Raw genomic sequence first — 142,925 nt, 5'->3', positions numbered from 1 at the left:
TACTTGAGTCAAATATAGCATTTTTGTACTGCATTTATTGAGAATAAATGAGGCGTCACTGAGGTTTGTGTTCTACATATTTAGTAAAAGTTACATAATGCAAATAGGGTAGTCTCTAAGAAATGGTAAATAAATAGGATATTATTATTTGAAAATACTAGGGCATGTTTTGAATTTGAAACTTAACTTGAATGGCTTTCAGTGTGTTATGAAATTGCTGGTTACGTGGGCTGTTTAATAGCTTAATTCAGTGAATAGTGAGCAATTGGTGAATCACTTCTGTGTTCAGTCAGTTTTCCACACTAAAATGAGGATGCAACAGAGGAAATTAAGCACTGACAGCAGGTGGGTGGATATCATTCCCTGAATTCAACATTGACTCCTACATAGAAATGGATGTTCCTATCTAACTCCAGGAATTAAAATGTTCCCATTCAGTTCTAATCAGTTTTGACAAGTGTCTGTAAACCTTTTTTCTTCTACAGAAGTATGGAGGAGAGAATTTTTAAACAACTGACAGCCAATTTTTGAATCTGAAAGGAACTATCAAGTGGGTGTATTTGTTGTGTGTGAAAGTGTGATTTATACCTAAAATACGAATCAACACACACAGGCTTGGGTAAGATGGAGGGACTTTTCAAAGCATTTTGTGGGGATTTCTTGTTTAACCAGAAATTCATTTACCATTCTGCATTTCTTCCAGCTGCCTGTAGTAAGTGATTTATAAGAAAGGATTGTTAAGGTTTGATTTAAAGCAAAGCTAGGTGATGAAATAAATTCACTTTATAACAGATATTTCTGTTAGCATTGAGGAGGACTCTGCAATAACATGTCTCCATGCCCACCTAGATCTGCTAGAACCTGCTTAAAGACTCTCAAGCAAAATCCCAGGCTCTGATTCCCTTTTGTATTCTGCCTTCCCAGCCATGCAAGAGGAAAAATTAGGTACAAGAGGGAGCAGGTGGTGCAGGATTCAGCAGCAAATTAACCATAAACTTGTGGAGAACAATGTAGGTAGAAGCAATTAATTCCATATATTGAAGAAGGCTATTCCTTGCACTAATCTGCTCAGGTCTCACTATGAATAAGAATAGCAGGATGATGGACAGATATTTGTAATGCCATGAAAAAATACACCTGGTTTACCATTTAAATTGTCTTGTGATAAAGGCTAAAGCCATCTAAATTCCAGCTTTAGGAAAGCATTAACTGTTCCTCCTTAGAAAGTATATTAATGTTAATAATATATAAAATATATCCTTTGTTAGAGGTCTTGGGAACTGGCTTTGGATTTGATCATCAATTCAAAGCTATATCGCATCCATGATCTTTTTGTTTTATTATTATTATTTTACTCTTTGAGCTCTGGAACTAAATTGTGTAAAATAAGGAATCCTACTATTTATTTCACTAACTTTTATGTCCATCATAATGGTTATAGCAGTTGTTAAACCAGATAGGGAAACAGGGAGGCTTTAGAGCATAATTTTCTCTGTTACATCACTTAAATAAGGACCAGTTTTGCTGTCTGTTTATTATGGGAGCAGAGAGGTGAAGTTTTTATTCACATACAGGATTGGTAGAGTCCTTTTTTGTCAGTGCTGTGTACTCACCAGAGCTCACTTCAGTTTTCTGAAGCAGGGCTGGAAGCAATGTAGTCCCCTTACAACTCTAAAAAAAATAGCACCCTTGTGATGAATAATTAGTGGTGAAATGTACATTTTTGGAGTATTTTAGACCATGTTTGGGTGTCCCCTGAGAGAAGAGGGGAAGGAGAGCAACTCCTAATTCAATTGTGAGTTTATGGACTGTGAGCAGAAACTGCTGCATGGAACGGTGTGCTGTGTATTCCAGAGGGGTGGGATTACTCAGGGATCATTTTCAGTCCTTGAGGCTCTTAAAAATCAGTGGAAGTTTAAGACTTTCTGTAAGGAGGGAGCATTTCACCCAAGAGTGAGTGAGAGGGGAGTGAGGTCATGGGGCTCACTAAAAGGCCACGAGACAAAAACTCCAAATCGTTATGGAGAAACGAGTGTGTGCTTGCCCTGACTGTTTATGTGGAAATCCTTTGCCTTGGATCAAATATTTCTCTTGGAACCACTCAACCCCCAGAGGCAGCCTCCAAGAAATAAGGTTGGAAGGATTACATCCACTTGGCCTGCCAAAGCTGCTTGACTCAGACGTTTGGGTTTGTCACTCCCCTCTCTTATATAAAGTCTGGGATGCTCACTGGGGTTTGCTGGCCAGACTGGGGAGGTTGGTGGTGCTGAGCTCCCTTTCCTGGTTGCTCTGGAGGGGATCTGGTGATCAGGTAAGTACAGCAGGCTCCAGCTCCCAGACAATGAGCTGGAACCCCAGAGGCAGCTGGAAGGAAAATGGATAATGTCTCTGGAAGATGCTGATGTTGAATGACAGAATATGCAGCAACTTTGTAGACCAAACCCAACAGGGAAAAAAAGATTAAATTAATAATTTCAAGCTTTGCTGAGCTACTCTAGTTCCCACCAGAGTTTTATCTTGGTTTTTGCTTTTTATGTTCTTTTTTCATTACCTCATCTAATATAATACAATAAGCTTTTCCACCAAAGGCAGGGTTACCCATTTTGTCCCAGGTGTTACCAAAAAAAGAAGCAACAACATAATAATCCAGGAAAACTTGAAATTACTAAATATGAATCAAAATGGAATTTTTATCCATTTGGTATATTGTATTTTTTTAATCTCTTACATCAGATTGTCTTGTGGTATTTTCCATCCTCTTCAAAGTTCTTGCTGTGCTTAACCTGTCTTGAGGAAGGTGTTTTTCTAATTAAAAATGCTTTTGTAAAATAGAGAACTCAGTTGCAGTTTTGATTGTTTTTGAAGAGAAATATATTCATTTAGCCCAGTCTTTATGGAAAACAACTGATTTAAACTTTCATAGGTGACCCAACTAACCCCAGCATGGGCCAGACAGGTATTTTAAAATCATCCATAATATTTAAGCACTAGATTATTTGATGTCCTGGAAAATGTTGATACTTATTTTCTTGCCTTTCTCTGGATCTTTTGGACTGCATTTGAGCGTGAAAGCTGAAGTTGTAATATTTTCAAAAAGCCTTATTCTAATCTTTGCCCACCAGAAAGGGGGGGCTTTCAAATAACAATGGACATGGAAGCATTGTTAGCCAAGGTGATGGGTGACAAAGCAGCTGCCACAACTTGTCTAATTAAAAGGCATTTTCTTAGCTCTGCTCACAACTTTGGGTTTAAGCAGGACTGAAGTTGGCTTTGGAAACCATACCCTCCTTGCCTGCACAATGGGGAGGCACACAGGACCTCCCAGAGCTGAGTGCAGTGGCAGCATGGCACAGGGTAGGGATAAATCCCTCCTGTTTATGTCTGGCCATTAAACCTGAGCCTAAGCTTATGTGCAGCATGAGATTTACCTCATTTCCTCTTCTGAGAGGATACAGTTGTGGAGATTTGCATGGTTGTTTCTTAAGCTTTAGCCTTCACATGTGTGGTTTGTAGGGTCAGCTGAGGCCCTCACCTGAGTGGCACTGTGTGGGTTCTGTCCCTTCCCTGCACAAGAGAGAAGGCCCTGACAATTTAGGGACTGAGAAGGAGCCAAGGCTATGGCAGTGATTTGGGCAGCTCAACATCTGCTTTCACCCCTTCCCTCTCTCATCTACTGTAAGAGCAACTTATTGCTACCTTTGTTGGGCATTAGCTTCAATTATCAAATTAGTTATCAAAGTAATGCAATTCAGCTCAAGTGGGAGTTGAGACAGCCCTCACAGCCACTCTAATGCTGAAACATTCCAAGCTCACTGCCAGCTGCCTGGCAAATCAGGCCAGCAGGTCCACACCAGCCTGGTGCTAATTTTGCACATATGCAGGAGGGTGCTCATGCACAGAAACTTCACAGCTCTGCCCAGAACCACCCAGAGAGGCTGGGACAGTGGAGCCTCAGCATTGTAATAGCTCTGTGTGCTGTTAGACCTCAGCACGTTGTTATACCCAGGAGAAGGCAACTTTAATTTTCATATTGAATAGCAATGCTTGAAGCTCAACATATTGCTTTGAATCAAAGCAGCCCAAACTTGAAAGCATTTATAAAGTGGAAACAGGTGTAGTCAGCTGTTTAAATACTTTACAAGTTGTTTGACACATTACCACAGTAGTTTGATTCACATTTGAAAGTTAGGCATTTGCATAAGCAGAGTGAGGTCATAAATCATTTTGGACAGCGTATTATTATTGTGTTAGTTCCTGGGGATTGATGGAAACAAGTAGCTGGAACAAAGCAATGCAAGCCTGTTCTGAACATATATGTACATGTTTATGATTAGCATTAAAGCAAAGAAAGTAATAGAAAATAATTTCTCATAAATAATAAAAATCAGATGAGGGGTTTTTTTTTTACTTCAGCTGCATTATTTTTGTGTCTCCTTTTAGTAAGAATGCAGTTGCTGAGTGGAAGTAGCTCAAATGACTGTTTAAATAAAATGTCAATCAGGCACCTAAATTCCATGTAAAAGGGAGCTCAGGCATTGTATTTGCAGGATTGAATTCCAGATGCTTCAGAGCACACCAGATCATGTGCTATCTGCTGTTCCTTCTTGTCTTCTGAATAATTGTTGCATGCCACGACCCGTGAACTTTGTTTCCCTGGAAATTCATACTACTCCATATTTTATGACGTTTCAAAATGGATGAAAATATTAATCTTCTAAAAAGAAGTTAATTTAATAGAGGAAGAAGGGAGAGAGTCAGGCTTTATGTTACACTTGTTTGATGAATGTTCTATATTTCATCCTCATGCACTGGAGCCAAGAGAGAGTAACTTGTCTCTTTGCATAAACATATGGTGGCTTTGTTTGGAGGCAGATTTGTGACAGCAGAGAGTGAGTGACTTCCCAGGCTCTGACAGTTGTCATATTCCTGGGTAGCAGAGCTGCCAAAGAGCATGAATATTAACACAGCAATTCAAATTCCCCGTAACACCAGAGCACTGGATTCACAAACTGCTTCTCCTAAGAAGTTGAGTGTCACTACATTTGTGTGCTCAGGGAGGGGGCTCTGATCGTTTGTTTGGGGCTTTTTGCTTGTTATTTTTACAGTTTTTGGAAGTCTTTATTTTGGAGCCAACATATACAATAGAAACTGATTGCCTTTGATCCAAAGTAGTAAAAGATACTGGATTTCAGCAACTGCAGTCTTTCTGGGGAATAGACCTGTTTGCGCTGTTTGTTAATGGGAAGTGACTGGCGTATCTCCTCAATAGACAATAAATATGGGACACTGTGAAATGGAAAGCAAAAGGAACATCATCTCTGTCTTCCCCTTGACCAAGGCCATCTGACAGATCCACTCTTGCTTCCTGAAAATATGTGAAAGAAAATATTGAACCGTCCTGAACAACGAGCTCATACTAAGGATTTTATGGAGAAGGCAGAATGTAGATAAGAGACTAAAAAGACCATGGCGTGCTGTGCTGCGAAACATTTATCCAAACACATTAAAGGAAAACCAAAATGTTTTATTATTAAACAATTTGTGTTTTGTAGCCAATAAAACAATGAGGCAATTGAGGTCAGATCTAAAGAAAGCCAACTCCTCCATTTCTTGAAAGCCATCAAAAATCTTCAAAGTACAACACCCTCAGGATCAGAACAATTTTATTATACTGCAAAGGAAGAGGGGAAAGGGCACACAGATAAAAATTTGTCTTTCTCTGCTCAGTTGAGTTCCCTGCTTGGCACTGGCAGTGCCAAGAGCCACCAGCCAGAGAGACACAGCCACTCAAACTTGATTATTACTGTCAAACTTGCTAGTTAGATTTCAAAATAGATGATTTCCGAGGGAAGTGGAGAGTAAAACAATGAAAACCAATTCAACAGCTAACTCTTATATGTGTTAACTGTTTGTAAGTGTTATTTGCTGAAATTTTGATGCTGTCTACTCCAAATCCCATTTTTTTCCACAAGGCTTTACATCTACAGTTGGATGTGAGGGGCAAAATTCTCTGCTTCTAACCTCCATGCATCAAATCTTATTTAAATGCAAATAGTAACCTTAAATTCTTTCTCCCAATTTAGTTTTGCAACCTGAGAACACCAAAAGGTCTTGCTGAAGTGATTTTTTTCCTATCAGTCTGACATTTGTAGAACCAGATCCAAATCAACTGTGTAATAAACAATAAACTCAGCATTTTTGTGTAATATAAATATCATTGAACATATAAATTAGCAAGCTGTTAAAGAAGCCAAATGTGATAGCAAAAGATGGCAAAAAGCTCTGTTGTCATATTTCAGATTATTTTGCTCCCAATGTGATGAGGTTATTATAACCCAAAGCTGACAATGAAGCTGTCCAAGCAAAGCACAAAAGATCATGTTTTGTGTTATATAAATATGTAGATGCTGAGTCAAAAGTAGAAGGAGCAGTCAGTGACTAAGTTTTAATTTCTGGATGTACTTCAACAAACTCTTCAAGTCCTTGATGTATTTAGAGAGCAGCCAACTGTTAATACCTAAATTTACAGGGAGAAACTGCCCTGTGGAAAACAAAACAAAAATATAATTCTTATTTTTGATACAGCAAGCCACTTAAGCACGTGTTCCATCTCATAATCTGGTTAGCAAAGCATTGAGGCATTTATTTCAGTGTTCCCTATAGCACTACTTAAAAATTAATTCAACAAGCTGTTGAGCAATCTTGCTTTATCCAGTAAAACACTCAAGCATGAGCAAAGTAAAATTCTGTTACCTATTTTTATTGCCCCAGTCATTTTTCCCAGCCTATTTTTATGCATAAATTTGCTCTTTGCTTGGCATCAGAGGATGGATTTGCTTTTGTATTAATTGCAAACTTTATCCTGAAATATGGAGTGAAATGATCACAAAGAATCACATGTGCATGAGGAATAGCAGCAGAAGTGATTAAGTTTTTATTTCAGGTAAAAATTTAGATTGATATTCAGACTGACATGAGATCAGTTCTGCAGTTCATAGCTTTCTTCTTAACACAACCATGTAAAGAATACTGCTCTTGTTTCTTGAGTTTTTTGCTTTTCCTATAGTCCATATTCTTGATATATTCATTTTTTCTGATGAGGATTGGGGGTTGAATATAGGGACATACACTAAATTATGAGAGTAGAGTGCTTTGGATAGCACTATACCTCCAAATTTTCCTGTCACTAAACAAAAGTAACATTGCTGAATGGAAATTCACTTCATCTTATCAGGATGTTTTGGAGGCCAACAACATAAATAGGATCAAAAAAGGATTAGGCAAGCCCCCAAAGGAGTCATGAGCTATTAAACACAACCAGGTTGTTGAGAGGAATTCCTAATCTGCTCTTCGAGGATGAGATAAGGAACACTACATTTGCTTTGATTATTCAATATTTCCTTTAAATACTCACTGATGATCATTTTGACAGGTAAGATGTGTTTCTGTGTTGCATCTCTTCTCCTGATACACTCTAATGCCTTCACAGGAAAACCTGGCAGATGTCACCAATGCAAAAGCAACTTACTTTCTTTCCACTTGTGATTTTGGAGAAATAATTTACCAGAGGTAAGAGGATGGAGAAGTCCCCTTGAAGAATCCAGAGAAGACATAGAAATGTTTTTTAGAGCATGTTCTGATCCTGTTCTTCTCATCCAAAACATTTTACTTAAACTTTTGCCTCTACTACTTTCAATTTTCTCAGCCAGTTCCCCCAGCTGGCTGCTCCAATAGAGTTATACCGCCACAGGTGATACCTGAAAAGGGTAATGTGCATTTCAGTCTGTTATTTCTTCCAGAGGAAACTGTCCTGTACTTGATTATAGGCAAATATATTCCCTATTTTAATTAATGATTTCCCAAACAATTGAAGAAAATAGAGATCCAGGAATAAATAAGAAAGTCTGGCTTAGATGTTTCTTCCTCTTAGCCAATGGTCAAACGTGTTTGTGACCTTAGGACCACAAATAAGTCCTTAGAAGTATTATTGATGATTGTGAATTTCACATTAGAAAATAACTTCTAGTTTTCTTTCTAAACAAAATGCGAATGATGGGGTCCTTCTGCAGCCGCAGCCAGACAAATGCAGTCATTAGTCTCTTATTTTGAGCATTGAAAAAAATTACCTTTTTTTCTCTACAAATCTATTTCATAGTGAAAAAATAGAAATAGATTCAGCTGAAACCTTACAGTTTTTCATTTACAATATTGATACTGGCAGTGTGTGATTTGATTCAGATTGCATGTGTTGACTGACCCCCCCCTTACACAGACAGTAATTACAATCACTGGGCAGTAACTCCCTGGCAATTATTTCCTGTGTTTTGTGAGCTGAGTTGTGTCATCTGAGACAGAATATCCACAGAATTTCTAGGGAAGGTTCTGCTTTCCACAGCATCCATCAGGCATTTCATGGGCTTGAAGAGCAACGCTGATTTGAGAGGTTATAGGCACTCTGCACTGGAAGCTTAAACACTCAGGGATCTAGTGGAAAAAATAGCTCTTTAAACATCTTAAATTTGATTGACCCTCTACAAAGGACTGTCTTGCTATCACAAAAGTTATCCACAGCTCTTTGAGGGCCAGAGGAGGAGATGGTTGGTCTCTCTAAAGAAATGCTTGTAATCATCTCCAGTTTGTGGGAAGAGTTTTCCCCATTCCTTTGAGAAGTTCAATTATGTGAAGATTACAGAAGTAGCTGTTGGATTTATTCTCAAGTGTCTTTGGTAATAATTCAAGGAGGAATGAGTGAAAAAATAATTTGAAGTCTGACATTAATCTTTGAATTTGTAGAAGAGCAATCGTTAGAAAATTCCCTACTGGTTTATTTTCCCAGTTCAATTCAGAATAGTTTTGAGCAGGAGGTTATTCAGCACAGAGTTAGTACTTCTTTTCTGTACAGCTGGCATAAAATATTGCTGTCAAGAGTCAATTTGGGTTGGTAAATATTTTTCTCCTGCAGTCTTCCAGTATGTTTTTAAATTTGACAGAGCAGGCTGAAAAGCTGAATCTTGGAAAAAGAACTATTCCATGGACTTTGATTAACATCTCTTGGTTGATGGATCAAAACCAGAATCTGAAATCAAACTTTTTTTTCTTTAATACAGTGAAGCTAAGAATTAAGTCTGTTTATAGTGTTTTTTTGACTTTAAAATGAGAATGTTATATTCCATCTGTGTTTGCTAAAAGCCTTATGAAAGAAACTCAGTTTGCAACAATTTTATTCAGATCAAGATCATCAAATTCCATCTGTATGGCCTGATCTCATCAGAATTATCCTATTTTAGGTTACTATCTATGTGACAATAGCATTCAGATCTAGTGCTGAACCTGACTCAAAACTAACCTATATCCTTAGGCAATCTTGGATCGTGAGCATTAAATCTTTCCTAACTGCAAATTGTATTTCTTCCATTAATTTCTAGAATTTCCCAAGTTATCAATTACACAAAGCCAAATGTTCAATGTTGGAAAAGCCCAGTAGATTTGGATTTTAATTTCTCTTAGCTCTTTATCATTGTTCAGAGATAGTGCATGTGATTTACAGATGCTTAAAAATCCCAGGGAACTCTCAGGATACTGGGAATCACTCCTCCACAGTTTGCATGAAAGGCAAGGTGAGCACAGGGCTGAAACAAATCTGTGCTTGACTCTGACCAAGGCAAGCAGCAACAGCTCAGGATAATACAAGAAGTGTGTTTTTCTCTGCTTTTCCAGATTAGATGAGTCTGTGTGTATGAGCTGGGACAAAGAGGTTCCTTTAGTTCAGCTGCTTTTAATGTTATGCAGTTGCCATACCATGGTGTGCAACAATGGAGAAAACCAGATTTGTATTTCCAATTACAAAATAAGAGCCAAAAGGGCAAGCACACACAAAGCCTGGCTAGGACACACAGCAGAATATCACATGCCTTGCTCTTAAACCCTTGTTCCTAACGAGGGTTCCCATCAGAACCAAGATCTCTTTGAAGACTTGGAAAATTTCCTGTTAGGTTTGATGAAAAACAGAGCTTTGCATGAGTTATTTTCACAAGCAGAGCACAGGGCAGGAGTCAAATTATTGGGCTCCCCTGGGGATGCTGAGACAATTGGGTTGCTGGATTCAGGGTGTCCTGAAGCATATGAGGAGAGCTCAGGCTGATTTTGCTGATGCCACTGTCCTGTCCCTGGGGAGTTCTTGGCTTTTCCCTCTGGAGGGTAAGTGAAGGGGACAGTAATAAATCTCAATATGTTTGCTACTTGACATTTGAGCATGAAAATTTGAACAGAAAGGCAGAGTTACTGCTACCTATGTTTCGGCAAAATGTTTGAAATCCACCGAGTTCATACAGAGGGTGCAAATGCCTGTGGTGCTTTTGTACCTTCAGCCTTTGGATCAGGACTCTTTTAGTATTGGGAAGGTGTTCTTGGCACAGGAAGGGAGGCACAAGATCACTGCCTTGTACCTGTGTGGCTAAATGCAAACAAAGGCTGCTCACTGTCTTTCAGGATGCTCTGCCTGAACATTTTTCCATGTTTTCTGGTTTTAATTACTCCCCCTTTGGGATGCACAGGCTGCTTAGCACAAGTGGTTTCCATTAGAAGGCATTTTACCAGGAGTGCCCACACAGGTGCTTTTTAATAACAGATAAGGGATCTTTGCAGAGAACCCTGCAGACCTTTAAACTTGCCAGAGCATTATAGCAACAAATACTGGGAATCTAAATAAAAGCTTTAGTCACATTAGGGAAAAAAGTAGGGATTTATTCTGAAGTCTTGAGCAAAGTTCAGATGTTCATTTCCATGGTTTTACTGAGGGTAGAAGGGTTAGGTTTGCTTTTTACCTAGTGCTTGCTTTTTACCTAGTGTTTTCTACCAGGTTTGCTTTTTACCTAGTGCTTGCAACCACTTGTATACAAGTAACCAGCAATATTTGCACAATCCTTTCTGTATGTATTTATAAATATTATTTTCATGGTGAAATGACACAGAATAGCCTCTGATCTGCCCATACTAAGTAACATTCTACTTGACTAATAATCCTGCTGAACTGTGAGGGAAAAAGTTGATTCAATACTAAGGTTTTGGAATCTGACCATAAATAAATGGTGACTATTTTTTTATTGCTTCCAATTTCTTATCTCTGAAATTTCCTGGGGTAGATTCAAGATGTCTAGAATTAAGATCACTGCTCCTCAGTGTAAATTAAAAGCAAAATTAATTATGTCTGAATTTATTTCCCACAACTTTAATGCTTTCAAGATGGTTTGCTCCACCTCACCCTGAGCTTCACCAAAGTCAGTGGAATCAGGCCAGTGGTAAATATTGTCTAAGATTCCAAGAGGGAAACTTCCTGCACAGAAGATGACTGCTGCAGTTTTTAATTTAAGCTGCAGTTTTTCAAGACAGGGAGATATTTAGAGAGTCAAAGGCACATCTGGGAATATTTTATAAACCCTAGTATTCTCCCAATGAAAATGTAAAGCTTGTCTTATGTTATATCCAAAATTTCATCTTAATTAGGGTTTGCATTCCCTATATGCAGCTATATTTTATGTTTGTTTTGACATCAGAGACATGCCATTAATTAAATGCCAGGAAAAGTAAAGGTGGTGGAGAAAGAGAGTGACATAAAATATGTATATATGAAAATATGTATATGTATGTGTGTGCATGTGAAGCTAAATAGTTTATTTTGCTCTAAGAGTCAGCATCGAGGTCATTCCTGAGATTTTATTTCTTCCTAGACTTCACTGGGGAAAAAATACCTTGGGAGTTTAATGGAAGGGCAGATGAAATGAACTGATGAGAACTGATGGGGTTTTTTTTACTCAGCCCCTGGTAACCAACTTTTCAGTTTTCATTCTGAAGGTGCACTCTGATCACTCCTTCTGTTTGTAGTATAAAGGCCTACTGGGATGTCTTCGTGCTTGTTTGGTTTGAGCGGGGGTTGTTTTTGCAGTTTTTATTTATTTATTTATTATTAGCTTCAGTTATCCTTAACCCAACTGTCAGAAACATGAGAACAAGATGCAGCAGCCATGACTTGAGTTCTTGTTGTGGTTTTAGATGAGTGTGGCCTGAAGCTCACAGATACAGCCATTCCAAGCTTCTCAGCTACAGCTGAATCTGAGTTACAAGCCAGGAATGGGAGCAATAATTGGCTCTTTTTAACCATCCATTGAGTATGGTTTATAATAATGAAGTGACAGGACACAGTCACCAACTCTGCAAATGTTTATCAGATTCTTGGGGATGTCTTCACTTCCCAACAGAAAATGCTGGCTGTGCACTGAAGCCCATGTGGAAATTGTGTGTGTTAGTCCTGAAGGCTCTTCTGGATCCCTCCTGTCCTGCAAGGATCACAGAGAGGGAGCCAAACTCATTTCCAGAGTCCTGGGCCAGAAGACTGGAGTCCACTGGAGTTTCTCACACTTCTTCTTGTATGGCTTCTTGTTTATCCTTTTATTGCCAATATATTGGGCCAAGTTATGCCCCAAAGTGTGAAGAATATTATTTTCCATGTCCTCTGGCATTATAGACTCCTCTGACAGCAAATCTATTCCTCCTCCCCAATACATACTTGTTTCCTCATACCAGCTTGCAGATTAGAGGGAGTAATAATTCCCTTTTGGAGAGGGAAAACAATATCCCGCTTGTCCAGCCATGTTATCATCTGCTAAGTTATTCAATACTCCACACATTAATTTTATGCCATTAATCACTGAATCTGGATGACATACAGATTTTTAAGGTAGGGAAAACATCCTGCCAGACTCAAGCCACAGGGTTTTTATAGAAGTTTGTTTTTTCTTTTTTTGCCTGTGTCTGTATCCTGAGAAGGGAGACAGGCAAGTTCACTGCAATATTTCAAATAATCTGATCTTTAGAATGCAAAAATCACAACAGACATCATATTCAGCACCAGATAAAATCTGAGTGAAAAATTGAATTTAGGAAGGGGGTCTTGTTCCAAACCCTTCTGGAGGCTGTTCCTGGATACCTGAGGAGCTGCTTCCCTCTACAGGAACGTGCCTGACCATGACAGCTGTGGAATAACAGAAAGACTGAAGGAATGATTTTTTTCAATTCCTTCAATGGAAGAATACATGTTGCACTCAAATTATATTGGTGTTTTGCAATTCTCTTCTTTAGATGGCTGTCCTGGAGTAAATCTCTGTGTAACAATCCATGGTACTCCTTTGAGAAACCTGATTGTAGCTTTCAAAACTTGTCCCCTCAAAGAAAATTTGCTCAGCTCCTCACACTCTCTGTAGGTGGAATTGAACTGTAAGAGAATTGTATTAAGAGCAGGGTTTGAAGTGCTCTTGGGAAAGAATGGTATCTTCAGTTTAAAAATGGGGATAATCTTGATGTCATTGAGTCTGAAAAAAGCTCTTGTGCCTGTAAACTTCGTAGTGCTTTGCAATACAGTAATGAGGCCAATAAAAGAGTTGGATGTATAAAATAACTTTGGATTAAGTGATGGATGGTTAACTCTTAACCATCTTAAAATAGCTGATATTTCAGAAGTTAATAAATAGCAGAGTACCCTTTTGAGAAAGGCAAACTTCAGCAGGCTAAATGATGTGAAGTTTGGATTAATATTTGACATTCTGATATTGGATGAGCCAGAATGTCTTTAATTATCCCAGAGTTGTGATCCACGTGAGATTGTGGGGCTGCAAGAAGAATTTTACCTCCCTAATCTTACATCCAAAATCAATATGTGTAAAGAAAGAATTGCTGAAGTCTAACTCAGAATTTGCGTATTAAAATAGGCAAGAAAAGGTTTTTCAGCTACATAAATAAAGAAGTAAGAGGAGATAATTTTAAGCTTCAGTGTCAGGATGGGTGTTGCTTAAAAAAAAAATCCCAAATGAAGCAAAAAACCCACAACATTTTGTCTTGATTTTCCCCCACTCCCAAAATATAAAAGAGATCTTTTAAAAGGACAGAGAAAAATGACCCATGTATTTATATATATTGCTAGCACTGAAGGATCAAAAAAAATAATATTGAAGTAAGCATGAAACACATTGGAATAAATAGAAAATGTCTTTTGTTATAGCACAGCTGTAGATCAAATGAGATTAGTCACTCTGATAAATTCATACAGACATACATCCTTTGTCTAGCACAGTGCATCAGCTTGATATTCACACATTTCAGTCATGAAAATGAGTAAAAAATTGGAAAAGGCATGTTTAATATGAGAATTGCAAGATTTTAATGTAAATGAACCATAAACAGATGATATAATGACAGGCACTGATGAAAAGTGGATTACAGTGCAGATTAGAGATGAACTCTGGATTAATTTGGGGATGAATCTTGTTTGCTGTTTTGACAGGAGCTATTCTGGCTGTCTATTATTTCATTTGCTTTAAAACCCTGAGGGAAAAAGGCTCTGTAGGGTGAAAGATCAATGCACTAAAAGGAATAGACAAAAACTGTCTGTAATTATATTTTGACTGAAAACTATAAAAGCAGTGAAATTATGCAGTACCTTCCAGCAGAAGTACTGAGACCAAAGCAGAGATGTATTACTGCTAAAATAAATAAATGTCTGCATCAATAGACTTGCTCTTTTAATCTCTAATTGGTTTTAATGAAGGACAGAGGGTTTTTTTTTTTAATATAAATAGACTGAAAGAAGAATTTAAACTACATGCAATGAAAGCAATGCAGGACTATGTTTGAAACAGCAAGGATACAGGAAAATATCAAATATTCAGTCCTCAAAGACACCTTTGGCCTGTGCAATTATATGGGTGGTATACTATTAGGGGAGAAAATTGAGTATATAATTACAGACTGTATCATAATGCAAATATTGGGAGGTGGAGGGGGGTGATTCAACATTTCAAAGGGCAGCTATAATTCAGATATTTCACTTTCAGTTTTAATGCTATAATGGTAGGTTTGGTTTTTAGGTTTGTTTTTTTTTTTAACATGCCTGCATGTACTATCTGCACTAAGACAGAACACCCAGCAGTGCTTTGATAAAACCCTAAATACTTACTACAGGTTGAAAGTGTTAATTCTAGAATTATCCATCCAAAACAGTAGAAGTGATATAAATTTCACCATTATTTTTTCTTTTTTTCTTTTTTTTTCCTTTTCTTTTTTTTTTCTTTTTTCCCCAAGCTGGCAAATATTAGCTTTTTAAGTCAAAAATCACCAAGCAAGTTTCCAAGCATTCCTCAATCTGTCCACACTCACCAAGTTCCAGGAAACAGAAAGGCTGATACAGCTGCTCGTAGCACTTGGAAAATGTTGAAATCTCTTTCAGTAGCAGAAAAAGGATCTTGGACCAGAAGTTTTCCACAGAAAAAAATGTTATCAGAGTAGAGATTTCAATTCCCTTTAAAGGCCAAAGTGGTAGAAGTTTTTAGGTCCTTAAGAAGGACATAGAAAACATCCAATTATTTATAAATTTTAAAATGCATGCTTTTGTGTAACGGATGTCAAAGAACAGCTAGACAAGAAATGCTCTGCAATGAAAATATTAACATTAATTTCTGTCATTTACCCTAGTAGAAATTTTTATGATTATGGAGCCTGTTACTGGCAGAAACTGCTGCAGCAAAGTCATCTTCAGTAAATTTCAAATAGGATAAATAATCAGGAAGAACTAGCACTTGTCCCCTATTAAGCCACTAAAAATAAATTAGAGAAAATACAAGCTTCAGAATTCATAATCTCAATGCATCTCTCATGTTTTCTCATGTAGATTTGGCAATAGGTATTATGGGGTTGTTTGGTTTTTTCAATTCTGCTCTCTAAAAATTCCTACAGACATGGAAAGTATTTGCAGATTACAGCCACCAGTTGTCCTATTGGATTTCCAGATTGTCACTTAACCACCCTAATTTGACTTGGACTTGAAAAACTGCTCATAATCTCCTCTGACAGTCACTCCCCAAGAGACCTTTTGCAATTAAAACCAGAAGAATACTGCACCTTTCAGTTAAAAATTTGAATTTATGCTGTTCTCTTGTTGGGAAGCCAGCAAAACAAACAAATCTCAGAAGGGAGCTCTTAATACGTGCTGGAAATAATTGAAATCAGGCTGCGGCTACTACAGAAACAGAAATGTTCTTTATTTGATGAATGACAACTTCACAAAATCATCAGCTTCTCAGTAAATCTCAGAGGGACTTAATTTTATGCTGAAATCTGTACAACAGTAACAAACAAACAGTTCTGTGCTCCTTGCTTGGTCCCCCTGCTGTCCCTAGGGTTTGTACATCATAAAAATTAATTTAGCAATGCCTCCTCTGTTTTGCCAGAAATTACATTTTTATTGCATTGTGAGCTTGGCTCACAACTCTCCTAATTAAAAAGGGGAAAAAAGAGCATTCCTGATTCTTCATTTTTAATCCCAACATAGGTCCACTAGCCCAGACCATAAGGAAACAAATGTTTCCTGTCAGAAGTGATGTTCTTAAAGATAACAAGGAAAATGTCTTGCTCTATCTAAGGAAAACCTGATCAGAGCAAGATATATTTTCTGGGGCAGGCCCTTTCATTTTCATTTTCACCTTGCATGCTCTTAATTTATCACCTTCCTTGCTGAAGCCCCCAGATAGTAATTTTGCCTGTTTTGAGGTATTTGTTCTCCAGACACTCCAAAATGGTGCATGAGAGGTCTCCCTAAATTTAAAGGTTGACTTTGCCACATGCAAGAGTCAAAAATGTGCAAAACTTTTTTTTATCTAGGAGCTCAGTGAAAAATAGGTCCTTGAAAGAGTTTCAATTAAAATATAATTACAGTGTCATAATTAAGAAATAGATGCAAGACTGAGCTAAATATTTTTATTTAGGATTAAAAGGGTATCATGAGGAGAATTTTTTTTTTCATAAATGCTTGGAAACGGCTAAAAAAAATGCAGGAGCACCATGATATTGTATCTACTTCCCTAATTTATCCACAAAACTAGGTGAGCCTTGGGGGTCCCAAGTCCAGAAATGGATAGGACAAAGAAAATATAAATAGATATTAAATAAAAATAAAAGATATTAAATGTGGACTAATTCACACAAGCTGGGAATGCTTTATGGAGGTGGATGTGTCACAGGAGTGGGGTATTTTCTATGGGAATTTTCTTTGCTGAAGAAGCTGGCTCATGGATTTGAGATCCAGGGGTACAGTTTGCTGACTTCTAAACTGTGTCAGGACTTGAGATGTGCTCTTCTGGTATGCTAGAGATGGAAATACCCCTCTTTAGAAAAATCCTGCAGAACTGTTGGGATAGGAGAGACAATTGCTTAAAGTGTTGTCAATGGATAAAAAACCAAAACAAGTGGGGAGAAAAAGGCACAAAAATCCTCAAAGCATCAAGTGATGCATTCAGGTGATGGCAAGCTCTTATCTTAAGAGATAAGAAAGCCAGAAGCAGTTTGTGGTTTCCCATCAGTGCAGATCTCCCATCCCATCAATGCAGATTAATTAACAGGAAGGAATTCTTTACTGTGAGGGTGTTCATGCTCTGGAACAGAAGTTGTGGATGTCCCATCCCTGGAAGTGCTCAAGACCAGATTGGATTGGGCTTGGAGCAACCTGGGCAAGAGGAAGATGTCCCTGCCAGTGATAGTGGGGCTGGAACTAAATCTTTCAAGTGCCCTCCAACCCAAATAATTTAGAATTGTATCTATTTTTCTGATGAGGATGCTAATAAATCTTCCCTTCTATCTGTTTAATTAAATTTACTACTGTGTTATGCACTTTTGGCATTGCCTTTAGGTATTTCCCTGTACCCCTGGCACAGCTTGATGGAACTGTCTGGTGGATGCTAAAAGCACTGAACAAATGCGTAGCTTAAAACAAACCATACAGCAGAGGAAACTTAACATGATTTAGTCATGGGATAAGCCTTGGCTGAAGCTCACAATATGTTCTTAAGCCTTAGAACCAGAGGAATTTAGGTTACAGACAAGAGAAGTTTATGAATAGCATTTGCTATCAAAGGGACTTAGTTAAAAACATCTTTAGTTCATCAGAAACAGAAAAAACACGTGGTTAAACTTTCTTAAAAAAAAAAAAAATCAGCTTTGGGGGAGTTCTTTCTTGGCTTATTGCTTTCCAGTGCATCCAGATATAGCAGGGCAGGAAGAGCCACACAATTTCTGGTATATTTTGCTGTTTCCAAATTCCTCTCTTCTCCTTCCACCTTTGCTATCCTTCTTTTCTCCCACAAGTAGCTTTTAGAAGCCTCTACCCTCTCCTCTTGAGCCTGGTACATCTGGGCATGGATTTCTAGGGCTATGATGGTAGAAAATCGTTTTCATCCTGTACAGGAAGCCTGGGGAAGATGATGCCTTGCAGAAGCTCTTGCACAGGATGCTGTGCTGAGTTTTAGGCAGTAGGCGGGAACTGTCCACCCTATAAAGGTGGACAGTTAAGAAAATTCATGAACACAGTCCTCCAGCCCAGTTATTTGCAGTAATGTTTCTTTTTTCAAAGCTGAAGGGGATGTGGATGAATGAAATGAGTAATTCCTGAGAGAATCCTGTAATATTTTCCATGTATGATTAGAAATGTAAACACGTTGTAAAGGGGTTTGAGGGACCAAGATTTGGAGGTGTGAGGGATATACTTAAGCTTGTTCATAAATCTGAAAAAGTTTAAATTTAAAAAAGCTAAATAAACTAGATGTAGGTATAACTGCTTGGTTTGAGATTTTTATTTTAAGGTTTTTTTGCTGGTTGCAGAAACTGCTGGTACTTCCAGCCTCCTTCTGGAAGAGCAAGGCAGAACAGCAAACAAACTCCTTCCATCAGGCCGCAGCTCAGGCAGCAGATGGCAACTTTGGCCAGCCTCCCACCAGGCTGGCTGGAGTCAGAGATGAGCCCCATCCCCTTCCAAGTGAGCACAATGCTGGGCTGAGCTGGGGATTGGATCATGTCTAAACATTGTGTCTGGACTCAGGATGCAGCAGAGTTTTGCTGTACCTGATCCAAGGGCTCGGCTCCAGCCAAGTTCTAATTAGGGCTCCTACCTTAACAGAGAAATGCCCTGTGTGCTGCCAGCAGCAGCTCTGTGTTACCTGTCTCTCTGCTGAGGTTTTAGGGTTTTTATAAACTGTCTCCAGGGCACAGCTGGTCTCTGAGGGCTGCTCAAAGCAGTCTGGTTTAACACCTGAAGAGAAAAAAAAAAAAAAAAAACAACAAAAAAAACCCCAACCCAACTCGTTATCTGCTTTGGTAATTTTATTCATTACAGCCTGCTGGATGAATACTCTCCTAAAACATGAAAGCCGGGTAACCTCTGAAGTTATCAGCAGTTTTAAGGAGTTGTTTGCAAATCAGGAGCAACTTGTACTTTCCCAACGTAATGTGTAGATGAGAAGAGGCAAAAACTTGAAAATGAACTTCAGAACAGCAAAAGGCAAAGCCTGGAAAACAATTTTATGGGCAGTTGTTAATAATGTGGATGACAAAAACCAGAGGAGCCTCTCTAATTGGTTTTCTGAGTCCCTCATTCTCAGGCTGGCTGGTTGGAGTTGTGCTGCCTAATGTTACTTTCCACTCTGTAATCCCTTGCTGTGCAGAGAAGGGGAGAAAGTGTTGTGGGGCTGCAGCAAAGGCAGCCCTGTTTTCTCCTCCCTGACAGTCCATGTGCTCTTGTGATAATAGCTGAGGTTTATTAAATGGGTCTAGTGTCTGCATCCCCTTGTAGGCAATCCTTCTTCACGTGGCTCCTTGCTGTGGAGCTGATCTCAGCTGCAAAAGGATCTCAGCACCTCATTCTTTTTAGAGCTCACCCTGCCAAATCCCTGCACCAGGAACAGAGGTGAGGTTCTCCCTGGCCAGCAGCATGGAAAGAGGCACAGAAAGGCTGGGTCTGTGCACTACACTCAGGGTAACATGAGTCTACCCTTATGTAGATATGTGTTGTCTCCCTCTCCTTTTTTTTCTTTTTTTTTCTTCTAGAAACTATTGTTTCATAGAAAAAAAAATTATTCTGTGCACATGATCATAACTTATATTACAAGCTAAGAGGACGTGGAGATCTGATGCTGTGGACTGTTTTATGATAAGTGCTGTTGGATTTATTTGTGCAAGGGGCAGGTCTCAGCCACAGCTCCCCAGCCTGCCCTGGGAAGGGGATTCTGTCTGCCCCAGCTCCCTGTGCTGGGGAAATCACTCTGGGGGAAGCTGAAGGACAGAATCAAAGCTTCCTGATCCCCCTCATATCCAAAGGGAAGCCAAACCCCGCAAGGGCTGTGGGTCCTGACTCTCTGCCCATGAGGTTAAAGGAACAATCTCACGTTTACTGCAAATTTAGGGGTTAATATCTTGGAAGTCTGACATAGCAAAGGCCGTGCAATACTTCAGGCTGCTTTAGCATGCACATCTTGTTAACATGCCAGCCTAATTCCACTCTTTTGCTTCACAGACAAGCACCACTTTATTAGCCCCAAATCCATTATCTTCTCATTTGAAAGGCTCTGAATAGCTTATGGCAACACTCTGCTTTTGTAATACAACAAGTCTTTTCACATCGGTTAAAAATACTTTAAGAAATGAAAAATAAAAATTCAACAGTGACAGACATTCCAGTCGTGCCTTTCATCCTCCCTGTGTGAGGCAGCAGGTGCAACTTGACATTCTTTAAACAAACCTTCCCCCTGCTTTGTGGCTGAATAAAGGCTTTGACAAATGCTTATCCTTTGATATGATGTGTACTTGACAAAATTCACAGGGAGATCTGAACTGCTGCTTTGAAGCAAATACTTATTAGAACACTGGAGCACTAAAGTGCACTGTGATTTGGCTCACTTGCTAGTAAGACATCAAGTAAAATGTGCCCATTATGTCAATTCAAAGCCAAATCTAAACACTGACTTCTGAGAAATCTGAAGAGAATTTGGGGCTGTGCAGCTCTCCTGCTTTATTGCTTATCTAATTTGCATTTCCTTCTCTGTCTATCAGCTCCCCTCTGCATTTCGAGCCGAGCAGTTGGTGAATCATCTGGAATTCATTAAATATTTTCCATTACTTTCTTTTGCTTTCCACTTTGAAGCCTTCCCCCCTCTCCCCCAAAATGCAAAGCACTTCTAGCTGAACAGGAAAGGGGATGGAGACTTGTCTCCCTTTCACAGCTTCAGGGCTGCTCCAGATTTGTGTTTCATCTATGCAGGTATTCAGTGTGGAATATTTGGTCTAGATTACTTGGAAAGGTACCATGAAGAATGGAACAGCAAGGGTCAAAGAAAGATTCAAGTTGTAGCTTAGGAAAGATTTGTAGGTGAAATGAAATGAATTCATCTCTTTCTGCCCAGGAAAAAAAAAAAAAAAAGACTTCTTGAACACCTTTCATCCTTTCTCTCTATTAATGTCTTGAACATTGCTGTGAAATGTCACAGTTCATTGTGAAATCTTCTTTCTTTATTGCAAGTTAGTAACCCCTAGCCTGCTTTTAGCTGGCTGGGCACAAACAGGCAGCTTCAGACATGATTCTCCAGGTCTAGAGAGCACACAAAAAATGCCTGACCTGCCTCTTCCACAGCAGATGGCAGGTAATGTCATCCTGGTAGAGCATCTCTTCTCTGATCCTAACAGGCTGTCTCATTTAGCAGAGGTATTTCAAGATGCAGCTTCAGAGATCTTAGGAAATTCAGGTTCAAATTTGAAATTTGGTGTGATTTTTAAAATACTGATTGTAAATAACTACCAGGACAGCCTCCCTGGGTGTGTCATTTACTCAGCTTACCTTGACATATTTATGGCAAGCCTTGATAACTTTTTAACAGATTTTCTGTAGTCTAATAACCTCAAGCAGAAAGGTTTTCTCACAGTTTGGGCTGAATAAATAAATATAGCAAATAGCAGCAAGCAAGGAGAAAGGTGCTCCAGGTTTTTGTTTCCCCTGCTGTCATAGAAAAAGTGCTTGGAATTCTTGATTTGTTGATGTGCTCAAGTGGGAAATTACTTTTTTCTTGTTTCTTTTTCTGAAGAACTACCATGTAAACACAACAAATTTTATGTTTTGCTTTGAACATACAGGTTACATCCTAAACATTACACCTTACAGCACGTGTCAACACAGGTATAAATACACAGAAAGAAAATAATCCACTTGCAAGGCTTGCTGCCTGGGGAATGGTTTTGGAGGATGTGGGTGAGGAGTCAAGGGGGTTTTCCATGGTTGGATGAGGGTTGGGCCATTCAGACATGGCACTGGACTGGCCTCAGGTGTGCTCAGCCTCAAGTGGAGCTAATTTTAGGAGAGTTGCAGGTAACTTTGAGGGTTTGTTTCTATTTTTCTACCTAGACAAGCCTGAACCCCTTGGAAGCAGTGAGGGCTGAAAACACAGCAGCTGCCAGCCAGCCTGGCCCTCTGACCCTGGGGAGGGCAGGTGCCACTCATGGCCTGAGCTGGCAGGATTTGTTCACCTCCTGCCACCACACTCAGCCACACGTGTTCAGCAAGACGCCCGGAGCACTTTGCCTGAGCTCAGCAGGACCAGAGTGCTGAGCCAGGAGCTGGGCAGGGCTTTATTAGTCCTGGTTCTGGCACCAGGCTAAGGATGCAGACTTGCTGATGCTGCTGCTCTCGGATTTCCGCTCCTGGACACGGGGCCAGAGCTCTGGAGATGCCGAGGCTGTGATATCACAGCACCTTAAGAAAGGCTTGGCATTACCTCCTGCAGCCAGAGCTGCCCTGCTAATCACCACGGGGCTCAGCAAAGGAGTTGTTAATTAGTGGTGCTAAGACAGAGTCCTGCTAAATTCACTTCGGTGTCAGCCCTGAGAGAGCTTTGCCTTTCTGAAAGAGATTAATAGGAAATGCAGAAAGTGAAAGCCTGCTGCTGCATCTCTGCTCTGGCTGCACCCCTCAGTCCTTCATGTGACAGTGTAAGAGCTGTCATCCCTCTGTCAGAGGCTGAAGGAGTCTGCTTTGTCCTTTTTGTACACAGACTTTTTTCCAGGGAACCTCTTCTTGCATCTGAAATAGATGCAGTTCCTGAATTCATGAGACATAGGGCAAGGAGCATCCAGGGGAAAAGAGTGCATGAGGCTAAATCTAGAAGCCCTCAGAGAAATTTACTGTCAGGCTGGAGTAAAAGAAAGAAAAAGAGGAGCTATCCTTTCCATGTTTGAGTAGTTTTTTATGTATGCCAATGAGACTCTCCCATTTTCTTCCATGGGAAATACAGGGAAAAAACCAAACTGAAATATGATTATATTCCTCAAACTAGCTATTTGTAAGTAAAATGTACTTCATCTTCTCCAATAGAAACCAGGGGAGTAGGTAAGGTGATTTCTTTTCCTGCCATTTTCCACAAGTTTCAGTCTCTTCCCACGTCTGGTAAATGTTTCTATGAGTCTGTAAAAAGACATCTGGGAGGCTCCCAGACTCCCAATATTCAATTAGCATTTAGTACTACACTCTTCTCTTTGCAAATTAAAAACTATGCAGTTCCCATAGCAACCTAAACAAGATAAGAATCTGAGTGAAGACAAGCTGATTTGAGTGAAGATAAACAGACAGCAGTGTAGATATTTTAAATGAGTCTGGGAGTTTCTTGATTGGCTGTGGTTTTTGTTTGTTTCTGAGGGGTTTTGTTGGTTGTTTTTTGTGGGGGTTTTTTGGTGTTTTTTCCTTTCCTTATCTCAAAGCGTATTTGGAATAATAAACTGTAATCCTCATTTGAAAGACCTCTGGCAATGACTGGGCAGCAAGAGATCCTGGTTTTGCTACACAAAATACATCCAGCACAAAACCATGTTTTTTCACAAAGTTCCTTGAGCTCTGCTTTTAAAACTGGTTTAACAATAGATGTAGCCATCTCCTTGTTTTGTTTGTTGTTGTTGTTTTTTTTAATTAGGGGCTGAGACTTGGTGTGGGCAAGGAGTGCTGAATTTTGTTAGGTAAGCAGGTGGGTTTATGCAATGTGACATTTAAATTGCAGTCTAACATCTTTGCACAGAGCTCAGATCAATGGATGTCCCTTTGGACACGGGCAGATCATAATTAACAATTGGTTGTTTGTGCATATGGAGCTGCAGAGATACAAAAGCACATTAGTTCTCTATTAGTTCTGTGAAGATCAACCACAGGTATGAACCTGAACTTAGAGAAGTTTCCCCCAGAATGCTGGCACTCTGCTCCCCTTTGTCAGGGTGGTGAATGGGACATTTCCAAGCCACTGAAAAACCCTGAACAATCCATAGAAATCCTCTGGCCTTTAAGAGCAGTGTTTCTCATGGTTTCTAAGGCATTCTGTTTCAAAATGAGGGTGAGGAGAAGGAACTAATTCCAAGCTCCCATCCTTTCAGTGTGCAGGGTTTGCCTGCACTGTGCTCCTCCACATAACCCTGTGGTTAAAGTTGTACCTTTAGGGTCTGAGCAGTGGCTCTTCTCTGCCAACCATCCCGCTCCCTGCTGCTGTTTAGTGAGAGTTTAACCCCTCATCAAGATTTTGGAGCCCCTCATCAAGATTTTGGAGCCCCTCATCAAGACTTTGGCCCCAGTAAGCCAAGTGAGGGCACGTGCAGCTCACTGAATTTACCCAGAGCTCAGGAAAATGTCACTTATGTGTGACATTTTGTGTCAGTGCAACACAAATGCACCTGTAAGAGGTGATTCTCTGCCCTACAACAGGTTAATTGAGGCAGTTTTTTGTTGCTGTGACCACGATAAAAATGAAGGCAAAATATATTGCAATAGTTAATGCACATTTGTGTTGTCCTGATACCTCTGTGACAGCGTTCTGTGTGAGATTCTATATGGTGTGGATAATAAGACAAATTAGGTATTCCAGCTGCAAAAACACAGTGTGCAGGGAGTGATGTGCAGTTCAGCTGCAAAAATAGAGCATTTTTGTGACATTATGTTCAGCCTTCTTCCCCTGAGAAGTCTCCTTCCAGGTCAGTGTGGACAAGGCAGCCATTGCCAGCACGATGGAGTCCATTGGCTTTTGTGCTTCTAGCAACTATAAAAGTCAAATGAAGAAAATTGGACTGTCAGAATCTCTGTTAGCAGAGATAAACACAGTTTGATTGGGGTGGGCAAGATTTTGTTAGAGAGAGAGTAAAAATATATATGTTTTGAACATATTTAGTTTCCATGAAAGAGACGGTTTCACAGCTTAGAACATTTCAATAAGGGTCTTTCCATTTGTGTCCCTTTCAAGTTAAACTTTATCTTTTATTTGGCTTTATTTTCTTCCATAATTGTCATCACCATCTCCACCTTTCATCCTGTTAGATTCACTGAATGGTCCCTGCCAGAGAACTTCATTGATCCAACCCTAATTTTTCAGGTGTGTCTATATGTAAAACTGTGCATTACACACTTGCACCTCTCAGGGGTGAGCAGCAACTCAAAATTCCTGTGGGAATCACCTCTTGGATTTCCTTTTCCTATCGTGTTCCTGTCCTGGTATCATAGGTGGCTGGATGTTTTAAAAACTGTTTAAAAATGGGAGCTCATAAGTGACAGGAAAATCCATGAATTGCCTAAATTCTGTGATCAATCGAGGTTTATGAGATTTTAAATTCTTATGATATAATTATAAAAACAGCTTTAAGGATGTACACTCAGAAAGTCTCAGCTGGTAGGATTAGGGGGAAAAAAGTCCTTTTGCAGGAAATCTACTGCAAGAAACAACTGAGATTTTGTGTAGCCTAAGTTTTCCTTAGTCCAATACCTCCTGTATTCCATTCAGAGCATCACTTCTCAGTGTGACTCTCAGCTAGTGTGCATAATTCATTTACTAATGCAAATTGAATGGCCCAGGAAATAGCTCTTCTTAAAGGAAAAAAAAATTAAAAGAAGAAAGGTAAAAAAACCCCTCTTGTAGGAAAATGAAAATTTCTTTGGACAGTAAAATTCAGAGCTTTGTACTTTCTGAACTTGCATGCACATCAGCCACTTCTTACATGCACATCAGCCTATTGCAAACACCTTAGTGATATTTTATAGCCTTAATTTGAAAGATCCCAAGCTGGATAAGCTGCAAACTGGATTTGCCAACAGGTCTCTCAAGAGCTGATTTTGGTTATGGCCCATGTGCCAGTGGGACAGGCAGAGTGCAGAAGGCTCTGCTCCATTCAGAAATTCAGATTTTTGAGAGTCCCAGATCACAATGATTTGATACTGAGACTTGGAGGGATGAGGGAAGTTGGTGTATTTGCCAGCTGTAAACATTGAGGCAAAAAGCTTGTTTTCAAGAGCTTGAAAAATGGTGTGGATTGTGCCATCCTTAATGCTGGATGTGGCAGCATCGAGGAGATTTGTGCTTGTTTTTTGGTTTTTTTGGTTTGGTTTGGTTTGTTTTTCATTCCCCCCGTTACAGTGGGTCTGTTGCAGCTGCAATAGTTAATGAAGTGCTGGAAATGGAGTTGTTATCCAGCACAGGGGGAAGAGCCTTGCCTCTGCAGGCTCCCCACAGGCTGCAGGAGTCCCTGGGATGCCTCAAGGGGGGGACTTGGCCGTGAGCGCAGGCAGCAGAGCCCGAGGAGCAGGGCTGGGAGCTGGACAAACAAACATCTGGGCAGCTGCATCCCACCCAGCCTGGGGAGGGGAGGATGAGCTCAGAGCTGGGCCTGGAGCTCTCCTGAGCTCCTGCCTTTCCTCTGCAGCAAGTGGGGCTGCAAGCATTCTGCTGCAGGCAAAAAAGGACCTTCAGTTTAGGGTAAAGCCCTTTGTTTTGGGTTTGTCAGCCGAGGTGTTGACGTTTGTCTTCTTTTGGTTTATTTCACGTAAGGCTCAGCCACAGACATTCTCACAAATAAACAGACATGTAAGACTTTTGCTAGCATATTTACTTTGTCAGTGTGAAACTAATGAGTGACATATTTCTTTAGCAGCTGCCTCGGTTGTGCAGCCCCTTCCTGCAAAGATCATGCCCTGAGAATGAGGAAAAAAATTAAAAAAAGAAAGAGTTCAAAACCTGTAGAATGATAGCAAACATATAAGTATAGCTGAACAATTAATTGAAATAATAAATGACTCACTTCAGCAAGACCCTGAGTGAATCCCAATCCTGGACTTCCTGTGCTATGTGAAGAGCCCTGATAGTGTTTATTTAAATGGGAAACATTCTCTGCAAGGAAATGGGTAAATAGGGACCTCAGAAGTTCAAAGCTAAGATCCTGCAGAAGAAATACCAAAGCTCAGGGCCATGCTCTTAATTTGTGTACAGCATTGGTCACAATTCATATCAATCAAAGATTTGTCTCTCAGTGCTTGTTCACGTTATTTGGTCTTACTGATCTTGCAAAAGTTGATCTTGTTTGACTTTAGTCTATAGGAGAGTCTGTCTCTTCAAGCTTTAATGACAGATGAAGGTAACGTCAGATTTACCTGATTTGGACAGTGGCTGACTGGTTTTGGTTCTGTCTTGGAACAAAAAAGGAGATGGATGTATCTAAGCATAGAATAAATTATCAAAGCAGTTACAGTTATTTAAAACCACTTGTCTCATATTCTGGAAGCCTCAGGAGAAACAGTTATCCAAAGACATTTTCTGGCTGCAGCAATCAGTGGAGGTCAACCCTTTTATTTGCCAATACCTTCTGCATTGTTTATGTGAGTTAAGTAACAATAATTTCCTTCAGCATGGATGTTTCCAGCATGTGTGAGACAATTTTTGCCAAATAGATGAAAGAAGAAGACATCTCCAAAATGTGCAAGTGAGGCACAACATCACATTTATAGCAGGGACAGCTTGTCAATAGAATTGTCCCTCTCCCAGCAGTGTCTGTTGGAGCTGCAGACAGAAAATCCCAAAGATGTGTCAGAGGTGCCTAAAATAATGATAAAGTTATTTTCAAGTTATTTTCTAAGGAGGTATCTCCTTCTGCCATGGCCTGACAATAAAGCTGTCAGAAATTTGTGCAGGCAGTTGGGCCCAGAGCAGATCTGAGTGTTTGCATAAGTCAGACCCAGGAGTTGTAGCACAAATATCTCTGAGAACATTACAGCTGAGAAGGTCTGCTGTGTTCGTCACAGACTGAGTGATGCAGGAAGTACTAAACACAGTGATAAATTCAAGTTTCTACTGAAATTTCCAACTTGATCATTGCTTGGACCACCCCTTGTGGGATACCTGGACCCCACAACACACTGGGATATCTCTAGAGCTGCTCTGGGAGCTGAAGGGTGTGACAGGATCTGTGCTTAAGGGCCATCCACTAAAATGCTTGGCTTTAACTCTGCAACAGTGTGGATAGCTTCAGAGGGCATTGCATTATTAATTTATTTCTGTTAGGAGTGGGGTGAGCCCAGGAGGACCCCTTAGACCTGTGAGTGCAATTCAGTTTTTCTCCTGTCAGTTCGTGCTTGGTACCTCTCTTTCAAAATCATGTAATTCCAGAATGTAGCAGCAAGCAGACTGGGTAGCTTTTATTTTCTTGAAAGCGTGTGGGGGGTGTGTGTGTGTGTGCATGGTTTTTGTTGTTGTTCTTTCATAGGGTTGTTTGGTTTGGTTTTTTCTTGTTGTTTGGATTTTTTTCCACTATTTTTAATAGGAGAGATATTTGTCATTCTCTATTTGTGGAAGTGTCTGGGGAAATGGACCACCACACAGACATGGTAAAATTACTTCAATTTAGTGATAATTCAGCACCAGATTCTGGCTGTTTATAACAATTCCCAAGGAGTTTTCAGTCCTACTTTCCCCTGCTTTAAATCCAGCCCCTGTTAACCACATCCATGGGACATCAGTTCCCATCAGGAAGTTTACATTACCTGCACTGGTTTTACAGTGCCTGTCTAAAGTGCCAGGCTGGGTATTGTTTGACAGTAAAAAATATGCATTAAAAATAAAAAAAAAAAAAGAGGGAGGCAAAAGCCTGTGAAAAATAATATGATGCTTACACTAGCATGAAAGTTACTCAAAGGCACCACTGGTGCTCTTTTGCAGTGCTGAGATGATTTTAGACCTTGACAAATTTAGAGCCTTGAAAGAGACACAGCAAATGTTAACCAAAGTGCCTCCAGGGTATTGATTTTAAACACCTCAGCTTCACTTTGGTTTTCCATTTTTAGGCAGGAAGTTTGTCAGAAAGGAAAAATAGACACTGCAGAAAAGGAGAGGCCACTGGTAGTTTCCAAGTCAGCATTTACGTGACTCAGGTTCATTTGGAGGAGAATAATTTATGGTGGTGTGAATAAATAATAGCTGTGAGTTCTAACTGTCCAAACATGATGCATAATACCCTGGGAAAGCTTCCTTTGCTGTGTGCTAATGACTGATTGTTGGCTTTTATGTTATGAGTGACTGTGGCAAGTAAATCATTGGAAAATATCTGACGTGCTCAGGTTTACTTAAGCAGCACTTGTCAAACTGCATCTTCAGCCAACATGAGACATGAGTTCAGCTCACTGCTGCAATCACTGTGGTCTCTTTGCCTGCATTTGTTAGCAACCATGCAAAATCAGCTGCTGAACTTCAAATATCAATGGTTTGGTGTGATTTGCTTTGCATGGAATGGCTGCTGTTATCAGCATCCCTCCTTGTGGAAATAAATTTATCGAGACACCAGGTAAGTGACCATCTCATCTGGGGACATCATCTGTCAGCTAATCCTAAAAGCAGCACAAAAATATATTCTCTCATGTGTGCATTTTGGGTGTGAAGAAGCATTTTCAAGCTGTTGTTAATCTCACCATGTTGGCTGCTCCTCTATCAGCATCTACAGCAGGTAACACTTCCTTTTTTTTCTTATTGCAGCTTTACTGAAATGGCTCTTTTTCTATTATTTTTTTTAATCATCAAAGAAAAGAGTGTTGCATGCTTTTCTCCCTGCCTGACACTGCTTCTTGACAGAGAACCTTGAAACTTTGTCATGAAAGGAAACTATCTAAAATGTTGCTTTGATTTTCAGTTGCATGTCTTTGTTGTTTCTATTGAGGGACCTTTTGAAAGGCAAGGGGTTTTTTTCTCTCTTGCAGAGGAAATAAAATTTTTGGTTAAGGAGATAACTGGACAGTTCCAGTTTTTTTTCCCTGCATGTTGAAGCCTAAATTTATTGTGCTTTCTACATAAGCAGTTTTCTAAGTTGGGGAGAAAAAATAAGCAAAGAAAAATAGCGCAAACAGTAGACCCACACCTTACAGGAGCAATAAAAATTTCTGTCTGTTCTGCCACCTTTTTTTTCCCAGGTGACAACACATTCATGGAATTTCTCCTTGGCTGCCCTCCTTGTAATATCCAGGCACTGAGATTCACTGTTAGAACTGTGTAGGAAGGAAGTCTTGGCCTTCTTAATCTCAGGCTTCTGACAAGGACACAATTGCTCTCAATGTCACAAATGAGATTTAGGTTTTTTCATGTCTTCCAGCCCTCTGAGAGTGCAGGCTTGGGTTTTTAATTGCTTGATGTGAACAACAGATCTTAATTGGATTAGGAACATAAAGGCAGAGGATACCAAAACCTCATCCATGCATTGTCATGCCCATGGGTCACCATGGGTTTGAAGCCAGTCTTAGGGTGGTGACATGGATTTCAAAGCTTTCATCTCTTATTTAGAGTTCATTGAGCCTGCCAGTTCTACTGCTCAGCAGTCATCTTAGTCAAATCAGCTCTTCTGGCCTTTTTTTCTCTTTTTCTCTCTTTTTCATGGCAAGAAAACCTGCCCAGTGAATGATAGGGTGAAAATACCCCACTGATAGTGAATATCAGTGGTTGTACCATTGAACATGATTTTATCTGATTTAATTTCTCAAATAATATCTGTATTATTTTAACGGGTTTTGTACTGGGGGAAAGTTTTTCCCTGCCTGCATTTGTGCTCAGTTCTGTTTACTTTGGATCCAGTGCACTCATCTGAATTTAGCATTCAGTGAGCAATTCTGTGGCAGTCATATGCATAACTTCTCACCATCTGGCATCACTATGGCTACTACTGGCCCAGTGCAGTTGCCATGGTAGTCAATGGAAATTTCTGAGGGTGACTTCACAAATCTAACACAGGAAAGAAAACCTGTCACTCCAGAAAAGAGCTCAGCACTGAGACATACCCTTATCCTTTTCCTTTGCCCTATTTTTGTTGTGTGGAAATGAATTCCCCACCTGACAGGTGGGGACCACTGTCTCCAGATCCATTCAGTATTTCTGAAGGGGTGGAGGATCGTAAAAACTGGTCCAGGAATTGTAAAAATAGGTCTTCCAAGCACCAGGTGAGCAGCCTAACTCTGGTGCCATCCTTGAGGAAACAGCTGAGGCATGAAAGCATAAAGGTAGGGGGGGAAATCAGCTATCACAGCATCACACTCACAGATCTGGAAACAGATCTTTGCTGTTACCAAGAAAAAAATCCCTCTAAATCCTTCTATGGCTAAGTTTGTTTTAACAAAGGTATGAGTGTGTTTGATGTCTGATTAATGCAAGTCCTCCATTGTTGCTCTGGCTTACTCAGGAATCAGAGAATTAAAAGGTTACATTGAACAGGGTTCTTAAATTAGTTGAATTACTGTAATCAAGGGCAGGATTTGGCCTGGTATCTTGGTTTTATTGATGTCATCTACTTCATGTGTCTCTAATACAATGGAAATACGAGAGTAGTTTCAGTCCCTGTGACCCTCTTATGAGTGAGCCCAGAACCTCACTACGAAAAAGAGAGCTACAATATTTCAGAGTTATTTTCATGCAGACTTTCTTACTATTATCTTTTTCTCCTCTCTTCAGTGTATTCTTTTTCTCTGTATTATAAACCACTTCCCCTCCTCTGGAGAGATTTTCTCTATCCCATGCCCTCTCTACTCCCAGCTTCCTTGACCCTCTTTTTACCTTTCTTTTCACACGATACACAATTTGGGTTGTTTTCAAACAAATGTGAACTTTTGCTTTGTTCTGTTTTTATTTGTGGCCTGAAAAACAAAGCACATTAACTTGAAACAGACACTGAATTGCCTATGGGGGTAACTTGCAAAGTACTGATGCTTGGAGAGCTCCCAAAAGAAAACAAAGCCCAGCAGTCTTGCCTTGTTTGTAGAGCTGATGGAGATCATTGACTCCTAAACCTTTGCCATCTCCTTCCAACCAGCCCCCTAAAATAACAAATACATGGGTTATGTCAAACAGTTATGGTCTTCTGAGCCAGAAGTGAGAGTGACATGGAGGCTGTTCCTGCTCATAAACACGAGTAGCTCATTTTGGGGGCAGCTCTGTCACGTACAGCCAGGCTGAGCTGTTTGCTCCCACCGGGAATCTCCCTATCCCAGAGAGAGCAATCCAAGAGCTGGAGGCAGAACACAAAGCTCCCTGCCCGTGGTGTGAAGTGTCTCTGCAGGGTTTTTGTTTGTGGTGTCCCCATGATGTGCTCGGTGCTCTGCAAGCACAGAAGTCGGTGCTGGATGCACCAAATCTAACTCAGAAAGCAAAACTGACAGGGAATGGTCCAGGCAGGGAAACCCAAAACCAAACTAAAGTGGGATTTTGTGGCTGTGGTCTGCTCATGCCACAGTGGCTCAGAGCATGTGGGATGTGGATCAGCCTGTGGGGCAAATGCAGGCTGTAGTATATGGTAGAGATAATTCATGCTATATATGTATAAAATATTGTAGAATCCAAGCTATGTCTTTGACCACCCTGGCTGGGAGCAGAGTCTTATTTTTATTGAATTAGTTCCCGGACAACGTTAAGATAATATCAAGTCTGTTAACATGTGAATGAAACCTTCCCGGGCCATGATTGCTGACTTCCCTGGAAGGTCTAAGCCACTCACCAGGACCTGCACCTGGGAGATTGCATCTACCATACTCAAGCACCGGCACCACTCTGCTACATGTGAATGCAGGCTCTTCCGAAGTGTTCAGACATCCTCTGGACACCTGGACTTACTTTTGTCTATTCCTGCACATGTATGGCTCCAGTTCTACATGTGAAGGGACACAAAGGAACATTCGGTCATCCCTGCCTCAGGCAGAATAAACTGTGTATAAGCTCGCTGCATGCAGCACTCAGGGTGTCCCACGGGGAGACGCTGACACTTTGTCGGTCGGATCCAGGTTCACCCAGCCCCGACACCCGGGGTTGATGCTGCCTTGGCTGTGGTGGTTTTTCTCGAAATTCTGTTTTTGTTAGCGATCTAATAAATAATTGCTAAATTTTCTTATAAATTTGGTTTCCAATTTGATCATTTATAACACAGGTCAGTCATGACACATCAGCATTCATTCAGCTGAGTCCAATATTTTTCTGTGCCTGTGTGAAAATAAGAGGATTAACACAGGCAGGTGCTGTAGTGTAAGTGTTACTTAAGAGAGCTTGGAATAAAGCAACTGCTCACTCAAAATTGAAAATTTGATAGCAAAATTTCTAAACTGCATTGCTAAAGAAGTTTTTTACACATATCATAGAAAAGTGTCATTCTTTATTGATGTTCATATAGTTCCAAAGTTTAAACAAGGGAAACTTTGCAGCCTTAAGGGTGGACCCAGGTAGAACTTGCACACAGAGAGAAGGAAGAGGACACCTCTAAACACATCATATTGTCTAAAGGCACGAAGGTGAGAGTTGTTCTCCTGCTCAGATGGGAACCAAAAAAGGTCTGCTATAAGAAATGCCATTTGTTTCTGCTTCTGTTTTGGAAACAGCAGTAGTGTTTGCAAAGCTGCTGCTGGTAAAATGCAGAGGCACAGCTTCTGCCTTTGCAGTGTTCCCAAAGCAAAAAAAAAGAAAAAAAAGGAGAGAGTGATAGTATGGATTCTTGCTGCTTCCACTAGGATTTGCCACAGGCTAAATGTGTGTTTGCTTCCTAGGCTTGGTTGCCTCACCTTGATCCATGAGAATGATTCCTGCTTATCCCAGATCTCTGCAGCTGGAGCGTGCTGTGCCCCCAGGGCTGAGCCCTCAAATGGCAAAGGTTCCCCTGCAAAGACTGCCATGAGGTTCAAGGACTGCATGCCACATTTACAGCACACATTAATGTAATCAGTCCTGTGAATTAATGGGAATATTGATCACAAAATACTTTTCTTATTGATCCCCCCCCTCATATTTTCCTAAGATATGTTTCCTCTTTTTGCTTGAGCTTCGTTATCCTTCTTTCTTTCCCCATCCCTTTTACTTTCCTGTGTTTTGGACATAAGTTCATCTATATCCAACAAAACCAGCATGTTTTTGGGCATGTGAAAGAATTGGCATTCTGAAAGAATTGGGTTATTATCTCTCACTCTTTGTCCACAATAGATGACTTTGGTAAGGAGTGGGATGCTGGAAACCTCATTTCTCTCTCTCATGGCTCTCTGGAGTGACTCCAGAGTAGGCAATGGATTCACCCTCCTGTAAACCCTGGTGAGAGACACCAGCCCCGAGAATTTCCTCTCACAGCACTCCCTCTTACGCTGCATTATGCAAATATATTACTTGTGTTCACTGCTCCCAGCATTTCTTTTTCAGGCCCCATTTAGGCAGAATTACTGAAGTCATCTAGGTAATAAGGTGAAAGAAAATAGACTCATTCAGTGACAGATTTTGAAATTGCAATTGGCCCTTGAAAAAGTGGGTGAAGTCAGGGACAGGTAACAGATGGTGGTAGTGGCTAATCTTTCAGCCTATTATTTTACCACATGGGGATCTGAGCCACAGATTTTTGTGCTGAAAATAAAGGAGAAATTAATCACTGTATGACAATACATTGGTTAAATAGTGCAGGGATATTTGCCTCCATCCAGAAACCATATGCAAGGAAATAGGCTCCAAAACAAGAGTTAGCCTGTTTTTTGTGGTGACAGACATCACATGACTTCAGAGGAAAAAGAGCTCCACCATGTAGTTTACACAGAGAAAATGAATTTTCTGGCTATGCTAAGAAGTCTGTTAAAGGAAACCTACATGCAAACAGCCCCATGGACTCTAATAGGAAATTATAGCTTCTCTGTGCAATTGAACTGGGAATTACATCACATGCATAGGACTCTATAGGATGGTTAAAACCAGAAATTATTTCATTCTGTGTTATTTGACAGTCTCTTAGCTGGCCTTTCATTGCTGAGGGTAAAAGTGCTTTGGTTACTGCAGGCCTTTATAAGTAAATTCTATTCAACTATATTAAACTTCCACAAATATTTGTATTAAATGCTTATTACACTTTGTAAGGTTTTTCTACAAAGGAAACACACAAAGAGCACTTGTGTCTATTCTCTTTCTCTATAAATGCCTCCTTAAAATGCTCTATAAATGCCACCTTAAAAGGTGAGATCATTTTTCCATTGGTCATCCAGAACTAGGGTACTAAAATTCCAGTTAACTTTCCTGCTATCCTCACTGTTGTTTGCTAAGTTGTTTGTTGTTGTTTGTTGTGGTAAGGAGAAGCACCAGCTCCAAAATACTCCTATCTCTATCTGACTATCAGAATGTGTTCCAGAGCCCACTTTAGACAAAGAAGACTTGATTTTGAAAGCAGATGTTGGGAAATACAGGTTCATGACTAGAGAGGAGGTGGGATACAGCTTAAGCCTGCAGCAAATCCCACAGCCCTGCCCATACATTGGCATGCAGAGAAAAACTCTGAGAAGTGGTCAGGACTTGGTGCAGTGCACGACAAATATAAATAACTTTCATTAGTGGTTTTTGGAGGTACATGGAGTATGGGAGTAGGGAGCAATAAGAAAGTTGGAGGTGAAAAGCAAGCCATGGAATTTTGAGAGTCTAAAGAAAAGCAGAGGTAAAAGTTGCATCTCTGAAAAAGTTTCCCTTTGTAGTTTCCCCAACTCCATCTGTGCAGAAAGGGCCTTTTCCTGTGTGTGTGTGTGTAGCAGCAAATAAATATGCACAATTTGGTGATGTATTTGACACATGAAGTGCTGACAGAATTATTGGAAGTATCTATCACAATTTACCACGCCTCAGTGAACAGATCCCCTAGAATTTCTCCTGTGTCTCTACATCCAAAGAATAAAAATCACCACTAAAAAAAAAAAGAAAATTAGTAAATCCTTATAAAATTGTTGTTCAGATTAGCCTGATGTTGTGGTTAGTGGTTCAAACAGCCCTGGCTATACCTACTTTTCATTTAACTTCCATTTAACACTGACCCCAGTGTAACCCAGGGTGTTTGATCAGATTTTTTTGTTACTAATGAAGCTGTAGAAAAGGCCTCTGACACTGTCTTTCAAACCAAGGGGTGCAAGTGAGTTGAACCTTAAAATTACTTCAATTTAAATAGTTTGTAACAGAAATCCTAAGATTAATCTGAAGAGTTTTTTAGTGTTTCTTATGTTTTTTCTTGCATCCCCCAGATTAATGTTTTCCTCATTTGGCATTTCTTGAACTTCTCTGTTACCTCTAGTCCTTTTCAAGCATCAGTAGAAACTTAACTCTGTGAATTCAGGCAGTGAGGTAAGTATTTTGTATATTTTAATACTAAAGAAGCCCCAGTCTTGACAAAGAAACACGAAATAACAAGCTTTAGTTTCAATTAAAATAGTAGCTACAAGACATCATCTTTTCAGTAGTCATCAATCAGATTTTATGGACAGACAGTTAACTGCTTCAATGCCTAATATCAAACAGAGAGTCTGCTCATTATACTGGTGATGTCTTTCCTTTCCCAATGGAGCACTCACATGGTAATGTGAATAGTTTCTTAGGATTTTTTAAAGGGCTTGATTGTACAAACTTGAGAAAGTGTCCCCACCAAACCTACCCCCCTGGTTCCTAGAGAGCAGGAAGCAAGGAAGAAATGTGCTCCCTCAACAGAAGAGTCATATTTTGCTCACATTTCAGTGTGAGCCTGCCTATTGTGTTTGTGAACACACTGAGGAGGCAAAAGCTGAAATTACAGTTTATCATCCAGCCAGACTGATTCATGGTTTATCTGCAGCTAATTGCTTACTACTTAACCTACTTTTAGCTGCATCCCCATATGCAGCCTTTTTCAGTCTTTAAATGCCTTCAAGTCAGTTGAGGAATATTAATTTGTTCCTCAGCCCAGAAGGGTGCCCAATTGTTGGGTCAGCTGTTAAGAAAGGGAAAATAGTCATTAGCACCAGGCAACTTGCTTTTCTTCCATTTGATCAGATTACAAATGATTTAATCAGAACTAAAGACTTCCCACAAGCAGGCAGTTCCATGTTTGTGGAGAGTCCACACTGTTCATGCCTTTTGTGAGGCATCATTTGCCATTATTTTGTATAATTTATCCAGTAGCAGCCCCTGGATGAATTAACTTATACTGTGCTTTAACTGGTGTCGGTCGTTCAAACAGGAACACACAGCCCCTGTGTTATTTAGGTAAGTAAAGTTTATTATTTCACATTTATAGAGCCCTGGTTCTCCTGTGCCTTATAATCACAGAGCTCCTTTACTAGCACGACCAGGAAATTAACTCACATCCATTTCTTCTAAAGAAATTCAGACTTACAGATTGAACATGAAATCACAGCTTCTGCAGCTCTATGAGGATATATTGTGACTTACTTTCATCCTGTTGCTCTACAATGCATTTTAAAGCTGTTCAGGACAGTTTGAGAGCTGTTAGAAACCAGTGTATCACTCTCAAAGGCAAATGAGCTTCACTTGTTCACAGAGTGTGCCAAGGACAAGTGCAAGAGGACCTGGCCTCTTCCAATTCCTGCAGAGCAATAAATTCAACATGCTCCATGATTTTGGAGCTGCCTAAGGTGGCAAATGTGTGTTCCTGAGGCTCTCAGTCCATTTGAAATTCTCAACTCCTGAATCAAAAATGGATAAAGGAAATTAATGAGCCAGGTTGTGCTTATTTTTATTATGGCCAAAGTAGAATAATCACATTGCCAATATTGGTTGGACTGTAGTGACATTTAGATGACAGGCCCTTACAGATGGGTTGGTTGCTCTATAAGTAATTTCTGTGCTTGGAAACTCAGGTTTTCCTTCTCCAATGTTTCAGGAAATCTGCTCCCCATCACTGAGGCACCTCCATCTTGATGCTTCCCTTGATTGCAGCTCTCTGGGAAAATTTGCTTAGCTAAAAGTTCAAATACCTCTAAAGAATTTGACCTGGGCAGGCAATATGCAAATTTTCTCTCATGGGGGGGAAAGGTTTAAGGAGAATTTGCTTGCCTGCATCCTCCTCCTCAGTGATTGTGCAGGGATACACTCAGCACTTGTCCCTACTGAGGCTGGAGCTGGGCTGGAGAGAGGGATCCTGCTGGGTGCAAAGCCCAGCATCAGCACTCCCACCAAGCCCTGGAGCTGCCTTTGCACATCTCCACCCTCCAAAGAGCGTGTTTGAAAAGCCCCCAGTCCTTCAGGGGTTCTGAAGCCAGGCACTGTGAAAAGGAAAGATGAATTTCTAAGCACAGGATTGCCCTCAGAGGAGCAGAGGGGGAGCTCCAAGTGCTGTGAGCAGCTACTCCAGTAAATCAGAATGGTCTCCAAAGGTCTCCAGCTGTGTTACAGCCCTGCTGCTGCTGCTCCTGCAACACAACCACAGGGAAAAGCAGCAACTCACACAAGGGCTGTGATCCTGTAAGTGCTGCAGCTCAGAATGCACCTACATGGAAGCACTTTTTGAGAGAAATAAATTTGGTTTCTGCGTTAGTAACCAAAATTTCCAGCTTTTTCTGGGCTGGCATTCCCTGATGTAGAAGATGGGAAGAATGAAGAATTCACTGCAGGCTGGTGAAGAAATCTGGCTTCTAAGAAGAAATTCTGGCTGGCCACACAGCCCTTGCTCTCATCCACACATTGTGTCACATTGCCACATGTGACAACTCATGAAGTTGAGTGGCTTCATGAATTGCACAATATGGAGTGAAATCTGCTTGCACCTGAGTTGTTGTTGGAAAAGGGTTTTTGCCCCCCCCCCCCCCCCCCCCCCCCGCCATGGATTTTGAAATAAGTGAATTTTATAAACTGTGAGTGTGGTTGGGCAAATTAAAAAACCTAAGCATTTATTGATTTTAGGTTTACTTTTTAGCATGTCTCAGAAATTTTGAGGCTGGACATATAGCTGAGGGTTTTTAAAATGCTTTGAGGTGATGGTGGCACATCTTTGGAACTCCTGATACATCACTGAGGAAAAAGCAAGACAAGATCCTGCCCTTTGCATGTGTCCTTTGTTATCTGGAGCCATACTGTGGAAGTGAAAGGGATTTCTTCTGATAAACAGGAGGTGTTCTGCTGGCTTCTGGGTTTGGGAGAGAGTTCCTAAACTCAAATTTCTTTTCTGTCAGCTCATGTAACCATAATTACCAGGCACTGGTCCCTCTTATCCCAATTCCCTGTCTGACATCTGTACAGAACTCTGAAATCCCCAAAATACTGGTATGAATCTGTGTGAGGACGCTAGCTGTGGGAATTTTCTCTTTTTTTTGTTTTTAATTTGAGGGATTTATTTCTCTTTTTCTGATCAGGTGCACAGCACACTCCTGGTTCCCACACCAGAGAGGAAGCAGCTTCTTGCTGTACACTCTCCTGGGCAGTAATTACAATTTCTCAGGAACGAAGTTTAGTTTGTAATTCAACATTTCCCCATAGCACAATTGTGCAGCACCTATACAAATATTTGTTCCTGTTAAATGCCTGGGGAAAAAAACCCCAACATTATAGCAGAATAATGTAGCAGAATAGGTATAAGGTAGTCACAGGAACAAAACCTTTTATTTCCCTGCCCTTGAATCTTGTACAACATTCATTAAAATTGTCATAATACTTCCCTTGACTTCTGTAAGAATAATGCCTAAATATTTGTAGCTCCTGGTGGATTCTAGATTGATGTCCCTTAATCTATTTATATATTCAGTTGGCATTTTAGAGGCACAACAAAACTGTCATCCTTGCCCAGGTATAAATCTTAAGGAGGAGCAGCTGAGCACCAGCATGGACCTCAATTCCTGTGCTCCTCCAGTCCTGGAGAATTACAAGTCTGATAAAGCAATGAAAGTAATTTTTTTCTGATTAACTTTGTGCTCAATCTTCTTCTGGTGTCAGCCTAATACAGGTTATACCATCTTTTATTCTATGTCAAACAGTCACAGAGGAGAGGATAACATGACAGATAAAGCTGTGGTGGCTACCACTTTCTGGTCTTTTTTTAAGTCCTTAAGGATGAGCATTTAGAGCAGAACAAAAGCTGTGAGATCTGGAGGTTGCCCCCCAGGATTTCTTGTGATTATTGAATAGTTTTAGTATTATGCAAGTCCACAGCAAAAGAGATGGAAAATGGGAATGTAGAGCAAGCAAATATGACTTTTCCCACATTTTTATTTTAATTTCATATGGAAGGAAAAAAAGGCACGATAAAAAATATTTTAGAGAATTTATTTTTTAATTGAATATTCATAGCCTGCTGGTGAGAAATGCTGGGATTATTAAAATATGTGTTTCTCTCATGTGGAAATAAGGCCATCAAATGTCTGTCCCCATCACAAAGAAATGCAATTGAAATGACTGTCAAAGTATTTACATAGTGCTGGCTCTTATTTAAGCTGTCACCCTTAACACCCTGCAGCAGTAGCCCCCCCTGCCTGCATCGTGGTGCCCCCAAACAGGCAGAGGTGAAGACTCAAAAAAGATTTTTTAAAAAGCAAACTTTCATGGGGGCTGTGGAATTTTTGCCTATGTTTGGGGTTGGACTGTATGAACTATTTGAAACATTGCATTTTGGGGAGTGATGTTTCAATATAATCTATTTGAGTGCGGGAAAAATCCCTCAGTGTTTTTTTGGGGGTATTTTTTGAGCACTCGTTTGTATGAAATTTTTATTTTTTAAGAGGGTCTCCTTTTTATTTTCCCCATGTGGAGTGAGAGGTCACGTTAGCTATCCAAATGAAGTGATAAAATTGTATTATCTTGTTGTGTAGAATGACAAGAGCAATGAATTCATAATCACAAAGTCATAGAATGGCTTTGGTTGGAAGGGATCTTAAAGCTCATCCAGTGCCACCCCCTGCCATGGGCAGGGACACCTTCCACTGTCCCAGATTGCTCCAAGCCCTGTCCAGCCTGGCCTTGGGCACTGCAGGGATTCAGGGGCAGCCACAGCTGCTCTGGGCACCTTGTGCCAGGGCCTGCCCACCCTGCCAGGGAACAATTCCTTCCTAAAATCCAAACTAAACCAAATTTCTTTTCATTTGAAGCCATTCCCCCTTGTCCTGTCACTATGTGATCTTTCCTCTGGTTGACTTCTGAACCAAAGATTGTCCACAGGGTTCCAAGTAAAACAAAAATTGAGACTCATTTTGGCTTTTTACAATGCAGCTGCAGCTTTATGCTTTTGTGTCCAAAGAGGCCTTAAAGGTAATGGCATGTGAAATTGTTCCTCTGCAGCACTTTGGGTCCATGAGAGATGAAGCCACAATCCTTTATCTGTGTCTGCACACACAGAGCTTGCAGCAAGAAGAAGAAATTAGATTTAGAAAGGTAAGTTTTGGTTAACCTTAACTGGAAAAAAAAGTAGCTGAAAATACCCTTCTCAAGTGCTCAAAAAAAAATTTCATTATGAAAAGTTAGGAAATCAAAACCAAATCAGAAGTCTTAATGAAATAAAAAGAAGTGCTCTCAATTTGAATTCCAGTGCTAAGCTATTAAGCAGCACATTTCCAAGTATTGCAACAACCCTGAGGGTGATATGGCAAATATATATATTTTTTACTGTGCTCTGATGGTAACTGTATTTCTGCAAAAGAGATTTGTTCTAGGTTATCTGTTGAAATCCAGCCAGGTCTTTGGTGGAAAAACCCCTATCTTTTGTCTATGTTTCACTTCTGCATCATCAGCCAGACTGTTTCCATATAAAAGACGTGACTGGAATTTGCAGGTATGTCAGTTATTGGAGATTTCACACCTGCTGAGAAGCCAGACCTTTGACAGCTATAAACAGATGCCTCTGTAACACATTTGGTTCTGCTCAGAAAGTGGAAATGTTGTTTTAGTGTCTATTAAAATAATAATAGTGGAACCATAGCTTTACCCTGAATAGTAAAACTTATGCATTCAAAGTCAGGAAAAAAAACTCTTCATGATAAAACTATTCATATATTCATTCTAAAGAAATATTTTTTTGCCTAAATTAATTTTTAACTACATTTTATCTGGTGCAAGTATTGAGCAGAAGTGAATTTGGACTGAGGATGTTAAATCTGTGAATATTCATCAAGCATAATCTTCACCTGGAGTTTCAGAGCCAAATACAGTGGCTCTGCAGGAAAATATTGCATTACCTGAGAAATATTGTTTTTCCATCCTTTAGGTGTGAAAAAAGAGGTCACATATTCCATATAATAATCCCTGGTTAGAAAATTTTAGCTTCTGAGAATTGTTGTGCTGTAGCAATCCAGAATAGACATGCAGATAAGCTTCCAAATTGAAAATGACCCAGACATAGCCCATGAGGCCTCAGTTAACTGCAGTCTTAATTAAAGCCTGACTGTGGGCAGAAAAATGAAACAATAAAGTTCTTAAAAAATGCTTAGAGGTTGTTACAGTGGTTAGTAATGCTTTGCAATAGTGTGTGTGCCTTTTCAGTAATAAATGGATTGCATAAATGATAGATGTAGAAGCTCCCATAACCTGATGAGTTCATTATGGAATTAGATCTTTAACTCACGTGCAAGACTAATGATAGAGGAAGAATGTTCATGCTGAAGCTGGTTGAATAGAATGGTAACTTAAAAGGCTTTAGAAGACATCAAAAATCTTTAAAAATCAAGTTACACAGGTAACAAGACCAGAATGTGCAGAGAAATCTAAGTTTTGATTTATTTATTTTTAATTAGTGAGTGCTCTGTGTAATGCAGCGAAACAAACCATGTTTGCCAGTGTTTCCCCACTTAATGTATTTTGTGAGAAAAGTCCACGTCCTGAAACATTTAAATCTAATTGCCTCTGACATCCCTGTGTCTATTTTTATATTTTTTAATTCTATTTTATGTATTTCTCTTCTTGGTATCCTGTTCTTCCTCGATCTCTGTTCTCCCTCACTTTCACGTGACCTTTCTTACTGTTTTCAGCTTCTCTTTCCTTTCATCAGTGGGGATTTCAGTAGGGAGGCACTAAAACCTGCACAACCTCCTTTGGTGGGATGTTAGGGTGTGCTGGGATTTTGAAGATGTTCCTGTTTTGATCAGGAGCCTGAGAACTGGAAGATACTGCTGGAGGAAAAAGGCAAATCCTCTGCTCTCTGCTGCACAGGTATTTGCACACCTTCCCACCCTGTGTAAATCCTGCAGCAGCTTCCCCTCTCCTCCACTCTCTGTACTGGGAGAGCTTTGGGTTGTGATCTGGATTCACACTTCACATGAGTGTGGAGATTAATTAAGTGAGGGATGGATACCCAAGACATTTATAATTAACGCCCTAAGTAAGTCATAAAGCAGGACTGCAAAGATGAAAGCTCCCTGCTCGACTGATTTACTAAATCACACATTCCCTCTTGACCACTGTTTGAAGGGTCTGCACAGCCTTTGCCAGCTCTGTGCACGAGCTTTGAGAATTATTCACTTCAGAGCTTCCTGTACCATCAACAGCTCAGGATTTTTTCCAAGGAATGTTAAATCCTTTGAACCTGCATGGCTTCATAAGATCTGATTAAACCTTTTAGACCTGCCAGTGGATATTTTGCATATTGAAGGACTTCATCTCACCCTTAAATCTTGCTGGCTCATGGGGTTCCCCACATGAAAGGTGTTCTCCCTCAGCTTTGCAGATGCTTCTATTTTCATCCTGGAAAACTATGATGACTCTAAGGGGAAGTCTAAGAGGGAGAAAGTTTGAACCTTATTTTCTGCTACAGGGTGAGGACAATTTTCAGTTTCACTGGAAAATCACTATAAAAAATGAATAACAATTCTGGCCTCTTTCAAGGAGTTGCATACTTTTTCATTTCAGAGAGTGTGTTTGGAGTTTATTCCAACACTCCTGAAATATAAGAGAACCAGGGACAAGAAGGGAAGGCAGCATGGCTAAAAGCAAACTAAGGAGGTTATTAGAAGTATATTAGAAGTATAAAAGACACCCTTCAATAAGTGGAGTCCAAATGGAGATTGCAGAAAAGATAATAAGCCTTCTGGCAAGCTAAATGTGAAGCAATAATAAAGCTGGCCAAAAATGATTTTGAGGAGGAAGGGTTCAAAATCTAACAATAAAACCTTTTTTTTTTTGGACACATCAAAAGCAGGAAGTTTGCCAGCAAGTTGATGGGGACAATATATTACTGAAATGTAGAAAGACCATTCTGGAAGGACAAGTCCATAACAGAGAAGCTGGACAGTATCACAAGGGGGAATGCTCATTAAGGAGGGCTTCTCTGTTGGAGCTGATTGCTGGGGACTGTCCTGAGAAACTGCTGATCCTGGGGCAGTTGGATAGTAAAGTGGATTTGAACAAATCAACACAGCAAAAGGGGTAAGGGCCACGTTCTACTGGTGCAATCTGTGCAAAATCTCTAAAGAAACTGAAGGAGCAGCCACCTCTTATGGCACCTTACCCCTTCAGTCAGCCTTGGTTAAGAGATTTATGATATTCTGTGTCTGACTCTCCTTTCCCAAAAGACTTCAGGACAAGCAGGAATGACAAATGTGTGTCTGACTTTCATATTTCCAAAATGATCTAATATTCCTTTGTTACAGTCAAAACAGCAACAAAAAACCCAACCCAAGCCCCTGCTTATTGCAGAGCAGCTCAACAAACAGCTCAACAAACAGCTCAAATTTCCAGCCTCAGTTCTTTTGCATGAATAATTGTTCCAAATCCAGTTGAAAGGTAATATTGGGGTTTTATCTTTGCTTGATTTCAACAGGGGATCACTTTCTGTTCCAGCTTGAAGTCCTACCAGCTCCTTTGGTCTGATTCAGATTCATGCAGTGCCCAACTGGAGTGGAGAGGAAGAAACAATTCCGCCCAAAAATCAAACAGTGTCTGAGAGACATTTGGTGGTTTATATTTATGGGACAAAAGCTGGTGTTCCCACTTCCATGTGCATCAGTGTGGCTGGTTTGGAGGGCTGGCCTCAGCTCTGTTCCCTGTCCCCAGTGCTCAGGGGGAAGATAAGGATTAAGTGATATTTTTGGTTAAGACGTACGAGAGCCACCTGGTCCCTGCCTGATCACCAGCATAAGCCAGAACAGCCAGCTCATATCCAATTTCCTCTGGTCCCTCTGGAGCTCTGGAAAGCAAGGGAAAAGCCTAGAGCTCTGCACTTCATCTCTTTCCTTCAGCATTCCCATTCCTTGGTACAAAAGCTGCCATCTGCCTGGCCGACTGGAGTACATATGAGGAAAAAATCCATTTTGCCCATCTTGTACCTGGCTGCACTTCTGTACAGAAAATGACTTCATCTGGCCCTTTTTTGCCCTCTATTTTTACAGTCAGTGCCATAAACAGCCTGTACACAAACACTCCCAGGAGCTGTGAGCAGGTAAGGTCTGTGTGGCAGGGCTGTGCTCAGTAACAGCACAAAGCTCCCATTCCTGTGCAGTAAAATTCTTCCTGTGTGGGACAGGGCTGGGACATTTTGTGTGTGGAGATGAACCCCCAATGCCTGTTGATATAAACCAGATGGGCTCATTCCATCCCAGTGCTTCCTAAGTACAGAGAATGTTGGTGGTGGTGATGTGTGGGCTTGCTACTTTCAGTTTAGGTCAAGGTTTAATTTCACTTTCAAAAAACAGGGTGGTCATTCCTAGCTGGAAAACTTTGATCAACTTATCTGAACAAAAAGATGAGCTTTACCAGAAATGGAGAATTGGAACCCAGCTGTACTTAAGAGGATCTTAAACACTGACTTCTGATCCCTAAACACATCTCACTTGTTTGTTTGTTTTATTTCAGGGTTTGTTTTGGCCTTACTCTTGCCATGAATGGCACATGGAGACAGTAACTGTAAATGAGAATCTCCAGGTGGTTGTTGCATTTTTTAAACTTTAAGCTCCTGGTTTTGGTCCTCTTCACTGTCAGACACAAATTTTTTTGGGTGCTGTGGTGCTGGAATTGCCTGCAAAGCCTTCAGGAATGAGCAGGCCTTTCAGAGGCACTGGAACACATAATGGAAAGGATCACCTGCTTACCTGAGAATGCCTTCAGAGTATATTGCTGATACTTTTTTGTGAAATATTTTGGGTTTGCTAAAAGAGAAAAGTATTTTCTCTCTAATATACTTCAAATATATGATTTTTTATTTGTCATGATCATAGCTGTCTGCACTAATGATTTTTTGCTTTTATCTTTGTTTGAAATTCATGGGGTGAGGTTTTTTCCCAATTTTATTAAACTTTGCATAATTACAAATTTTGTAATTTTTCAAACTGAGACAGAACCATCTTAATTCCCTTAAATTCAAAGACTGTGGAAGGGAAGATGAATTTACTGAGATTTACTTCAGATGTGCTACAGTTACTTCATGAAATCTTCACATGCCATTTCAGATGTTCATCTAAACTAAATCTCTACCTTTTACATTGGTGGGGGGAAATCCTCTTTGCCCATCAACTGAAATAAAATAAAAAAGTTATATCTGTGTTTAGAGAACTTCACAGGCCTGCAAATGGCAGGACCTGGTTCATTTGTATCACAGCTATTCCTGAGGATCACTTTATGCTCAGTTTCTCCCAGAAGTGTTTTTGTCAAAAAAAAAAAAAATCTTAAAAAACCAGAAATGACCATTTTTGCACTAGTCATTTTCTTGCTTAAAACACCACGGGGTGGTAGCTGCCCTCGGGACTGTAGGAGAGGAGGAGGAGGATGAGGATGAGGATGAGGGTGGGGAGGAAGAGGAGGATGAAGATGTGGATGAGGAGGAGAATGAGAGTGAGGGTGAGGATGCAGATGAGGATAAAGATGAGGATGAGGACGCAGATGAAGACGAAGATGAGGATGCAGATGAGGATGAGGATGCAGATGAGGATGAAGATGCAGATGAGGATGCGGCGCTCTCCCGGTGCCGCAGCGCCACCGCGCGTCCCCTCCGGTCCCCGCACCGCTCCCGGGAGCTCGGCATTCCCAGCCCGCGGCGAGCGGGGACACAAACGCTTTCGAACGCCTGAAGAGGCTGGGAGGGGTGTTGGAGCTGGCTTTGACACCAGTTTGGAGCAGCTCTCGGATGCAGAAGCTGCGCTCTCTCCCCCGCTGCCGGGCTGGTCCCTTCCCTCCTCCAGCTGGAGCTGGCTGGGGATATCTGGGGAAAAAAATATAAATAAATCATCACTGGGGAGCATGAGGAAAGATCACCAAACTCCAGGTTGATGTTACTGGACTGATAACATTATTAGCAAATATTTTACATAAGCCTGGTTGTGTATTTCCAGGTAACTGTGCTGGGTTTAACAGCTCATACAAACATAACAAGATCTGGAGTATCACATTCTATCAAAGCCCTGAGTGAGAAACTGGCAATTGCTCATCCAAAATAATGCAGTTTGACATGAAAGGATTTTTGCCAGCCAAGGTAGAAATTCCCCACTGGGAATTTCTAAAAATGTTCCTAAAATGTGGGATTCTCCACAAACACAGGCTCTACTTCAGTAGTCAGCCATGGGAGAAGCATCCCTTTCTTGTTGGTTTTGGTATCTTAATTAAACACATTTGCCCTAGGAGAAGAGGTGGAGTGTCTGAGGGGTTGTGGCTAATATCTGCAGACACATGGCACACACACCATCTCCTCTTGTCCTGTGAGCAGGAGCTCCCCTGCCCCACCATTCAGAGTGCTCTGTATGGGATTTCTTCTTTGTGCTGTCTCAAACATTGAGTGTTTGTGTTCCTTTTTGGATGAACTTTGGTTCTGACCCTGCTGAGGGTGCATTGCTTGTTTTGGAAACACTTGCAATATCCCTGGACTGTTTGTTTTCCACCCCAATATGCTGCTACATTCCTGCAAGCTTTCTCTGGTTGTAATGCAATGTTTGGCCAGGAAACAGAGAATACAAATGGAAAACAGTGCCCCAGTCTTAGGGAAATGTAGTGAAACTGTGACAGAAAGTGTTTTATTGGAAACAAGACAAAGATTTCCAGAGAATTAATAAACAAGCAGCTGCTCAGCATCTCTGCAAGACCATCAACTCCAGATGTGTATTTCCTGGAAGGATCAGAGTATTTTGTTTAACTCGCTTCCTCTGCCCTCAGCAGGTAGAAGAAACAGAGGTCAGGTCTGGTGCTTGTGTTCCAAAGGAGATAATTAGATATTTAATAAGTGTAGCAACAATACAATTTGCATGACCAGCTAAGCATCTACAGATTTTTTTCCAGTAATAGATCCAAACCACTGATTTTCTCCAGGTATTTGTTGAAGACCAGCACTTAACAGCACATAAAGAGTCAGGCTCCAGAGGGGCAGCAGCAGGAGAACACTTCTCCCCTGCAGAGCTGAGCAGGATCTGTCTCATGTCGATGTTGGGTCTCTTTTGCCAGGGCAATGGAGTTTTGGAAGGGTCAGGACCTGTCTTTTCTGAAACAAGGGCCCAACTCCTCCACAAAGAAATAGCAGTTTCAAAACCAGTGATGGAGAACATGAAAGCAGACCCTGGTCCCCAGGAAGTCACAGCACCATCAACAACTTGCACTGGGAGGGATGGAAGTTCAGCTCCTGAGGTGCGGCCGGGTACTGAATTCAACAGCAGCTGGTTAGGTCACCTCAGAGGGCTAGAGAGGAGTTCTGCTGCCCTGTCTCCACCCTGACAGTGCTAAAAATCCAGGTTCTCCGTGGTAGCTAACACCTTTCCCTTCAAACCTACACCCCAAAGGGATACAACATCTCAGTACAACCCTAGAAGTGGACATTCCCAGTGGAATGGAGACCACAGACTGGCCCAGGGGAGCAGCAAGGGACTCTGTTCCCCCAGAAGTACAACCTGAAAAGCTATTGAACCAAAATATTAAGACCAAAATGTTGTTGGGTGTCACCAGATGCTTTGAATCCCAACAACAGAAGCAGAAGAATAAGTGTGAGGCAAATCAGAGAAGGAGGGTAAGGTAGGCACTGCCTCATCTAGAAGCATGAAGAGACTTGGAGATCTTGGAGCTGAGAAAAACTGAGTGAAAGAGATGAGATTTCACAAAAGTTGAGAAAGAGGTAAAGTCCTAAAGGACCAACCCAGTTTCTTTCCTGGTTTTTGGAACAGCAAGGGAATTGACAATTCAATACCAGTGGTGGGCTCTGCAGTACAGATGAGGCTGAGCCTGGCAGAGCCCAGCGTGCCTTTTACTCTGCAAACAAAGCTGTTTTATTGCTAAGCTAAGCAGGTCAGGCACAGACACTCACAGGGATCTCAAAATGCTTCCTTTGCACCCAGGAGAATTTCTGTGGGAGCACTCAGAGAGCAGCAGGACATCCAAGAATCTGCTTTCTCTGGAGTAGATGATGAAGGGGTCACCTCATACATGAAAGGAGGGCACTAACAGAGAGAGTTTCCCTCAGGACAGTGTTTGGACAAACTTTTTCTTACAAAGTCAGGAGGCAGGATTGGCTTTTGCCCTGTGAGGTGGGGTAACAAAACTGGCCTTCACTCAGTGAAAAAGTGAAACTTGTGGCCAGCAGCACAAAAGCTTTGAGCAGACAAAGCCTTGCAGGTAATGTGGATTTCTGTAAGTACATTTGCAGATGATCACATGAGCATTGCAGTGTCTGTGGAGACAAGGGACAGGACAGGTCCAGGGCTACCTGAGCCTTCTCTCCCTGTAACAAAGCAGCACAAATGGGCTGGCAGTGGCAAATAAGCCTAGCTGCAGTTTGCAAAAGGCATTGGTGTCATTGCAACTTGCTTCATCCTTAGGAACTGAAAGCCTGGAGAGGAAGTTCCTAGTGGGAGATTAAATTTGGTATTGCTGCAGAAAGCCAGCATGGCTTATGTTCAACACTTTAAAAGGTTTAATGCTGTGCATTTATATATAGCAAAATGTACAGCAGACATGGGAAGTCATCAGATTCTGGCTTGTCTGGAAAGTTGCTTTCTCACTCTCTGTATACACCACAGAGCAGGGACAGCCTAAAACTGGTGGCCCTGTGTAGGACTGCCGCAAACATGCTTTATTTTTGTTTGAAGTCAGTGAATCTTTGGATTTACTGCCTTTCTCCTCTGACTGAAAACAAAACTCTGAATTGCATCCAGGCAGATCTTTTTTCTGGTGAAGAACAGCACATAACCTAAATTTTGGCTTTGAGATCCTCAGTGTAATGAGACAGAATTCCAGAAGCATGAAGGGTGGTTGGGTGGTTGACTTTCAACAGCAAAGGGATGCCTAAATTCCTTCTGTGCCCTTGGAGATCATTGCTTCGTGTATTATTCTGGCACTTGCCTAGAAAAGCAGTTTCTGCAATTTAGGAGTTAAACCCAGCATTAGCAGCACAAAAATCAGTGCACATAAGGAAGAAAACCCATTTGGTTCTGAGCAGAGGCACAAAGAGCTTTGGGCTCTATTTAATATTCACTGTGCAAACTTCTGAGAAATTAATAACCACTTTTTAAGTTGCACTGGTAGCTTTTTGTTTGTTTGGGGTTTTTTTTGGGTTTTGGGTGGGGTGGAGGGATGGAGAATTCTTTTGATATCAAGACCTACAACAGGGTGTAGAGTAAAACTGATTAAATCCATTTCATCCTTCATTAGCAATGACCTCTCCAGGCTTCTGGTAGTAGCTCAACGTTTCAAATACTGCCAAAGTTTGTTCTTACATTCTTGTAGATGAGCTACACTACATTCTCACCCCTTGAGATCACAGATCACAGCTCTGCTTCACCAGCTTCAGCTAAGGATATCACTGACACCCAAAATAGAGCAAGGAACAGCTAAATGCATCCACTTCTAATACTGCTAGTGGTGAGGAACCTGGGACTCCTGGGATCTCCACCTTTTGATGTAAGTCCAAAGTCAATTGAGAAGAAAGGTTGCTACAGAGTGCCAAAAGGTGAGAGAATAACTTTTGAAGTTACCTTCTTTACAGTAGCTCTAAAAACCATTTTATTTTCTGTGGGAACAAAATATGGAAAGGTGACTCACATCATTCACATCAGTGGTTGGGCTTTTCAGTGACATGTAAAGAACTCACAAATCCCTCTTAACCAAATTATTGTGATTAGATTCTGTTCACTTGTCTAAAAAAAAAATCAGCCTGTATTTCAAATTCTTGTCAGGTTCTTTGTTGAAAGTCTTTTTGTGTGTAAATAAAGTTCAGGAAATAAGAGTGCAAGGCTTAAAAGAGACTGGCAGTGTGCTTGCCTTCTGTGAAGTGTTTGTTTTTATAGGTTGTGTTTTTAAAGAGGAAGATTTTTAAGAACAGAGCATGCTTGGAAATGCTGTTCACTTACCTTTGTCTAAAACACTGAGTGGCTGCAAGAGCAGCCTTCTCCTGTGGGGACTGGGCACCACTCCCTCCCTGGACTGACCCAGACTGATTCCATTCCCCCTGCAGGGAGGGGCACCCCAAGCCCTGGGACTGAACCCACCCCAGCAGATGCAATGGCAGTTTGGGGCAAAGCCTGATGTCAGCTCGGTTCCCATCTGTGGGAAACAGCAAATGCAGCAAAATTTCTTCACCGGGAGTGTTTTGTGAGGCTGCCAATGAATTACTTAGGAAATTTTGCAAGACTGTGAGAGTTTAAACCTCCAGCAAGACACAAACTCCAGCTCATCTGTACAGCCTGGGTAATGCCTCTATTGCCCATGGTGCTTGTATAAAGTCAGGAATTACAAGGTGATGGGGTTTGCCTGCTCCAGGCAAATGGATTTGTTAAATCCATATGACCTCCTGTCCCAGAAAATAACCCTTTAAGAAAAAGGCTGGATTTTACCCGGGTTTAGAAGAGCAGATTGCTTTTCCATGGGCTGAGTTAGCAGGAGTCTTGTCACCAGCTGGTGGCAATGATCAGGCACTCTGTGATAGGCTAGGAAAGAGTAAAGCCTTGCTTTAATGACAGCTGTGGTTTGGTGAGGTGTTCTGTGAGCTGAGTTCTGGTTGATGGAAATCAAGAAGGGGAAAAAAAACATTGCTGGAAAGGTAAGATAGCTGAGTGGTAGTGAGAAATATTGTTTTATAGATAAGCTGCTCTTTCTTAGGGCATGTTTTAAACAAAGGCATCTTTATTTGGTATTGTAAGTTACCCAAAACTTAAAACAATTCACATGTAGCTTAGCATGTGTCTTATGTCCTACTAATGAGGATTTTAAATACTAAAATATTTAAATATGATGAATTGTAGGTGATGAATCTGATGAATTCTAAAAATATTCCTTCCCAGTTCTGTAGCCCTCATACCTGCTCAGTTTCCTCATGCAGGGTGGTAATATTGCTGGTGCTTTTTCTGTGTGTGTTTTGGGCTGGGGGGGAGGTTGTTTCAAGTTCAGTGTTATTTTTGAATGGTCATTTTGGTTCCTTGTGTCTGTCCCTCCCCCCCCAGTGCTCAGGTAGAGTGGACAGAAGCCAGTGCACTGAGATGGTTGAGTTTCTGACTTTTTTCCTTATTTGCTGAAATTCCTGAAAAAAAAAAACCCAAAAATTCTTTTTTTTTTTTTTTTTTGTCACATAATTAAGTGCTGAGTTTGCTCAGTTTGCACCCACTCGGTTGATCCAAGTGTCTGTAAGCAACACACCAGCTCCTTACAGTTTAGCTGTTTATTCACACATTCCTACTGAAATTCAGCTGCCCCTTGAGCAGAATGATGTGCCCAGGGTAATAAGGAGGGTACAGCTGTTTTGTGGACTGAAAGCATTTTTCAGAAGAATGAACATCTCAGTACCTTGGTTCTTACTCAGGAAGTGGTGCCTTACTTATCCATTGGGTATTAGCTGGTATGGTTTTCCTTGTATTTCTTTTTTTTTTTTTTGGGGGTGGGGGTATGTAACTTCTATTTCTGGCAGATGAAATGCAAAATTGTGTCAAAATCAGGGTGGTAATTTTGATATAAAAAGGTTTCTGAGGCAATAAAACACGAAGTGTGTACATATGATGAATGATATTAAAGGACCAGCATCACCAGTGAGTGACAGGCAGGACTAAAATGACAAACGTGACCGTGGCCTCTCTTTCTTTGAAGATGATCTAGAGCCAGTCTTGAGCATCAAGAGCACTCAATCCACCAGAAAACATGCAGGCATTAAAGCATGTAAACTAAACTGCTGTAGTATAATTGAGGACCAATTTCAGGACTGGGTTTCACTCTCAAGGAAACTGGAACATGTGGAGTTGTAGCACAAGTGCACAGGAGCTGAAAATGCCCAGCAGCTCCAGCTGTTCTGAATAAACCCTGAATGGCCCTTGCTGAAATGATTATGCCTTAAGATACAATGAAATACATCTGATGAAGGAGAAAATATAGGAATTGGTTACTTGCCCTGATCTTCTTTGTTTCCACATGTAGTTTTAAGCAAAGTCTAATTTCCTGAGGTACTATTAAACAATAAATTAATTATCTAGAGAGTATGGATGCCTATTTGGATAGCATGTTAATTGGAGCCAGTTCTTTTCTTTGATGCTGAAGGTGATCACAATCTCCTGAGTAAGGTATTAGACCACTAAAACAAGCCTTGCACAGCAAAAATGAACAAAAATATGCAAATACAACTTCAAATGAAAAGAAACTTGCAAATGCTGCTTTATTTAATTCTTACAATAGGGAGGCACTTTTACATTAAAAAAGAAGTGCAGAGGTTTCATTATTAACTACAAAACCTTAAAGTATTATTCCATGAAAACAAAGAGAAATAGTGTCTGTGTGACAAAGTGATTGGTTTTTCCTTTCATTTCTATACAATGTATTACATTTAAACAAACAAAACCTAAAAAAAAAAATCTCTAGAAAACAACAGCAAAAAACCTTTTCTTCTGTTCCTGCAGGTCAGAAGCACTTAGAACATTGATGACACTTTGCTTTGTGCTCCTCATCTCTTACTTTCTGTGCTTGTTGTATGAGGCAGAGTCTGACCCAGGGGCTTTCCAAGATTAATGGGTGCCACAGAGATATCATAAATAAAGTGATCATGTGTTTATTTAATGTCACAAGTCTCAATTCAGCTCTGCCTTGCATGCAAAACCTGCTTGTTTCAGTCAAGTTATTCTCCAACTAACACCTGCACGCAGAGCGTGTGTGCTGGTATGGTGGAAGAGCAGGGAAGGGTGACTGCAGGAAAGGATTTCCCCTGCATGGAGTCAGAATTCCAAGCTTGTTTTCCATGCCATCCTAGAAAAATGACCTTGTATTAATGGCAGTGAGCCATGTCAGCTTCTTGCTGGGCCGTACTGGGTGAAAGCTGGGAGCAAATCCTGCATTGCACTACCCAAGTGGGAAGTGAAGTTACCAAAAAGTTCAGCCAAAGCAATAATAACACTGAGAGAGGGGCTCAGATTCTGCACTAACCCTTGCATTTAACACTGGAAGAAACCTCCCTAATGTCACTCAGAATATCCCTGGAGAAAGGCAGTCCTCCAAATGAATATTGTCACAATCCATCCTTCTGGACATCCACTTCAGTGTCTGAAGTGAGGACAGCAGAGCTGGGGTCAGCAATGCTGGCAGATAAATGTCTCTGCTTGATGGATGAGAGGATATATTTACACCTCACAGCAATTCTCTTGCAATTTATTTGGTTTGGGGTTAAGAAAACCACCAGGTGAGCTGCACAGGGAGGCTTCTGGTGCTGTGAAAATGAGCTTGGAAGTGGAAAGAACACTCAAAGGATCTTAAAGGAATATTGGAAATGCTTGAAATCAGCACACCTGAGGAAAGCAATACTTTTCTAATTACCTGTTGGTTTATTAAAGTTGGCTGAGCAGAATATGACTTTACATTCTGAGGTTACTAGCAAAACTCAGGCTTTCAATGGCAGCAGGGCTCACAAATAAACCTGTTCTGGAGCTCTCTGAAGGCAAGGTTACCCTAAATAAAGGGATTATGATGGATCATCAGACTGTGCTTATGTTGAACAGTGCTAGGTTTGATGGAAGAAGTATTTGCTGCAATTCCTTGGTTTTACTCAGCAAATTGCAGATTGATGTCCTGTGATGCAGAGCTCCTTCCTTCAAGTCATTTCCTCTGTTTTTCAGAATTGCCTGGGGTGTATTTTAGCCCACTTTGAAAGTAAATGACCTGACCTGATCCAGAACTCTTTTCAAACTCTAAAGCTAGGTTCTAAAGACAGACAAATTAAAGCTGGTCCAGTATTCTGGACTAAACTGTTTTCAAAAACTGAGCTACTTAAAGAAACACTTCCATTTTGAAGTTGCTTTACCACCGTAGATACAACCTGTAAACATATTCACAGAGAGTTTGGGACATAGATTCCAGGGTATTTTTTCCTTTACCAAAAGCACATATTACAAAACCTGTAGAGATTTTTCTTTGCATGTTATGCTTGAAAAAGTTTAGTAAGTCTGGTTTCATTTAGATTCTAATACATCAAAATTATTTGCAACTTGTAACTTTGTGCTGATATACGAAATAGAAGATGTAAAATTTTTTCTAAACAGAAATTCCTAAACTTTCTGTCCAAGCTAAATATGTCAAAGGACATAGCATGAACATGAAAGATAAATCTAGCTTTAAGATTTCCCACTGATATATAAAAGAATGTTTTACAAAATTTTGATCGTGATTGTCTCTTTCCAGCTGAACAGAGAGGGTTTTTTCCCTCCATTCTATATTGAAAGGGAGAAAACCATACTGCTGCTTATTTCCCTGGCACATCTTGCATGAAACAATGCAAGCTCCATTATGGCATGAGACTAATTACACAAATTACATCTGAAAGAAAAAAAAGTTAAATTAAGATCTGAACAGTTACTGCATGATCAGTGGGCACGAGTGAGATCTGATGTCGTTGTGTTTGGAAATGGCTTCATCCAGATCCAGCTGTCTGTTGTTGACCTTCACCTCCATGCAGCCATTATAAAAAGCAGTCACTGGTGTAGCACCCAGAGGAACATCTGCACAGAAACACATTCAGTTCATTAGGCCAAGGCATGCAAGTTTCTATGGATTTTTCAGGTCAGTCAAAACATGGGGAATACTCGACTCCCCATCCATTATTTAGTCATGGGAGAAAAGAAGCAGTTTGGCAGGCAGCACTTGAGTTCTTCTCCCTTTTCTTTAAGATCAAGATCAAGTCAGCAAAGCTGAGAAAGCCAGTAAAATCTTAAATATGCATTAGAAGGCTGTTCCCATCCAGAAACTGAACTCTAGGAATGTTTTCCATAGTAGCTTTTCCCGTATTAACAACAAGAGTTTGTTTCCTGGAGCCCACTGTTCCCGCTCTGAGCTACAAACAGCTGTTTCTGGGCTTAGAGGTCACACAAAGAACTGTCCTGCTTCTGCCAGGAAGCTACTCTAGATTCAAATCTGCAGTTTCTCACTTGGGGCACCCCTGGGAACTTCACACATTTTCCTGCTTCCTCACTGCTGCTTCCAAGTGAATTCTCTGTGAAAGACTCACTTTATCTGCTGCTCATTTAGGTATTGTTTTGTCTTAGGGCAGCATCAGATCATGGATATGTTTGCAGGAAACAATATGTTAAGCACAAGTCTTAGGGTACAACTGGCTTCTTACAAGGTAGACCTAAGGGATGCAAGCACCTTCAGCAATTAGAATGAGGGTGATTAGGAGCTGATCTCAAAAGCACCCTGTGTTTTTTCAGTTGTTAATCACCCTATCCCTCCTTAGGAGATAGATTTGGTTATCTTAGGAACCAGAAATGCTGTTTTCTCCTGATTTTATTTTGCTGTAAGCTGAGGTATTGCACAGAGTCCTGTAGAAGAGTTCCCTTCTGCTTTTTTCACCCACTGAGGAAAACACTGGTTGTCACAGAACCATGGAAGTTTGATTTAACCTGCACTAGTTGTGCTGAAATAACAGGGGAATACTCCCACCACTGTTACTAGTTTGTGGAAAGGGGTATCAAAAATGGAGACTTTTGGTCTTCATGAAATGCATGGGGTTCTTGAATGCAGAGATTTGTTTTTGGGGGAGTTTTGTGTTTTTGGTTTTTTTGTTTGTTTGTTTGGGTTTTTTGTGGGTTTTTTTTTTGTTTTGTTGTGGTAATTTGCATGTTTAAGATAGCTTTTAAAACTTAAAAACAGAGATGACAGAAAAGTGAGATTAAGGAGCAGCAAGTAACTCATACTTGCTTCTTATCTCTTTGGGATGCCTGAATAATGCAAACCTCTTCATTCTCAAGATGTTGATTTCTCTGTGGCTGGCAGTGTACTAAAAAAGAATCATTTAAGCATCACAAAGATGAAGAGGCCCAAGAAATGACTGGAATCTTAGTTACTGTGGCTCTGTTAAACTGCTGACTCACTTCTACTAAGTAAATATTGACTCATTCCTTGTCAATTCAAGACATGTCAGTCAAATTTGTAGCATTTTCTTACGAATTGTGATTCATTCACCATAAAATAATAACATGATACAGAAAAGCTCTACAAGTAGCAACACTGTAACCATGGCACCTTTCCTCTAGCAATTTTTGAGTTTTAATTCAGGTTTTGACTATTTCTCACCTGGGGCAACGTTATTTTTCCTCTTGATTTAGCCTGAAGTCAAACTATTCATACAGAAGTATGTGCACACTTCTTGGACAAAATAATCCTTGTGATAAGGATGATGTTGACATTATGTCTCAATAATGTTAACTTGAAGCTTGCTTTGAATGAAATATTTGCTGTTTCAACACATTCTCTGTCTCATAAAGATTGCGAGTCACCTCTCGCTCACAGTTTAATTGCTGAAACCATATTCCTGACTTCCCCTTCTGCACTTCTGACACTTGGATTATTTACAAATACCTGCTTTTCTTACGTTTTTGATGCAGTTCCTCAGCTGTGCCAGATGGTGGCATTTCAGAAACGTACAATGCTCACCCAACTTGAAAATCAAGATATTTTCCAAATTCAAACCTCTAGAGACCTGTCTTAATGTCCAAATAATGCTACTTATTTAAGTTAAAAAGCTGGCTGCCTCCAAAGCTGAAATGACTGGAGGAAATAATAGGCACTTGAGGGGAAAAAAAACTTTTTTTTTTTTTTTGTTTTTATAATTGTAGGCTTTTCCTAACATGGGTAAGGCTGAATATAATCAGGCTTGTAGAAATTAATGAAATTGATGAAAAGAAACAGGTCTCACCTGGCAGGCCACCCAGGTAGGTGACAACATTTGCCATCATTGCTTGATGCAGAATTGAGAGTTGCTCAGAGTTGCTTCTGTCTGTGTGTGAATCAACAGCCAGTTCAAGCTCCTGTTTGGTCACTAGAAGTCCAACCTGCACTCTTCTGGGGGTGCATAACTTCTTTGATTCCAGCTGTGCAACAATGATGTTTCCAATGGTCACAGTGATTTTCTAGATGGAAGAATGGTAGATCACCAAAGATGTCAAATGCAACTTTAATAAATCATTATACTTGGCCCTAGTGCACTTTGTATTTGCAAGTAAAAGAAAATATTAAATACTGGTACCTTTAGCTGGAAAAGCTGATGTGTAACTATCACTTCTGATGATGAATGCCATTCTTAAATTTATAAGTGAGAATGTTTTACAAGGAACAACTCTGGCTACAGTTCTGAGGTGAAATCCTGTTTCACCTACAGTTTTAAAGGTACCCAAGTGTTCACTACAGGTTCTTATTTTGGGAAAAAAACTGGATTAATCATGGTGTATAATTATGTTCTAGCTTGGGACGGCTGATGTAGAGGGATGTAAATGGAAACTCAAGGACAACAAGATCAGTTTATAATTTGGAAATAACATGATGCCCTTACTGCATACACTGCTCGTAGTTCCCTTTCTGCTCTGTGCATTTGGAAGGAAAAGTTAAGGAAAACACGATGGGATGAATCTGAGCTCAGACTACATATTATAATCTCCCTGGCAAGAGTGATTAGTGCTTAGTCACTGCTGCAGCAATCATTAATAGACAGATATTTTCTGCACATTATTACACAATCTAATTTTCAAAATACTGACGCTACCAGCTGCACTGCAAGTGTGTGAGTAGCTTTTTTTTAGTTTGATTTTTCACCTGGCAGCTGCTAGGAGAATTGTAAGATCACCTGTGAGTCAGAGGAGTTAGAGTCCACTATGGACAATGCAAGAGGCACTGTTTCATTAGAAACCAAGGCAAACATAACACCAGTGTCTGTGGATGGGCGAATAGTCAGAGTCACATTTATTAGCCAATCTTCAGCACTGTCAAGATTATCTGTTTTAAAGAGAATAATTGAAATTAGTAAATCCACCTGCCGATGAAAAATTAATACGGGGTTAAAAATTAGTATTTAAATCTCCTCCCTACTGTGGAAATATTAGTGCTAAAATTTTGAACTTAAAGAAAGAACTATAATTCTAAAGAAATGCAAGCAGATAAAACAAAAAAATAACCAACCCAACTAACTTTTAATCCGGGATCTTCAACAGTGGCCAATCTTTGCAATAAACTTCTGAAAGTAAAACACTCCAGAAACTGAACAGATAACATTTCTGTGATCAGAATCCTCATTCAAACAGATTCCTAACAGAACTTAAGGAAATCACTGGTGGATGCAGAAGTGTATAGCTTAGTTTGTGTGCCTTTTTCTATTTTCTTTCTTTTAAAATTTCATCAGTTCCATCACTCAGTCAAACAAAAAACACGGGAATAGAAAAATACTTACTATAGTTTATCTGGAATGCTGCCATTCCAGTGCCAGGGTAGAAGGATCCTCTCCCCACTGATACTAAACAGTGTTTGCTTTGTTTTTCTTGAATAACTTCATTTACTCCTGAATGTCCCTGGTTCATCAAGTTCCAGGCCCGGATACAACCATCCAGACGAGGGTTAATCTACAGCAGAATGACAGCATTGGGGGTTTGAGTCCAAAGTTAGGTTTAAAAAGTTAATAATGAGTCATTATTTTCCATATTAGCTTATTTCCATGTAGGCAATACCAGTCTTAACAATGCTATAGGTTACAGCAGTGATGCTGGGAGAAAACCAAGTGGCAGGCATTTGGTACCTCAGGCTTCAAAAGGTATTTATGGTTTAGCATTTCCCACTTTGCTGCCAGGGATCTGGACAAGAGATTGCTTCTACTTTTAAAGCTTGTGTTGTGACCGAGACAAAAGGACAGCGGGTTTTCTGTAGCTGAAAGAAAATTATCACTAGCAATGCTCCTCGTTCAAAGCTTTATACCAAACTACAAAGAAATTTCTGGAATTGTTTTCTATTGGATAAAGGATGTTATTGTATTGTTCCATGTTTTTTTCTCTGCTTTGCTTTTCAGCAAAATTGATTTTTAAATTATTTTTTTTTCATCTAAACACTCTGTTGAGATTGCCAATTAGTTTGAAGGCTCCTGGACTGTAAAGAAGACAGTTGCAACAATTTGACTGTAGCCATTCTTGAGGCTGGGAGACTGAAAGAATCATGGGCCTTGTCCAGCCTGGGCTGCTGTAAAACCTTGTAAAAACGAAAGCTCACTGTGCTGCCTGCACAGTGAATGCTGCACTTATTTAGAGCTTAGCAAAAGCCAGGACCAGGACATGAATCACCCTGAAATGCACTCTCAGCAGCAGCAGTGCTGGTGATTTAGGGAATCTTAAAGCCATATTAGGAAACAGGCTACAGAATCCTCAAAGATTAGACCAGAAGTGCTGTGTTTTTACAAGTGAAGCCCTACCGAAGGCAGACTGAAAAGCTTCACACGTTTATTTGCATAACATTTTCATTTTCTAAACAAGTTCCATGCCAGGCTTGCTCCTTCTGTGACTTCCAGGAGTACACAATTGAACAGAGCATGATCAATCAAAATTAGTCTTATTATTTAATTACCTGCTTAACAAGGGCACCGCCCATTCTGCGAGGCAATCCTGCAATGTACACCTTCGTTTCCAAGAAACCCTGGGATTGTTTAAACAGAGTTCCTGGGCTGTTAATACTCATCACAGCCTCTTTAGCTATTTTTACACTGATGCTGTGTTCTAATTCTTCAACTGATACCTGGAATAAAATACAAATAATTACTTATACACACATACAAAAATGTAGAATATATTAATTTTTAATTTTTTTATAAAATAATTATGTAAGCCGTATGAAGCATGACTAATGTTTCTTTAAACCTTGTAAAAGAGTTTTAGTGCAGTCACTATTTAAACTGTATTTAAACTTGATGCAGGACAGCTGCCCATATCTAGGGGCATTCACAGGAGGGTAACAAACAAAATCTGACATTAAAAATTTGGTGTGCTCTATAGATTGTGTGAGAAAGGCTTTTCATCTCAGGTGTAAAAGCTTGAAAAGCAAGATGAAATTTTGGTCCAGCAGATGTAAAACTCGCTCTAAACACAAAGTATCCAATAGTTGTGCACTTGACCATGCAATCACAGTTTTGAATATCCTGCCACTTTCCCTTTCATGTTTAAAATTAATTGCTATGTTGATAGCTAGAGGTAATTATCTTCTCTTTGATTGTTAAAAGGTAGCAGAATTTCCTGATGCAAGGCATTCCTGTGCATTTCTTGGCTGGTTTTTAAACCTGGGGTTTGAGCGCATCATTTTAAGCCTTTTAGTAGTTTAGTTTAGCTCAGTTTCTCCCTCCTTTTTTATCAGCATCTTCCCACAGTGAGTAAAAGGAAGTGCGTGGGAGAAGGAAATCCAACTTACTATATGCCACAGTCCATCATTAATGGCCTTGCCTCCACTGGTGACTTTTGTTCCAAACTCATTCTTGAATTGAATCTCAATCTTCCCATCCCTAAGAGCAAGCAAGATCCACGCTGAGTTGTCCAGGGATTCTGCATACAGGATCACCCCCTCCGCGTCGTACGTCCGGAAATCAAACTCTGCTGTAAATCTGAGTTGTGAAGAAGGAATCTTAATAAGAACACAGGAAAGGTGAAATATTGTACAGCCTAGGATAACTCATTAGTAGGCTCAGAGAAAAGTTCATAGATAGTAACTTTTAGTGTCTCTAAATCTGAGCAGTTGTGATTTTTTTGCACAGTTAGTCAAAAGCAGAATGGAACATAAGCTTTGTTCACTCAAATCCAGTGGGAAGTTTCCAGGATAACACCTTGACCTGGGATTTGAAGCTCCCAAATTCACTCTGAGCTTCACTTGTGAAGGATATCCTAGTCCCCTGAGCAAGAAGAGAGATGTAATATTCCTATTGCATTTTTTAGGAATGCAATGCAGACAAAACAGAAGATCTATGATGTGCTTCAGTACAGCTGGGTTGCCAAGTGTTGTCCTGAAAGAATTATAACCTAGAAATTTGCTCATTCTCTCATTTGAGGATTTGTTGGCTGGATCTAGGTTGAGTGTGTGTATGTAGAAAAGTTAGGATTTACTGTGCATTAGAGGAGAGTAGAAGTAGAGTAAAAGCAGTTTCTGGGACTAGACAAAACAGTTTAAGGGTGAAAGGAGAAAGCAAAGCATTTGGAAGGTGGGGTTTGCCAAGGCAGCTCTAACTCAGAACTGGGTCGCTGTCCCTAGCAGTGCTGCTCTGTGTCCCCTAGATGGGGCTGTCCCTCGCCAGACGCACCCAAAACCGCTCTGTATTTACTTCAAACATTTATCATCTCTGAAAGCTCTTCCAGGACAGCATTAGTGCCCGGTCAACTTGGAACAGCAGCAGAGGGCAGAGTTCTCAGTATTTATGTCCATCTGTAGGGTTCTGAGGCTCCGGGAATCACCAGCTCCACAGCTGCTGCTGCTGTTACCTTCCAGTTGTTGGGTCACTAAGTAAGGGAATGCTGCAATTTCTGCTGCTGCAGCAAAGAGGTCCAAGAGCAATAAAGGGGTCAGTGCCACAGGCAATCGCTCTGACAGCTGTAAAGAAAATCATCCAGCTGGTGCCAGAAAAGGTACTGTGCTTTGTGGGTATCCTTGGGACACTCTGTGTGTGACAGGAAGCCCAGGGAGGGGCAGGGGGCAATGGCCTGATTTTGTGGCTCAGCCGGACGGACAGAACATGTCCCAGCTTCTACCCAGAGCATGGGGTGGAGCAGCAGCAACATCCAAACTAAAGCCATTCCCACATATAACTGGAAGGCATACTGTAAGTATTTTCATGTAAGTTCTGAATTTTATGTTGATAATTCTAAATGCCTTCTTGTTTATTCATTCATTCATCATGTAAAGGTATCTTATCCAAGGGGGAGATGGTGATAAAATTTAGGCATGCAATGCATTCTTCCTAAACCCTCAGAAAATTAATGGAAACAAATGTCTGTCATTCCAATGCATACTTTTATCAATAGCAAATGCTTACCTTGTGACATTTGGCAGTTTGAACTTTAAGTAGAGAACAGGAATTCCTATAAATTGCTCTGCCAGGTAAAGCAGTTGATAATTCTTTTCAAGATTCAGTGGGATACACTCAGTAACAGACTGAAAATGATAGAGGAAAAAAAGCTGTAATGCATTGTCATAGCTTATGAAGCAACTCCTGTTGTTGCCTGCAAGCCTTTTTTATTTTTAAAGTAATGGCTAACATCTGGGTTTTTTTTTAAACTTGAATACCTACGTACAAATGAAATGGTGTGGTTCTGGTTTTCTAAACATCCCTTATTTAAACTGCTGGAGGATAATCCAGGTTGACACATAGTTCTGGTGGATTGAAACTAATATTTAAATACTTAGTTTTTGAATTAAGAATTCCAGTCTTCCATCAAGCACTTTTCTTTCACCAGGGATATATGACACCCACCTTCTAGGGAACTACCCAGCTCCATTATTAAAGTTCTGCAGAATCTATATTTGCTCAGGTGTTAGAAGGGAATAGACAAAGGCTGTACCTTGGGAAGACTGTGTTAAAGAGAAATTACAGAATCACAGTGCTTATGGACAAGTAGAAGCCTCAAAGCCTCTTTGATCAAATTTGAATCCTTCAAAACATTCTGTGAATGTCTTCTACTCTGACTTTGCTATGCCTGATGCATCAGTTCCATTAAATGTACAGGTGCTCTCCTTGGATTTTATGGCTACTTTATTTGATGGCTCCTGGTGTCACTAGTCTTTAGATTGAATGTATTTTCAGCTGACTGAACTTTTTTCCCCAATTAAAAGGCATGAAACTAACTTCCAGATAGAGACTTAATCGCTGTTGAACAACAGTACTGAAAATAAGAGCATCTTCCAGCCTCATTACATCTCACCATTTCAAGGATGAGCAAAATGAAATAGAATGACTGCCAAGTGCTGTTCATTAAATTTCAGAAAGTACAAACAAGCCCTAATACACAGATTCTGTAACTTGTGTCAGATCTTGTTCCTGCAGTTTAAGCCAAATTTTGTTATACTCTGTTAGAAGTGTTTTATTGTTGTTAGAAATGTTTTATTGTTGGCGGTTATCTGAGCTCGCTTCACATGACATCTCAGACTCCCTAACTTTTCTAAGTATACAGAGAACCACTTACAAAAAAATCCTTGGACTTCAGTCCTTGAATCCCAGTTCCCTGGAGTTTCAAACTTTCTGCTCCTAAGAAGTGTAAATTTTCAAACTGATCAAGAGCAACCCATTTTGGCTGCAAGATGTTCTCCAACTGGCAAGTATTACTGAGTGCTTTTCCTTAAGCTATGGCAGATGAGAACTGTGGAAAACAATCCAGTTTTTTTTTTTCAATCCAAACAGAGTAATTCTGAAACAGTGAGTGAAAACTTTTGCACAGCCTAAGGAAAACTTGGGAACATATGGACAAAAGGAACATTCTGTCTCTGAGTGGGCTGAACAGGAATTATTTGTGTGATAGGAGAAAGCTGAGGCTTATTTTGGAAGCAGCAGGGAATAAAGATGCCTGGCTAAAGCAAGCTGCTTTTGACAGGACTCCTGTAAATGAGCATGCATGAACTGAATGGCATCCAAATCCCTGCTGCTTTGTGAGCCAAACCATAGATCAGAATCCCCAGCATTTTCTCAGGAATTTTTAATCAGTACTCAAATAGCTTCCTATTTTCCTTAATCTAAGTTATCTTCTCATCAAGAAATAATAAACTTTGTGATTTTCCACATGGAATTTTACATAGCACACTTTTACCTCACAATTCTTCATGTCCTTAGAGAGCTTGAACCCTTTCTTGCCATCACAATAGCAGCTGTAACTTCCTGGTGAGTTCACACAGAGTTGAGCACAAATATTTTCAGCACATTCATCAATATCTAGTGGAAATCAAAGCAGATAGATTTTTTTTTCATGGCACAGACTGAAAACTAAAACAAATTATTGGAATAACAGACAAGAGAGGTTCTCTGGAATAACATGAATTCAAAAGGTGATTTAGTAATCTGATAGAGGCCTGGAGCACAGAGCTGGAGACAATTTGGTCTGATTTCTGAGGCACAAGGTGGCTGAGTAGTGAGAGACCTCATAAATTGCTACCACAGATGGCACAAATCCCATTCTGTCTCAGATCTCTTGCTTTCCTTGTAAGACATGATGAGAGTTGAGATTACTAAAAGTATATAGGGCAAATATGTGAAGAAAGAATGTGCTTTATTAATATAACCCCCAAATAATCTCAGGGCAAAATACCTTTTAAAATAACTTACAATAATCTCATAATGCCTAAGGTTCAGATAGTATCTACTTGTGGAGAAGAATAGTCTGATTTGAGCTGTGATTTAAGCTAAATCAATAAAAGAATTTCATTTTTTATTTAGTAGATTGTGTAAAATAAGTAATTTAGAAATGAAAGGCTGTTTAAACAGTCAGTGTAAATTTCACATTTCTAATATAGAAACAAAATCTCTCCTTGACAAGAGACTCCAATGAGGGTGATTTGGGCTTCAGATTAAAGAAACTGCAATTTATTCTGAAACAAATACCCTTTCTAGTGGGAAGAAAAAATTTTGTACCAATGCATTCATTTAAATCTGGGGGTTTTTAGGACTAAAATACTTTTTTTTTTTTTTTTTTTTTTTGCTGTTGCTTGGAGGAAGAGAGGTAATGAAAAATGTAACAAACCCTGTTCTGTTCTTCAGCCTAATAGTATCTGTCATCATAGAGATAGCAGTGCATAAATGTATGTAAATTCAATTTTCCTAATAAGCATAATTGAGTTTAGCCACCTACAAGCAATATGACAATGAAAAGCTCATGTCATTTAGTATTTCTGTAAGGCTACATTCCTGTCAGGCTGCACAATCCTGTCCTTAGACAGGATTTGGTGACTCATTTAATGTGGTTACAACAAGGTCTAAAAGCTTAGCAGCATAATCCTCCTGCTAGGGAGGTAAGACTTTCCCTGTTGGAATGTCGTCATCTTGCAACCTCCTGAATCCATCGTCCCAGTAGAAACACAACACTTATGTGGGTTGCATCAAACTGGATTTATCTGAAGGAAACCCTAAGAGGAGTAAAAATTAATTACTGTGAATTTTTCTCACTTTGGTGCACACAGGAACAGGAAATTGTCAGTAGTGTTTTGATCCCATAGTAACTGGACAAAGAGCTGACACCTGGATATGTAAACACTGCCACTGTGCAGAGCTTTGGCACAAAAGACCTGCAGTAAAAACCATGGAGCAAAAGATTCATGGCCACCAGGAAGCTGCTTTTGTGTCCTTCTGAGCAGTAATACAAGGCAGCTTTTAAAATAAAAATCAGTCACTGATAGATTTTCCTTAAACTGACAGTGTAGAAGATTCATCTTCATTGTAAAACTCTAAGAGCTTTGATATCTGTTTACAACTGAAATTAAATTTCTGATGTGCAGTAAACAGAAACTTTGACAAGCACAGAGAAATAGAACATATTCTAAGACAAATATGCAAACACTTTCAACACTGTAGAAGTTATGGTCTTTGTATGACTGGCTTCTTGCTACTTCACTGCAAGCTACCAATACTTCTCAGCTTTGCTATAATTGTGACAAAACTTTGGAAATTATTTTTTCTCCAGATTGTCATTTCAGGATAGATTCTTTTGGAGCAGATCCTTTTTTTTTCACAGTTCTTTCTCTCGATATTTAGGAATAGTTTTATTTGACATTTGAGATCTTTATAAAAAAACATTTAAAAAAAAACTTAAGAGAACTGCCACACTGTCATGTAATACAGCCTGACAACAATTAATTTAATAAAGAATATGAATATTCAGAAATGCACTGGTAGATGAGGAGCTGAGTTTGGTATAGAAGTGGATTAAAAAAGGAAGGGGGAAGGGGAAGATGAAAGATATGAAAAAGGGGGAGCTGGAGCAAAGACCCACCTTCACAGTTCTTGGAAGTTGAATTATATGTGTAGCCTTCTGGACATTCACACTCATATCTCCCCTGGGTGTTTTTACAGGTGGCTGTCCCACAGATGTTTGGATGTAGCACACATTCATTTATATCTAGAAACACAAACAAGTTATTAAAAAACAACTCTCACTCTTGCATACCATTTTTCTTCCCAACCTTATCCAACACTGTGCAAACTGAGTGAGGTTGGCAAAATTTCTTGGTAGCTCTACTATGCTGTCACAGCAGACTAGAGCTACAGCCAGAAAGTTTTCCAGAGGGCTGTAGAAGACACTTCTGTATGTCCCCAGTGAAAAAATTCTCTGCCTACCTATCTCTCCCATCCCTTCATGTGGGTAACAGGGAAAGGGATGCATGTCTAGGAAGGCAGAGAGAGAAACAGGCTACAGATTTTCCATAACCTAAACCAGGCTGCATAGTAAAATTCCATCTTAGAAAAAGATATCCAGAAAGACAAGAGATAATCCAATCAGAGGTTCTTCGATGCTACAATCAATTCATGTCAGTTTTCTTTTAATTGGCTATGCTGAGAGGTGTTCAAGTCCCTCACTGTCTCTCTCTACCCCTCAAACCATTTTAGTGTCTATCTTCTGTCTTGTTTTCAATTTGTCAATGTCATTTTCCCAATGTAGATGTGACAGTGGGATTTAGGGTATAGTATCAATCTTACTAAGTGTCTTTGAGACAGAAAAATATCAGATCCCTGGCAGTACTTCACTCCCACTCGTGGATGCAGGGATCATTCTGGTTTTCTCTGTGGTTTTGTAGCAGTTGTGGAAATGGTGCTGCACAGGAGATTCTGCCGCTGGCTTGCTAGGAGTCCTGAAACTGCAGTAAGTCAAAGCTGCCTTGAATTGAGACTACTCTTCTACAGTTAATAAGTGTATTCCAAATTCCTGGTTGTTTAACTCTGTAGTTGCATGTAATAAAATACTTGAGTGCAGTTTATCAAATGATTAAACTAACACTCAAGGCACTAAGGTATATTAGTCTATTTTTATCTTTGATAACTTTTTTACCAGATTTTCCAAGAATTACAGAAGTTCTAACCAATTTATCTGCTTGCCCTCTTTCATAAACCCACAGTCTTTTGTCATTCTGGCATGTCTTTAGACAAACAAAATTATCTGACATCATCCAAAACTGTTGTTCCATTAAAATGGAATGAAGTTGTAATTTTTTCTAAAAATGTAGTAAGAACTGCTAATTATGTCAATACACAGTATTTATTTGGAATGGAATGAAGCATGTAGATTGTGGCCAACAGTAGACACAAGCATGCACAGAAAAAATTATGCTGGGTGAATCAAAGAAAAATCTTTCTCTCCATTAAGAGATTTTTTTGGATTCATTAATAGTTTCTTCCCCAATGAACTTCAAACTGCAGAAAGAGCAGCATGGCTAATTAGGAGTGATTTAGCCTAAATCACTATTTGCCAGAGAGAATTTCCACGGTAACAATATCAGCTATTTGTATCACTTAAGATTCCTGTTTCAGTGTGCTTAAAGGATATGTGAAACTGGTGTGAGACCTAAATGAGCTTTATGGAACTCCAGTAATGAAGCAGAATCTCATCTATAGCCATTCCCTCTTTCTTTCCTTGCTTCTTGGTCTGGTTCATTATTGGCTGTCCAAATGCCTGCAGTGTGTAAGAAATGAGCAGCCAAACTAAACCAGGGCTGTATTTTTCAGAGGCAAGGCAAGAGCATTTATGGAACTACTGGATCAAACCCATCCCTCTCTCTGCTCAGCAGGCACTGTGGTGGCATGGAAAGATGTTCCCCTGAAGTCTCCCTACCTCCACAATCCCTTTTGTTGGAATGCATGAAGTAGCCATCTTCACACAGGCAACGGAAGCTCCCAGGGAGATTGGAACAGCGTTGGCTGCAACCTCCATTGAAGTCCTCACATTCATTTATGTCTATAAAGAAAAGGGAATCAAACTCTCAGCTGAGTAGAAGGCATCAACTGACCAGCTGCAAATACTATTCAATAGTAGAAATGTAATTGTGCTTCTGAGAGCCAACGTGCCATGATATTGAAGACTATACCTTCCTCACAGTTCTCTCCTCTCCATCCTGCTTTACAGACACAGGTATACTTGGCTTGTCCATCGATGCAATCCTTATATCCATCTTTATGGCATGGCAGGGGGCTGCACTGGTTTGAAATTTCTGTGGGATGGAAAACATGAGAGATCCTTGTTATTTGGGGTTATTTCTCCTCAAGAATCACTTTAGTCTTTCTTCTTCTCTTCCTACAGGTCATGAAATAGGAAAGGTCTTGATGTATAATATGAAGCACCCCCACAAAATCTTGCTACATTCTGTCAGCAAGAATTTTTAAGTGAGTGAGAACATACAAAGCCACCAGTACTTTTTCTTTGTTAGGCAGAAAACAACTAGAAGACAAATTACTTGCTAAGCTAATCCCTGCAAGATGTGACTAGACTTGATATTATTATATTTAAAATATGTATTTCAGTTTTTAAAAAACAGTGCTCTGCCCCCATCATACCATCACAAATTTCACTAGAAAGATCAAAGTTTCAAGAACTCAAGGTTAGAGAGTTGATTTCCTCTGTTCAAGAGTGGTCAGACAGAGAAACTGGCAATTTACTGCACTATTACAAAGTGATCTGGAAAACATGTTCAGCCATGACCATGTGCAGTGTAATTATTAAGGATTTTTTTTGCCTTCCATTGCTTTCAATGATAAAAACAGTGTCAGGTGGTTAAGGATAAGTATTCTTATTCAAACTAACTGGAAGTTTCTTTGATATAACAAGGCTGTAGAAGGTTTAGAGAGATGTTTAAACTGTGACAGTAGAAATATGGTAAAAATGGCTTGCTGTGAATTTACTAGAAAGAACATAATTCACGCTGGGCCTGTGAGTGCATAGGCATAAAAATCAAACATTTGAGAAATATCCCAAGCTTCATGCTTTGTGACCTTTTATTTGGAATCAATGGCTGTGTTCCAGATAATATTTTGATGATTTGTTTTGTTTTTGAAATTTTCAGCTGGTAATGTAACTACAGGCCAAAGAGTAGACGTAGAAATTACAATTAACAAGAGACTCTCTTACTCTACCTGACAGAACATGACTTGCTAGAGGCAAAGGGTTTGGCATAACTGTTTAAGATGTGGTAGAGTACAGAGGAAACACTGGGGAATATTGCTGGGTTGGTGCAAGACACTTCTGTTTGCAGAAGAACTCTGCCTTCCATGTTGCAGTCAATTGTGTTCCTTTATCTTTATAAAGTTAAAAGCAGTCACTTAAACTGCTTTCTCTGGAAATGCTGTGTCTCACCTCACATTTTTTGGTCAATTTCTGGTTTTGATTATTGAGTTTGCTTGAGTTAAACCATTTTTTGTCTCTTTTTGTGCCCCTGTGAAATGCTTTTTAGCCACTGTGTGTTCCAACACCAGCACTTACCCTTGACACAAGCCCTCAGGTCAGCTGGAGAGTCTGGAGTGACTGCAGCCACCCTGAACACCCCTGCTCGATGGGAGGCAAGGCAGCCTGCAAATGCAAAGCCACACAATCAGCTCAGGGTCCAAACAACTCATTTACACTGAAATTACACCACTTGCTGCATGGCATCTTCAAAGAGCCTGTTCTCACAGCCTGAATTGCAAAACTGGTCTGGACATGTTAAAGACAGCTGATGACAGCCCAACCTTCAGAGTGCCTCTGTGAGGATCTCAGCACACAGGACATTCTCTGCACTATAATCAGCATGGAAATCATCCCAGTGCTAGAGGCAGAAAAACTAAACCAGTATTACCCAAATGAGAGCATCACTGAATCATACACTACAGTTGTTTAGGGTGCTTTTTTTTGTACTTACTTAAATATTTGGGATAAAAATATTCCTGCAGAAAGAAAAAAAAAAAAACATTAAGAAAAATTTCAGGTAGATAAAATGACAACAAAATACATCACTGAATATATTCTGAAGTATATGGGTATTATAACTACAAAAGAAGAAAAGAGTTAAATTGTGTAACAGAATATAGGCCTGGTTTTTTAATATGACTGTAGTTTGGGCTAAAACAGAAGATTATTTCATACACACAAGACTCAGTGGAGAGATTAAAATACTGCACTGAATTGGACACTTGCAAAATGAAGGCAATGCAAATGAATTGGATGTCAGAATTACTTTGAAAATTGTCTCTTTAAATAGGAGGATCTTGCCCAGTGTCGTTATTGGGACCTGTAAATTCCATGTGCTTCTGACTTTCCCTCTACAAAGAACTATTATCTATGTCATAGATACTTATGAAATACTTACAGTTTCAGGATTATTTTCAAAGATTTCCCTGGCTTCTTCCCTATTGCATAATTCTTCAATGCATTCTCTTTCTAGATTTCCCTTCTTACTTTCTTCCATGAAAGAGTTTGCTCGGCGTTTCCTCAGCAGGAACTGAGAGGCATACTGCTGGGATAAAACTTGGGAGAAACAAAGTTTCTGTTATTATTTATCTCTTTTTGCAACAGCTGAAAAATGCTGTGAACACTGAGCAAATATCAGAATTTAACACAAATTAAATGAATTAAATTAATTAAATACTTAGTCAGGAGTTGATGTTTGCCATTGTTTTGAAAAATGTGAGCAAGACATTTTAGGATTCTCTATGTGGGAGCTGTTTCTGATCAAAAAATCCTTAATTTGTGCTACTTATCCTTAATAGCATCCATGCCTGAAGCATAATTTACATGTCATACTCAGGACAAGATTTATTTTTTTAGATTATGGTTATTGCAAAGTGAGATATGTAAGCAACAAATAGATAAAACAAGCTGATTGTATTACTGGTTTCAGTGATCTGCAAGTAGATATTCTGACCCTATAAAATTTATGTGAGAGCAAAATTATGTCTTACAAAGTCAGGCTACCCCTTATATGCAATTAACATAAATGCCATTTTTTTTTTCAGAACAGTGAAGAACAGGACAAAGGTGAGAATGCTATCCTGGGAATATCAAGGCAGACCATCTATAAATACATCCACATTTTACAAGGTAAAACAATTCTAGCCAGCTTTTATGTTTCAGACCCAGTATGAGTCATTACTTAATATTCATGTATCTGGTTATTGTCATTTTAGTGACTTTTAACAAATGCTGAACATTGAGAAGTGACACCAAAAATGAAAGATGTCTGCTTCAATGTTCTCTGCAGAGCACACAACACTCCAGGAACAGCCTCTAAATTAGACTGCCTGGTTTAATTTTTGGAATATAGCTTGTGATCAAGAGAAAAATGGATGAGCACAGCTGGAAGAAGTCCAGCTGATTGGGTTAAAGAGAGCAGATGACAGATGTTAACTGGAGTGCAGCACACTTTCCTTTCCTCAGCCTCTGCAAAACTTAACCTGTCAGAGCTGCCCAGCTGTGTGAGGGCTGTGACACCTGCAGTGCTCATCAGGTCTGGTGGCCGTACATATTCATCCCAGCTCCACAGAAAAGAGCCACTCAAGCACACAAAGTCCATCCAGTACTGCCTGTGACAATTCCTCAAAGCCAGAGCACCTTCACCAGCCACACCAGCAGCCAAGTGCCAGAGAAGAGCTCCCAGTTCCTCTGCACTCTCAGGAAAGAAAAAAAAATAAAGAACCTGACTAGAAAGAGCAGCTAATGAGGCCCAGGGCTTGAAAGGAGACAGATTTAACATTTCACTAAAACCACACCATCCTAAACACATTAAAGGTCTCTACTAAGTGACAGGGAACATTCTGAAGTGCTGCAACGTTGGGCAATGACCTGAATAAACCTTTGTGTTACAGCCTCCTGAGTGAATCTGACATGGGCTGAGCTTGTAACTACAAACTAATCTATTTGCTTTCATTCTGGTAAAACTAATCATCCTGGTAAGGCAGTAAATAAGATTTCCTGAGCATAAGGTGGATGTACAGCTCACCTCCAAGGTTTTGCAGCACACCTCAGAAATTAAAAAATGCTTAGAAATGAAAGAAGTTCAATTAATTAGATTAACTGCTTTATTTCTCATTAATAAGAAAGATGCAGAAAGACCATCTGTCCTGAGGCAAAAGGAGTGACAACAGAAATAGGAAAATTGTGTATTATAGCTGCTGGGTTTATTTTCATGGGAGATCTCTACCCCCACAAAGACGTTGACCTTTAGCTACATCATTGTCATTTTGACACAATTTTACAGTAAATAAAAGACAAGAAATTTTCAGACGTGTACAAACAGTTGTAACACTTTCTACTTCATGTTTTCAGTACAGTGGGGCAATGGGAACAAGTCTTTTTCCCTACATCAGAGCAGTTTATCCTTCTGCCAAGCTGATTTCCTATAACTTCTGACTTTAAATAAAACACATAACTCAGAGCAAATTCCATGTTTTTATAGTGCAAATATTTCAATCCCCATGCCAGAATTAGCAGAGTATTTATTCATGTGTGTTCTAATTACAAAGATTATGATAGGACCTTTATTAAAAACTAAAAATCCTGACTGCTGCTTCTGCCAGTCCGATTACAGGAAACTCCAGCCCATTTCTGACCCTGCCAAACCAAGTTAACCCTTAACGCACTCAGGCTGCTTCACATGGTGATCACTGAAGCCTTGTGCAACTCTAGAGCCTAACAATTTCCAGAGGTGGTGCACAGCCACTGTGTGGTGAATGCTTATCAAGAGTCTGAATGTGATGCTGCTAAAGAAGAAAAAAAAAATTGTGGGAGGGGATGAGATTCAGTGGTTTCTTACACCTCTTCTGTTGTGCAGATACAACTGTAAACCTGCTTGAAGTGGGCCACTTAAAAGTAACTTAGAGCTGCTTACCTAAAACTTCAGCCAAGGAAAGCAATTGAATAAAACTGAATAAAAATCTTGTTTGCACAGCTCTGTAACTCCAGTGACAAGAGTATCCTGAAAAGCTCCTCAGTGACATTATGCAGCCAACAAAATAAAATTGGCCACTAATATTTACCTGCACCTTGTGTTCCTCACCTGATGTTTGACCAAATCCACCTGCACTTGCAGAGGCAACTTTATGATTATTGAACGGTATGAGCTGCATTTTTAAGCTGTTTTCTCTTCTTCTCCCTCTCCTCCCCTGCCATTCCAGAAAACCTGGCACTGTCCAGAGCCAGGCATAGGAAACTGGAAATATGGACCACAGAAATTTTGGATGAGCAGGACAGCTTATTTCCTGCTCTTAAGAAAAATGACAAGGTACGCAGTGGAGAAGATAAATGAAACCAAAACGTGACAAAAACAGGAGAAAAGATCATTATGAAATATTTATTAGAAAGTTTATTTTTAGGACCTGTTAAAAACGTTACAAAATGAACTTTCATCTTTTGATACTGCTGCCTTCCCAAGCCAGATACCCCAGCACCTTGCAGAATAGTAAACATTCGGTTTCTGTTCTGCCAGTTTAATCATTAGTAAAACAGGCCAGAAACAGGCTTACTTTGAGCTGCAATTCTGCTGCTTTCAGCCACACTGTCTTCTTCCACTATTGAGCTCAAAGTCTTTTTTGTCAAAGACGGAATACTTTATTTAATTTTTTTTTTTTTTTAATCTGTATGTGAGAGCACGTAGCTCTTAGGCTGAGAAGTGTGAATTTAGAAACAGGGTGAGTGCCGCTAGCCGGACTGCACAATAAAGCCACTTTTCCGAGCGCACCGCGATCTCCCGAGGGCTGTCCTTGCAAGGGAGCCAAGCTCCCTGTGCCGACACCTTCCCGTGGGCGGCTGAGCCGCGCTGCGGTCGCCAACAGCTCCGGAGCCCCAGCTCGGTCGGCCCGCAGGAACCGCTGCGGGGAGATCCTCACCCCACACACGGCCCGAGCCCCCGGGAGAACCGAGGGGCCGCGATGCCCCCGGGCCGCCCCTCGCCCCGCACCCGGCCCCCGCGTCCCCCGCCCCGCCCCGCATCACTCACAGGTCGCCGCCTGGGCCAGGGCGATGGCGAGCGCCAGCAGCGGGAGGCACCGCGCCCTCATCGCTCCCGGGGGCGGCCGGCACTGCGCGGCTGCTGCTCTGCGGGGCCGGGCGAGGCTGCGGGGGCGGGAGGGAGGGGCGGCGGCGCGGCGGGGGGAGGCTGGGCCGTGGCCGGGCAGCGCTGCCCTGCGGGAGCGTCACCAGGGCGCCGGGGACAGCGCCGCGGGGACGCGGGCGGGTCGCGCCTGGCCCGCCCCGCGGAGGCGGCGGCCGCACTCGGCGGGCATCCCCGGCGGGAGCGGAGGGCGCAGGGCGGGCAGGGCCCCGCGCCGGCGGGAGCGGAGCGGGGCAGGAGGGGCGGGCATTGCCCATTGCCCCCCATGGCTGCGGGGCCGCCCCGGCTCCGGCGTTTACTCCCGGACGGCGCCGGGGGGGGCCGGGGCGCGGGTCCTCGTCGCTGATTGGCCGATCCTCCGCCGGCACCGGGCGAACCTCCCGTTCCTATTGGTCGGCGGCGGCACCGCCTCCTGGCGTCTGCGTGCGCGCTATGAGGTGTGTCCGGTGCCGGCCGCCGTCGGCTGTCTCCCGGGGTGACGGGATCGGTGCGGCGTCCCCGCGGCCGCCGAGCTCCCGGCGCGGCCCCGCCTGAGCAGCGCCTCGCCGGGAGCGGCCCAGCGCAGCCCGGAGCTGACCGGGAGCGGCCCAGCGCAGCCCGGAGCTCACGCCGGTCCCCCCCGGCCGCCGCCGCCGTGGCGGGGCCGGACCGAGCGTGGTGGAACGCTCCGGGCCGCGCGCAGCCATTGAGCTGCGGGGCCTCGGCGGAGGCAGCGGTGAGCGGGGCGGGGAAGGGCCCGGGGGGCTCGGCAGCCTGAGGGCTGGCTCTGTCCTTCTCAGAGAGCGGGTTTTGTAAAAAGCGTTGGGCTTATAAACTGAAAAAGTGCTGCCACAGTGGGAGAGAGGAGCAAGGGACACGTGCGGGGTTTTTGAGTTGCTGCTCTCTTGGAAATTAGAAAAGAAAGTTGGGAACGTGGCCGGAAAGTGCAGATGCTCTCTTGAACTGCTGGACGTATAGTTACAACTCTTTACAGGAAATATGGTGGTCCTAAAGCTTTTCCGCACAAAGATTTGAGTGCTTCGGGCTTTCAGGACGTCACAGTTGTTGCACCTCATTTAGCTCTCAGCTACAATTCTGGCAGAGAGGATGGTGTTCACAAATTATTGCTGAATATGCCTGCTTTCCTGTTCAGTCATTCTGTTAGATACATTATATCAAAATAAAACACAGTAAAGTGCACTTATAATTGACATTCAGACAATAAACATTATAGCAGGAAGTTAAATAATTAAATTGTGCGAGGAGGGTCATTTCTAAGTGATTTGTTTAGCTGTGTTTCCAAGAACGTGAAAGCTTGATGTGGCTGAAATAAATTCTGTATTGTAAAAGCCTCTAGTGAAGGTGATGTACTAAATGTACTCTACTGAATGATGTGCAGGCTTCACTGATAAGTTTGACAGGTTTTTGAGCTTGTTGGTTTTGTTTGATCTCAGCAACCTGACAGATGTAATATCTGGAACAGGTTTGGGATGTTGTTAGTGCATCCTATAAAACACCTGACATGCTCTATACATATTTCAGAGATCCAGTCTCTTCAAATTGGCATAGTAGAATGGGATTTGCCTCCCTACCATAACATTTTCAGCAGTGTTAAATGTCCTTTCCCCCTAGAGTGGTTTGTTTCTGCAATTTTTTCTCTAATTTGTCAATTCCTGCCCACCCCCTTTTATGGTTTTGTATTTAAACAAGATTCTTGTGCTAGGGCTTAGCTGCTCTCTGCTTTTTGCTCTTGAATAAGTTCTGTTCGTGTCATGAATCTCATCTGAATGCTCTGGGCCATATATAGGCTCAAGAGCAATTTTGTGACAGTTTGCAAAGACAGTCTTTATATAACGGGATGGGAATTGCTCTATGGAAGTGCTCAGGCACCGAAAATGTTACATTTATGTCATTGGATACAACTACAATGGCACATTTTGTTCACTGAGCTGTTACATTTTGCTTTCTAAAAATTTGTGTGGCTCTGTTCTCAAAGTGAGCTTTGTTCAGACTTGCTCGTGGGTTGAGGGCACCACAGCCCACTGCATGTGGGCTTTTTTTTTTTTAAGATTTTGTATTCTTCAGAGCTTGATTTTAATACTTGAAACAGTTTTAATCATCTTGCTCATTTTAGGAACTTCTCTACTCTTCATATACTCGGCTCTCCCATGGAGAAGCTATTCTCAGGTTCTTGAGGATAATGGAATATAAATGTTTAAAGAGTAGCTGTTGTCTCTGCTTTGGATGAAACCTGACCTGTTCTTGACACTGAATGACAGCAGACCCATGCAAAGGCATCTTTGAAAATGAGCTTCATACGATCAGGAGGAGTTCAGTTCCTACCTCTATAAATTATCTAAGCTATGATCTTTAATTATTCACTTTTTGCCATCATTTAAAATTGCCTTAGTTTGAGGGTAGCTATAATTTAAAATATGAAGGGAATTTTGAGATACAAGCTTTAGGAGACCTGCTATGATAATTCTCAAAAAGAGGAATATTCTGTTTCTTTCTGCTTGAAGAGTGGAAAGTGGGACTGTGGAATGATAGAAGCACTTGGTACTTTTATTTAAATTAGAGACATTTACTAGGTATCATTGCCAGTTCCTCAAAATACTCACTAGAGAGCCCCAGCTTCCTTGCTCTGGGATCTTTTTGTGCAAAAAAATTGACATTTAAATGAATACACTTAGCAGGGATGTTCTTTGTTTGTTTTAAAGCTTTATCCTGTTATATTCTTGTAAGTTTTACTCATGCTTGAAATTGGCCCTTATTCTCTGTCAATCAGCAGGGCTGTGGCACTTTTGGTGAGACAAGCACTGAAATTTTGTAGCTGGATGTGTCTTGTTCCTCTAGCCTCCAAGTTTCCTTCTGTGCTGTGGCCTGGCATTATTATTTGGGATAAGCAGTGTGTGGTGGCTGTCCAGATCTGTAAGAGGGGGCTGGATGAAGTGTGTGAGGATGGAAAAGGGAACAATAACAAGACTGAACATAACGCACTGAGCAGGAGGCTGCTGCCTTTTTTCTACAGAGTGCCTAACTAATGGTTTTTTGTCCCTTTTTTTTCTTTCTAGGAGTGACAAGAAAGACCTTGGCTCTGAAGTCTCTCTGCCAGTCTCCCTGGGTTGCTCTGGCCCGCCCACATCATCCCTGCAGCGTTGGTGGCTCTGGATGGCTGGTGAAGAGGGATGTTCAATCTAATGGCCAATTGCTGCAACTGGTTGAAACGGTGGAGGGAACCTGTCAGGTAAACATGGGAGAGTATTTTACATTTCTCACCTTCCCAAACTGTGTTTTATTCATTGTTTCATATTTGATCATGTCCAGCCTCTCACCTACCAGCACCCCCAAGTTCTTTCTCCCCAGGGCTCTTCTCCATGTGCTGATACCCTGACCCAGCACCTTGTACTTGATCTTAATAAAGCTCCTGATATTCCCATGGGGCACTTCTTGAGCTTGTGAAGTTCCCTCTGGGTGGCTTCCCATCCTTCAGGTGTGTCAGCCTCACCACTCACCTGCAAACTTGCTGAGGATGCCCTCAGCACCTTTTCTGTCTCATTAATGGAGATGTTCAATAGCACTGGTGCCAGTATGGACCTCTGAGGGGCACTGCTGCTCGCTGGTGTCCACTGGGACCCCGAGCTGTCACCACTACCCTTGGGCTGTGAGTGTCCCAGCAGTTCCTTATCTACCTGCTACTCCACCCACTAAACCCCTCTCTCCAATTTGGACAGAAGTCATGATAAATTGTATCTGTAATCCTTCCTTTGTCCTCTGCTCTGGTCACTCCATCACAGAAAGTTTCTAAGCTGCTCAAAGTAAAGTTTGTTTGGTTTTTGCCTCACTCTTCCAGCTTCTGCATTTTGAGATTCTAAAGTATAATTTAATTTTTGGCTTCTTTTCTCAGAGGTTTCTTGCTCTTCTGAAAGAACTTGTATTATACTTCATGTTTGATAGTATTACATTTTCAAGTCTGCAAATAACATTTTTTCAGAATTCCTTCACTTAAGGGAGCATAAAATTGAGCAAATTGATTTGATCACTGAGTCTTTGTGAACAGGAGGAAGAACTGAGGTATACACACATAAATATGATTTTCCTGTGTCTTTTAAAATCCTATCCTGAGAAAATATTAACCTGTATACAAGCTTGCTAATAAATTGTGCATTCCTAGCACCACTGGTTTGCACATTTACAGTCTAGAAACAAAGGCATGGTAAGTTCCACATATTTCCAGCACAACACAGGTGTTGTTCAGACACACTGATGGAGACAAAAATAATTATCTAATACAGGAAGAACTCTGAGGCAGAGAGATGGTAAAAATACAGGGGAATGGAACTGCAATTACAGAAATTGCTAAAGGGACCATGACCACACCAAATAAACTTTACCGTACTGTGAAATTAAATTGCAGCAGGCAAGTATCAGTTGAAAGCAGAATCATTGTCTCACATGAAACTTAGACCATGACAGGAGACTTTTCATTTCCTCCCTTCTTCTGCTGTTCTGTCTAATCAGATGATTGGACATATTAAACACCAGACACACAATAGTAACGGTGCCTTGGTATTTCAAAACCTCTTCTTTCTGTTATTTGATGGTAAATTTGCTGTGCATGTGTTTAAAAAAATAGAGTGAATGGTGTGTAGCTAGAGGAAAAAAGAATTAAATATCTGTTTTCTTTTCTCCTTATGGAGGAAGGTGACACTAATAATGGTGGGTCTTGATAATGCTGGGAAAACTGCTACAGTCCGAGGAATTCAAGGAGGTAAGTAATTGATTTATCATTCAAATGAAGCACTGAGAATATCATTCCTAATTCTCTGTCATTTAAATCTGAAAATATTGCTTCATCTCTTAATGTATCTCTCCCTCCCATCTCGTTGAAAGAAAATGTTGGTGGTTGTACCATCCAAATACCATATATCACATTTTAATAAAAACTCTACAGTGGACAATACAGTCATTGGACTTGATTTTTTTCTCTTTTTTTCCTTGTGTGCATGTGCTGAAGTTGCTTTCAGGTGACCATTCCAGTAATGTGCATACAGCAGTAAACTTTATATAAAAATCATTGTTGTGAGTATATATAAGGTCTAACAGAAGGAAATTGTTATGTGTAACATTAAGGATGGTTCTAGTGTTACATATTTTTTATCATGATTTATAATCAAAAAATTATGATAAATAAAATTGCCACTAAGACACCACTTGATTTTGAAGGGTACTTTGCCCTGGCACATGCAAGCAGGATATAATTTGAGATAAAACTTATGAAAACAAAAATTCTGTATTTGTTTTTCCTCCACTTGTGGGATTGTCTTTCTAAATAACTTTCATCTTGTGCAAGAGCAAGAGTTTACTTAGTAGTGTTTTGGCAGACTTGGAGACTCCACCTCGAGTTTGTTTACTTGTGTTATGTAAGTTCACAGACTTGCTAAGGCCCAAATAAAATCATGAGTATTCTCTCCTATTCCTCCATCTTTGCCCTAAAAAACAGGAGTGTTTCATAATTTAGCCTTCCATTCTATTTGAAAACCACCTTTACTGTCTTTACCCTCTGAATATAACAGTTATTTCTAAAATTCCTGTTTTTCAGGGGGGAAAAAAGTGAGATAAAGATGTGTATTTCTAAAGGGAAACTCAAGGAAAAGATAGTTCTGATTTCCTTGAGTGTTCCCCAGGGCTTCAATGTCCTGAATGCCCATCTTGGCTGTCTTAAGGGTAGGAGCAGAAGGCTGGTGGGGATTCAGTTTCTGCACTGCTCTTCAGAGCTCAATGCTTTTAGCCAGACCTTCATTTTTTTCTTGTCAACAAGCTGAATTTTCCATGTTTGTCCTGCCTTGTGCTCCCCAGGTGCATAAAAGAGAGATGCAATTATCTCAGCCCTGCAGGCACAGCTTAGTGGTGTGAGATGAGTCCAGGCTTTCTTTGCCCTCAGGAAAGGGAGACAGCAAGCAGAAGTATTAAACAGAAATCTGTCATTTTTTAGCATATTGCATGGCAAATTAGAAAAAAGCAGCAATTAAAAATTAGCAAACAAAGGCTAAAACCTGACCTTGAATAAATGGAATCAAATCATTTACATCTCAGAAGAAGATGGTTTCAGTCATTTCGTCTCAGCCCTTGGTTTGAACTTCTGAAGCTGTTTTGGCAGCCATGAAGGATAAAATATAAATTTGGCAGAGCACAAGGGTTCCCAGGTCATAGTGCATTAACTGGTTTGGTTGCTTTCCTTCTCAAAGTTGAATAACTACAATGGAAATGAGTGGAAGTGAAAATGCAGTACAGTAAACACCACTGCAATGGAACTGTGGTGTGAAATATTGAAGTCTGCCTTTTGGGCCCCTCTCTTTTCTCCCTCCTTCCCATTCCCCCAGTGCTCCTAACTAAATAAATGTAAAGTAACTAGCTGAGAGACTAGTTAATTTAAAATTCCCTGAGGAGAGGGGAAATCTTCATGTAAGCAAAAATGTGGTCAGCAATATTTAACAAGGAGTTTTTGCTCTGTGTTTTTAAAATGTGAATTTTGCTACTACACAAATCCCACTATAAAATCCTCTTTAAACTGAAGGCTTTCTTCTTTGACAGAGTCTCCTGAAGATGTGGCTCCAACAGTTGGGTTTTCCAAAATTAATCTTAAACAGGGACGCTTTGAAGTCACCATCTTTGATTTAGGAGGTGGAAAACGAATCCGGAATATCTGGAGGAATTATTATGCTGAGTCCTACGGTGTCATATTTGTGGTGGATTCCAGTGACATTGAAAGAATGGAAGAAACAAAACAAGCCATGACAGAAGTGTTAAAAAGCCCTAAGATATCAGGAAAACCTGTGTTAGTGTAAGTAGTATAATAAATGTTCTCCTAATAATCTGAAATTGGGTGAAATTAGACCTAAAGAACTATTTCTGTTGTAACTAATACTGCTGTAATGTTATCAGTAAGCAATATTACAATTAGTTTTATGCTTTTATGTTTTATTTAATCCTTCTCAGGGATATTTATTTCTCTCCTCTTTCATTAGCCATGGAAAAATAACAAGGTGGGACTTTTTAATGCTTTAAAATTCTAATATTACTTGAAATACTAGGTTAAAAGGCTTTACAAATTTCACATGGCAACATGATGCAAAAATATTGTTGCTACTTATGCCTACGTTAATTAATTAAATGGTAAATGGTTGATTATACTCAGCAATAGGGTGACCTCTCAGCAATAAATGTCTTATTTACTTAATACATGGTTCTGCTGATATATGATCAACAAAATCTCATTAAAGGAGGCTTGCTTTAATTATTTTGGGCACCTGCTTTTTCTCTGTTTAATAGGGTTTGTAAAAATATTGGGAAGAACATATTTTTTTAAATTCCACACCAAAAATATCTGCTAACAAATAAGCTTTTGAAGTTAAAAAATAAATTCTGAAAGTTTAAAATGGTTTGTCAAGTCAGTATCTTTATGTCTGGTGAGCATAAGAGCTCCATAATGCATAAATTGCTCAACATCCCTGTACTATCATAAAGAATGTGTACAGGTAAGAGGAAAGACCTCTTATTTTTAAGAAATAGTGATGCTCTGCTGGTTTGAAGCTGAGCCTGGCTAATTGTGTTGATGAAGTGGAGGGTAGTTCAGCAAAGTAATGGTGTATATGTTGAAAATAGATTAGATTTTACCTTTCATTGCTCTGCACGTTACTGGCACAGGCAAGGCAATAAAGCCAGCTTAGTTTAACTCAAATGAAAATGCAGCTGCGACTGTGGAAAGCTGTGCTGTGTTTTTTAATTAAATACAATTTTATGGGGGGGTTGGGGTTGTGTTTTGGTTTTGTTGAGTTTTGTTTTTTTGGGGTAGAATTCTCCATAATCCGATAATGATATTTGTGTGGCTGACTGGACCTGCAGAGAACTCACTCACTTCCATGGATCTTGATACTGCTTTTTGATTCCTATCAGTAGCTAATCAGAAGGTAGAGTGTATTTATTAATTGCTCTAATGGTGATTAAACCAAGTTTGTTGATGTTATTACCTTTTATTAGATTAAACTGAAAGCCTTTGATCAGATTTTGCTTTTCAGTGTCCCAATTCTGTGGAGGGATCCAGTAGTTCTTTGGTTTATGCTCCTGTGTGACCCTGCCTCTTGAGTTAATAATTGTTTCCTGTATTGTCAGATTTCCAAATTTATGCTGAAAGTTAGTCTTTTTTAGTATAATATTAATTTTAATGTTCAGATTTTGTTTGTGGGCTTTTTGGTTTTGTTGCTTTTGTTTTTTTTTAAATGAGATACTTGCTACCCATGTAGCAAGAAGTTCCCTAATATTTTGCTACATTTTTTAATTGGTGCATTTTAATCCATGCAGAATAGGCTGAATTGCACAATGTGGACATAAAATTGCTGCTAAATTCTCTTATCTTACAGAAATATGGGAATATGAGAAATCTGATGTTCAGTGTGATGTTTTCTACAAATTTAATTGCTGCTCTCCCATGTTGTTATTTATTGCTGCCCATGGAGGTGTCACAGAATCATTTTAAGACAATTTTCCTCAAATGTGATAGTATTGTCTTTTACTGTCTCTTGGTATAGATTACTTAGAGATGTTAAACTTGTCATTTGGGGTTTTTTACTGTTCAGTGTTATCACTTTATTAGTGTTTATGGGTAAATTCTTCTGGCAGCATCCTCAAAACTTATATACAAGTTTAAAATTTCTTCACTTAGGATTATTTTTGTCCTTTCTTTTATCAGAAAGGAGCACACAGACATCATATTATGCAGGCAAATCCTGGGTTTTTTTGGGATTAGTTGTGTTTGTTTGGTTGGAATCTTTGTTTTGGTTTTGGTTTTTTTAAGTTGACATGGAGCACATAGAAGAGGAAATGCAAGCCCATGTGCTGTGACTGATATTTTATACCAAGGAGATTTTTGGGCAGGTATTTTGTTAGGAGAAAGCTACTTTCTACCTGTTATTTTGGTGATAAGGGATTATAGCTATTAATGTTTCACTTTTCTTGATAGAACCCTTGAAGCTGGGCTTTAATTTGTTTGGTTTTCTGCATATTTATGTAACTACTGAAAACACTGGAAAGTTACTTTAGTGATTACTGCAAATCTCTACTGCTATTCATTTTGAATGCTCAATATCAAATTCAATGTAAACTGTAGTTCATACTATTATTTCATGCTATTTATTTTCAGTTAATAGTACCCCCTTAGCAAGGAAAAGTTTTCCACAAATCTTTCTCACTTCCCACTTCTCCTTCAGTGTGTTTTATCTGTTCGTCTGTTTCTAACCAATTTATGTCTGGAAATGACTTAATCAGGCAGCTCTTTTCCTAAGTATTAAAACTTGAATTTTGAAAACTTGAGTTTTATTCCACTATTGGAAGTACAGCTCTTGTTTATTGGCTAATTTCTACTCTGCCCTTGGAACATAAATGTATTTTTAATACATGCAGTTAAGGGGAGAGTATTTAATGAATGTTTCAGTGATGTCATTATGTGAGTTTATTTTTTGTTGCTACTGTGTAAATAGTATTTTTTACTTTAAGGTTTAGACCTTTGATTGTATGATTGTATTTTGATAGCAGTTAATTTCAGTTGCAGTTTTACTCTGGGATGGAAGGAATCCAACTATTTCTAAATACCACAATGTGAAAATTACTTTGATAGTAGATTATTTTTTCCTCCTACGTGCAACTAAAGACATCCATTTCACTTAGTGTCTTGCTGAATTGCAGTGCAGTTTGTTCTGCCTTCTCTGACTGTCCAAGTAAGGTGTCTTTGCACAGCACAAAGCAGTTCAGGAATACATTTCTGGTTTGCTGTTTGGTTTTAATGTAGAATTTTTTTTTAATTTCTTCTTGGAAAGAACTTTTTCATCTCAGTTACTTTGCTATTGTCTGTTAAATTGCATGGAGAGCTATTTCTCACTCAGTTCCAAAACAAGTTGGTTGCTGGAGGTTCCTTCCAACCTAAATCATTCTCTGGTTCTAGATTATGGGGGAGGAGTAGGGGGTGTAAGGATGGAGTTCTGTTTTTTATTCTATTTTTTTGTTAATTTTGTGCTAGCAAAAGTGAGACTGCAAATGTCACTGTGTATTTAGGTAGGACCGGCAGCATTAAGAATGTGCCTTGTGAATGTGTAATTAAGGATCGTATTCCCCTATCCTGGTAGGGCTCTGCCTGTAGAGCTAAATAATATAAGTATCTCTGTGTCAATTTATGAAATGTTTATGAACTTTTCCTATGGATGTAGTATTGTAACATTCCTGATAAGTTTTCTGACCTCTTGTTTGGTTTAGGCATCCCATTCTAGATTGTTACTAATGGTGTCTGCTTTATGTGTGGAGGTTTGTTTTGTAGAATTTTAGACTCCTGGGGAAAAAAACATTTAGAATTTAAGCAAATAAATATAAATGGTAAAAAACCACAAGGCAATTAAAAATACTTATTATTATTTTGTGAAAAGTAAGTAAAACATTTTTATGAATCCTGTCTTTGAGATTAACAATATTTTCAATGCCTCCCAACAGCACAGGGAGTTTGTTGCCACACTGTTTTAGTTTGAAGAACCAAACTAAACTTTAGAACTTCTAAACTTTTGAGAAGTTTATAAGAACAAAAAAAAATGTCACTTTTATCCTTTGATCCTTTCCTGTAGTTGACATGTTTCTGTGAAAACCGTAAATTCTTTACTCTGTCTTGAAAAAGGATGGAGTTTTTCCTGAGAGCTCTGCTGAAGGGAAAATGGGAAGAAAAGTAAAGCAGTTAAGGGATCCTAAGAGTGCTTTCCAAGATCAGTTTGGTGTGGAGGAACCATTGGTATTTCAAGCAGTTCATTTCTGGTGTCATCTGCAGCACGGACAGCACCAGCAGCAAATTGCTTTGCAAGGGTTTCTTCTTTTATACCTGACTGCAAGCCCAAACTTTTCTTTAGATGCTTGAGTATATTCTTGAGCATTGTTCATGTAGATTTCTATATTGTTGATCATCTGCCCTTGCTCCTCCACCAGAAGTGAGATCTGGATAAAGAGTTCTTTCACATCTTTGATCTGGTTCTCCAGATTGACCAGTTCTTTGTGTCTCTGCTCTATCTCTGACAGCTGAGCTTTAGTAATCTTCACTTCAGTGAGTAGATTTTCATTGAAAATCTCCCATTTTCCTTGCTGGAGCATGTCATTGACCTCCTCCTCAGACACCTCTTTGCCAGCCACCTCGAGCTGGCGGAGGATGAAGGTCCTGCACTTGTCCTGCTTGGCCGTGATGGCCTCGTTGTAGGAGAGCATGGCCTGCAGGTAGCGGTGGGACAGGAAGGCGTGCTGGGCCGCCAGGATCCTCACCGTGGCTCGGGCTGGCCCCTGCTCATTCTCAGCTCTCCTCACTGTTTTGGACAGCTCATCCAGACCTCTGCGTACGTGTTCTGCTTGCAGTTTGATTTCCCTGGCTATGTTAGATTCCTTTTTGAGAACGCTGAACCTTCTCATTGAAGACACGAGGCTTTTTTGTTGTTGGCTGAATTTGTTGACTTCCTCCACCAGGTTATTAATTTCGTTCTGAAGCTTCTGGATGTCGTGCAAGTGCCTTTCAGTTACGGGCTCCTTTTCATAAATAATGGCCTGCTGTTCAAACTCCTCCTGCTCCTCTTCTTGTACAGTTGCACCATTGTTTTCCCCACCCATCTGTAGTTCCTTAGCCCTCAGTCTGAGCTCTTGCAGACGGTCTCTCATGGTTTTTGTGGTCAGGATTCTTTCCTGCCTTTTTTTTTTTCCCCTCTCCTCTTGCACACGGGAAGTTAATTCTAGTATCTTTTTGGTTTAGTTTGTTTCATTGCACTGTAATCAAAATGTAACAACAATCAATGTTAGTGGCTATATGTATATATGAAAAGTAGTTTTGGAGATTAGAGCTACTTCTCTCTGCACCAAAGTAAAAGTAGGAATGAGTTGGAATAGGGGGTATTCTGAACAAGTTGTGATTAGTAGCCCAAGGCCATTTTTGAGGTATATTTGTGATGCAGCACACAGAACTGAGACTGGAGAAGTGCGGGGGGATAGAATGTAAGAAAATAAAGACAGCGCAGAAGCACCCCCATCATCTCACCCCTGAGGAGTTGCAGTTGTATTAATTACCCAAGATTAGGAACAGGCCTGCCCTTAACAGGCCATAGCTGTGTCTAGTAAGGATGAATGTTATAAAGGAGTGGGCTAGCTGGGAGAGGAGAGCTGGGGGTTTGTTGGCTGTGCTGTGAGGAGCTGCCTATGAGAAATCGCCAAGAAGGTATGGAAGTTTTGCAATAAGATGACAACAGAGAAGACTTATTTTGGGGAGGAAGAGAGAAGTAACTCTAATTATTTTATTGTTATTCTTTACTTGATGAATACTAATCAACCTATAAATATTTTTGGAAGTAGAAGTGGGTGTGGCTGTGCCACTTTTGGATTCTCAGTAGGAAATATTTCAGTTTTTGAGATGAGGCAGACTGTCATGAATCAGCATTCTGGTGTGAATTAAGATTATTAATTTGGCCACACTCAAAAACCTTTCTCTGTTTTCCTTGCCTGGGGAGTTAGATAGTAACTGAAGCAGCTAGCTACAACAAAACAGAACAGACCTTTCATCATTTAAGAACTCTAACAATTTAGCATGAAAACAAGTTAATTTTTTATGTTTGAGTTTTTGTGGAGTTGAATCTATATCACTAATGTTGCAGCATGAAGATATTCTAAGCCTTTTTGAATTACTGTTATCTACTCTTACACTGTCATTTACATTCTTCATAAAATTGATGCAAATGTGCATTGTGAACCACAGTGGGCTACAATTCAGTGCTGTTTCTTATTTAACAGAAAGCAGATACGGTTTTGTTTTGTTCCCCAGCTGTTGTGCGAGCTTTACTGGAGAGATAATTAAGAGCAAGATATTTTCTAAAACACGCCCAATGGAAACTAAGTTCAGCTATTTTTAATCATAGGGAAGAAGGTATTTTTCTCAAACTCTACATAAATGATTTCCTTGGACTATGATCAAGAATGGAAGATTTCAGTAAGAAGTAACATGTTCAGGACTAGAAGATTATGGGATTTTTTACTTAGGGTCTTCTGGTTCAATCAGATATGTGTCTTTCAAAGGGCTGTTCAAGCATAAAGGTTAAACAGCACAGTGGTATCTTCTGGCTCTTTCAGAGCTTTTAGTGCTGTTTTCTGAAATAGTAGCATTAAATAGTTGCAACTCTTATTAAACCCTGATTTGACAGATTATATTTTTTCTTAGCAAGCAAATGTAGGATTTCTTAATAGTATCCAAAAGATACATTTTTAGAAACTGCAAAAGGTCTATCCAGTAACCTGTTAATATGCAAATGATTTTCTTGCATTTGAACAGTTCCAAATGATACTGCTGTGGTATCTCTGCTCCCCCATGCATATTTAAAGTCTCTAAATAGATTTTTGTATAAGTCATGGAGTTGAGCAGTGTGGACATGTCTTCACAGACTTAAATCTAGCTTTTTGCAGGAGGATTAGCTGAAAAACAAAACTTGAAATGCTTCACAGAGGTCAGTCATGAGAAAGAATGTTGATATTCTACCCTAGTGTGAATTTTCCTTACTGCTTCTTTTTTTCCCCCCAAATGGCTTAATATTTGAATTCAGTGTTTGTTGATTCACATCAAGAGAAGACTTGTGATCAGATAAGTTTGCAAGTTATTTATTGGGGAGTGTTATTCTTGGGTGAGGAAAATGCAAAATGTGTTCATTTCGTGACAGTAATGCTTCTCCACTGCTGAACTTTTCAGTGGATGTCCTCATGGCAGAAGTCAGGCAGTTGCTGCCATATAACATTCTTCAGGAATGTTCCAGAGCTGCTTGGCACCACCAACAGGGAAAGTTCAGCCTGCGGCATGTGAAAGGACCCCGGGCTGCTAAACAGGGCCTCAGAGAAGTGACCTGAAAATCTGTTGTAGTCCAGCCTCACACATCTGCTGACCCATGTTAACTTAGCAGGGCTGGGCAAACCTGGGATTACAAGCAAGTTCTAAGGGCACCCTTAATGCTTATGCTGTGAGGTGACAAGAATATTTTTTAAGAGAATAGGTCCATTGCTCTTGAAATAGCTGTGTTCTTTGGAGGTGGAAGGAGGAACCTCACAGAACTGCAAAACAAATCTGCAAATATTGTTAAATATCAGAGAAGTGAGCGGAAAATACTAGAGATTGTTTTTTCTTGTTTAAAGATTAGTCTCACAAAAGACTGGAATGCAAGCAATTGAATCTAAGTTTCATATCTTCTCTACTGTTGGGCTTGCCTTCAAAGCCTGCCACTGAAAAGGCTTGCCAATAATTGTGCTTGATTATACTGGCAATTGGAACACATGCTGGTCTCAAAGAAATGAGGATGTCTTCATGACAGAGATAACCTTGGAAATTGTTGGCTTGGCTTCTCGAGTGTTCCACAACAAGCTCTGTTCATTTACTGAGGCCTTGTTTTGTCCTACGTGTTTGTGTATAGGAGCACATCCTGTTTTTCTTTTGATTGAGATGAAAGCACTTCACTTTCCTTAAAGTTTTTGTCAGTACAGAGAGAAAATAGCCATTCTGTAGAGTGGAGTAAATGGAATATGTGGACTGAAAGCACTCTAGTGACTTAGTGTGGCCCCTATGTTCCCTGCCCATTGCAGTTATTGTCATGCAAACCCATTGGTGATTAAGTTTGTTCTTCTTGGAGCATCTTTGTCTATAGTAATCTATAGTTGGCAAGTTCAGAAATGCAATTTTCACATTCTTGTCAAATATATTTTAAGGGTATATCAAGAGTCTTTGCTTTCTGATAACTCGGCTGTGTTGCTTCTCAGGAACAGGGTTATGTGGATCTCACAATTTAAACAGATGCCATGTGTGACTGGGGAACTCTTGATAAAGAGAATTACCTCAGGATACTGACATGGGGAATAATAGATCCTAGTAGCTGGACCACCATTAGAATCTGTCATGATAAAATATGTCTAGAAGTCCAAGATAATGAGGACAGAAATGAATTTTTTATATTATCTTCTGCATTTGAACAAAAAGGTAAGTTGAAAGGACCACTTGCTTAATTGCAAAGAAACCGCATAGAATGTTCTTCCACCTGTCTGATAAATTTATCAGTAGACCCAGGAAATATGGAGCCTACATGCAAAAATAAGATTTGGGCTACCTTAAATTAAAAGACATAATTAGATATGTGAAATAGGAAAGGTAATCATATGGAATTCTCTTGTTTCTGGTTGTACTTGGGTTTACTGTCTTCTAATTTGGCTTTGTTGGATTATTTCTTCCCCAGTCCCCAAATTACCAAAGCCTCCTGTTCATTTTAATTTCTGCTTTTGTTCACTATTTCTTAGTTAATTCAGCACTTTGATTAAAATGCCTGTCAGCAAAGGCTCTATTTCTATTCGATCTTTGATAGAATTTGCCACCTCACCTTGGTTTTAGTATCTTCCAGAGAGGAGGACTTGCAGGCAATCAAGGAACAGAATCCTTCCTCTCTTTAAGAGCTCTTTGATATCTATGATCTGTGTTCTGGCTCATGCTGCCTTCTTTACCTCTGCTGAAACTGCTGGATTTTTGTTTGTTAGTGTGGTTTGGGTTTTTTTTTGTTGTTGTTTTTTTTTTTTTTTTTTGGGAGGGTTTTTTTAAATGATTGCACCAAAAATAAGGGTAGGCTTGTTTTCCTGACCCTTAGCTATGAGTCAGTTAAGGGCACTGGGTAGACTTTCAGGCAATGTGTCCCAAGGGAATTTCATGTTACATGTAAGCTTAAATGTTTTTTTAAATTATTATTTCTTATTCATTTCCAAGCTGCAGTGGAATTACATTACAGCTCTGTCATGTGGTGCCAAGAAACCCATCTAACTTTCTTCTGAGCACAATGGCAATGAGTAAATCTTGGAGTCATACTCTGGAGCTTGATTACTGCATAAATGTCTTAAGTTAGCAACAAAAAATTAGTGAGACACATATATTATTAAAATGGTTATAGTTTAAAATACTTACAGTAGTCTTTGGGGAAAATTGGTGTTTTGAGCTGAAATTCAGTTTGTGCTCTCTCATGTTCTCACAAGGAAAGGCGGCACTTGTTTGGTGGTGTTTTGAAATCTTGCCCTGTTACTCAAAGATGTATCTGAGGTTACTAAAGTAGGACATGTTGCTCTAAGTTACATTTAGTTTCTTCTTTGTTTGTAAAGTTTCCTTTAACTTAAATACCTTGTAAGCAAACATACTTAAACACCAAGGATTGTAAGACACAAGGTGGTTGGATGAAAATATCCTCTTAAGCATCTCTATTGTAAGATAAGTCCTTGAAAAAACATACTTAAAAATAGTTGTAAGTTCAAGTTTCTGTTTATGGAAAGTGTGGGAGTGGTTCAACAAGAGAATACCAAAGGTAGAGAGCTTCCCCTGCCTAAAAATATGCCACAGATGAGATGATAGTGCAAAATCAGTAACAGTTTGAGCGAAGGGGATGATCGCAACTCCTCTCTGGGGGCAACCTGTGCCAGAGCCTCCCCACCCTCACAGTCAAGAATTTTGTCCTAACATGTGATGCAAATCTTTCTTCTTGCGTTTAAAACACTTCAGCCTTGTCCTATCACTGTGTAAAAACTGCCACAAGACTTCCCTAGGGAAACTAAAATTACCAGAATGTCCAAGAATAGAAATGCTGCATCTGAAGCAAGGTAGCTTGGGAATTCTTTAATTAGTGTGAAATGGATTGTGGGAGGTGAAGAAATGAATAAATTGAATAAAACCAACAAATTCAAATACAGTAAAGCAGACCTGAGTATTCAAAGAATTCATAAGGTGGGGAAGAATTAGGCCAAAGTTGCTGGCAATGTGTAGGCAAATCATGCTGTTCTGGAGTGAGTTTTCCAAGAGACCTGGAGAGCGGGAGAAGAGACTCAAGATGTTCTTGAGCCTTTAACCACAAATCTGTAACACAGTCATGTTGTAGGAGATATATCTGTCTTGCATTGGTGTTTTGCTATTTTTGAAGTATTTGGTTCAAAGATACGAAGAGTGAAATCAGCTGCAAATCTGAGCTTGTTCCTTGGAGTTTTGACATCTTTGTTATGATAGTGTGGCTGCAGATGTAGACTTGGGGAAAAGCATCTGCCAGCATTTCCATGTCTGCAGACATTCCTGCTGATACTTTGGGTAATAGAGGGTGAGGAGTTCATGCTTTGGCACTGACATAATTCCCAGTGAGGGTGATGGACACTGCACCTCACTGACAAAACAATGATCTCACTCTGCAAGTCACTTAGTCTGCAGCTAATTCTCTGTAATTGGTAAGAACTTCATGTTTTGATGGTGATTTTTTTCACCTGTTTAACCAGAGATTTGTTGTCAGTAGTGTTCTTTATGAATCCTCACAAACCTAGAGGTTACAGAAACCTAGAAAGTCATGATCTCCTCTGCCCAAAGATCACTTCATTAAGGTCCAAATATTGATATATTTTAAAGCAGTACTTGAAAATAAAATAGGAACAAGAGAAAGGGCTGCAGCAGGATAGAATATAGGTGGGATTGTTTCCATTTAATAGGATATGTAGTTTGAGTTCATACTTAACAGCTTTTTATTGCTCTAAGTGGTGTGAGAGATTTGTCTTCCTGACAGCAGAAGTGCAGACTCAGAATTTGTGCTGTGCACCATCCCACCTGCTTTACATTCCCATTTAATCTCTGTCAGACCACAGAGCTGCCTATCACAGCCTTGGAACTCACCTGTAATAAATATAAGGCAGATTTTTAAAAAAAAAGCACAGCCTATTTGACTATACTGAATTTGCCTATGGCTTGATATATCAAGGTGATATAGAGTATAAGAAACCAATCCACTTTTTTTTTTAATCTTGTCCGAAAATATATTGTTATATCACTTAGCAGCATTTGTTTTGGAATTGCACATCTGGAAGCTGAACGTAACTTGCTTTAGTGGAGCTCAGCCATTGTTGGCTGCAGCCTGTTTGACTAAGAGGTGGGATTGAACTGATAGTGGACCAGTGTGTGACGAAACATTTTCAGTAAATAGGAATATGATTCAGACCTGTGGTGAGAATGAGGCCACTTAAGAAAATGAAACTAATTATAATTGCTGTTCTTATGACCAGTTCAAAAGCTAATATGAGACTGAAGTTGCCTAGAGATATTGTAAACAGGAGGAGTTTAGAATCTTACTTTTAACTGTTCTCTTATTTAAAAGTGACCTGGAGGAACTGTCTAGGGAAAATGTTGACTTATTGAAATGTCTCCTACAGCTCCCTGAAGTTGTATGAAAGCAGGCCAATAATCTTGTAGCACTTTAATCACCTTTTTCTCATTATAGTTAACCATAATATTCAAAGTGTTGTTTTGCATGAGAATTGAAGGCATGAATTGAAATTAAGTCCCTTTATTTGAGAAAGAGCCACGTGTTAACCATCAAAATTTACTGATAGGTTTGTCGTTGTTGTCAGCAACCCAGAAGGGGCAAGGGCTGGAAACAGTAAAGAATGTGCTTGAAGATCTGTCAGCACTTCCATTTGGAAGGCAGTCTGCAAAAAGTCATCTCATAGAGCATGCTCAGAACTTCATCAAAAGTGCCTTCTGTGGGCCACTTGAAACTCTTAGTCTGTTCTTCTATTTGCTTGTTAAAAGTATGAAGAATTATATTTTCCATGACTTCCTCTAAAACCTCGTGAACTCCCAATAACTGAAGAAGAAGGAACAAGAAAAAAAGCAGACAAGTAACTTATTTATGCCTGTGTGCGGGTCAGGAGCTTGACTTTCACGGATGTTAACATAAGCAAAACATAAAGAGACAAAGTTTTTCAGGCTGCAGCTGCTGAGGCCTCACTTTTTTGGAATAAAACATCCTTGTGATGGCTGTCCACAGGATTGCTCAAGATAAAGGTTAATGGATGAGAGATAAAAATTCCAAAGGGAAAAAGGGTAGAACAGCACTTTAAATAGAAGATTTACTGTAGAGTGAAGAATATGGCATTGTTCTTTCCCCTTGTTTAGACTGCTGTTAATTTCAAAGGTTCTGGCTTTGTTTTCCCAGCTAATTCCATCCCTTAAAGCTAAGACTTCTTGAAGTAGACTTAAAGACTGATCTTGATCATAGGCAAACCATTCTCATAAAGATTCAGTTTCCTATAGTTGCTTTCAGTCATGGAGATTGTTCTGAGGCTAATACTTTGACCTCAGGGATGCTTTGCTTTTCATTAATTTTGATGGACACTATGCGGATCTTTGACAAAATTCTGGGGTTGTGATCACTGATTCTAAACAAATGTAAACCCAAAAGTAGCATATCTGAGGCATTCTTACAGATTCTGTATTGCAAATTAAACTTTTAATACTGCTTTGGTTTCTGTTGGGTTTTTTCCCCTCTTTTGCTCCGTATTTGAGATTTTATAGACAGGTCAAGGAACTTCCATAGCATTCAGACTTTGTTTTTCTCTAGCAGAAGTGGCTTCTAAGAGAAATATTGTCACTGAGCTGTAGATGTCAGTTGTGCCAATGCACACATAACACTCCCTTTCCACATTGTTTCTCGTGACTCTTAAAGTTGAAAAGCTCTCCAGTTGCTTAGAAAAATCATACTTGATCTAAAAGCAGTAGGTGCCAACTTTCTCTTTATTTCTTGCATGAGGTATGTTTGTTACACTAAGACAATTCATATATACTTTATGTGAAACTGAAATAAGCCAAGCATGATTTTATAGATGAAAGCTTCTTACTCGGTAAACTTAATATGATAAACTAACAGCCACTCGTCTGTGCTTTCAAGTATGTTTTGATATATACCTCCTACAGGTTTTTAAACATGATAAATTGCTATATATGAAGTTCAGCTGACTTGGAAAATTAAAATCAAGGTCTGTCTTTTAAGATAACTGATATATTCCCTAAAGAAGGGGTTTTTTTTGCATAAAGCTTGCCTCAAACCCTGGTATTCCTGTGAAAGAGCAGCAGAGCTGTGAGTCCATATTCACCCACAGAAATACCTAACTCTTTGCAAGGCAGACATATATTATTTTTATGTCTTGACACTTAGGCATATTTCCATTCTAAATCCCACTACAAAGCCTTTTTCTGATATTTTCAAATTTAGAAACATTAAGTAAGAGAAGAGTATTTACCTCTGAATCTTGTGCTGGTGGCTTTTACCCTTTACACAGGAACTCCTGAGGTTAAGCTTCAGTATAATCCCAAAAAACAATTTTCCAGAATATTCCCTAGGCAACTTGGCTTGAGTAACATTCCATGAAGTATTTCCTTCATTCCTCCTGCTTCTAATTCTTCTATCGTTGTCCAGGTGTGATCATCCTCAGGAGTGGTAGGTAGAGTGAGAGAGAAACTGCCTTTTGCAACTGCAGGAGACAGGCAAATTGATTACTTTGTGCCTGGGGAATCTGGTTGTGCCTGTTTGAAAGCCAGCCCTGCTGGGAGGCGGATCCCTCGGAGTGCCAGGAGCAGGAAGTGCCTTGGAGCAGCTCCCTTTAGGAGCTGCGAGTGGAGCACTGCTTACCTTGGAAGCACGACTGTAACTGCAGGCTTTGCTTTCTTCTGCACCAAAGCATGGAGGGAAAAGGAATTATTGAGGGTAGGTGCATCTGTTCATGGGGATAAAAAATGCCCCTGCAGATAATGCATTTTACTACAGTATCTTGAAAATACCTGAAGTCCATTTAAAAGTTTGACCTAAAGTCTGAAGAGGGCATGAGTGTCCAGCACTCAGGACCTCAGCAAAACCACTTCAGTTCCTGGTGAGAATAGCCAGAAAATCGCTTTTCCAGGTACAGCATGTCAGCCAGGTTTTTGTTAGTATTGCTGCAGAGAAAGTGGAAGCTAATTGACCAGAAAGACAAATATGACACCTTTGAAGGTGTTAGAGGTTAAAAATCAGCAGCTACTGCGAGCTGTAGGATGTTAGTGTCAAACTGCCACTGAGCTATGCAGCTTACCCGCATTTCATTCTGCTTCAGCTGTGCTTTGTAGGCTGTGCAGAGCAAAAATAGTGCAAATAGTGCAGTTATTTAATCTTCAGGTGAGAGAGGAATAGGCTGTGGCAACAAACACTGCTCAGAAATATTTCCTTCAATTAGCTCTAGATGAATTGACAGCACTGCTGAGGAATGCTTTTTGAGACTAAGAGGCAGCACAGTAGGATTTTCAGACTGTAACAAAATAGGTTATGTGGGGGAGAAAAAAAGTGGAGGTAATTTTTTTCCAGTCTTTTAATTACTTTTTTGCATTGCATCTCAGTTTTTCCCTGGTTTAGCTTTGGTTTCATAGCTCAATACTGAGAGGACAGGTCTTCTTCTAGCCGGTTGGTGAAAAGAAGCAGTGCCAGAGTATTATAAACATATTGAAAGTATCACAGGTTCTGTCTGTGCTTTGAGCAGCAGTTTGGGAATCCCTGCACTAAATCATACAAAGCACTGCAGAAGTAATCTCTTTAACAAGTGAGAATTCATTATCAAGGAAGGGCAGGGAAGAGCTTTATGCTCTTACCAGCTCTGCTGGCCAAGCCAGCAAAGTTCTGATTGTCAGTAGGACATAGGGATTTTTATCCCCAGGATGATGATACATGAGTGAATGGTTTGAATGATTTGGACCACAAATAGTTAAGAATGGTGAAGATTGAGAGAGACTGGATATTTGAGATGCTGCTTTTCTATGGTCTCCTTCATAAACAAATTCTTCTTGAGAAGGAAGATGAAAGATTAGATAATGAATGGTAGCTCATGAGGGTAATGGTGGCAAGGAATGTGGGGTTTTGGGCTGTAGATGCAAAACAGCTTTTTTTCTAATGTTTTTGATGCTGAAAAATCTCTTGGGAGTGAAATAATTAAGAATTGAAGCTCTCATACTGGGATTCTGGAGAATAGGGACAAGTAAGGTCTTTGATCAAATTAAAGTGCTGACAAGTTCTGGTAACTATGGAGCGAATTCTTACCACTGTTCCTTCCTAGCAAAGAATTAACATAAATTCAAAGTACAAGCTTTGGCCTAAGTTCCCTAAAAGCCATTTGAGCTAATGATAATAACTTGAGATTTCAGGAGGAAGGCTATGATATCTGGTTCCAAAACCTTCTGCCCCTGAGCTCATGGATGCCAAATATTTGTCTTCTTATCCAGAAAATGTTGCTAAATTTCAGAGGAACGTTATTTTAGTGGAATTCCTTTATTAGAGAGAAGCAAGTACAAATTTCATATTTTCTAATGCTGTGCAGCATGCTAGCTTGGATTATTAACGTTACAAAAAGTGCAAAATAAGGTTGGATTGTAATTTTATACTCCTAAATGAAGGTCTGTCTTCTAGAGTTCTGTTTCCTACCATATATAAGTGACAAAACAATGATCTTCATCTTACAGAATACTTATTTTGTGAGTTATGTGGGAGTCTTTTGCTTTCCTCTGTTTAATAAAATATAGTTTTTTAGAGCCATTCATGCAAGTTCTTCCCTCTACCCTTTAAGTTTTACGCAGGAAGAGCAAGTTCAAAATATTGTTAAGCATCAGAGAGAAATGCTGGGTAGCAGGCAGAGCTGAGATGATCCTGAAGCACTTTTAAACAGGGAAATACTCATAGTTCAGGAAGTTGCAAAACTGTGAACTTTCATCCACAGGCTCCAACAGGTTGTCCTGTGTTGCTTTAGATGTAAAGCAGGATGGTCTTTTATGTCCATTTTCTTAACTGTAAATATGATTGCTTTCACTAGAAATTATATTAACTTAGTCATAAGCACTTTGGTGATTATCTAACATTGGTATCTGATGAAACTAGTGCATAGATGAACATGCTTATTGAGTAGAAGAAATAATTGAAGCTGAAACAAGGAATTTCATCTTTTCTTTCTCAGTCTTCTTCCTAGTTTTGTCACCAACTCATCTTTTGGAGATGTGAGAGCCTCTCTTGTGGCAGGATGCTGAGTGTTTCTTTTGATCTTCCCTCCAGGCTGGCAAATAAGCAGGACAGAGAAGGAGCTCTGTCAGAAGCAGATGTGATCGAGTCCTTATCTCTGGAAAGGCTGGTTAATGAACACAAGTGTCTCTGTCAAATTGTAAGTAGATTTTCAGATGCTGTATTTTCTCATATCTGTGTAAAGCTTCCATTAAGGTAGGCTACATGGCATAAAACTGAAATTTAGATGTAGTATTCATTGTCCTGTGAAGAAAAAATCTAGCAAGAAGTCATTGTGGGGGAAGCCAAAACCGGAAGGCTTTATGAAAGCTGCTTAATATTGGTCAATATTTCAGATAATATATCCAAATTAGTAGTCCCTGAAGTTTTTCTTTAGGCCTTTGTTTTAATCTCCCAGTGTCTTAGATAGGGCTTGACTTCCACAATCTTTTCCTGATGGCAATAAAAAAGATAATGAGGGTTGTGGTGTTATTAACCAAGATAAGAAGGCAGTTCTGCAAAACCATTTAAGCTTTGGATTTTAAAATTAAAAAATAATTTTAATTCATTAGGGAGATTTGCAAAATTTATAGAGCACTACATACTGCTATTTTCTCTAATAGCTGAGTTAGAGCAGGGTATAGCTCTGTTTATTATGTCATGATTATCTGAGTGTTTTTCTTAGTGTGCTTTGCACTATGCACATATAGCAATCATAAAAATTAAATTTGCAAGTTCATCCTTGTTTTTTTTTTTTCCCAAGGAGCTTCTGTGCCAAAAATATTTTCTTGAAAAATATTCAGTAAAAAATGACCTGAAAGATACTAGTGTATTCCAATACATCTCAATTGTTTAATTTCTGACATGCTGTTCTTGTTCTTTATTTATATTTTGTGTGTAATTAGGAAAGACACCAGATCACACACTCTTAAGACTGTTTCATATTCTAATGGACACCTTCTGTACCAGGCTCTTCAAAGATAAACATGGTCCCAAATTCCTTCAGTAGGAGGACTCCTGGGGTCAGTTTAAGCAGAGGCATTGTGAAACAAGATGGAAAGTTAGGCAATGACCAAAAAAACTTTTGTTTCTTCTTGTAGTTAGTTTTCCACTAGATCTTTAAATTTCACCACAAAGTATTAAAGCAAAATGAAGGAGTAATTTGACAGTGTCAGTGAGAATGACCTTCCTCTTTTTATTATTTAATGTCTGTATATTCCATTTTTCTAAATTTTTCTATTTTGTAACCAAACTGCAGCAACAATAATCTTGGTGCAAACTGAGAAGAACATTGCCCCAGTGCTGGCCAGTGTTTGATCTCAGTTTTCTCAGAGAAACAAGTTGTAGACATCTTCTATACATCTCCTTCTTGAGTAGGTTCTGCTGGAGGGTATTGTAAGGTTCCGTAGTGAAAAGGACTCATATTTGAACCTTAATTTAAACATAACTGGTCAGATTTTTTTTTTCTGTTGTAAATTGTACATTCCATATCTGACTGTGGTGCCATTTAAATCCTTGTCAGATGGAGAGAGCACTGAGAGCTTTTCAGATGTTGGCATTGGAGAGTCTCTTTTAATCTTCATAAAAACAAATCCTGAACACCATCAGTGTAAAATATCATCTCTACATGTCACACACAGAGCTGGATCTATTCAGTTGTTATTCAGAGAATGTTTTAAAAGACACATACAGTGTTCCAAAACAATCTGGATAACAGTTCCCAGGAGATTTTGAGAGAACATCTTTTCCATGTTCCAAGCTTGAATCCCAAAAGCTTTTTTTGTCCCAATTAAAGCCTATTTTACTTGTCCTCCTGAAAATTTTTCATTTCCTCTTGAAATGAAAAATTAAGAGGAAATTATTCTTTTCCTACTTGCAGTTTCACCTTATGTTTTTGAAGGCTATTTTCTGATCTCCCTGAAGTGCTTTAATCTCAAGAGAGACACTCTTGGTCCTTCAGTGTTTTCTTACCAGATGTGTTTTCAGAACTATTTCAGAACTATTTTCTCAATGAGGTTTGTATTTCTCTTTCAATAGATCTGCCTAGATCATGCTTCTCTCACTTGCTACTGAGAGTATAATGACAAAAAGTATTACTCCCATTGAATTGCCATGCCTGTTCTGATGTAAAAAATTGGTTTGACAGCTTTTCTGTCAAATTCACAGGAGATTTTATTTACCCCTGAGGTGCTTATGAACACGTTGAACTTTTTTTCATGAAATGAAGCAAAGCTGATTCTCTTTCATCTCAGATCTTTCCATTTTGATTGATAAATCTAGCATGGACTATTTATAACCCATAATTCTCAGTGTTTTACAAGCTTCACAGTCAACAGTAATTGTTCAGCTAATTTCTTGTTTCCAGTCAAGGAATGTGTTCTGAACTGCAAATTTTTCTCTCCTTTTCCATATATTTACAGGAGCCTTGCTCAGCAATCATGGGCTGTGGGAAAAAAATTGACAAATCAATCAAAAAGGGATTATTTTGGCTTCTCCATATCATAGCAAAAGATTTTGATGCCTTAAGTGAGCGCATCCAGAGAGACACTACAGAGCAGAAGGCACTTGAGGAGCAGAAGAAACTGGAACGAGCTGAGCGAGTCAGGAGGATACGGGAGCAGAGGTATTTTCCTGTGATCCCCACTCCATCCCTTCCTCCCTTCTCTGAGATATTTGGGTCATTACTGTGCATAGATCTTCTGGGAACCAGGCTATCCAGGAATTAAAGCTTACAAGCCAAAAGTCTTGAAGTTTTTGCCTCTTCCACCCCTTTATTTGATTTGCTAGGAATGTACTGTGAATGAGAATTGCAAGGTTAGTTGTGGCATAAATTTGGCCTTACTAATATAACTTCACAGAAGGCTGACCTAAAAAATAATTCCTGTGATTTAATCTGAAGTTACCTTCTAAAATAAAGTATTAAGTTAGAATCTTTAACCTATATGTGAATATCAAAGACTAGATATGAAAATTTGTTCAATACTATGCTTAATAAACTTCAGGATATCCAACAGGTGAGGCATGAAGGAACTAAAGATGATGCAGCGAGGGAATGCAGGATAAGTGATTTATTACTCCACTTCAAATCCCTTTCTGGTCTTCAGCAGCCTGCTGGGGTGCCTGTGAAGAGCTGATGTGAATCATTTTACTGGGACATTCTTAAAATATTTGCTGAGCACCCCTGTCCTCTCCTCTGCCTCATATAGGCAGAGAATTTTGAATCTCAGTTACTATGAGAAGTAGCTGGGAAGTATCTTAGACTGTATTCTGGCTGTTTTGGTTTAAATAAGCAAGTAAATTACTAAAGTACATTTTAAACAGCTGCAACTTGACATGGTCTTCATATATATTTCAAAAATTTCTAAAAAATTGGTTTGCTCCTAATCTACCACATGTCTCTGCACACACAAAACCTCCTGACCATATTGGATTTGTTGGGTTTATGCCACACTGAGAGGTGTAGTGGGGAGGGCTGACATTGTTCTCTATAAAATTTATGGCTTCTTCATAATTCTTTTTTCATTCTTCCTCTTTCCCCTTCCCTTGCCCCCAAAAAACACCCCCAAAACCAAACACCAAAACTACTGAAACAACATAAACCCAACAACAATTCCAAAGGGAAAAAGAAGAAGGAAATGCACCTGAGGAGGAAGACCCTGAGCCTGGGAAATGTGGAAACCCCTTCCAGCCTATATCTGCTGTAATCTCTGAGGTAGGAGAATATGTGGAAATCTGGATCTGTTTAGAACTACCACTAACAAATGTCTGAGAGGGAATGAGAAAAAGGAAAGAGTTTTTCTAAGCCTGTCTGCACAGCACTTCTTTAATTCTTACTTTAATCTTGGCAGCCTTGTTTTCTGTGCATTGAATCAATGTTTTCATGATAAGAAAACCCGTATTGATTAGGGAACAAAAGTTTTGTAGACACAGTAAAATAAATGTAAACACATGACCGAAAACATTTCCTAATTAAACTCCTGGGATTCAGAAGTGGAAAATATTCAAGGTCTATTAGTTTCTTCTGAGGTGTTTTAGTGATGTGGTGAGTCATATCAAATCTTCCTGACTTCTTGAGTTACTCAGATTTGTGAGCATAACCTCTTTTCAGTTGAAAATAGACTCTTGAGAATTTTTTATTAATTTTGAAATATGAAAATCATGTTCATATTAAAGTTTCCTTAACCTACATTTCTGAGTTAATATTTTTTTATTCAGTTGCCTGGAGATAACACAATCTAAAGAAACACATAAACTTTTCCAGCCAGTAATTCAAACATTTGCTTTTTTCCAAGACAAAAGCCCCCATATCCACAGAACATGTCAAGGCAGCCTCATGCACAATAATCCATTAAGCAATAACATCAAAAACAAGAAAATGAAGGTGCAGCTGTGAATATTGCAGAGATGGTGATTTAATGATACAGAATTATGAAGCAGCCAGTCATTGAGGCTGTATGCCTCAATAGGTATTTATCCAAACAGGGATAGCATTTTCTGGAGACTTAGGCTCTGTGCATCTGTATTTTTTTTTTTAACTAACACATAAAAAAATAGTTGAGGAGAAAGAAAGTAGAAGGTTGTTTTTGGTTTTTTTTTTTTTTTTTGGTTTTTTTTTTTTGGTTTGTTTTGGTTTTTTTTTTTTTTGTTGTTGTTGTTTTGGTTTGTTTTTTTTAATAGGACCAAAAATAAAACAAGAAAATGGACAATAAAGCTAAAGATCCTTTTGTTTTATAATTCCCCCTCCCTTCCTCTGGATAGGATATCGGAAATTTAATTTCTTCATCTATTTGAAAAGAAATTCTATGCTAAATGTAGGATGTTTGGGGAATATTTTTATTTTTTAATAACCTTCCTGTCTTACTAGTCAGTTTACAGCATTAGAAGTAATTTAAAAAAAATCTTGTCCTTTTTGTTAGAATGAAAAACAGCTGGAAAAGGAAAAGAAGAGACAAAAGTTGGAGACTGAAAAGGCTACAATTGTCTTGAAATCCCAAGCAGAGCAGGACCACTTATCAAGTAGCAGTAGCCAAAACACAAATGATAGCAGGCTGGAAAGGTCCAACTCTACAACTGCCCAGCTTTTGCAGCATGCAGAAGAGAGTGACCAACAAGCCTCAGAATGCCTTGACTCAGGTGAACTGCTGCCTTTTAAATCATTTCATGTGATTTTTCACATGGTTCTTCCTTCTGTCCATGTTATTTGTCATGATACCACATCCCAATGTCATCTATTGGAAACACAAAAATGCAGGAGTAGGTTATATAAGTTGAATTTCTTCATGGAAATTTCTTCATAGAGTTATCATATATTTTATGCCCACAGCTTATTTTCTATAGCAAAATGTTGTGTGACTTATATTTCCCATAATTTTATGTCTAAGTTTGGACTGAAAGCTCTGATGTATTCTCCCCAACAATTGTATTATAATCTTATGTAGGATATTACCTGAATATAACTGTAGGATATGTAATGGGTTTTTCTTTTCTGTTGGATGTAGATAACAATAAGAAAAAAAGTAAAAAACCAAAATTAAAAAGGGGCCACAGAGTAGAACCTGTTAATGCAGAGGACTCTCTTCCCAAGAATCCTACACCACCAGCAGCCCTTCCACCAGGTAAGTGTAAAAACAGTAATTGATGTCTCAATTTGTAGTTGGTAATCCTTTAAAAGTCTCACTGTGCATGATGAAATGGGACTGGTTTTCATACAGAGAGGAGCTACTAAACCTTTCTCTCTAGAATCTTTAATGTAGTTTCCCACTGCATGATATGAACTTCCAGCAGTATTGATTTGGCCTGTTCTGTGGAGAAAATGTCATTTTCCCAAAAATAGAGCCAGAAACTTGATTACTCACTGAAGTGATTAAAAAGAACAATATTTTTAAGATTAATCAGTTTATTTTTTTTTAAGTATTTCATTATTCCTTACCATGGATGCAATGTAGTGCTTGGGCATTTCTAAATGCTTTGATTTCTCCCAAGGAGATGTGGGGTCTGTACAGCTCAGAATAATCCAGTGCAGTCATGGAATGCTCTGACAGTTTTTGTTTTCCTGTAGTTGGATGGGGAACTCCCAAACTTAATAGACTTGGAAAACTTGAGCCTCTTGGTGAAACACATCATCCTGGTAATTGAAAGTATTTGGAGCTTTGTACCTTTTTAAACCATTCTCCATTGTCCATTCACTTCTACATTCACTTCATTCTTTGTCTGTTTTTCATTTCTAAATTCCAGTTTTCATTGACCAAAAGCTTTCCCTTTTGCTTAGTAGAAAGCATCTTTTTGATTTTTTTCAAGTCTTATTTTTTTATTAGGAAAAAGAATGACTTCTCTCCAATTTCCTCATAAAGTTTAAAGTGGCATGGGATATCAGAAGTTGTTAATGATGTGAAGTTACTGGCACCTAAAAATTATAAAGTGACACACTGCATTTTAAATGAAAATTTTTAACTGGAAATATCAAGGTGCAATAGGCAGTCTTGATTTTTTGCTTCAATAATGACTATTTTCTATTTTTGGAAGATTGTGGAAGACTTCTTCTATGTTGATGTTCCATTTTTTCCTGAGTTTGAGATGATAGCCTCTTCATTTTTCTTACATTTTTATTTTTCAAGTTTTGAAAAGTGAATTTGGAGACATGTGGAACACAAGAACAAGGAACTTTTCTGCCAGAGAACCAAAAAATGCCTGAAGGGGAAATAAGATATCTAAATCCAAAATATTTATTTCTCACAAGAAGGAAAGTCATGTGCTTAAAATGTGATTTGTAATGTTGATCCTAAATCCATCTTGCTCTTTTTTTTAAAGGCAAATAGAGAGAAGGTGACAAGAAATGAAAGCCAATGAAGAGGTAGGGAGGGGAAGAAAAGGAACTCAATTTTTATCTGTGCCTAATGGAGGTGTTGTATTCTGTAGGAACAGCATGGGTGGGACCAAGAGGAAAAAAACCTGCCTAAACTAGGTGTTAATTTGTAAAATAAGTACAATTTATTTCATATTTTGGAAGCTGAAAATGGCAAATATGTTGGTAGGGAAATTATCTCTTGACCAGAGGTGTAAGAGCAAACTTGAAGTACTCAGAATTTATAGCTGAATTCAAGGCATTGCCTACTCTTTGGGAGATTTATTCTTTTTTCCAGGAATTTTGAACCACCTACAAGATTTCATACTTGCAAATCCTAGCAAGAAAACTGCTTTCAGGAAAGCACTGTTTATAAATGAGCAAAGTTCTTCGCATTCATAGCCCAGCACTGTCAAACCTTTAGTTAGGTCCTGATTTCCAAAAACATCATTTATTTATTTCATTTGCTTAAAGCAGCTGTGGGGTTTTAATGGTCAAGTTGAGATCCATAAAATCAGAGAATTATTGAGATTGGAAAGGACCCTTAAGATCCTTGAGTTCCACTGTGAACCCAGCACTGCCAAGTCCATCCTGCACTGATTTAATTTCCCACCTGGCCTTGCCCATTTTCTCTCACACAACAGTGTTTTTCAATGAATTCTTACATATTTTGCACACTGAGAACCTGCTCCTCACTGGAAACTCAGAGTTTCCCTAAAACCATTGGACCCTACCTTGGATTCTTTTTTTATAATAATCCCTAAATTGCATCTTGCTGAAAATCAACTTATGCTTTGTTGTCCCTTCAGCAGAGAAATGAGTGTTGATATTTTTTTTTTCATTCCCCCACCTTTGCCCAAAATTCAAAGGTGGGTTTAAAAGCTTTTTCAGACATTCAAACTTTGTAATTACACACTTATATTCACTGAAGACTGCAATTTTTTCAGTCATGCTAATAATTTTGGCACAACATGAGGTGATGAGTGCCTATTTATTGTCATTGAGGAGGATACATTTGCAAGAATGTTAAACCTCTTTCATTATAGGAGGCAAGATTCTTTGCAAGTCCTAAAGTGCTCTGCCAGACCTCAAAAAATGGATGAATAAAACCATCCAGTGGAGACATTTTCATTGACCTTTGACTCATTTGTTGCAGTTTTCTTGCTGCTGTAATTAGTGCTATTGAAATCAAAATAGTTATGATAATAACATAAATGTGTTCTCATTTTGCTGACTAAATGTACAGATAATTAAAACCTCAGTCCTAGAGACAGCTTCACATATTCTTGAAGTAGTGTAGTCCAGTTTTCCTTTTGTTACTCTTAGCTCAGGAATGCAATTCTAACAGAAGTTATTGCATCTGTAGGACAAGTGGAATATATTCTTCTTGGAAAACGATGATTTATTAAAGCTGAATTTTGTGTTGGCAGGCCATCAAGGCTTTCTTGGGGAAGAGGTGGTCTGTATAAACAGAATTGAGATTTGAATGCTTCAAAAAGCTGCTTTTTTTTTTTTTCTTCATTTCTACCTCTTTCCTCTTACCATCTTCCATATTTTTTTTGTTTGTGAAGTGCTTTGCATGTTCCAGTCTGCATGGTTTTTTACTTTATATCCATTACGAATGCTTGAGAACACTTGTTACTCTCTTCTGATGTACTTATTAGCTTTGTCTTGTACAATTTTACCACTTTAAATTCCTTTATTGATTAAAGGAAATGCTGCAATTTTATCTAAAAATTCTGAAATAGTTCTTTTAGAAAGTTTTTTTAGCTTGGAAGATATATGCCATGCATTAATGGTTCCAAAATTTTGGATTCTGCTCAGTATTATTGTCATTTAAAACTATGTTGTAGTGCAGTCTTGAATACAGCAACATACAAAGTTCAGTGTTTCATTTTTTCAGTGTTATTGTACACTTTGAATTTCTCCTTTCCCATTTTTAGGGATGTTTACAGATCCCCTTTGGGCTTGATCTTGCAAATGCTGATGCATGTATAACAAAACATAATTAAACCCTCATTTGGCCAATCCATCTCTAGATATTAATTAGCACTAGGTTTGAAAGTTTGCTTGGAGGAATTAGCTCTAAACTCATAGAATAACCTGGCTTTCATTAAGGAAGTAATTTGGTAAACATTCTTTGAGCCAGAAAGGGGATAGGTGACAGATTGATGTGTTTTTCTGCTCTGGAATTTCTTCCACAGATTTCTATGGAAAGCCTCTGCCCCCGCTGACTCTACGCCAAAGACCCAACAGTGATACCCATGATGTCATTGCTTAACTGGAGCACAAAGAGAATTTTAAAAAAGCATAAATTAAAAATCCTATCTTTTTTTTATCCCTTGAAGGAAATTTTTTTATGTGACATTTTATCAGCATGTGACAACTAAACACGGAGTTCATCCTGTCACGCTTAATGGTCAGACTTTATCATTTACTTTTCACATCACCAGCTCTTCTTCAGGATTTATGTGGTTTACTTGTGAAAAGACATGGCTGTAAGCCTGAAGAAAAACACCTTCAAGATCCCATAGTACTGGATTGTACATTCCCACCGAGACCGTTCTCCAGGTGCTGTGCAGGTGTTGGTATTTTTTCAGGGAATAAATTATTCTAAAGCGTTTTGTAAGATTCCTGTATGATAGGGTGAATATAGAAAGGTTAAACAAATATTGAATATATTTTTCTACCTTTTTATAAAACGAGTTGAAAGTTTGAATGGAGCTGTGTACCTACTACCAATGAAATGATACCTAGGGAGCATTATAAAGCTGATAGTCAAGTGCATAAAAGTAAAATGTGTTTGACTCTTAGTTTTTACAGTACCTGTAATTTTTCTTAGGTATTACACTACATATTTAATATTTCTGACAATCTGAAGCAGAGGGTACGATAAAAAAATGAAAATAAATATATTTTATACAAAATAATGCTATTTGAACTATCTGGAAGTTTTCTTACCTGATGTTTTCTTTGTTTTGTTAACTGAGTTTGACATAGGTAATAAATTCTGTGGAAAAAAATAGAGTGAATACTGTATTGTCTAATACAACAAACAGGAAAATTCACATAGTGGGAAATTTGCACTAATTAAATCATCAATTTTGATAGCAAACTGAATCAACCAGTATGCAGATGACCACCTCCCTCAGGTTTTAATCTCAATAATACTAAAATATCATCTTGCAAACTGAAGAAACCCTAGGTTTTTAAGGATTTCTTTAACACTTCCATGTAATGTGTTGAAAATCACATACCAGTTATACCTAAACAAGAAGGGTTGCAATTTGTTATATTCCTGTTTAAATGTTTTTACTGTTACATTGGAGACAACCAGTGGTGTATTTGTAAAGGTTCATTGTTCTGCCACTTAATGACAGACAGGATGAAGGCCCCATCCAGGGGATTTTCTGGAGAAGCAGTATTTGATAATTTTATGTTATGGTCTGTCATCAATAATGTGGTTTTACCAAAGGAGTTTACATGTTGAAACAATGTGGTGTATTACATGTTCAGCACTTTGAAATCCTTGCCACGCCCCCCCTTGCAGCAAGGAGTTGAACAAACATCTGCCATATTAAAATGAAATAATTAAGATTTTTAAATAGTAAGGTGGAATCAGTTTTAAGGATACTAAGTTTGGAATAGGTGGAGAGGTTTATTCCTCTATGTTTGCTAGTTTAGAGAAAGGAGGAAACAATTTCGATGTGACTACCAGCATGAGAATACTTTTGTTGTATTCTAATACTGGAACATGATTCAGTTGAATTATTCTCAGCATTTGGTCATTTTCCCTTCAGACAACACAATACTACGTGGAGGGGAGGTTGCACAAAAACATACATGTGCAATCTCCACTTGACTAACACTAGCTCTGTTACCACTTAAGTTTTTGGCTTAAAGGTCCTACTTTTGCAGACTTACTTTTTTACAGCCTCACTTTCTAGGAATGTATTACACTTTTGTTTTCCCTCTTTCCTACAATAAATCATGGAAGTTTTTATTAAAAATAATGCTAAATACTGCTGTGGTAACAAATTTGAGAAACTAAAATGTTGATGCTTATATATGAACTGTGTGTTCTGTGTGTTGTGTGTGTGGACACATGTATCATTTTTGATTTTTGCTTTTAAAATAAATTTTACCAGTATGTGACCAATGTACTCAAAAATATTTTATAAGTTTTTGTTTATTAATATGCTTTGTAATTATTTACTATGCTGGGGTTTTTTTTCAGTAATTTATACTGCTATGACTTTTTATTTGCTCAAGATGACATTTATGTATAGAATAAAACTAATGTAAAGCCTCAACATGATTCCTGTTTTTACAGTTTTGTGGAAGTAAGTCTAGCCTATAAATATTTAAGGGCTACAAGTCTCACATTCCTAGAATTCATGAAATAGAGTCCTAATAGATAGAATCTTTGCATATTTTTGCAGGAGAAGTGTGATCAAATTTAGAATATACTGATAGATTGGCAATGAGTTGAGTGTATATGTATACCTGTAAGGAGCTTTGATAGTGCACTTTAAATAAAAGTTGTGCAGCTAAATTGAGAGCACAAATTAGGTTTTGCCAGACTTTTTGTCATCCATATAATCACTTTAGAAATATATCAGTGCATGCACTAAGAGTATTTGTATTTAAATACAGGACTGTTAAGAACACAGAAATTCACTATTTAAGCAGAACATTTTGTGTTATCTGTATCTAGCATCTTGAATACATTTTAGACAAAATATTTTAGAGGTAAGTTAAAAGTATATTCTAAGAAGGAATAGTAATGTTCATTAACTGAATTAATGTGAGAGACTCAGTGCTTCAAAATAAGTTGTTCAGTTGTCTTCCCTTTTCGTTACATCCTAGAATCCGGAGGAAGACCTTAATTATAGATTTCGAGGTTTTTAAATCAAAATTATTAAAAAGATACATATTTGGTATCCATTAGGTCTCTGGTGTGAGATTGGAAAGGACTGATGGACCGTTACAAGGTAAACATTGATTCTTTTTTTTCCTTTAAATAAGATTCAAGCAGTATTTTTTTCAGTAATATATTCCAGTATTTTAGTGGGAAGTTTACTACTGTAACGTCAGGATACTTGCCCAATAACTTTGCCATCATGTTAGCTTCTTGGCTTCTAGGATTCATTCAATTTGAAATACTTCACTATTTTGAATAGAACATACCCACCAGCATTTCATTTGTAAATGGAATAAGTAATAGAGCCTGTTGTAAGTGTAATTTGAGGTAAGTTTATCTGCAGTAGCACATGAGAGTGACACAAGATGGATTATTGCTGTTTGCAGTTTGGCTGTGATGGTGGTGGTGCTGATGAACTGGAGTCCTTTCTTTGGTGGAAGTCTGGTGTCAGACACATGGCACTATCTGTCATATAGTGGAAGATAGCCATAGATTGAGGGGAAGGTGACTCATTCAGCAGACCTTTTTGTTATACTGTTACAGTAAAATTCAATTCTTGTGTACATTTTCTGGTATGGTACTGGCCTTGGTAGAATTACAACCACAGAGAACTACTTTTTATACCAGTTTTGTTCTGTGTCTATGTGTAAAACTCACTTATCAAAAAGCCTTTCAGGTTTCCTTCATGTTTGATATTAAGAGGTCTCTGTTTTGCCTCCAGGACCTTGGTTACAACCCTGATAGAAGCATTTTAAATCAGCTTTCAAGCTAATCTGCATGAGGTGAGCAAAACCGCTTAGTCTTCATTAGCTGGTGCCTGAAACTCAAATATTTATCCATACAGCAACACTCCTGCCTTTACCTTTGCACCCCTTTCCAGTCTGGATTTCAGAGGCTGGGTTCAGCCTGCAGAAGCTTTAATTAAAACCACTCTTAAACAAGTTTGCTGCTTCCACACGGCTTGATCTTAGCAAGAGAGTTGGCAAATGGGCACAAAAGGGTTTGTGGGGATTTGTTTTGTTTTGCTAGGACACTGATTGCAGGATGCCCTTCCTTGGAGGAGCAGTTTGCAGGTTTCAGTTCTGTCCAGATGAAGGGATCGGGTGAGAGCAGCCTCTGATTTTAGTGCTGCTAAACCAGGGACAGCTGAACTAGGGTACAGTGGTCCTTCTGATTCCTGTCCCCCAAAAATGTTTGATCCTGAAAGTGTGTGACAGAAATTTCTGTGAATAATTAATTCTCAAGCCTCCAGCAGTTTTTCATGGCAGCAGCAGTGGGTTAAGCTAGAGCTGATCTCCAGTGTGGTTCAGATGAGCTGAGTACCACTTCTAAAGCCTTGGGCCAGACAGGAAAAAAGATCTGGTGAGGCACAAGCAGAAACCTGATATTTGGGGGGGTGTGGATGCCATCAGACCCTCCAGCAGGTGCTTGGGATGAGGATCACTTTTATAAATTAAGTAGGAGCCGAGGTGCTGTCTAATCCTGGTTTGGCTACTGCTGAGGCAGAGGAGGTGGGATGGCAAGTCAGGCTCCCATGGTAAAAAAAAAAAAAAAAAAAAAAAGGGCAGCTAAAAATTAGGAAGTTGAAGGGTTTTTTTTGTTTGTTTGGTTTTGGTGGTTTTTTGGTTGTTTGTGTTTGTTTGGTTGGTTGGTTTTTTACTGTGAGAGTAGTGAGACACGGCAATGAGGTGCCCAGGGAAGTTGTAGGATGCCTCAAACCACAGCAGAGTTCAAATCCAAGCTCGATGGGGACTTGAGCATCCTCCAGGGGGTTGTGTCCCCCCTCCTGGCCGAGGGGTTGGGACCAGCCGATCTTTCAGGTCGGCTCCCGCCCCTCTACGTTCCGTGGCGCTGTGAAGAGCTCTCATTCCCAGCCGCGCACCCGGCAGCGGCGGCACCAAGCGCGGGGGCCGGGCCGCGGCCGCCCCGCCCCGGGCAGCTGGGGCCATGCGGGGCCCGGCGCTGCCGCTCGCCCGCCGTGCCGGGGCCGCGCTGGGGCTGGGCCGGGCGGCCGGGCAGGACCCGGGGCAGGTGAGAAGGGACTGGGGCTGTGGATGGGGCTGGAGCCAGGCCGGGCGAGCCGGGGCCGGAAGCGCGGCGGAAGGGGCCCAGCCGCTTCCTGCGCGGGCCGTGCGAGGAAAAGACGGGAAAGAGCCGGCCCGTCCCGTCGGCGCTGCCCGTGTACCTACGGCCGGCAGCTGCTCCGGCACTGACAGAGCTTTCCGTGGTGCCCGAGCTCCCTCCCGGTGCTGCTTTTGGAAGGAGCACGGTGGGACGGGACGGGACGGCTGCTGGGTGCCCCGAGGGAGGGAAATTCAGCGTTTGCCCTCGGGGTTTGCTTAGGAACCAAAAGCTCTTTCCCTTCCTTTCGTAGGGTAAACTCCATCAGACTGTTAGGCTTATCAGCACAGTGTATATGGAGGGGTATTTATTAACCAGCCGAGCAGGGAGGAATAGTGTGCTGTAGCTTAACTCCTCTGCTCTCTGAAATGTCTATTACATCTTCATCACATAAAGATGTGATATTTAAGCATTCTAGTATCACTGATATTAATATTAAGCATTCCAATAACAGTAAGTTGATGTAATTAGTAAGATTTTTTATTAATTTTAGTGAGAACTGGAGAGGGTTGAATTTGCTTTACTACTTTTCTTTTTTCTTGCTTTCTCTGAAGCTGGAAAACAAGGCAAAAGGGAAGCTCCAGAAGCAGATCTGCCAGGTGATTCTGGATCACTTCGAGAAGCAGTACACGGCAGAGCTGGGAGATGCATGGAGCAGTGTCAGGTCTGTGGCTTTGAGGACATGGAAGGAAGGGGAGAGATAAGGAATTGAATTAGTAATGACACGTGTGGCAAAGGCTGTCACTAAATTTGAGTCTTGATCACAAGCTGCTAAAGAACTTCATTATTAAAAAACAAAAAGTGTTGATGCATAGCATTAGTTTAATCAAGTCAACTTAAAAGCTCTTCCATTGGATCAATGTGGTTTTCTGTTTTAGGCAGTGAATACTTCTGAGGAATTTTTTTTTTTTTGAGATTAAATGAAAAACTATTTATAGGAATTCAAACAGAAAGGGGGAAATCCATGCAAGAAAGAGCAAACTGAAATACAAGCAAGCATGTTTCTATCACACACCACTGCTGTCTTCCAAAAATATCTGTTGATTTAAGTTTTACTGGCCTAGTGTTTGCAGAATGTAAAATGTAAAAAAGAACACTTGTAAAAATGGCATTTTAGTGTTGGCTGGAATGAGCATTGTAAAACCAATGTGTGTGTGATTATTTTTGTTGTTTACAGCTAATATTACAGTTATTCTTTGTCCCCAGGGAAGTACTTTATAGTCAGGAAAACCATTCTGCTTCATCATTTATATCTCCTACATAAAACAAAAAAAAAATGGACAATGTCTTGTTTCAGAAGAAATTGGTGCTTTAAATGCAATAATTAGAAAAAACAATGGCTTGATTTTCTATTAAAATTATTTTCCTGTGTACTTTTCTAACCAAAATGATTAATTTCACCCTCAAAGTGATGATTTCCTGATTACACCAGAATTATCCAATAGTGAGATTGTAAGTAAAGGCTTCCTACACTGTTTCATTTGATGGGTTATTGAATGGCTTTTCCTTTTTCCACCCTAGAGACGTGCTGACCTCACCGTGGTGCTGGCAGCACGCCGTGCTGCTGAACAGGTTTGTGACAAACTGAATGCAGTTTGTACAATTTTTTAAAGTTTAACAGTAGTAGGAAAAGAAGGACAATATTTCTCGTACTGGGGTGCGTCTGGCCAACAGCCAGAGAATACGTCTCTGTATACAAACAGTGTTATCTTTATACTGTTACATTGCTGAGGTACATGCATAGTCATGTGTTTCATATGATATTCAAACATTCTTGGGAAGTTTCTGATGATTTGGGAACTCCTTTGTTAGACTTCTTCACACACTGCCTTACTTGCATGACATTCTGGGTGTCAGGTCAATATCTTTTATTTCTTCTTTTGTCTCCATCCTGCTGTTTCACATCCCCTGATAAGAATTTAGTATGTCCTCCTTAAATTTAACATGGTATCTCTAATTGTCCTCTGGTGCTCTGGTTTGTGTCATGGTTATCTTACCACTTGGACAGGTTGGTCAGTGGATGGCCTTACACTGTTTTTAGTTACACAAAAGCCTTTTTCATATCTTATGTTTTGCTGAGGTCTATAATACAATACATTAATCACACTATTATTTCCATAAGTGATACATAGATATTCGTTACAGTACTATTTCTGTGAGCAACAGGTGCATACTTAAACTGATAGATTCTACTATATTAAAAGCAGCTAAAAAGAGTTATAATTGATACTATTTCTAAATACTTGTAATCACTAACAACATGTATAAGCTAATACATAAATGTGAAAGCCAATATTATCTGGTCATTTTTCACAGGTTCAGCCAGAGCCCTGGCCTGGAGAGCAGCCTGGCTGAGCAGGGATACCATCCTGCCTTCCCAGCAGCCCTGCCCTACCTCCCTGCAGCCTTCAGGTGTTACACCAGGACAGCTCCTGGCAGATTCCCTGCACAGAAGCACCAGCCTGGCAGGCTGAAGGAGTATTACCTGCTCAATGCTGCCTCGCTGCTGCCCGTGCTGGCCTTGGAGGTGAAGGATGGGGAAGATGTTCTGGATCTCTGTGCTGCACCAGGGGGCAAATCTGTAGCTATCCTGCAGTGTGCCTGTCCAGGTAATGGAGCCAGGTGCTGGTGGAGGGGGAAAAAACCAAACAACAGTTTGTGTTCCACCTAGTTCTGTGCTGTTTCATAAGGATTTTATGAAATCTGTTTGCCTAAAAGAGGATTAAAAATGCAGTCCTTGCTTTAAGGTAGGTTACTGCAGAGTGACAGGCAGAAGTAGAGTAGCTCTGTGGATTTTTCTCAACTATTACCTCTTCAGAAGTTGCTTAAAGCCATATCAGTTTGTTGGCACAGGGATGTAAGTAATCTGCAGACTTGTTCTTGTCCTTTTTTACTTTTTTTTTTCATTCTTCTCTGTTGCCTCTTTTGCCAATACTGTGCAAACACTACAGGTAAATTTAAGTGTGCTGATGTAAAGCAGAGCTTAAGAAATTATGCCAGATGCAATCTTGAAATGTGCAAGATCTGGGCAAAGAGAGAACGTTTATGGTAAGGAATTGGTTGGAGGAGGATTCTGAGATGATCAGAGTGTTTAGAAGGCCGCAGCAGCAGCAAGCAGCAGCTTGGGACAAGGAGTTCAAGCAAGCAGGGATTGCTGTTTCCCAGTTTATTTGATGGCTTGGGTAATAATTGTTTCAAAATGCTCACAGCACCTTGTGCTCCTGCTGGTGAGACCATTACTATAACCACCTGCACCAGCTGATTACAGCTGGTTTCCCTCCCTCCCTTTTCTAGAGGAATGGGGAGATGCTAGTGAAGTAAATTAAATAGGAATTGTCCTTTCAGAAGGTTTAGAGAAAAAAACCCCAACACTTTACCTTCTGTTTGCTTCTGAAGAGACCAAAATGTTGCTGAATGGGAGATGTGAAGAATTTTATTCTGAACATACCTCAGTGAATGCTAGGATGTGCCTTAAGATAGACAAAATTGATGCTTTATTTATTTAAAAGGCAGTTTAATAATATGGAGCATGCACTTCATTTTGATGGTGGCTCAAGGAGCCCAGGAAGGTACTCACTCTTTGGATATAGGTCATGATTAAAGTTTGTTTTACTGTGGAAGTCTGTTGCTACAGAAGGATTTGCTAGTAAATATTTAGGGTTTGCTCTGTAGGAGCATGTTGAAGTTTATTTAGGTTTATAAAAATTCAGTAGTATTCTTTAAAAGTGCAATAACACAGGCACATAAGGTATAAACTTCATGGTAGTCATTGAAATGCAGTAGAACTTCTAAAATGGGTCTAACTCCTTATAGTTGTAGAAACAAAATAGAAAAAACTATATAGAGACCTATCTTTGGGTGTTTACTTCTCTTTGTTTTTTTGTTTGTTTGTTTTTTCCTTAATTTTCTAAGGTCATTTTCACTGTAATGAATATGATGATTTGAGGTCAAGATGGTTGGAGCAGACAATAGAATCCTTCATCCCAGATCCTATTATTAACTTGATAACAGTCTCTAAACTGGATGGTAGACAGATTGGAGATCTTCAGCCTGAATTTTATGACAAGGTAACATTATTATTGGCAAATTATATTTTTGTATTCTGATTCTTCTTACTCTGTTGCTGTCTTTCTAATTTTCTTTTTTTTTTAAATTTTTTTCTGGGCCCCCCACAAAAATACCTGACTGTCACAGGGAATAAAATAATGTACAGGATTTGTTGAGCTTCAGGAAACACTTTATGAACCTTGTACATTTATTCCTGTGTTGGATGATGCTGGGAATGAATTCTGAAGACCTTGTAGCTGTAATTTTTGCATGATGTGTAATTAGGAAGGGGAGGACAACAAGAGGGAGCTGCTCAGGTAGATCTTACTTTCAGGGCACTATTATTTTATTTCCCCAACTGCTAACCCTATAAAAACATCTAAAATAGTAATGGGATCATTTCACCCCCAAAATGGAAAATAAAATTTTCTTAATATTTGCAAAAGAAAGTTGAATATATTTTGGCACACGGTGTTCAAAAAGTGACCATCCTTGTTGAGATTTTGTATAATATGATTTTATTAATTGTTTAGGTCCTGGTTGATGCTCCTTGTTCAAATGACAGAAGTTGGCTCTTCTCTGCTGACCCTCAGCAAGCTGTGCTCAGGCTCATGCAAAGGAAGGAGTTGTCCTCCCTGCAGTTCCAGCTTCTAAGGTGAGAAGTGCAAAAAGGTAAAGGAACTTCCTGTAATTAATAAAAATTACATGGGAGCAAGATTTAATAAACCAACCCAGGATTCCTCCTCTGGAAGTAATTTCAGGAATATATGGTTGGGATGCTGTTTAGAGTATCCAGTGGGTCTGAGATAATGAGGATGTGGAAGTATCTGTGGGTGATATCAGCAGTGAGGCCTTGGTCCTCTTAAGTCACTCACAGGAATGTCCATTTGCAGATGACTCACAACAGCCTGGTGTAAAATCAAAATATTTTAGGTGCACACAGCTAAAAAGGGTTTAGATATATTCTATATTGATTGTGTAGCACAGAAAGGCTCCCAGTCCTAACTGGCAGGGTAAAAAAGTTAAACAGTGTGAGGTTTGGTGGGGGAAAGAGAGGATTGTTTGTTTTTGAGAACACGCCCCCAGTAATCCAAGGCCAGGCTGTCATGTATTACACATTTTAATGCTACCAGCTATGGGCTGATATTTGTGAAGCATTTCAAACTGCACAGTTTTTCTCATGGGGGAAAAAAAAAAAAAGAGTGACTTTTCAATAAAACCTTCTAAAATAAAACCTTGAATGTTATTTGTGGAGTAACAGTCATGCCTGAAGTCCATCTGTCAAAGCAAATTGAGGGAAAAATAACATATTATAAGAAAAAAAAGGAAAATTTTTATGGAAAGTTCCCATTGCAGTTCAAGATCGTTTAGCAAGACTTCCAGTTGTAAAAGGCCTGGCAGAAGCCTGTGATTTATAACAGAAATATGAGGATCTTATTGCAGTAATGCATCATGTCATCCATTTCCTTTGAAGACATCAATCACATTTAAAACACTGACCTGTTCCAGTTTTCCCTTTTCAATATCTGACATGGAAAATCCAATTTGTGAACCTGTAGCAAAAGGAAGCATACATCATGCAGAGAAATTTTGAGAATTTGCATAAATCATTCCACATTGTAATCCTGGAGAACTCATGACAGCAGAAACCTTGTTTTTTGTTGTTTTTTTTTTAAATACATTCCTGTCAGCCCAAATCAGATTTAATTGAATTATTCCTAAATAGAGAGAGAACTTTCTGTTGAAAATGTTCTTTACTTTAGCAAAAGAAATAAGAATTTGTAAAGACAAAATTCCTTTGCTATATAAATTAGTAAAATACCTTTGCTACATAAACTGTAGTAAAAGGATGATTACTTTCCAGAGTTAGAGTTTATAAGGGTTATTGGTAAAGTATATATGGCTTATTGATTGGGTTATTTGTGTTACTGGGTAAAATATTTAAAGGATAGCTGTCCACTTGGTTATTGTTCAATTTACCTGATCACTTTAGAATGAATTCCCAGTTCTAAAGACATCTCAGATCCCATGTGAAAGGGGAAAAAGGAAATGATAAAGCAAGATCACAAAAGGCTGAATGGATTGTGACAAGTGTATTAGAACTAAAATTCTGGAATGCTTCCCTATTCAAGCCTCTGTTTAATGACTAGAGTGCATAATTTTAAATAAGAAGCTGAGTTTGAATCTCTTTTCCAGTACTTCCAGTAATATTCAGGCGGGCTGAGCCTCCATGAATATTACTATTAAAAAAAAGAAAAGCTTTACTGCTTTTTACACAGCCAGCTCATGCAGGGCTTTCTCTGGTTCATTGATTCAGGTTACCTGGTGCTTGATGCTCCCAGGGGTTCCTGACCTTGGTTCCTGTATCTGTAACCAAAAACAAGTGTAAGGCTGAATCCCAGCAGTTTTATTGAGAGTAATGTAAGAAATACATTATAAGAACTGGAGTGACAGGACAAGGGGAATGGCTTCAAATTGAGAAGGAGTAGGTTTAGATGGGACAGCAGGAAAAAAATTCTTTACTGTCAGGGTGCTGAGACCCTGGCACAGGGTGCCCAGAGAAGCTGTGGCTGTCCCTGGATCCTTGGGAGTGTCCAAGGCCAGGTTGGACAGGGCTTGGAGCAGTTTGGGATAGTTTTGGGGATTGGACTGGAAATGGATGATCATTAGGTCCCTTCCAACCCCAGCCATCCTGTGATTTGAAAGTGAAGCTTGAGGGACCAAGCATTATTTCAGTTTAGCAGGAGGATGAAGTGTAACATAAAAATGAGAAGAATGAAATGCAAAGTGGAGTTCTGTTTTTATTTCTGTCAAGCAACAGCCTAAAATTTGAGATTCCCTCCTTCTTAATGAAGGAAACGCTTCACCTCTAACTTGTTTTTATGGATCTGTTTCTGAGGAAGCTGGGGTCATCAAAGAGGGAAGTTAAGGAAGGAAAAGTCGGGTTTGCAATACAATGTAATTAATTAAGTACATAGAGGCTTCAGAGAATGAAGATCTGGAAGAAGCTGATACAACAATTTTCTTCCTGCAGCCTGCATAAAATCTGAAATGTAAATAAGTGATATAAATGCTGAACAGCAAATGTTCTAAGCAATGAGGGCACCACTGATTTCAAGGAAATTGAGATTGTAATGATTGTTCATACCCAAACCAAAGCATCCCTGCTGAGTGCTCTAATCCAAGAACACACTGCAAATCTCGTTAGTATTTGGAGTGTTCGTGCAGAAAACAGATTGCAAAATTAAAAAAAAAAGAAATATTCACTTCCTGATGCTAAATGCTAACACAAAATACAGTGGTTCCCAAAAGCAAATTTACCAATGTTATCAGTTCTCAGAGAGAAATTAAATTTTGGGCTAAGCTTGAATACCCGATTACATAGTGGTTAAACTGTTATGGATGTTGTAATTATTCTTAGACTGGTTTCTGCAGCTGAAAGGAACTTGCGTTAGGGCTCAGCACAGAATACAATTTAGAAAACTCAGCAAAGGCATTCAGACTGCTGGAACTCTTCTATACACAGCATCTCTGAGTAATTAAACAGCTCTGTATTCTCACTGAATTGTGGGGTTTTCCACAGGAGAGAAATTGTGTGCTCTTAGCTGGGCTTTTTTGTGGTTATAGAGTGAATGCAAAAATTGTGTTTATAAATATAATATCATATATTTAGCATATGTCACAATTTCTGCTCTGTGGAGTAAATTGTGCTGGGAATTGCTTCATCACATCTTCAGCTCTTTCCCCTGCAGTTTTTCCTTCTGCTCCTCTGTAGCTGCCCAGTTAATCCTTTTATTGTCCAAAACCATCTTCTCTATTAGCTCCACTGGGAATTTTTGAGAATTCCAGCTGTTGGACCAGCAAATCTGCTGTGGGTTGTGTGGATGGTAGGATTCTTTAGCCACTTTCTATCCTACAAAAGCTGAATATTGTGTGTGTTTGTGCTGTGCCATTCCCCAAAACACTTTTGATTGGGTTGTTGGACATTTTACGTGGTTGCTTGAAATTTCTTCACAAAGAGTGAGTGCTGTGGCCACTGCAGTGGCTCCAGGTATTCCATCAGGTGCTCCATCATGTTTTATATTAAAATAATTGGTTTCTGATTTTAAGCGTGGCAGCACTCTGTGAGTCCACTTATGGATCAAGTCCCTTAGGATATATTGCAAAGCCAGGTTTATTGAATATATAAATAACTGTATGACTGAACAAATAAGCTACTCAGCAGCTTTTTGGGATCACATATTTGAATTCAGGCACAAATTTTGCTTTAATTCCACCTTCAGTCCTTTCTCTCTGTGTTTTATGAGCTGTGAGGATAACCACTAACCCTGAAGTTCTCTTTAGTGGGCTTCAAAAGTCTTTCATTCTCCCTCCTGGGCTGTCTCATATCCCTGTTTTAACAGGATGAATATTCCAGAAGTCACCATGCAATGAAGGAGAAAGATCAATAATTCTAGCTGGTTTTTTTGTCTTTGCTTTAGAATAATTTAGAATTATTTGCAGTAGAAATGTTGCTTATTTTGGGGACAAATTTTGTCTAGGGTAAAACAGACTTGGGTTTTTTTGGATTTGTGGGTTTTCGTTGTTTAGTTGAGAGGGGCTTGATGCTTGTATCTCCTTTTACTTATAATTCAATTTAATGTTGAAAAACACAGTGGATTTTCATGGTTCTCCTGTTATTCTGAGCTGCAGTGTTTCTCCACAGGAGCAAATTTTATTTAGAGAGGAGCAGAGGGAGTGCTTGAACTACTGTCACTGCCCATCACAAAGTATTAAAAAAATTGGTATTTTGACACCAAAGGATTTCCTTTATCATTTTGTCCAGGTTCAAAGAAATAAAAGCAAAACCTTTAACATGCGGGTCATATTGCCACAAAGTATCTGGACTCTTGTGAGAAGCAAAAGGTAATGTGGATATTTTAAGTCAATAAAAAGAATAGAATTGGCATTTTTTTATTCTGATGAGACATTATCGTGCCTGCTGAGCCGAAATACATAGTAGTTGCCAAAAGATGGCACTGTTGAAGTGTTTTGCTAGTTTAAAATTGCCCTAAAATTGTGTCATCTATAAACTTTAATACAGAAAATGGTGGAATTATTAACATAATTAATGCTGCCCCTTCCCATGGCATGCAGCATAAACCCACATGCCAGAGGATAGGCTGGACCTGCAGGTGCTACCTATAGTGTGAAATACATATTTTTGTGTCTGCCCAATTTTAAAAGGATATTTGAGACACCCAGACTTTTCTCTGTCAGTGGGAAAAATCCTTTTTAAGTCCTGGCTAACTACATATTAGCTGCATGGAAGAGTTTTTGGGTTTGTCACGTGGCTTTAGCAAGATAATTTTTTCCCCTGAGATATTAAACAGTAATGCTGTTTCGTTTTCCCTAATTTAGTAAATCTTGAGAAATAAACTAAAAAAAAAAAAAGAGCTTTGAAATAATATATTTCTTTCCAAAGTCTTTTCAGGTATTCCTGTAATACAGGGAGTTAGGATAGATTAATGCATCTGTTGTACCTCTGACTTCCACAGTACAACATGAACCTCTACCTAAAGACACACCCTGCAAAAATAAAAATATAAAATAATTATTTATATATAAAATATATATTTAATATAAACATACAATATTTTTACTTGTTTTTTGTTAGTGCTGTAAAGTCTCATTTTGAGGGGAACAATCTACATGTGTTAATTTGTTTTACAAAACTTGTGGAATGAGATGGACAGAAAAAGGCTCTAGAAAAAGTTTCCAGGGCTCTTCATGTGTGTTCTGATGTTTATCATGTGAAGCATGAAACCTTGCAGTAGTAGTGCTTGTAAACTTGTAAAATTCATTACAGGAAATATATGTACCTGAAATAGAATTAGGATATTAACTAGATGTTTATAGCAGCTGAAAGTTTTAGCTCTTTAATAAATAAATGTAATGTGTGCCACCAAGAGAAAAAGAACTGCAGATTAACTACTTTTAAATAATGTGAGGGGTTTTTTTTAACTTTGTAATAAGAGGAAGGTGAAAAAATATTTTGGCATCTTCATTGTTCTAGATTTGACTTCCCATTTTTGGGAGTCACAAAGTAACAGGTGCTGAATTCCTTCAGCTAAGAGTTGATAATTAAGATTCCCAAAGAAAGAGAAATCTTAATTCCTAGATGGTGGAATAGATAACCTATGCATAGATAAGCTATGCTTCATCTCCAGGCTAGCCCTTGGATGAGCTTGTTTCCCTCCAGTGGTTAGAGAGGAAGTTGGTTAAATATATTTGAACAAATTCCCTGATGATCAGATCCTGCCCTGAATGAATTCTCTGTGCTGCTGATGAGGAGAGGACCAAACTCCCTGGCTCTGCTGGCCCAGCTCAGTGTCACCTGTGTGACTTTGAGCCCAGCACTTCCTCACTTGGAATTTTGCAGCTCCCTGCAGGTTTATCAGAAGCCAGGCACATCTTAATCAGAGCTGGGGGCATTGACTTTGAGCACAGGCACTGAAACAACTGTTGCTGCTCTTGACAAGATGGATAGATACATTGATTAACCTTGCTGCCGGAAGTAATTCTCCTCAGATGTTTTAATTCCTGCTGCAGGTTCAAAATAAAGAGAGCTGCACTGAGCAGGCTGACCTTTTTGGGTCATGGGCCAGTGAAGATTCACAAGTTGAGGTTTAGACACAAGGGGGTTTTGAGGTGAGATTTTCAAGTTTTCCTTCAGAGACCTCTGCTGCTGTTTCCTCTGATGGACTCAGCTGGAGGAGCACGGTGCCCTTGAAAATGTTGTCTTGATGGGTTCTTGTTTTCCATATGGGAAGAAAAGGACATTTAGCAAGTGTCCAGGATTTTAACCTTGTAACCTGTTACATCTACTTTTTCATCTTTTACCTTTCCCACTTTTACACAGTAAAAGAATTTTCTCTCTTGTCTAAATGCTGTCTTAGAGGAAGGAAAGTTGTGGCCGTTATCTGCTTCTCTGAGTAAAATTCTCAGGTTTGCTAAAAGTGCATCTCAATTGTCACATTGAAACGTTCCCAAGCTTACTGGCTGCCCTCAGGGCTTGGCACTCCTGCATGCATGGAAAAGGTGTAGCTGGCAGGGGAAAGTCTGTCAAAAATGAGTTGTGGGTGGATTCTGATAAAAATCTGAAGATCAGCTTGACTTCATGAGAGCCCACTTAGACTTCAGCTCTGTTCTCTTTGATTTCTAATGTGAAAGATAAAAAGCAAAATCCAATATATGGGGGGGGGAAGTGATTTTTAATTTCCTCAAATGGGAGTGAGGCCAAGAGATAGTGCATCAGGCTCTCTTGCTGGTTTGGTGTCCATGAGAAGACAAGGTTGCACATCCCTGCTTTGCTTGAATTTAGTAGTTAAGTCCATATATGTGGGTGCACTGTGGTTGTCAATATATACTTGGCTCACTGCTTATCATAATCAAGACTCATAAAAGAATTGAGCAAGGTCATGTGTGTGCTCCCAAGAGAAATAGGTTTGGTATAATTCTCAGGAGTTTTCACTTGGTCTTATCACTGTCTGAAGCAGTGTCCTGGTGTTCCCACATTATTTTGGACAGGATTTCAGAGCAGCTTTGAAAGCTGTGATCAGCTTTGATCCTCCTTGTGCTGAAGCTTTTCTTTATTGATTATTTTCCCAAAAAGTCTCAATTCTGTTAAAATGGCTTATCTTTCCCCCCCTTGTATTTTCTTCTTTCCTTTCTCAACTGTTTTTGGTCAGCTACCACCCTTGGGAAGTCCTCAGCTTGTTTCTAGAGGAATTGCTATTTCCATGGCATTGGTTGTTTCTTTTCTTATTATTATTTGTCCCAGGATATTTTTTCTCCTGGGGTGTGGGCACAGTTTTGTCAGCATTATCTACAAGTCTCTGATTATTCAGTGTCACTTACACCATTCACCTGTTCAGGTTTTTTTGGTATTAAATAAAAGAAATCTTATTGAGGGAAAAATTGTATTTAATGTGGTATTTTCCTGTAGTATTTGTTTGTATACCAGCTTACAGTTCAGTCTTTGACCAAAAATGCCTCAAAAACATATGATTCAATGGGATTTATCTTCCAGACAGTTAATTAATAGCAAATGAACCTCTTGTGTAGCTTCTTCTTTCAGAAACATGGTGGTACCAGGTTTGAAGAATACTTCTGTGCTGCAAGATTTTTCAGTTTTCTCCTTACTCTTTTAATTTGGAGTAGGTGACTACAACTTGCATATCTCATTTCTATACTCATAGGTTGTATTTCATGTGTCTGAGTAAGGACTTGGCAGATCTTGTAGTGGGAAATAAGCAGTTTATTTAAATTCAGTTTTGGTGGTAAAGTGATAAAGAGCCTCTGTTCCCTCCATCCAACAGCAGTTGTGAAGCTTTCAGGCTTTAAGCCACTATTTTACCTTTGTTTGGTCAAAATTTGTCAACAGGTTTATAAGGAAGGGCACATGAACAAGCAATAAATGATCCTTAAAAAAGAGATTGAAAAGCAGTGGCTCAGTGACACCCCCAAATCCTCTTACCTGCTAAATGAATTAGTGGGCATGTTTCTAAAATTACAGCCCAGTCATTAATTCAGGCTGTTACTGCTGGTTCACACAAGCATCATGCCAAGTGTCTAACAGGCCCTTTTGATGTGGGGTAACCCATTCTGTGTGCAATTGCAGCATTTTCACAGCAGTGCTGAGCACAGGAATTCTGAATGGATGCTGCTTTGTACTTGTCACTGTGGTGTAAAAAATACCTTCAGCTAACTGAGAATACAACAATAAGTGAAAAGCAAAATTGTGTTGTGGGTGGCTTCCTGAACCTAAAGTTAAGACATTTTTGTAATGTTATTTTTATTTTTACTCTGGATTTATAAGTCTACACATTCTCCCACTAGCAGTATGTCACTTTTGATGTTGATTTTTTCCCCTTTTTCCTGTTGTTCTCTGCAGGTCTGCTGTTCAAGCCCTGCGTCCTGGTGGCTCCTTGGTCTATTCCACGTGCACCCTCTCCAGGGCAGAAAACAGTGATGTGATCAATCTCATGCTGAGCTCCTGCAGGAATGTGATGCCTGTAGATATAAGTGGACTGGCCAGAGGTGTTTCCCAGGAATTCACTTTTCTCAGTGGAATGCAGCAGCATGAACTGCTGGTTCTCCCAGAGAAAGGGAGAGCGTGGGGTCCCATGTATGTGGCTAAATTAAAGAAAGTGTTCTCCAGCTGATGCCTGTTGGTAATGAACAGTATATGATGAATTAATATTGATTTAAATACAGTATGTGAACACATCCAAGGCAACTGAATTTAGAGTGTTGCAGTTTCCTGATCAAAAGGGAGCAAGAAATTTAACTTATTTGAACTTAAAATACTGAATGTGCCTTCCAGCATGAGCATGTGAGCCTCTGAGAAGTCCTTAGGAAGTTTGTATAGTTTTCAAGGTGGTGCTTTTAAAGGGATTTGGATTCTAGAGTTGGGGCTTAATGTGGTAGAGTTTTGCACTGGTTTTGGTTTATTTATTTACTAACTTGGTTCTTATACAGCTTGTTTATAATAAATGGTTTTCAGTGGTCTGAAGTCACGGAAATCCTGCATTCTCTCTAAACACATCTAGAAATCTGTGTTTCTGCAAGAACTGATTTGTATGGACAGTGTCATCTTCAAGCACTGGCAGAACAGGTTTCATATTTGCTAAGTTGTTTGCTTAAAAAACAAAGGTGTCTTTTGTTTATAGATGAAAAGGTCAGCAGTTAGATCAACATCAGTTTTTTTTAATTTATTAGTATTCTTCTATTTTGAGCTTGCAAAAATATGAATTGAAAGAGTAATGGTGCATATATTCCAGCCTATGCTTGTCTTGAAGCAGAGTGGAACCCTTTCATCCCCAAGGGTTCTTTCCCAGATGGAAGGTGATAATCACTGGTTTTAAAAACTGTTTTAAAGAACAGAGGTACATGATTGCTCTTGTGGAAATGGGGGTGTGTGGCATTGTGCATTCACTAATTTCACAGAATCACAGCCTGGTTGGGATTGGAAGGGACCTTAAAGATTATCAAGTTCCTTCCTTCCTTGAGGATGCAGAGGATACTGTAAAAAGGCCTCACAGCATCTGTCCCAGGAATATTAAATGTAATACCCAGATTTGGAGTCATGTTAGGCTGCTGGGAAAAAAAAACATACCTTTGGCAGAATGCTTCCCTTCAGTTTCATTTGCCCTGTGGAAATTGAAACGGAAAGGCAAGAATGTAACTTGTTCAGGGATGGAATTGAAATATGTGCTTGAATTGGATGGTTGAGGAGGACGTGGACTGGGTAATCACAGGAAGAACAAGGAGGTCCTTGAAAGCTGAACTCAGTCTCAGCAGATGGGCAAATTCCTGTGAGCTGTTTCAGACCTGTGTCTAAAAGCTGCACTGAGTTCTGCATAACCTTTTGCTGATCTCCTGGAGTCCCTTTCCAGTCCCAACCAGTCTAAAAATGCACCAACAAGAGAGGTAAAAACAAGGGTAATTAATAACTGATACTTATTTTTGTTCGTACTTGATTAATTCTGGTTTATACTCTATTCCAAAGTGCTGTGGAGTTGTTTTTTTCCTTCTGTTCTAATCAGTTCTGGCTGGTGACAGGAAATTGGTGAGCACATGTGGAGTGAGAAGGGAAAAGCAGAAAGGATGGAGGCAGGCCTGTTGAGGTGAGGGGCAAAATTTTCACATGTTGGCAAGTACTGTCCCCTCAAAGGTGCTTTTTGAAAGGCTTCTTGTCCATTCAAGTATCTCTTGGATACTTCTGACTTCTGCTCCCCTTCATTACAAGGCTGCAACAGTTTTCCTTTTTACACCTTTTTTTTTTCAGCTAGTTAATTGTAATTTAATTCCTTGCCACATCCTTCCTTCTCTTTCCTGAGCAGTGCTGATGGAGATGGGGTGGAAAACAAATCAACCGTTCTATCATAGAAGAAATTGCAGCCCCAAGCAAGTTGAGGGCAGGAAAATGACCAATTTTTGTTGCATTGAGGAGCCCCAGAGAAATCTTCATGATCTCTAATGAAGATTAGAGATCCACAGTTGTATGTATAGCACACACCAGTGCCAGCACCTCAGAGGCAACAGAGAGCTCTGGAGTTCAGCTGCCCTCATGCTTTTCTGCCATTCCCTTTTCCAGCATCCAAAAAGTCACTTCCCTGTGTCAGGGGGGCTGGCAAAATAAGAAATTGGAAAGCCTTATCTAAAGGCAATTTCAGTATTTACCAAATTTTATCCTTTATTCAGTGGCATCTGACACAGTTCAATTATGGCTTGTCAAAAGCATTCTCCACTGTGGAATGGAGTGGAAAAACAGATTACGCAATGTGTTTGGGCTGATGCAGCTGACCAGGGGACTAATGAACTCTTGGCTGTCTCAGTAAAGTGTGGGAAGGGAAGGTTGAAGGAGGGGCAGAATGAAAAGATCAGGACTTGCAGCAGTGGGAGAAAAATGTGACATACTGTGGCTTTTAGCATGGAACAGCAGCAGTGGCTGCAGCCTGTTCAGGAAAAGCTCTGTGAGTGGAGAGGGGAGAGAGCCACAGGTACTGGGCTGGGAGTATCCTTTCATTTCATTTGACTGTCTTAGAAGGAGAATTGAAGACATCAGTTGTGAAAACTGCAGTGGGATTGCTTTATATTTGCAGGGTCTATAACCTAGCTATAAGAATTCAAATAAAACACGTCTACCTGCTTCTTGCCAAACAAATGGCTGTATTGGTAGATGTTCCTATCAGAGAAGTTTATTTGGTGAGTGGGAGAAAAATCTGAGACTCAGGCCTGGCTGTAATAGAACTTCTAAGCTGATGTAACTTTACGCAGTATTGGCTATAAATGAGATTGTTCTGGGAGAAATTGGAACAGCACCTGCTGGTAGTCTCTTAACTTCCAGGGAAAAGTGAAATCTGGAGTTCTCTGATTGCCAAACCTGGCTCAGAGCACACAGGACACCCAGTCACTGGTCACCGCTTTTAGATGTCACCCCACCATGTGATTCCTGACTGAAGACTGGTGTTTATCACTTGTCAGAAAATGTTTTCCTTGTCTGATCTTTGTGTCTGCATGCTGTGACTTGAGGTCAAGGTCTAATGACCTTGGAAGTTTTTATTTTTTTACTAGTTGTACATAGTTTTTGGCAGGGTCAGGCATCATGCACCTTCCACAGCTCCATCTCAAAAATGTTTTATGTGCCACCAAAACAAAATGCATGGATCAAAAAGTTGCAGCTGCTCTTGAGGGGAAGAGGTGAACATAAACCTGAGTCAGTTTTTTGTACTCCACTGAGGAATTTCTGCTCCCTACAGATGTATCCAAGGTGGTTCTTCCCATCAGGGTTTTCTGCTGTTTCTGAAATGGCCCTATGGTCACCATGGTGTCATGGTGATGTGACCTTTGTCACACCCTTCAGAGGAAAAAGAAATGGATCTGCTGCCCTAAACCCTAAACAAGTAATAATCCTATAGGGAGAGGTGCTGCAAATGTTGCTGCAGAACTATTTTTTAGTTGATGATAAAGTCACTAGGAGGCAGCACAGCAATCCAAATTTGAATGGAGCTGGCACTTCATCTGGTCAGTGACATTCTCACCTTGTTCTTTCCAAAATGATGCTTCCCTGACATGAAGCTTTCATCTTTAAGGACCACAAGCATTTGGCCTGACCTCACCTCTGACAAGGCAAATCAAATAAAGCAGTCAGAACAGACAAGGGGCTTGTTTGCATGCAGTGTCAGAGCAGATCTTGCAGCCATCCACAAGAGATTTGTGTTGATGTTGCTGTGTCTCAGTCTCCTGTGCTGCTTTTGGGTAATTCTTGTACAGCAGCATCTGTGTTGGGGATGGGCCCTGACACGATTCCTGCTGGTTCTTCCCCCGTCTCCAGTAAATTCCTTTGCTGCTGGGGAGATCTTTAGAGTCACATACCTTCAGTGAGAACCTGGGAATAGCTTTCAAACCACCTTTTGATGTCATTTGGCCAAACTTCTGTCTCAGAATAAGTTCTGTGGTAACATTTATTGTAACCTGCTCGAAGTCCCTTGATCTGAGGGTGCCTCAAAACGTAGCGCATCTTTTAGATCTGCTTTTTCCTCCTTAATGTGCTGGGTCCTTATTGAACATCCTACCCTAAAAAATAGAGGAGCCTGGGTGCTCTCTACCCTAACCAAAACAGGGTAAAGCCCAGAAGTGTGATGAGGCAGTGGGGAGAAGGTGGGAGAGGAGCCCAGGGATTTCAGCCTTGTGGAGAACCATCCCACCACTAACAAATCAGCAGCTCCTCTTGCCTGCATTTGGATGTGGTGGGCTGTGAAAAGCAGGGAAAAATGTCACTGATAGAGTTCTCAAAAAGTATTTTATAATTGTCCCAAAGTGGAATAAAATGCTAAGAGCAAATTCAGAGCTATATATATTTTTTTTTCTTTTTATTTTGCTTTGTTGATTTACTCTAGGAAAAAACCTTATCTTTCTGAATGTGTGATTAAGTAGCTGATGGAGTAATTCTTTACAGGGAGGAGAACATGCCAGAACATTTGAGTGGTGTAAAACAGGGCTGCAGAGAGGATTAGAAAAGGTTCAAGGAGGAGTAATTTTGTATTGGTGGAAAGTAGATTTAATAGTACTTTTTTATCTGTAATTTTTATGATTCTCTGGCTAACCAGGGAAATGTTTAATGTTCCTTGTACAGCAGTGAAGGTAGAAGAAGGCAAATTGACATCCCCAGCACTGTTATAATTCATTCCATTACTTCAACAGGGCTTTTATATTGTCACGCCCATAAAGCGCCAGTGTGCACGCTCAGAGCCAATCCATCTTTATATACTGCTGCTGATCCCATTGAAGGCAATGGCAAAACTCCCATCAATTTTAATGGCACTGGGATATGGCCCATTTTGTAGATATACAATGGATATTTCCTGCACGCACCATTTTTTGTGTGTAACGTGCTCCTCAGCCGAGGTTCAGAGAGTGTTTTATAAAGTGGTGAAGTCACAACCATTGATGTAGTCTCCAGCTGATGAGATAATGTGATCTGCCTTCAAAGCAGGATTTAAAGGTTGGCATTTATTTATCTACCTGTTTTTTAATTTGTTAGGGGCATAGGATGCACACAGAACGTCTCCATGTGTAGAGTACTGCCTTTGAAAAATTTGCCCAGATAAATTGCAGGAGGTAACTGTTTTAGAAATAGATGCTGCACTTGCAAGGTTAACATTATGCTACAGCACTTAAAAACTAGAAAGCATCAAAGAAAATTGAAGGCAGTATGGATCAGTGGGTTAGTACATAAAAGAGCAGTCTGCAGAAGCAGAGGCTAAGAAAGGTCCCTTTTGAAAAGCAGTTGTTTGGATAGCAACTCGCTCAATCAGCAAGGTACAAACTAACAACAAAAAAAATTAATTGGATAAGTACATTAACTCATGTTCTAATTGGGAAATGTTTTGAATGGAGGCAAGGTGCCTGTTACCTGCCAAACCCATCATCCTTGACCCTCTTTAAAGAGCATGCACAATGTATGAGCCATATTTTAGTGGCTGTGAATCTTGTTGGTTATGCATTGAAAGCTCTGGATTCAGAGCAGCTTTCAACGTGTGCACAGTGGAAATGGGATGAGCTGCCAGGCTGATGTTCTCTCTCAGCTTCCTTTCCTCACCATAAAGTATGCTGGAGAGCAGCACAGTCCCAGTTCAGTGCAGGAGCAGGGTTTGCAGAAGACTCAAACATGAAGTTTGCAGTACATAATTCAGCAGGCCTTGCTGTACAACACTCTTACACTTAGTGCTGGCTGCACTCACAGCTCCTGCAATTGGATTATGCAAAGGCTTGTCAACTCTTTCCTTAGCTGGGTGCACACAGGAGCTTTTCCAGCTTTTGCTGAAGCACGGGCAGTAGCAGGATATTGAAGAGTCCTTCTTTCTGATGGTGTTAAGTGCCTGTGCTGCATGGGAGTGACAATGCCATTGAACAGCCTCATCTCTATGCACAGCAGCCCTCTTGTATCCAGTCCCTTCCAGCACTCCTGGAAAACAGCACTGACCTAGCACATGGGAATTCACTGGTTTTGGTGGGCTGGTTTTCACCATCTTCATGTTTTCAGGTTTGGTTGTGTTATTTAAAATATGTAAGTAGCAGGATATTTTGCTTTGTCAGTTTTTATTTTGCGTGGGAGGCATTGTTTGTTTGTTTGTTTGAAATTATAGATACAAAATTGACAACTGCCAGGCTGGGATTTATATTCCTCTCCTGCTTCTCAGGAGATTGCAGACCTTGAATTCCAGTGCTGAGAGCAGTTTCAGGTGGAGCTGTGTCCCAAGTGCTCAGCTGTGCACCACAGCACCATTCCTTGTCCAGCACCTGTAAACCACCACAGAGGCTTTGTGGAGAGGCTCAGGGTGGGTCACAGTTCAGTTCCTGGCTCCTTTTTCTATTTCTATTGATTTCCTTTGGCAATTTGCTTCTGCTGTGACTTTTAAAAGCAATTAGTGTAGGCCTAAGTGCCATCAAAAATCAAATCTTCCCATTGCCTTACCCAAAAACAGATTTAAGATTTATTGGAGCATATTTGCTAGTTTGCCCTCAAAGTCTCCAGGATTTCTTTTTTTATCTGTCTCCTGATAATGATGCACACCTGTGAGCCATACAGATCTTGAATCAACAAAACCAGGCTTGCCCCAGTAGCATTTGCTAACTTCCACAGAATTCCAGAAGCTGGAAAAGACTCCAAGATCATGAATTCCAAACTTTGACTAAACCATAGCACTGAGTGTCACATCCACTCACTTCTTGGACACTTTTAGGGATGGTGACTCCACCAGCTCCCTGAAAAATCTGTTCCAGTGCTTGACAACCCTCTCAGTGAAGAAATTCTTCCTGATTTCCACCCTGAGCCTCCCCTGCTGCAGGGGGACTCCTGACTCGACTCCACCAATTTTCAGAAGACAGCTGATCTGGGAATTTATTTTCTAAGTTACAAGGCTATTTAGTGCTTAGAGGATTCACTGGCTTTGCTGAGAATGTACAATCCTTTAATAGCAGAGGGTGTGCATGAAGAAAGCTTTTTACCACACATTTTTATTCCAATGTACGCTCTCAAATGACAGTCTGGCAATCCACAGCAGCTGTCAGTAACCTGCAAATTATTTCTGCCCTCCCTAGCAGATGTCACAGTGGCTCTTGGCAATACACTGTGACATCCAGAGATGACAAAGATTAGAATATGTGGAAGTTGTTAAACAAAAAATGTATAAAATGTTCTTTCTTAGACAAAAAAAACCAAAAACCAACACAAACCAAAAAATCCACCAACCCCAAAGCGCAGATGCCTGGCTTTCTGACAAAATCCTACCTTCTTTTCTTTATTATTATTTTTTGCAGAATAGAAAATGCTTTAGCTTCTGAACTCAGCTGTGCTTTAGTCTAAGATATAAGCTGCTTTTTAAAGTTATTGATGCTTGACGCATGAAATAGAAAATTACATGTAAAGTGGATTTTGAGCCCAGATTTCCCATGCTGGAACCAAAATACTGTAGAGTGCAACAGCTATCTAGCAGATCTAGTATAAAAAGAAAATTAAGGTAATTAGTAATGGCTGGAACACCATTTTTTCAGTTATTTCCAGGTGTTTTCAAGTGGCAGAAAACTTCGAAAAAAGAGTCTTAAGAGTGTTGGGAACAGAGCTCTGAACTTCTGAGTTTGTCCCTTTCCAGTGGTCTGATTTGCATAAATTTGTAGCTGTGGAGCTTCTAACGATGTGCAAGCAGCATGTTCTTTACCATTAAAACTTGGGTATGTTTTGTTTCGTCTGTTTTATTGAATCTGTTTGATTATTGATTTTTCTTCATAGACTTTGAATAAGAGGAATATCTGGAAAGAAACAAACCTATGCTAAGGAGAAGTATCTTAAAATTCTTAAATCTGAAGTTTCTTCTTTTTCTTTCTGTTGAGGAAAAGAAAGCAGGAAATGTGCTGTTTCTGAAATAGGCTGTAAAAAAGGATAATGTAAAAACTTCCCAGGAAAGCACATCCTCTGTTGAATTAAAAGGAAAATGGGAATTCCCTTTCCATGTTCCCTTTAGTCTGTCTGCAAGGTTAACAGTGCCTAAGTGACCCTGGAAAAGGGTTTTTTTTTCCCTTTCTACTTCCTTGGGCCTTCAAAATCATCTCAGAAATTTGAAAATGTTAAACTTAATGCTCCAAATGGACAAAGTTTCAGTTCTAGAAGACAAATCCTCAGGTACACAGCTGCTGGTGGAGGAAAGTCTCATTGATCTGCTGTGGGGGATTTTAATAAAAATGTTGTGTGGACTGGTGTGGGAAAAGCAAAAGTAAAGTTTTGCTGGAATACCTGCAACTGGTTTACACTATTTAATGGATTATTCCTATAATGAATGAAGCAGGATCAGGCCTGAAAAGGCATGAATTTCATGAAAACATGAAATTTTTCAGTCCTTCCTACCTATCCCTATCCCAGCTAATATTTTCTGGCTAATAATTCTCTTCCTCAGAATGGAAGAGACTTTTATGATCTCTGCCTGGTGACAACTGCTGTTCAAAATTTATGCAGGGCTTGCAAACAAGTAAAAGTTTTCTGTCTAATCCTATTTGAATTCCTGCAGCTGTAAACCTCAGCTTTTAGTGTCTGGAATGGTAATAAGTTCAATATATAAATATATATAAAAATATATATAGAGAGAGATGTATATTGGTATGTATATTCATGGGAGATTGTATTAAAATGTAACGATACAAATGTAATTTTCATTTCAATTTTGGAGAATAAAGCAAAGCCATCTTCTGTGGGTCATAGTTCTCCTACATTGCCTGCCTCAGAGAATGGGACTTGAATTTTTCCAATGAAATTAGAATGTCATGGCCTTGACCTGAATAGAAACAAAAGTTTAAAAAATATTTACACAGAAGATGGAAGTGTAATCCATGGGATTTCTCTGGCTGTTAATTTGTGAGCATCGTTAATTCAATAGCAATATTAGTGCAGCTGAGTGTCAATATTCTCACATGCCATTATATGCATTAAAAATGCTCCATTTGCCTCTTTTCCCCCCTCCTAACATGCACAATCAGTTTCAAGTATAACACTCTTAAATTTTTATTATATTCAGCCAATCCAGATCTCATTCTATTGGACAAACACTGTACAGGAGGAAAGTGGATCACATAAATGCTCCTAATATTATTCATGAATTTTCCTAACGCAGTGCTTTGGAAAGATGCTACAAATATTCTCCTATAAATTACTTTGTTTAAGTTCTGGTATTGTGTTTCTATGGGAGTTTTTTTTGGGGTTTTTTTGGTTGTTTTTTTTTTTTTTTTGTTCATTACTATTTAGAAGGTTTTGATTTATTGCTTCAGATAAAATTGAGGGCTTTACTATTGCTGTTTGTTGTCTACCATTGATGGTGATGCTCATCCCACCTTTTTTTTTTCATTTTTTAGTTTTTTTTAAAGCATGCTTTGAACCAGCCAAAATTTATAATTGTTAAATAGTCTTTCAGCCACTATAAGTAATAGTTTTGACTCCCTCTTTTCTTCTGATGTAAAACTGTTTGCACCTGGTCGTTGCTGTTGGGTGTAAAACAGCCCAAAATATGGGACCAGAAATATAGAGATTTTTTTAGTACACGTATGAATAAATAATAAAAAATAACATTATATATGTGAAATATATAGGTTAAAAACCTATGCAGTATTGCATATGGCCCACACAGGGTCAAGGACAACTGCAGGTAACTCCTTCTTATTAATGGAGAAGCTCCAACCTTAAACTGAGCCATGCTGTAGTGTTTAATAGAAATATTATCTGTGATTATTCATTCCTGTAGGATGTTTTAACACAATTGTAAAGCAAGATTCTAGCTAACAAATGCCACAGATTTTTTCACAATAATTTCAGCATAAATCCATGGCATTTCTATGGCATTTTATTATCCCAATTACCAATTACCCTTTTTTTAGGTTACATAAAACCTTCCACAAAGAAGTAGAGTATCTCCTTCTTGTGGTTTGTTGAAATCCTGGTATGACCAGTGGCATAAAATGCAAAAAAAATATACTTTTGATAAGGATGGGTCTGTGATTTCTGAGCATTGCTGCTTACTTGAAAAGATCATTTGTGCCTATTAATTGAAAAAAATTCTTCTGTTGGTTAAGGTATGTTTACTAGATCAATTTATTTTCATTATTTGTTTGGGGTGTTTTTATATTCCAAACAGGTGAAATTTTGTGTGATTCTGATTCATGTGGACAAACCAAATCTGTGACTGACAGGGGACTTGAAAAAGATTCCTCCAGAAATGACAAGGCCAACATAAAATAAGCAGTGGTTGAATTGGTATTTACACTCACATATTCAGTGATGTATTAATTTTAGTGGTGTTTGGTATTTTTAAATTGTAATTATAGCAGATCTGCTTTTCTGATAATACAAATATATTGATTGGTACAAAATGGCATTAATTAGAGAAATCCGAAACATTTTAGATTCAGATGAGGGTCAGAGATGTGTTGCTCATTGTTGTATCAAAATTGCTATAGGTGCTGAATTTCCATAGTCTCTTTTCCATCTGGTCCTGGTTTTGACTTCTGTTCACTAAAGTTATTAAAATTCTTGTGCATTCTGGGTATGAATAATACATAAAAAATCATTATTAGTACACTTACTCTTTACTACTAGGAATCCACTATTTTTTTTTCCACAGCAGATTGCTGGGCAGCATATTTTGAATCATTACTTTATTTCCCTTCATCCAAGAATTTTGCACTGAAGGGGCTGCAAATAAATCTGGAGCTGGGAGAAAAAACACCAGAAAAGTCAAAGTTATGAGGTCAAACCATTCACTGTATGGGGCTTTCTAGGGCAATTTTCACCTTTTATTCTCCTTTTCTGGTCTTTCTGCAAGGTCTGACATTATTGGGTTCTGACCCACAGCTCCACATCTGAATATTTATTGGGAAATACACACCTGTTGAAACACATTCCTGTTGATTTGGAAGTGGGTGAGCATTGCTGGAATAAACTGCTTTTTTTTTTTTTTTTTTTAATTTTCCTTGGATATGCCCCCAGATTATCACATTGCATGGAAAGAAAAACCTTTCTGGCAGTAGTTAAGAATGCAACATATCAAATCCTGATATGCAATGAGATGACAATTCCTATTCGAGAGAGCAGAGACCAAGCAGAATTTTCATCTTGAGAGAATGACCTAATTCAGACGATGATTCCAAAATGAAAAATGCAGGCAAGTGATGTCCAATTTGTCATGCTAAAGAAATATTTATCTTTAAAGTCTGAACATTGTCCTGTACCCAGTTCTGCACATTCCTGGCTTTGATTAAACACCCTTGTCCTTTTCTTGCTGTATAAGGTTTGACAGTTTTCACTGAGTTTGCTGTTCCCTCACTATTTTCTGTGGGTCTCTGATCCTTCAAGCTCAGGATGAGTAAGTAATTAGCTAAATGGTTGTTCTCTAAATATACAGAAGCCTTCTAAGGAAGGGCATAGAAAGAATTAACCTTTTTTGCCTTCACACACATCTCCTAAAGATCTGAACAATTGATTTCACATAGGTAACAAATTAAAGTTTAGCAGCAATGTGACAAATACACTTTATTTTTGCAGCTTATTTCACCTGCTCTAGAAAAGCAATGCTTAGGCAGGTTATCAGTAAAGGACAGCTGGCCTTTTGGGGAATGGACACAAACACTGAGCCTGAGAGGCTCTTCTACTCCTTCATCTATTAATTTTTTGGGTTTGTTTTGTTATTTTGGAATTTGTTTTTTTGTTGGTTGGTTAAGGTTTTTTTTAGGAGAGCATGGATATGCACAGTTATTCCCCCTATCAGGATCTGTTTTCATGTAATTCTTTTCTGGATTCTGAACTAACCATGTAAAATCAAATTAGGAACTGCTTTGAGGTAGAATTGCTCACAGGCTTTTAGGTATTTTTGATCTCAGTCTGCTCTACTCAAGTGTGATAACAGATAATTTATTTGCTAAACTGGAATAGGATTTTATTACTAAAACATATAGTCAGAAAATTTGTGAATTGAAGCCAAGAAGTCAAAAGACAATGAAAGCAGTCATGTATGTCTAAGAAAAGGATAAGTGTGCATGTACTGCTTTTAAAACACAGGAGCATAAACATTGAATGAAATTTTCTATATGGAACCAAAGTCCCTGTGAGAAGGAGTCACCTTATAAACAGGAAATTGCAATACGAATTTAAGGAGCTTACTGACCAAATCTTTATTTAGAACTATTTATTCTGTATATGTTGAATGTATTTTGAATGTATAGAATCAAATATACAGATTTCAGCTTGAGATGTGGTTTCCATCTGAGCTGGAGCTCTTCACTTCCTCTTTTTAATATACATATGTATGTGCTTCATATCCATCAATGATTAAGCATATGTGCTTTGCCTTTCAGAAAATCAAACACATCATGTGTGATCTAGAACTGGCTGAATCAAGGAAACAACTACATTGATTTAGGCATCAATTTTGATGTGTAAATGTGAGGGGTTTGGGCACTTTTGGAAAGAAGAGCTGTTCCTTTCTGTTTTGGTAATCAATGACTTTGTTGCCCTTCATCAGAACAAGAAGTCTTTGCTAATTTGCAGTGGTGAGTGAAAAAAACTTGTCCCCTAATGAACTTTGTGCATGGCTACTGCTTCAGTAAATGGTGTTCTGCTGCTCTTTTCTATCAGTGTTAGCTCATATTTATTTAGGCTGCTTCATCTTTTACTATTTAATGTTCTGTCCTCTGTCTGCAGAAATAATGAAGCAACAATAAGAAGAATCTTGACTGCAGCAGGTGCCCTGCCTTTGAAAGGTGAGAACAGTTCACAAATGCTGTTTTCTCCAAACAGTAAGCAGTGCTATTTAGGAAAGTGCTTATAAACAAATGTCTTGCAGGGCTCTTACACAGCATTGTTTTTAAATGTTCTGCTTTTGTCAGAGAATTAAGCTAAAAACTACCTGCCTTCTGTCTTAGAAGCATTGGACTAAATCCAGATTGAGAGGTGGGAGCCTTACCTGCACTGAGCTGGGTTCACTTTAGTGCTAATTGTAATTCCAAGTAGCTGTAATTGCCTCACAGAGCCTGGGAGGAGGGAGCAGCATCGCTCTTCTCTCATCCCCTGCTTTCTACAGCCCTCCTCTAACAGAGATGCTTGAGGGCAGGAGTCAAAATGGAGCAATTCCAGTGGGCTATTTGCCCCACACATCCAGTGCTCTTCCTTCCCCTGGCTGGATCCTGCCGTAGGAGGGATGTAACCACGAGCTCAGAGGAGAAGGTGAGTTTTCCTTCTCCTCTGAGCTCGTGGTTACATCCCTCACATCCCTTTGGTCCTTCCCAAATTACTCACTGCCCCTTTACCAAACACCCTGCTCCCTACCACTTCTATTTAACTCCTCCCACTGACATCCTCTGGTTTTCCATCCTCATTTTTGCTTCTGCTTAGAGCAGAGCAGCAGGAAAGCTGCCTGTCTTAAGCCCATGGGCCAATGTCACCCCAGTGCTGACAGGAGCTCTCTGTGCTATTTTCAAAGGTAGAAGGGGGAAATTGCTTCTGCAAGGAATGCAAGACAGATGGCTGCAAGTACAGCAAGCACTTACTTGGTGGAGGGAAATAAAACCTGTGCCTATTGCACTCTGACAGATTGGTTTGAAAGGGTTCCATGCAGTTTATTACCTCCAACGTGATAAAAAGAAACTTATTTAGCATCAGTGACACCCCACGTTTAATCCTAACTCTTTCAGTGGGGAGGTAGAAGATTATAAGTGGTGGTTTGAGAGCCACCAGCAGCTCTTTTAGGTATCTTAAATCAATTTATCTGTAGGCTCTCTGTAATTTGCAGGATGAGGGAATACTGAATGTGAGAGACAGTTGTACTTTTCCATGAACAAAAAGGTCAGAAAAAAATTGCTTGTCAGGCAGGTATATAGTAAACATCAATTTAGCCTTGTGTGGATCAATACAAGGTTGTGTGTTCATATCCGATTACCTTAGATGGATTAAGATGTTGGATATTATTAAGATAATAAAAGACAGGATTGGCATCAGAATGGTGGCACTTTGTCCTTGAAATTCTGTGGCTGGAGAGGATGCCATTTGTAGATGCCAGATGGTTCTTGAAACCCAGTTGCTGAAATGAGGGAAGATTTGTACCTGAACAAGCTTTTCCTGTGAAGTTTCCTTTGGATATTCTCTTCTTCCTGTTTTTTATGGATCTTTTTTTTGTGCTGTTTTCATTTGCAGCCTCTTTCCATCTTTATGTTTTGTTAATGAACAATTACTAGCATGGTATCTTGCTTCTATAATCTTTCTGTTTTTACCAGCCAGCACTCCTGGCCATGCTCAGGGTTATCCATGTTATTTTTGTGGTAATTTCCTTGAAACTGGGCTCAGAAAATTGAGAAGACATATTTTACTGAAGATCAGGTAAAGCATCCATCTCTCCCCATTTTCAAATCTGGTTTGTGAATGTGAAAAAATATCTGTTTCCTCATTAAAATTAGTCTGGGGTTGAATAATTTTCCTACTCCTTCCACCCTAAAGACCAGGCATTCTTTGGGCTCCCCTCCCTGCCTTTGCACTGTTCTGTTAAGGTGTAATTGTTCCTTTCCAAAGTGTCATTGTAAGGACAGTACTCTTCTGAATCATATTTCTCAGACAATTATTTCAGGCTACACTGTTATAATTGATCTTGCTTTATGGCTTCATTGTCTTCAGGAAAAATTGTTTTCATCCATTTTAGATTACACCTAAATCTTTGCTTTTTCAGTCTGCATGCAGTGTGTATTTTGAATACTTTTTTTTTGGTTTTTTTGCTTTATATGGCATCTGCTAATGTCTTATGATAGGAACAAAGTTTAGTTTGAGCTTTGTCCCCTTCTGATTGAACTCCTGCTGTAGTATTGAGTGGGTTTAATATCTTTCTGTTCAGGTATACCATAAAAATATTAATATTAAATATTGATTAAAACATATTGCATGTGTGTCCTGGCACAGCAGTTTTCTAGTGCCTCTGTGGGAATACTTCTATTTTTTCCTTTGAGTCTTCTGGGGATCACTTATGATGAATCATTTTAATTGCTTTGTGATTTGTAACACAGTGAGTGGAGGTCTCTTGCTCTGCTGTGTCTGATATAAATGTAGGCTTTCCTCTCTCTGACTAATGGCTTAAGATCAAAACATCCAGCACAAATCAATATTAGATGCAGCCCAGCATCACCTGTAGATGGGCACTGCACTAGAAAAGTAAACATAAAATGAGTCACACTTTGTGTGGTTTCCTTTGCCCTGGATGTTGGATAAGCTCTGACCTCTGAAGAGGTGATGGTGTTTGTTTGCTTGTTTGTTTGACTTCCCAATTGTTTTATCTCTGATTAGAAGACCCAAGCCCCAGCCACAAGCCCTAAGTGTCAAAGGGTGGCTGAGTCCTGAGGGTGGAGTGTTACAGATGAAAGTGGCTGGAGGCAAGGAGGTTTGCCTTTCCAAGGGAAGGATGGATGGAACCAGAGGAACTCTGATGGCTCTTTGAGTTTGGCTCTGGCTAGGAAATGAGAGTAACAGAGCCCTATCAGAGTAACAGCCAAATGGTCTGGATCGATCCTAATGCAGCTTTGACCTGGTTTTGCTGCAGGCTGACCCTCTGTTGCTCCAGACCATAAAGTTTGTAAACTTCAGACTATAAAATGAGTGTAAGGGTTAACATTCCTGGTTAGATCAGCATTTCAGCTACTGAGCTTTTCAGGCTCTTCCCACTCCTTAGACCCTGCACACGTCACAGCCACTCCCAAGTGTCTCTGTTGGTGGTAAATGGATGTAGAAAATGGGTGGGATTTTGTTTGTAGGGTGTTTTTTTGGTATTTTTCTTTTTCCTAACTTCAGTGGTGGAAGTTGACTATTCATCTGAAAAGTGATGGTTTATGGCTCATCAGACTCCTGCAGATTTTGCTTTTACTTCCTACTTTCAGCATGGTTTTGCATGTTTGTGACCCACCCAAGGGAGACCTGCTTTTAACACCCTCATTAGGGAGGAGGAAATATTTTGCTTCCAAAAGCTCTTATTCTGTTGTTTGTTACTGCAAGCTTAAAAATTACAACCTTAGAAATATTTCAAAGTTCTCTAGAGAATGAAGCCTGGTTCAGGAGACTGATGGCCAGATTATGCTACCAGGTATGACATAAATCAAGAACAACTCCCCTGAATGCAGGGCAATTTCTCCAGCCTTACCAGGAGCAGAATGTGACCCTCAGTTTAATTTCTGAAATGGTGCCTGAATTTATTGGAGCTCTGCATCTCTGCAGGACCTTTCTTGGCTTTGCTGCAGTGGTAGCCTGATGTAAATCAGATTTCCTTGCAGCTGAGAGCAGTGCTGATTATATATGAAGCTCTATTAGTGCTTGCTGGAGCTTTGTGTTCCTGAGACCATGCTAGGCATTCAGAGAGCTCACCCTTCTGCCTGTGACCTGCAGGAGGAGTAAAGTGTTTTACAGTAGTAATAAAGAGATTACATTGGATGAAGTTATTTTCAGTAACTATATCAGGAAGATTGAGAGTCAATTATCCTGGCCAGGTTCATCTTCAGGACACCAGCAAAGCAGAGGGTGCAGACATTTACACTGTACCAGCAAAAAAAGATTTAAAGGCACTGTGTTCTCACTGAGCACTTGGGCCTTATCTGCAGGAGCAACCAGGGAGGTCACTGAGCATATTTTGGGAGCTGCAGGGGTGTTCTTTGACCCCTTGGACTCCTTTACTCAGCAGCAAAAGCAGGTTGTGTGGCTTTTGTCACCTGTGGAAGTGACTGCTTGGTAGGGACAATAATGCTGAGGCTCCTACTATTTCTGGTCTCTGTTTTAAGAATTTATACTGTGTTGCAAAACCTGCTCTGATTTCAGAAAACTTCCCAATATCTTTCTCTGCTCTCTCTGTGTACTCTCACATCTAAGCTGCACATGTATAATTTCCCTACGATAAGGTGCTAAGTGCATTCCTTCTTTCTTTTTTTTTTCCTTTTTTAAAATAATACCTACAAGATGTGGAATACTTGCTTTCCAAAAGTATCTTTGCTATTTGAGAGCCCTAGATTTTTTTTTTTTTTTGCAGGGTCCTGTAAGTCAAAAGATTCTGTTGCTTCTCTCATGTTTCATCCACAGAGGGAAATGTTGCTTGAAGAAAGGCCATATGCACTGGTGGATGATTCTGCTAACTATTTTTAAGGAAAGATGTCTGTTCTGAGAATGTGACAGCTGAATCTGTCACCTCTGCCCTTCACAATTAAAATAAATTGATGATCAGCTGGTGGGTGGGACTAACACTGGTAAAGATTTGCTGACATAAATACATAAATCCAATGTATGTCCCAGTTACTCTGTCCACAAGATTTTGTCTGTTTTGTCACCCTTTACTTACCTTGTGAAGGAGATGCTTATTTCTCTTCATCCATCTATAGTTTTACTGTATTTTCTATATATTGAGTTTTTGCCTATTGGAGCACTGAGATGTATTTCAGATCAAACTGAGTTGAGTGATTCCAATTTGACTGAATGATAGAAACCCCAAATCCTTCTGCAGGCAGTGGTGTCAGAGAAGGATTATTATAGTTTCAACAGCTTGTCATGTACCCAGAAACAGATATTGTTTTCTCTTTCCAGCCCTTTTCCTTCCTTTCTGGGGACTGTAATGCACTTAGGAGTTCAGCTGTTTATAATGAGGGGTTTTCAATCTGGTGTGAGCTAATTCTAGCAGGTAATACCTTTATAGACTCACCTCTGGCACAAGTTAAAATGGTCTGCTTATCCAAAGAATGGACCTAAAAAGTGTAATCACTTGGTCTGCCATTCTGAATCAAGGCTGTCTATTAACAAGTTCCTATTTTGTTTTGGTAGTATTGATTCCCCAGAACTGATTGCATTTCAGGAAGCAGCACACCTATTTCTTCCTCAGGCTCTCCTC

General features: G+C 39.6%; 4 protein-coding genes across 10 annotated transcripts; 2 read left to right on the top strand and 2 right to left on the bottom strand.

Annotated features, from left to right (window-relative positions):
• Nucleotides 1–53,414: 53,414 nt before the first annotated feature.
• PROS1 (protein S) lies at nucleotides 53,415–75,435 on the bottom strand. Its single transcript, XM_071433806.1, has 15 exons — nucleotides 74,988–75,435; nucleotides 71,364–71,521; nucleotides 70,917–70,941; nucleotides 70,502–70,588; nucleotides 69,114–69,236; nucleotides 68,861–68,983; nucleotides 67,028–67,153; nucleotides 64,856–64,977; nucleotides 63,091–63,209; nucleotides 61,482–61,671; nucleotides 60,648–60,815; nucleotides 59,491–59,659; nucleotides 58,891–59,039; nucleotides 57,967–58,180; nucleotides 53,415–55,771 (listed from the first exon to the last, which is right to left on the bottom strand). Exons 1-15 carry the CDS (start codon nucleotides 75,046–75,048, stop codon nucleotides 55,626–55,628), a joined length of 1,980 nt encoding a protein of 659 aa, XP_071289907.1. The 5' UTR covers nucleotides 75,049–75,435; the 3' UTR covers nucleotides 53,415–55,625.
• Nucleotides 75,436–75,537: 102 nt separating this feature from the next.
• On the top strand, nucleotides 75,538–109,168 carry ARL13B (ARF like GTPase 13B). 4 transcript variants are annotated; one of them, XM_071433808.1, is made up of 11 exons: nucleotides 75,541–75,816; nucleotides 78,155–78,327; nucleotides 79,781–79,851; nucleotides 81,675–81,924; nucleotides 98,069–98,174; nucleotides 100,435–100,637; nucleotides 101,633–101,726; nucleotides 102,931–103,147; nucleotides 103,513–103,629; nucleotides 104,073–104,141; nucleotides 107,060–109,168. In XM_071433808.1, the coding sequence occupies exons 2-11, from the start codon at nucleotides 78,269–78,271 to the stop codon at nucleotides 107,134–107,136; spliced, it is 1,263 nt and encodes a 420-aa protein (XP_071289909.1). In that variant the 5' UTR covers nucleotides 75,541–75,816; nucleotides 78,155–78,268; the 3' UTR covers nucleotides 107,137–109,168. The 4 variants fall into 4 exon arrangements, with proteins under 4 accessions (XP_071289910.1, XP_071289912.1, XP_071289909.1 ...); XM_071433809.1 differs by lacking the exon at nucleotides 104,073–104,141 and having other exon boundaries at nucleotides 75,538–75,816; XM_071433811.1 differs by lacking the exons at nucleotides 104,073–104,141; nucleotides 107,060–109,168 and adding an exon at nucleotides 104,822–107,039 and having other exon boundaries at nucleotides 75,539–75,816.
• Nucleotides 85,522–95,518, bottom strand: STX19 (syntaxin 19). Of its 2 annotated transcripts, XM_071433813.1 has the most exons (3): nucleotides 95,247–95,518; nucleotides 91,114–91,221; nucleotides 85,522–86,915 (listed from the first exon to the last, which is right to left on the bottom strand). In XM_071433813.1, exon 3 carries the CDS (start codon nucleotides 86,808–86,810, stop codon nucleotides 85,932–85,934), a length of 879 nt encoding a protein of 292 aa, XP_071289914.1. In that variant the 5' UTR covers nucleotides 86,811–86,915; nucleotides 91,114–91,221; nucleotides 95,247–95,518; the 3' UTR covers nucleotides 85,522–85,931. The 2 variants fall into 2 exon arrangements, with proteins under 2 accessions (XP_071289914.1, XP_071289913.1); XM_071433812.1 differs by lacking the exon at nucleotides 91,114–91,221.
• A 2,056-nt stretch (nucleotides 109,169–111,224) lies between the features above and the next one.
• Nucleotides 111,225–125,503, top strand: NSUN3 (NOP2/Sun RNA methyltransferase 3). Of its 3 annotated transcripts, XM_071433805.1 has the most exons (8): nucleotides 111,225–111,810; nucleotides 112,455–112,564; nucleotides 113,422–113,472; nucleotides 114,217–114,509; nucleotides 115,813–115,967; nucleotides 116,481–116,602; nucleotides 120,773–120,852; nucleotides 124,883–125,017. In XM_071433805.1, exons 1-7 carry the CDS (start codon nucleotides 111,727–111,729, stop codon nucleotides 120,840–120,842), a joined length of 885 nt encoding a protein of 294 aa, XP_071289906.1. In that variant the 5' UTR covers nucleotides 111,225–111,726; the 3' UTR covers nucleotides 120,843–120,852; nucleotides 124,883–125,017. The 3 variants fall into 3 exon arrangements, with proteins under 3 accessions (XP_071289906.1, XP_071289905.1, XP_071289904.1); XM_071433803.1 differs by lacking the exon at nucleotides 120,773–120,852 and having other exon boundaries at nucleotides 111,230–111,810; nucleotides 124,883–125,503; XM_071433804.1 differs by lacking the exons at nucleotides 113,422–113,472; nucleotides 120,773–120,852 and having other exon boundaries at nucleotides 111,228–111,810; nucleotides 124,883–125,503.
• The last annotated feature ends 17,422 nt before the right edge of the window (nucleotides 125,504–142,925 follow it).

Source organism: Agelaius tricolor, unplaced genomic scaffold (assembly GCF_023055355.1).
Source record: "Agelaius tricolor isolate 1412-34295 unplaced genomic scaffold, bAgeTri1.0.p SCAF_9, whole genome shotgun sequence".
NCBI lineage: Eukaryota > Metazoa > Chordata > Aves > Passeriformes > Icteridae > Agelaius > Agelaius tricolor.
The sequence above is the reverse complement of the archived record's forward strand: the minus strand, read 5'-3'. Positions and strand labels throughout refer to the sequence as shown.

What these genes read in the sequence shown, in the direction of transcription:
- PROS1 (XM_071433806.1), bottom strand. Translation starts at nt 75,048, where the DNA reads ATGAGGGCGCGGTGCCTCCCGCTGCTGGCGCTCGCCATCGCCCTGGCC. An exon ending in CAACAAAAGGGATTGTGGAG is followed by an intron (nt 67,154 to 68,860) that starts GTAGGGAGACTT and finishes TTGTGTTTCTAG; the next exon opens with ATATAAATGAATGTGTGCTA. An exon ending in AGCATTCCAGATAAACTATA is followed by an intron (nt 59,040 to 59,490) that starts GTAAGTATTTTT and finishes TCTTTAAAACAG; the next exon opens with ATAATCTTGACAGTGCTGAA.
- ARL13B (XM_071433808.1), top strand. Translation starts at nt 78,269, where the DNA reads ATGTTCAATCTAATGGCCAATTGCTGCAACTGGTTGAAACGGTGGAGG. An exon ending in AGTCCGAGGAATTCAAGGAG is followed by an intron (nt 79,852 to 81,674) that starts GTAAGTAATTGA and finishes CTTCTTTGACAG; the next exon opens with AGTCTCCTGAAGATGTGGCT. An exon ending in TCAGGAAAACCTGTGTTAGT is followed by an intron (nt 81,925 to 98,068) that starts GTAAGTAGTATA and finishes TCTTCCCTCCAG; the next exon opens with GCTGGCAAATAAGCAGGACA.
- STX19 (XM_071433813.1), bottom strand. Translation starts at nt 86,810, where the DNA reads ATGAGAGACCGTCTGCAAGAGCTCAGACTGAGGGCTAAGGAACTACAG.
- NSUN3 (XM_071433803.1), top strand. Translation starts at nt 111,727, where the DNA reads ATGCGGGGCCCGGCGCTGCCGCTCGCCCGCCGTGCCGGGGCCGCGCTG. An exon ending in CACGCCGTGCTGCTGAACAG is followed by an intron (nt 113,473 to 114,216) that starts GTTTGTGACAAA and finishes CATTTTTCACAG; the next exon opens with GTTCAGCCAGAGCCCTGGCC. An exon ending in CCTGCAGTGTGCCTGTCCAG is followed by an intron (nt 114,510 to 115,812) that starts GTAATGGAGCCA and finishes TAATTTTCTAAG; the next exon opens with GTCATTTTCACTGTAATGAA.